Source organism: Eucalyptus grandis, chromosome 2, assembly GCF_016545825.1.
Source record: "Eucalyptus grandis isolate ANBG69807.140 chromosome 2, ASM1654582v1, whole genome shotgun sequence".
Lineage (NCBI taxonomy): Eukaryota > Viridiplantae > Streptophyta > Magnoliopsida > Myrtales > Myrtaceae > Eucalyptus > Eucalyptus grandis.
Genome location: NC_052613.1, coordinates 24,505,297 through 24,648,056, shown reverse-complemented (window position 1 = coordinate 24,648,056; position 142,760 = coordinate 24,505,297). Strand labels below are relative to the sequence as shown.

The window sequence follows — 142,760 nt, the reverse complement described above, 5'->3', positions numbered from 1 at the left end:
TGTCGTAAAAATCTCAAGATTTCAATTACGGGTACCAAGTACAGAATCGAGAAAATTGGGTTAGTGCCGTTCGATGCAAATTTTGCAATCTGTGGAATCACCCACAATTTAATTATGACATTCCATCAAATCAACCTATATCCGATCACTAATCGATTATAATGGTGTCGTATTGACCATTGCCGATTAACACGGTCGAGCAGTCGATTTCTAATTGAATTCTTAAGTATATTGCGTTTATATCCCTTAATGGCTTTACCTGATAGATTATTTATCTCGTGAGTGATCAGCTCACAAAAAAATGACCATAGGCGCGTCGATGAAAAACCCAGTTCATATTATCGAGACAGGGTCGAAAACTCAGGATGTCACAACTCTTCTCCTCTTATAAAAATTTCGTACTTGAAATTTAAACCATTACAATTCTTCTTCAAAAATGTGGGGGTATTGTTGTCTCATCGATTCTTTGCTTTCCCACGTCTCTTTATCTATTCCATGGTGTTGCTAGACCACTTTGACCAAAGAGATCATCTTGTTGCGCAGCACTTACTTCTTTCGATCCACGATCTAAACTAATCTCTTCACGTACGACACTCTGTCATTCACGTCTAATTCTTTAAAATTCAGCACGTGGGTCGAGTCAAGCTTGTACTTCCTCAACATCGACACATGGAAGACATCATGCACCTAAGCAAATCTTGACGGCAACACAAAACGATACACCAAAGTCCCTATTCATTCTAAAATCTCAAAGGGAACGACGTACCTCAGACTCAACTTACCTTTCTTGCCGAAGCGCGAAGTACCTCTCATTCGTGATACTTTAAGGAATACGTGTTCACCAACTTGGAATTCCAACGGTCTTCGCCGTTTATCAGCGTAACTTTTCTAGCGACTCTAAGCAGTCTTGAGTCTTTCTCGAATGACTTTAACAGAGTCTACTAACTGTTGAACCAATTCTGGGCCAGTAATCTTTCACTCTCTAACTTCATCCCAACAAACTAGAGTTCTGTAAGCTCTGCTCTACAATGCTTCAAACGGTGCCATCTGAATGCTCTACTGATACTGTTACGATGAGCTTCTGACAAGATCTCTTCCTTAAGATCTACATCGTCAGGTACACACAATCGTCCACGAAACTTTAATACTCCGTCTTTAGAGACTTGAAAATTAGCCTTCCTCTTTTCTATATCAACTGCAACGTCTTGATTCTTATCTACACTTCCAATTCAATTCTGAGGGTGGTCATAAGACTTGCAAGATGGCCTGCTTCAAATTTGAAAATCGAATCTCAAGCTCCTTTGAGTAAAATCCATTCCTGAATCATCATCCGTGCAATCAAAGACTTCCGACTCAACGCATCTGCAACCTTGTTGCCTTTTCCAGGATGATACAGGATGTCGCAATCATAGTCCTTAAGAAGTTCCATCCAATAACGTTGTCTCATGTTCAACTCCTTCTAAGAGAATAAGTACTTTAAATTATGATGGTCTGTAAAGATCTAGAACTTTTCTCTGCACAAGTAATGTCTTCAAATCTTCAGAGTGAAGATAATTGCTGTGAGTTCTAAGTCATGCGTCGAATAATTCAACTCATGAGATCTCAACTGATGAGAGCGTATGCAACAACTCTGTCATGCTGCATTAACACGCAACCCAGTCCTCTGGACAACACATCACTAAAGATCTCGTATCCTCTAGGATCAGACGGAATTGTCAGCATTGGTGGGGTAGTCAGTTTTTGCTTAAACTCCCATTCAAACTTCTCTTCCTTCTTTAGCACTCGAGTCAAAGGCATGGCTATTGCAAAGAATCTTTCCACGAATCGTCTATAATAGCCTATCAATCCCAAGAAACTTCTGATCTCTATCACTGTTGTCAGCCTTAGCTAGTTGATCACGGCTTCAATCTTGATCGGGTCCACAGAAATCCCTTCACTAGAAATCACGCGACCTAAGAAAGTCACACAAGTTAACAAAAACTCGCACTTACTAAATTTGGTGTACAATCCTTGTTCTCGTAGAGTATGAAGCATTGTCCCTAAATGTCTTTCGTGCTCCTCAATTGTCGTATCCATAACCTTGGCAACCCACATCAAATAAACGGGTTGCCTCAAGTAACGAGATTAAAGGCATCGAGGGTCTTTCTCGACTTCCAATAAACTTGAAACTTTTACCTACCAATGGGTTAAACTGGATTACTATATAACAATAATCCATTACAACAAGATGTCCCTTAAGCCAATCCTTTTTTATTTATGACATCAAAGTTATATACAGGCAAAATAGTCAAGTACCACTCTAGTCAGTGATTCTCCTTTCTACAACTTCATTTCAACAAACCAAAGTTCTACAAGCTTAACTATATTTCGACTGCGCCACTCTGATAAAATTATTCCAGAAACACTGTCCTTCCTATTCGGTGCATAGCTCGGTTCATTCCTGCTCCCTTGGCTATCCTAGTAGTGCCCTATTTGCGGTAGTGGCGCATGTGCTCCCCTAGACCTATGCGAATAGTCCTTCACCTAGTGGCTATGCTGACCACACCTGTAGCAAACTCTTGTCCTAGGAAAACACGAGGCTAATCCATGTTGTCTCCCACAAAAATGGCATCCACCGTTCGGGTTAGGTGTCGACTTTCCTATCCCGCCTTTTTAGTTGGGAGGGATGGAATACCTCCCTCTCATCATCGACCTCTTCCCAAACCAATCGTTGTCACTGCTAGGCCCGAACCGCGACCCAAATCAGTCCAGCGTCCACTGCGATTGGCATCCGTTGTCAAAGGCATTCCACACAGGAGCATCGCCTCCCCAACTCTCGTTGGGTGACAGGTTCCGATAGCGATCACACGCACATCCATGCTCGGCCAAGAATATTTTACTTTGCACTCAAATACTTCCATTTCAAATAATGGACTTGACCAATTTTTTTGTATTAAAAAATACCTAGTAAAGTAATTGTGCGTAGTCACACATTCAAATCGGACCATAAAACGCAGTATTCTCCCATTTCAAAATTCAACGATTTTATATAGTACATAAAACTTTTTTTGTGTCAAAAATCGACACCCAGTATTTTTCTATTTAAATACCAAAATTCAATTTTTGCAATAATAATTCATAACAATAACCAAACACCCAATTTCACAATTAAGCAATCAATTTCCCATATTATCAAGCATAAGCTCTAAGCATACCAGAAGTCAACCAAAGCACCAAATAATCATTGTCTAGCAAGCATAACATCAAAAACAATTACAAAACCACTACTAGTCCTAATCGGCAGAAATTGGGTCACTCGCGCATCTCCAATTTTAAATCCATAAACATAATTAGACAAGCTCAGAAAATTCTCAAATTTGAATATGTTCTAGAGGATACTTAAACTAACATTTTTCACGAAAACACCTTGACACAGATCCTCCTAGATTAAGAGTAGTAAATTGCTCAAATTGCTACAAAAACTGTGTCCATTTCCAAAACTTTTGTTTTCCAAAATCAATTTGGTTTGAGGTCCAAAACATGTCCGTTTAATTTTAAATTTTGAGTATGTTAAACTATAAGATGTGACAAACAAATTTTGTGAATGAACTCTTTTGAAAATCGAACCCTAAGAGTTGATAAAAAATTCTTTGAATACCAAAAGGTCACTGTTTCCAGCATAATCTGAGATTTTGTTTTGCAAATGACGAATCTAAAATCTCATTCTTTTAAATCTCTAAAATCTTGAGTAAAATATATGTCATAACTGAGAATGTCTAAAACATTTTTCAAGAAGGAGGCGACCCCAAAATCAAAGCACATTTGAGCCCACAAAAATGGCAAACAACTAGGGCTCAATAACCAGATCCGAAGGAAATCCACTAAATTTGACTAAATTACTCTCATTAGTGCTAATCTAACCAATTAGATTAACATTAATCCATATGAAGGCTAATCTAACCAAAATAGATTAACACTAATCCATCTTAGGGCTAATCTCACTTAATGATAATTTAACTAAACTAATTAACACTAATTTAACTCCATAAGTGCAATTAACAACCTAATCAAGGATTAGGAAGTTAACTCACCGGATTAGCGAGAAAACGAGTTCACAGTGACGATGGCACGATGACAGCAAAATCCCAAGCCTACGATGACTCCAAAGGAGAGCCGAAAGAGGCTGAAAAAGCCTTGCAAGCCCACTACTAGCTGCTGGAACTTCGGTTCTACTTTTGTGGTTGGCTGGTCAAGTGTTTGTTGTGGGCTGAGCAGGGCTGGAGCGAACGGCTGTTGGTGGTGCTAGACGTGGCTAAGGTGTAGAGGCAGCGAAGCGAAGTGGTGGCTGAGCGCTAGCACGAACGGCATGGACGGCGAGGCGAGCGGTCGGTTAGCCAAGGCAAGGGGCGGCTCAGACGGGGACAAGCGGACGACGGTGCTACGATGGCTGCTGGAGCGGATGGCCAGGAGAACAACATCGCAGGTTAATTGTACGATGAGGGGCTAGAGCTAGTTGGTTCTGTTTTGCAACAAAGAAATGGGAAATGAAGAAGATGAAGTGAAGAAGAAGAAGAAGGAGTTCTTTGCTTTGTGATTTTCTTTGGAGTGGGGGGGGGAGGGACATGCGCACACCAAGGGGGACAAGGGGAGAAGAAGTCTTCAAGATAGCCAATGGATGCCAAGATGAAATATTTAACACTTGAGTGGCCTTACCTTAAAGTCTTCTGCCCAAAATGTCAAAATATCATCCAATAGATGATTTTCTCCTAAATTCGTCACCAAATAATCTAATTTGAAGGCCAAAACAAACCCCTTCAGCAGCCATACGAATTTCCCTCCCATTTCCTCACAAATCTTCACAAAACCACTTCAAATTGATGGCCAAAAATGCCAATGAGGTTGTCCATACGAATTTCTACAATTTCCTTCACAAACTAGTTCATCTTGAAGGCCAAAAATCCACATGAAAGTGGCCATCCGAATTTACTCTAATTTAATTTGTCGATTTTTTCCGCCAAAATTCCAGGCTCGCCAAAAATTCTTCAAAGGATGAGACGATGTCCTAAAAATAAATCGTGACACGCTCGAACTTTCGATTCCGAAATCGAGTTTAATTTCGTGGTTAAAATCGACCGGACGCGATTTTAGCGCGACCCAACCTATCGGGTAGCTTTTAGGAATTTTAGCATGTTTGACCCGTGGTCAATAATTTCAATCTACATTTGTGCATCTCTAACTCATAGGCAACTCTCAGTTGTCGTAAAAATCTCAAGATGTCAATTATGGGTACTGAGTATGAAATCAACAGAAAATTGGGTTAGTGACGTTCGATGCGAATTTTACAATCCTGTGGTATCACCCACAATTTAACTACGTCATTCCATCGAATCAACCTATATCCGATCACTAATTGATTATAACGGTGCCATATTGACCCTTGCCGATTAGCATGGTCGAGCAGTTGATTTCTAATCGAATTCTCAAGTATGTCGCATTTATATCCCTTAACGGCTTCACTTAATAGATTAGTTATCTCGTGAGTAATTAGCTTAGAGAAAAAGAATCATAGATGCGTCAATGAAAAACCAAATTCATATTATCGAGACAGGGTCAAAAACTCAGGATGTCATAATGCTGGTAGCAACGATGGCTGCTCGATGGGTGCTGGACGGTGGAGATAGAGATGCTGATGGTGGAGTTAGCGGGTAGAGATGTTGGTGTGGTGGTGACGGGGTGGGGTTGGTGCGTGAAGTTGCAAGCGTGTTGGGGTGTTGGTGGTCGGTGAAGTGGACGGTGGTGATGGAGTAGTGGCGTGTGAAGTTGTTAAGGTGAGAGGGGAAATGGCAAAAGGAAGGAGATGAAGAAAAGTGAGGGAGAAAGGAGTCAACGTGGGGAAGAAAATGAGAAGAAGGAGCAGAAGGGGAGAGGTTGTTCACGCATGAGAGAGGGAGGGAAAGAGAGAGAAAGAGAAAGAAAGAAACAAAGGCAGCCAATCACAAACTTTAGGAAAATATCTAAATCATCATCACAATGCCTCAAAAGTCTATGCTCATCATTGGCCTTCCCAAATACTTTCTAACTCTAATTTCCCCAAAAATAAGCCTTTTTGGGGTAGCAAAATCCTAATTTGCCTCCCCTTCCAAATTTCATTTCCTTTTTATTTTTGTCCAAAAATCATTTTTTTCCAAAAAAATTGGACTCATCGAAAATTTGCCGAAAGATGAGACAACGTTCAATAAATAAATCATGACACGCTCAAATGTTCGATTCCTGAAACCGAATTAAATTTCATGGTTAAAATCAATCGAACGCGACTTTAATATGACCTAATTTACCGGGTAGCTTTTAGGGGTTTTAGCGCGTTTAACCCGTGGTCAATAATTTTCAATTCACATTTGTGCATCTCTAAATCGTAGACGGCCCTCAGTTGTCATGTAATCGTAAGAGTTCAATTATGTATCATGAATATAATATCGATAGAAAATCGGTTTATTGCCGTTCGACACGAATATCGCAATCATGCAGAACCACCCGCAATTCGACTACGTACTCTATCGAATCGACTTATATCCATTCGCTAATCGATTTATAACAGTGTCATATTGATCATTGCCAATTATTATGGTCGAGCGGTCAGTTTCTGATTTAATTCTCTAGTCTGTCGCATTTTTATCTCTTACGGCATCACCTAAAAGATTAGTTGACAGTGATCAGTTTTGAGCAAATAATCATAAGTGCGTCAACGAAACAACCAATTCATATATTCGAAACATGGGTCAAATTTCGGTATATCACACCTACCTAGAACTTCTGAAGCATTACACTACTATATGCTTTTATGTGCATGTACCTGAACACTAGTGTTACATATATATGAATGGATGGTTAAAAGGTATTTGACACAAAATTGAAGAAAACACATTAAAAGGCATGTGAAAAACATCAATATTAAGAGAAAATAAAATTCTAAAACCTGAGTGCTATTTAATTTCACCATATAAAATCAAAAGAAAAGAAGGAAACACGCTCGATCTTTGGGCTTTTTTTCTCTAGGCAAGCACACTAGTACTCTCTCTTTTTATTCATTATTAAGTGAGGGAAATTTATATCGTCCTTTCTTGCACTGATTGCAAGGGGTAAACTCCCCCAAAAGCATTGGGATGCCCCCAATCTTTGATGTCGGAAGACTTACCTATTAGAGATTCGAATTTCATGGAGGTCCAAAGAGTGAAGAGCCTTAAGCCAACCACATCATTACCCATGGGTTTAGCACACGTGTAGTTTTGGTGTAACATGATGCTAGGGGTGTGTTTTATTTGTGAAAAATGAATGATTTGGAAAACGCTTTCATAAAAATATCGCTTATATAACTTACTAAATTGAATAAACGAAAAATATATTTGTTGTCCATGAAAATATTTACACATAAATTGTTATGAATAATGAAAATATTATTCATTGATTAATTATCTCAAATAATACAAGTGTTGGGGAAAACCTGAGTAATTATTCACCAAGAACTAAATCTAATCCATGATAAATATCTTCCCTAAAACTAAACCTATCAAAATCGACTTAACCTCAGCACCAACTATCCAATACAACCTCACAATAAGTAAATGTAATGCCAAAATGATAAAGAGACAAAGGCAACAATAATATCAACATTTTACGTGAAAACCCAATGCGGGAAAAACCATACACCACTTAAAAACTTCCACTAATCACGAAGAATGGTATGATAAACAAAGTGTTCTTCTCTAGTCACACATTAAAAACTCAACATCAATAATACAATAGTATTTTCATCACCACAAAGGTTAATTACAACAAATGAAGTAAGAAAACCCTAATTTCAATTGGAGAATTTAGAGAAGATTCTCAACAAATGAAATCGATGAACTCATAGCTCTCGGTTGCACAAAGAACATACTCAAATTTGAGTCAATTCCATTAACATTCGACTTTCAAATCAAGGCCACAAAAGCAGCACCTATTTTTTCTTTCTTCTCTCATGTTCTCCCGATGCTCTCAATGAGCTCTCTCTCTCTCTCTCTATCTCTCTTTCTCTCTCTCTCTCTCCTCTTGGGCACACTCATGCACAAAACAACTCTTCCTTTTGGTTTTCTTTTCTTTTTTTTCTTTTTTTTTTGGTTTTTTGACGTTTAACTTTTTTTTTCTTTTTATGTTAGTTGGGCCCTACAAATGAGGTGAACCCAACCAACAAATCTCTCCCTCCACCTCACATGGGAAGTTCTATTATGCTCATCTTTTTTTCTCTACAGGAGTCAAGTTTCACCATGGGCAAGGCTTTGATCATTATATTCGATTAATAATGTTGTCAACATGGACTTTTTTCACGTAGGAAGAGATTATGCATTAATTTCTCTTTGCCAATGATACTTCAGATCAATATACTTCAATCTTAATTCAACACCAGATTTTTGCCTAGATAAATAGCACTCATGTAATCATAATATAGAACAAACTTCTTTTACTTCAAGCTCAACTCTTGTAGGAATTTATGGACACCCGAACCCCTGGAGTGCCAAAAGTTGGCGTAAAGGGATATTTAAGTGCCAAAAGTTATGAAAGCGACACTTAAGTGCTAAAATTGGAGCAAAATGGATCACTTAAGTGTCACCAGCAGAAAATCCGACCAAAACAATGATGTGGCAATTTTCCGACGAGCTGCCCGCAAACGACGTCGTTTTGCATGCTGATGTGGCTAAATAGTGTTAAAACGCGTCGTTTTGATATAATTCGAATTTTAATATAATAATTAATTAAATTAAATTTTAAATAATTAATTAATTAATTAAGGGCTCGGCAGCCCTAGCCAACACTCCCCACCTTCCCGACAACAGAGGGGAGGTGGCAACGTGAGGGCTGAGCCCTCGGCCGATGGCTGCCTCCCTCCTCTTCCTCCCCACTTTTTTTTTAAAATAAGTAATTAATTAATTAATTAATTAATTTTTTTAAAATTTAATTAATTATTATATTAAAATTCGAATTATACCAAAACGACGTCATTTTTGTGTGTGGTTTGCTGAGTTAGCCTTCCGGCAAGCCACGTAAGCGAAAAAATTAATAAAAAAATACCACGTAAGATTTCCGCCAAGGTTTGTCGAATGTAGCACTCAAGTGTCCTATTTTTCATAAAAAGTGACACTTAAGTGTCCATTTTGTAACTTTTGACATTTAAGTATCCCTTTATACCAACTTTTGGCACTTAAGGCGTTTTTTGCCATAATTTATGCATCCATAAGAGTTATTTACCTCTTACGATAATAATAATATACTCAACTTCAATCGTAAACAAAGAAATATACGTAGTCTTGATTGCCACGAAACAGCATCTCTCATCATGTAACCTAAAGTGAACTTTCGAGAATAAATATCTGTGTTTGAGTAGGCACTTTTTCATTTCCACAACACAAACAAAATCTTGAAATAGATATCTCAAAATTCATTTCATGGATGTGCAAAAACTCTACCTAGATTTGAGAGAAACATGCTCACAACACCAACTACGGTAACAATGTTTGGTCATGTATAAATCATGGTATACATAAAACTAGCCACAACCAATGCATAAGAAATTTTCATCATTTCTTCCTTATCTTTCTCACTTGTAGGACACTCTTCACTACTCAATTTGAAATGATCAGTAAGTGAAACTTATGAGTTTACATATGCTCATATTGAATCTTTCAAGCACCTTTTCAATGTACTTCTTCTGAGATAGCCAAAGTTTTTTGTTCTTCCTATCACAAGTAATTCTCATGCCTAGGTTTTGTTTAGTTGGTCCCAGATCCTTCCTTAATTGCAAAACTTTAACTCATTTTTTAAGCTCTTGATTATCTTAACATAAAGTCCAACAACCAACATGTCATCCACATAGAATAAGAGGATAAGAAAATCATTATCTGAAAATCTTTTCATAAAGACAGGAATCAAAGTTGGTCTCACCATATTTACAATCTTCCATGAATGATTCAAATTTCATGCACCACTATCTTGATGCTTGCTCATGACCATATAAGCTTTTCCTCAACATGCATGCAAAATGCTCATTACCTTCAACTTTGAAGTCCTCCGGTTGCTTCATATATTATTGTTTTTCAAACTCTCTATGAAGAGAAGATGTCTTTGCATCAAGTTATTCAATTTCTAAATTCAAGTTGGCGGCCAACCCAAGAACTCAAATAGAAAGCATTATTACAACTGGTGAATATGTCTCTTCCAAGTCAATTCCTTTTTTTTTCTTTTTTACGAAACCCTTCACAACAAGCCTAGCCTTGTGTTATGATTGCAAACTACTTTTTTTCGTCTTCAACTTGTACACCCACTTACATATGAGCATTCCCTTACCCTTAAGTAATTTCAACAATTCAAATGTACGATTCTCATGTAAGGATTTGAGTTCCTCATGCATAGTTTCATGCCATTCAATTTTTTGATCACCTGACATAGCCTCAATATAAGTTTGTGGCTCCTGTGAATTAGTGAATAATACATACTCATGCTGTTAATATCTTTATGAAAGTCTACATTATCTTGCAGATCTTCTAACTTGAGGTGGGATTGACTGTTCCTCATCAACTAGCTATTATTGCTCAACTGATTATTCTAGCTCAATTACTTCACATGTCTCAGCTGAAAAATTAATATTATGTGAGGATTCAACATCTCATGATTTCTATATACTTTTCTCCCGTGATTTCCACCCAATACAATAGGAGGATTTGGGCCGAAACTAACATAGTGTTGAGCTACATTCTTTGACCTCCCTGACTTGTCGATATCTTTAATGGTTTGATGCTCAAAGAACACCACATCTTGGTTTCTAATGACTTTCTTTGCAATTTGATCCCTTAACCTATATTTAAACTCTTCATCTCTTGGAGCAATGATAAATGCCTGGCAATCAAATTCTATAAGATAATTGTATGAAACATCTTTCCCACTCCAAACTATTTGCGAGACATCCCCTTAAGAGGAATTGTTGGAGAAAGATTAATCAAGTCTACTGCTATTCTCATCACTTCACCTCAGATTGACTTAAGCAACCTTGCATAAGAGAGCATACACCAAAACAGATCATTAATTATCCAATTCATTATTTTCGTTGCTCCATTCTACTATCGTGTTTTCATAATGGTCTTCTCAAGCTTGATGTCATAATCTTTATAATAATGTTCAACAAGCCTCTATATTCACCACTATTGTCGACTCGAACACATTTCAACTTTTTCCCAATTTCTCTTTTCACAATGACATGAAATTGTTTGAAATCAACAAGTGTCTGGTATTTTGATTTCAAGCATCAGCTCACTTTTTTTAAAACAATTATCAATAAATGTCACAAAATATAATGCACCACCAAGTGTTCTAGTATCCATGCAACAAATATTGATGTGAACTAGATCGATTACATCTAATTTTGTGTGTGAAAAGGAATTATGAAATGAGAATCTACGCAACTTACCTATCAAGTAGTGAGTACATGCCTTCAAAGTTCTCTCCTTCAATGGTAGAAGATTATTTCTACCATGAGTGTAAGCCCCTTCTTACTGAGATGACCAGGTCTCATATGTCATAGGTCAATTGAGGAGTCCTTCACTACATTTACCTCTTCCCTAATCAATTTAGCTTGCATGGTCTAGAGAGTGTATGTCTTCTTACCCTTAGCTAATATCATGAAACTTTTAGTGAATTTCCATTTGCCCTCTTCAAAGAAATTGCAATAATCATCATCATCCGAGGCATCTATGAAAATCAAGTGAAGTCAAATGTCCAAAACATGCGTCACATTTTTCAAAAGTAAATTACATTAAACATCTCCAAATAAATATCCCACATGTCGATAACCTTGGAAACACCATTATTTCTCATCCTAACACAATCAAAATCACCACTACGGTATGATGTAGGTAGTCACATCATGAGGTGACATGAAAAGAAAGTACAGAATCAACAACCCTGTTAGAATTTTGGCATGTAAGATTTAGACAACCGTTGTCATATATGAACATAATATCGCCATTGATTGCAACTGTAACTTATTTCTCCTTTTTCTTTCGATCTCCATTTTTATCATAGGACTTATCTATCTTTGGCAACCAACACTATATGACATAATATCCCAACTTGTTACTATTATAATGCTTCATATTCCTCATCGACCTTGATTTTGACCTTTTTCTTAACTAGCCTCTTTTATCATTACTTTGAAACTTTCTTGATTGATTTCTTGTCATGTTTTCTATGACAAAAGCCTCCAATTTAGAAGCATAATTCAAGCCTTTTTTTTCTCCTTATTTTTTTTTTATTGAACAAGCTTTCTTTAACTATTCTCATAGAAAGTACACTGAAAGGAGCCTAGTTATCTAATGTCATGACTAAGGTGTCCCAACTATCGGGAAGAGTACCAAGCAATTGGCATGACTGCAATTCATCACTAAGACCAATCTCAAGATTTGTCAATTGATTTACATCATCTTGAAATTATTTTATGTGTTCTAACATGCTACTTCCCTCCTTATATCTCAAATCCACAAGTCTTTTAAGTAGAAAAACTTTATTTCGTGGAGTTCTCCTCTCATAGAGATCTTATCATTTCTTCCAATAAGGTTCCGCTTTCGTTTCTTGAGCAACATGATGAAATACTCTATCATCAATCCGTGTTGAATAAACCCAACAGTTCTTTGATTCATTCGCTCCCATGCTGTAAGCATCATCACCATCAACAAGATCAAACCAATCTTTGCAATATAACATGTCTTTCACCCGAGACTTCCAAATGGAATAATTCAAGGCATTTAACTTGAACATGTTTCCTCCATTTAATGTTAGAATTTCAATAATAGCTCGAATACCACTTTGTTGGAGAGAACCAGGGCAACAATTCATCAAGAACTAAACCCAATCCGAGATCAATATCTTCCTCAAAACTAAATTGACCGAAATCGACTTAACACTACCAACAACCAGCCAATACAACCTCACAATAAGTAAAATAATGCCGAAATGATTAGGAGACAAAGGCAACAACACCACCAAGATTCTACGTGGAAGCACAATGCCGGAAAAATCACAAATCACCAAAAAACTTCCACTAATCACCAAAAAAATAGTAGCATAAATAAAGTGTTCTTCTTCTTTAATCATATACTAGAGAGTCAATAGCAACAATGCCACTATATTTTCATCGTGGATTACTATAAATGAAAACCCTAACAACGATCGGAGAATTCAGCAAAAATTCTCAATTGTTAAAAAAAAACCAAGAGAATTTAAAAAAAAAAAAAACCAATCAACTTATAGCTTTCAATCTCACAAAAAAACGTACTCAAATTTAAGCCCATTCCGTCAATGTTTAACCTTTGAATCAAGATCGCAAAAGTCAAGCCCATTTTTATTTCTTCTCCCCTGTTCTCCCGATGCTCTTGGCGAGCTCCCCCGCCTGGGCACCCTCGTGTACGAAGCAACTCTTTTTTTGTTCTTTTTGCTTTTCGACTTTTGACTTCTATTTTTTTCTTTTAATGTTAGCCGAGGCCCACAAATGAGGTGGACCTGGCCAACAACAAGAAATCATTTTTCGAGGAATTATGTCAATTTTCCTCAAAAATTTTCTTCACAAAATCAATTGAGCCAAGGACTGACCCAAGAAGGAATCTGCTTGCCCCATCTCATCGGGTCCTTATTTACACAATGTATAACATTTAGAAATCGCGACCATTCCAATCTCTAGCCATGAGCAATAGTGTTCTTGCTATAGAGAGAAAAATCACCGGGAGGGCCCACGAGGCATTTCTCACAGACAATATTCATCATTCAAAACTTTTAAAGTGCCAAAAATGTTCCTACCAAATATGTGCACCCACAATGATTCTAAAAGACTATGCAAGTACGGTGATCCAAACCTTAAGGTTCGACAATGTTGTCGTGACTTGGACTTAATTGAAGGTAGTGCTGCGATTTGAATTGTTCGGGATTTTTTTTAGCACCCGACTAATGTTTATTGGATATGTTAATCCCTTCGCGCTCTGGTACTTATGTAAACTCGAGCCGTATAGGTATGTGCTTGTAAAGTAGCCTAGAAAGAACGCTTGAATGTATCGGTTGGAAATTTGATTCGAATATGTAGTTATGGGCTTTATCGAATTCAAAGCCAATTCTCAATCTAGTGATATGAAGGTCACTTAGTTTTCACAAGATCACAAGCTCGCAGTGAACAAACATCGGATTAACTAGTGCTCCAATTGCCTAACTACAACATACATCATGTGAAGAGACATTGTTATCATCTTGGTGGGGCTATAATGACGGGCTCACCTACCTTGGACTAGGGATCGTGAATAATGTAGAACAATTATGACTCAATCTATATATCCCTAAAGCAAAGCCCTTATAATTAAGCCTAAGGCTGCGTTTCGCAGTCGGGATAAAATTCGGAAAAGGATATGATAAACATATCATATCCTACGTTTGGTGCTCGCTTAAGATAGGATAAAGTCGGATATAAGGGGGATATAGGCAAGATAAAATTATCCCATAAATGAGGTGGGATAAATGTGCATAGGATTTCTAACGTCCATAATAGAAAAATTATTTTTATCGAATAACAAACTTATTAAATTAACAAAATTCAAATATATATTTTAATATAAATAATATTTGAATTCTAATTTAAGAAATAAAAAATTAACAAAATTAATTAATCTTATTTTAATTTATATATTCAACTTTAGTTCTATCTTATAATAAACATTCAATCTATAAATTAAATATTTATATTTATTATATATTTAGGTATGTCAATATAGTTTACTATTTGATAAATTTTTATTAAAGAATGATGAAAGGGGAAAAAAGAAATAATAAAGAAAATTAAATTAAATTAAAAATAAATTAAATTAAATTAAGGAATAGTGTTACGAGAGATTTTCAAAATATTTGTTTATAAACATTTATGTTCATTTATAATGATATGCCGTTTATATTTTAAAAAAATGTATATAATATGATGTGAATATATCAGACTTTAATATTGCGATTCACCAAACAATGAATATGATATAAAAAAATCCAAAGATTTCATATTATATCCTATCCAGTCCTATTCCAATTAGAAATCCGAATGACTAAATGTAGCCTAAAGGTTTTCTCTAGCACTTGTTACTCTAAAAAGAAAAATTAAAGCTGAAAAATGAGAGAGTATATACTTATTTGATAAGGTTAATACTATGAAAAATCCCAAATCAATATACTTGTGACAAATTTATTCTAAACTAATTTACTTCAAATTGGTATATTTGTGATAAATTTACCCTCCAATAATTTTTGTTCAATTTTACAGTTAAATTATTTAGTTTAATGAAATGTGGTATTTAACGGATATAGTAGTGTAGAGTTTAGTTTGAGGCTTTTTGTGATACTAATTCAATTTAACGAAACTAACGAATGGTAAATTAGGGTTTTTTGGTGGTCAAATGATTAGTTAGGATTAAATTTATTATAAGTGTATCAATTTGAAATTTAATTTATAGTTTTTCATGATATTAATCAATTTAACGGAACCAATGGAGGGTAAAGTTGGGGTTTTTGTTTGGTTTGAGATAGGATTTAGTTTGTGATTTTCGTGACATTAATTCAATTTAAAAGAACTAAAGAAGTGCAAACTTGGGGTTTTGTATGGTCAAAAGATTAGTTTTTGGTAAATCATTTATTTTGTGTTTTTCGTAATACTAATCCAATTTAACAGAATTAGGGAGGATAATTTTGAGGCTTTTGTGATTAAAAAATTATTATGAGATAAATTTATCATAATTGTATTAATTTGAGATTTTTTCATGTATTAACCCTATTTTAATAATGGAAGGAACATAAATAAAAATCAATAAATAAAACAACGGCCGTTTAACCCTTCGGAGAAATAGGCGATTATCGCTTTCCTTCTTCTTCGCGCGCGCAGCGCAGCCCCAGTCGAGATAAGACGCGAGTCCACAGAGCGACACAGAGAGAGAGAGAGAGATGGCGTTGAAGCAGACGCTGCTATCCACTGCAAACGCCAAGCCCTTCGTCTTCCCGGCACCGAACTCTTCTGGGTCTCCTCCGAACTCGCTCCTCCTCTCGTTCGCGCCGACCGTCGAGCACCTGACCCGCAGCGCCCGGCTGAGGTGCTCCCTCCAGGCGGCCGCGTACCCGAGGCCCCAGGAGATCCAGTGGAGGAAGGAGCTCACCAACTCCGTCCAGCTCATCGGGATCGTCTCGACCCCCGTCGAGGCCAGGGACTTGCCCTCCGGGAAGGTCGTCGCCTGGACCCGCCTCGCCGTCCGGAAGTCCCCCACCGACACGACGTGGTAATCCGTTTTTTGCCCATCCCCTCGTTTTTTCTCTTGTGGCAAAGGATGGGTGTTTTGGGCGCTTGTTTTTCGTTTAAATTGGAATGTGGCTTTCGTTTTTTGCGGATAATGTGGTGGGTTTTAAGTGGAAATTGGCTTCTTGCCTTGTATTTCTCTGGGAGACTTCTGTTGGTGATGCTGTTTGGGTCTCTGTTCATTAATTTTGGTATTAGAATCGGTCCATTCTCAGTGAGTTTTGCCATGGTGGTTCGCTCGCTGGCGGTTCTCTGGATAATTCATTGGCATTGCTACTTCATCAACTTGGAAAAGTGATTTTAGTCATGTACAAAGTTGTCTTTTTTCTTGATTGGTGTGGACAATAAAAGGGAAAGGAACAATTTTTTGATAAACCTGTGTTGTCTGTGGAAATATTTTTCACTTTGGTTGTGGGAACTTGATTTACTGCGTGTTATTACGACTTATGTTGGGCACTTTGATGACTTGTCACTGATGATTACTCCTCCAGGATAAATTTGACATTTTGGGATGAGTTGGCACTTTCTGCTTCTCAGCATCTAGAGAAAGGTCAACAGATATTTGTGTCTGGTCGGCTGGTTTCAGATGTAGTTGAAAGTGATGAAGGAAAGCAACAGACTTTCTATAAGGTGGTGTTTTCTTTGGCTATAGGATGCTTTTTGTCTTCCAGTCATGATTTCACTGGAAAATGATTACTTAAGTGTTCCTGCAGGTCGTTGTTCAGCAGTTAAACTTCATTGAAAGGAACCTCTCTACATTTGCGCTTAACGATCATGGGTCAGGTAATTTAAATTCCAATATACTATAATCATCAATTGCTATGGTAACTACATGAGTTCAGTATTATTGTTGCTTACTGGTTGCAGGTAGGAATTTTGGCAGTGATCCAGTCCACAATAATAGTTCCACTGTAGAACTCTGGCAAGCTTTTTTCGCCAATCCCCTGGAATGGTGGGATAACAGGAAAAACAAGGTACACCTTTTCTTCCCTTAATGATCCAATGTATAGGATGAAACCTGACTGCTCTATTACGATGTGTAGCTCTCACTCGGTTTGTCACATTTGTGTGGACGACCATGATTGTTCATGAGGTTTTATCTTCATAGGTGGTCCAAATAAGCTGTATGGCTGAGCTTTCTATCAGTCAATAACAAGTGAAACCAGCAGGTTTTGCATGCATGTTCTTGTGCACACAGCCCTGGGCTTTCTTTGTGTGCTTTTGGGCAGCGGCTAATATGCTTATTGCTTGTGTGTGGTGTCGTGCAGCATGTATATCTATGCATGGGTGTCAGAATGTCATTTGTCACATCAAGTGTGATATCTGTAGTTTGCTGGCCAAGTGCAGTGCAAAGTCTTACTGCGTGCGAGTATGTGGATTTGTTGGTTTTAATTTTGGTCATCTTGACATAATTATATAGACCTGGATCTTCAGTGATGTGAGTTGATAAGGTAATATTTCCCAGAATAATTCTCTGAAAATTGACCAGTGAAGTAGTTTGCAATGCCTTCTGCTGCTAAACATTTCGATGGGTTTTGGTCAACCTTAATGATCTCAAACAGACATAGACATCTTTTATTTTCCAAAAGAAGCTCTGTTGGGTCATTCACTAGTACATAAAACAAAACTTAAAGAAGATAATGGGGTGCAAGATGTCTTAGTAAATCTTCACTAGAATTCAGATCTAATTAATGAAGGAAGATGTCAAACCTGTTCCTGGGTGTGCCAATTGGTGTTCTCTGGTTGTGTTCTTATCATGACGACCTAAGTGTATACTACAAAACAGGTCAACCCGAACAAGACATGATTATTTAATTGTCTCGATCTACAAAACACGGATTAAATAAAGGGTCAACAAGAATACACGACCTGTGTGATGTGACTAACATACAGGTTAATGGGTCAACATGATTGCTTGACCCGTCATGAGACAGTGGCAATCTGCAAGGGCTTCTCCAAGAGGGGAAGATATGAGAAAAAGAAAAGCTTGTGGGTTTTACTACAAACTAGAAAAGAAAAGCTTGAACAAAAAGCTACAAGAAACGAAAAGTTTGTGGGTTTATTACTACATTTGAATGTCTTTTCCAAATGAGAATTCTGCATTCGTAGCACACACAGGAAGACCACATGCGGTACCATGAAACACAGACGACACAAATGCACACATGTAGCACCAGAGCAAGCACACAGTGCACACACATGTCGCAGCCAACACACACCAGCCCACATGCAGCTAGAAAATGATGCGAATGCACATAAACCAGACCATGAGAATAGTCAAGATCTATCCGGAACCGAGAGAGGCCTGCGAGGGGGTCCTGATGCTACAGAGGCGACAAGGGAGATGGAGAAGCATGATTAAGAGAACTTAGTGAAGAAGATGGCTATGGTTTCAATTTTCACTTTCAGTTTTGTTTGTATTATAGTATCTGCTTTCCCCCCTAGCTCATATTTGAAGTGCTTTTCCATATATGTCCTATAAAAATAACAATTACACAATCATTTTAAACATAGTTCACGGGTCTATTTCATGTTTGGAGGGTTTGACACAAGCATGACACAGCACTACACAATTATTAATCATGTCTTGGGGCCCAAACCTGCTAACTATGTGTTGTATTCAAGTTGTGTTATTTTGTCGTGTGAAAAATCGGCACCCTTACTTGTTCCTTATGCAAGTACATTCCATCTAACATCTACTGTACAGCTCCACCTTTTTTGTTATTCACTGCCATCTACTGCTTTGGATGTTTTTATTCTCAACTGCCAGTACATGGATTATCTGAGGTGTAATCTGAAAATCTTGGATTTCATGCCATTTGGGGATAAACTTACTGTGCCAGTTGTTTTCTTTCTACTTCAGAGTGTCTTTAATCCATTCTAATTAGTTTACTCAAGTGTTCTACTTGTATGTGTGATTGGCAGAAGAACCCAAAATATCCAGATTTCAAGCATAAGGATACTGGCGAAGCTTTGTGGGTTGAAGGCAGGTATAATCCACCATGGGTAAAGTCCCAGCTAGCGAAACTGGATATGAGATTGGGATCTCTTCAAACACAGGATGCCAGAATGCCAGTGAGTGCAATGGCCGGTGATGATGCTCTAGGTTTCTAGCTATTTGTGTGCCGATAAAGTTATTCATCTGTATAGCTCTGTCAAACCCCCTTTGTTCAGCAAACCCCAGTAAAGTCTCTCAATAGGTTTTGTTATTATCACCCAATTTGCTCACGGTTTTCCCCATTAACCGCATTGATCACAAGTCTCTATACTACATCAGTTTAAGATCAGTTTAGGAGGCTCAACTAAAATTCTTTATTGAGCAAATAGTGTTGCCTTCTCTTGTTTGGCATCGCGTGAAATTTTGCTTGTTGAGTTGAATGGAAGTTGGGAGCATTTATTCTGGATGAACATCATTGATTCTTGTGCTAGAATTTCTACTGGATGAGGAACAAGATGGTAAGAAGCACTGGACGCCATTACATGCTATATATATTTTCCCCTTCCATCATCTCTCCTGGAAAGTAATCCTGATTTTCATGACTATACATCGATATTGTCAGTATGTCGCGAAAAGGAAGCAAAATATTGGAGTCATCGATGTGCCATGAGATCATCTTCTTGGTCTTGTCAAATGTGAGCAGTTCACATCATAACCAGCAGATTCACGAGGATGACTCCCTGGAAGCCTCATCCCAAGAGTGGCAGAGTGGCACCAAACAGAATTAAACTGAAGAACCCATCCTTCTCAAAACTCAAAATTCCAATTAGTTGAGTTTAAAGGATGTACATTTGTCGCAAGCCCTGGGATAAGGGGTGTGGCAACTAGGCGTGAGCATCAGTTTAGGGTCAACCCTAGACCGATCCTAGACCGGCCCAACCTTGCTAGTCCTGGTCCGGTTCCAAGGGAGATTGGGTCGATCATTGGTCCTAAAATTCCTGGACTAGTATTATGCAGATTGATCCTCAGTTCTAAGAATTCTGGGTCGGTCTAACCGGACCAATCTTGACTATATATATTACTTAAGATTTTTTTATGTAGAAAAAATCTTAAAATAAACGGCGTTAACAATATTAAACAGCTCTTTAGTGAAGAGTTCAAGTAATTTTATATTATTTTTAATAACTTAGATTTTAATGTTTTTTACGGCATCAATAATCATAATTTACGAAAGAGGAAAATGTTTTTGTGAATAGTTCTCACGGCGTCCAAAAAGGCATAAAAAGCTCCTTATGGCATCATCCTCTAATATTCGTTCTCTTCTGTCTTATTTGTCCTCCTAGTCTTCAATTTGCCAAAATTGAAATAAACAACTTCTCCGCTCACCACTTGACACTTGCCTCACTCACTTTGAATCACTGATGTCGCTCACCACTCAATGCTCGATTAGCTTGTTGTTTCCCACTCGACATTCGATACTCACCCCACTTGATCCTCACCATTTGTCTTTCTTAGCTGCCTCACTCATCATCGAACCTATTAGGTCGGTATGGTTATCGGTCGCCCTTTTAAAGAATACAAAAAATGAAATTAAAAATTATTGGTTAGTCCTAGTTAACCCTGAAACCGAACTGAACTCATTAGGTCAGTTTGGTACTCAATCACTTTTTTAAAGAGTACAAAAAATGAAATAAAAAATTATCAATTGGTCCCGGATTGATCCTGGAACTGGATCGAACCCATTGGGTCAGTTCGGTCCTCGGTCTTAAGCTCAATAGGTTCGGTCATTGGTCCCAAAAATTAAGGACCACCACTATGTGGGTTAATCTTAGAGTTAAGGGGCGGACTGGCCCAACCTAAACTATGCTCACCCCTAGTGGCAACTAATGGACCATCGAATAGTTCCTCCCTCTGGTTCTTACTCTAATTGTGACACACCGATCATGCAAGATCAGGGATTGAAACTTAGGGCGATTGTGAACCTAGGGTCTATATGGCAACATTTTTATTTCTCCCGATTTCTGTTCTTTTGTTCCCCAAAACAAAAAAAGAACGAAAATCTGTTTGGTAACACCAACTTATTATTCTAATCTCCAGAATAAAAAAAATGGATGGGGAATAGATTTGGAACAGAAACAAGAAAAAAAAAATAGCTTCTTGTTTTCGGGAATAATTTCTAAAAATAAGTTTTTTTTTCTTTTCTATTTTCTTTTGCTATTATTTCTTGTTGCAGCCACCACCGGACGCTTTGCCAACTGTCGGCCACCTCCTACCACTTGCGATCGCCATCCGCAGCTGATCGTCAGCAACTGCTGGCGACGGTTGCCGCCACTCGTAGCCCACCAACCGCCGCCCGTAGCCCACCCGTCGCTGCGGCTCACTAGCCAACGACCACCACCGTCCATCGGCGGCTTACTATCGCCATCCGTAGCTGATCGTCAACAACTGCTGGCGACGGTTGCCGCCGCCTGTAGCCCACCAACCGCCGCCTGCGGCTCACTAGCTAATGACCGCCACCATATATCGACAGCCTACTATCGCGAACCGCCGCATGATCGTCGCTTCCCGCCGCATGACTACCGACCGCCACCGCAGGATCGTCGCCCACAGCTCACCGACCACCGCCCCCTCTCGCGGTCGATGAGCTATGGGCAAGCAATCCCTACGGTAGTAGTCGACGGCGATGATCGGCAATCGTGCGGCAGTCGTGCAACGGTCGTGCAGCTAATCGTCAACAACTGCTGGTGACGGTTGCCGCCACCCATAGCCCACCAACCGCCGCTCGTAGCCCACCAACTGTCGCCTACGGCTCACTAGCCAACAACCGCCACCGTCCATCGGCAGCCTACTATCGCCATCCGCAGTTGATCGTCAGCAACTGCTGGCGACGGTTACCGTCGCCCGTAGCCCACCAACCGCCGCCTGTGGCTCACTAGCCGACGACCGCCACCGTCCATCGGCAGCCTACTATCGCCAACCGCCGCATGATCGTCGCTTCCCGCCGCATGACTACCGACCGCCACCGCAGGATCGTCACCCACAGCTCACCGGCCATCGCCCCCTCTCGCGGTCGATGAGCTATGGGCGGCAATCCTACGGCAGTAGTCGACGGCGACGATCAGCGATCGTGCAGCAGTCGTGCAACGGTCGTGCGGCGGCGGGCGACGGTCGACGATTCGTGAATAAGAAGAAAAAATAAATAAATACAAAAATTTATAAATTTTTACCAAACGCATTTTTATTATTTTTCTATTCCAATAATATAAATTTTGTATAATTACCAAACACCTTATTTTACTCAAAAACTGTTCCCGAAGTAGAAATAGAAAAAAAACTATTTCTGAAAAGAAATAGTTCCTAGAATAAAAACATTGCCATGCACACCCCTCATCTCCAATTTCTGGAGTTAATATCTAACACATTGTGTTACTCTGCAGTAATTTGGTTTCCGGCTATTCATCTAACGGAAATAACTTGTAAGTCTCTTTGACGGCTCATAAACTATACCAATTGTTGATAATTGCACGTGAAAATTATCTTACCAACAATCTTTCTGGTTTATCCCATTAGGCTCTGGTGCATGGAGAAGGATCTTCCCTGTAGCGGGAAAGCACGGTGTGAGTTCTACTATGTCTGAATCGTTGTCAAGCATAAATTGTCTGAGCTACTTTCGTCCTCTGTCATGTCTTATGCAATATCACCCAATGACACATGCAGACCATTCCTTATTTATCAATTGCGGAGAAACCAAAATGATTTTTGAGGGGAATGAATATGAAGAGGACACCAGTCCGGACAACCCATTGATTTTCTCCTCTTTTTCTTCTGCTTCTTTGGAAAAGTGGGCTTACAGCAACACCGGGCTTTACATGGGAAATGTCAACTCTGCTTATATAGTGAATAACCCACTTTCCATGAATGTGAGCGCTTCGGGATTTTACGAAACGTCTCGCCTTTCCCCTTGGTCGATCAGATACTATGGCCTTTGCATGATAATTTCACGGGAACAATACCCGAATCCTTTGCAATTTGAAGAACTTAAATACTTTGTAAGTGGCTTCATTATACTTTTTGTTTCTCAAGATACTAACTTTCCTTTGAGGGATTTTGATTTATACACCACTTGCAGTCGTATAAATGGAAGCACATTATCCGGAAAGATACCGATTTTATCGGGAATTGGACCAAAATTACAAGATTGTAAGTATCTCAATCCTTCTCAACTAGGGCAAAAAACATTTATTTACATGATTTCTGAGATACTCAAAAGTTGTTCTTATATACAACATTAATTTATTCAGGGACATGCAAGGCACATCTATGGAGGGACCTATTCCTTCAAGCATATCTTTGTTGAAAAACTTGATGGAGTTGTGAGCATTCAATCCTATGCAATTGTTCTCTATCTCTTATGATCTTGTAAGCTTGTGTTTTATCACGAAAATGTAGAATGGATGTATTTGCTATATGATGGAATGGTTTTTATATGCATCCAAGAGAATATCTTATTTGAAAGGTCCAAGCTCGAATTTTCCTAATTTGCAAGACATGAAAATGATGAGGACTTTGTAAGCTCAATATAATGAATAACTGATTTGTTTCTTTATGTCTCTTTTTAATTATAGTTGATCACCATTAACTATCGTTTTTCACATCTCAGAATTCTAAGAAATTGCTTGCTTATTGGCTCAATTCCATATTACATTGGGGAATGGACAAGTTTGAGGACATTGTAAGTTGTCATAATGAAGTAGATATTTCATTTGATCCCAACATTTTCGTTTGCTATATCTTCTTTCCTTTGCAAAGTCCAGTGGACCCGTTGTTGCATTTTTAAGAATAGATATTTCTCATGAATGAGAAAGGCCTCCAATTGAAGATCAAATTACATGCACTTCTACAAGTTTTCTCGAGAAAACTGTCTAATCCGTCTCATTTTTTTCATCTTTAGGTAGAGATCTCGAGCATCAACGGATTGACTGATCAAGTTCCCGACACGATGGGAGTTGCTCTAGATTACATGTAATTACAAATTTTCTTGACCTCTCCTCATGTCCCATCAAATATGTAGTTGATTTTCCTTCCTTGTTAGTATCATATATGGAATAATTCTTTAGACAAGCATTGCATAACTTTTATTTGTGAATGTAGGTTCCTAGCAAACAACTCCCTTATTGGAGCAATACCGGTTGGGTAACAAGTAGCAAGCATTATCTGTTAGTGTCCTATGAACATATCCTGTCTTTTGTTCTTGGTTTTCCATACCATCGTCATAGATTGCAGGATCCGACTCGTAATTCTTAGTATGAGGCTCATGGGCTGACATCCGATATACGAATCTTCGACTATTGTACTATTGTTATTATTTATGGGGGTGAATATGCGCAATAACTAGATCAAGGTATGAACTACAGTGACTTATCTTACAACAGTTTCTACAAGTTCTTCTCTTATTAGTTGTCGAAATCACAAGTGTGAATCAATGCACATTCTCTCTTTAGGCAGAAATTTTATAGTTACGTCTCGGGCCTACATAGTAACATTTCTATTTCTCCTGATTTCTGTTCTTTTGTTCTCCGGAACAAAAAAAAAAAAAGAACAGAAATCTGTTTGGTAACACCAACTTATTTTTCTATTCTCCCGAATAAAAAAGTGATTGGGGAATAGATTTGGAACAGAAATAAGAAACAAAAAAAAGTAGCTTCTTGTTCGGGAACAATTTCCAGAAATAAGTTTTTTTTTTTCTTTTCTATTTTTCTTTTGTTTTTCTTCCTTGTTGTGGCCACCGCCGGCCCTTGCCAATTGTCGGCCACCTCCTACCACTCGTGGCCCTTTGTCGCAGTGACCATCACGACTGGCGGCGATGATTGCCACCACCCGTAGCCTATTGACCGCCGCCCACGGCTCACGGCCGACCACGCCAACGTCCGTCGGCAACTTGCCGTCGCCAACCGCCACACACACTATCGCCTATCACTGCATGACCGCCGACCGTCGCGTCGAACGCCGCCATAGGACCACCGCCCCTACCGCGGTCGATGGGCTATGGGCGGCAATCCAGCAGCGACGGTCGGGGTCGTGTGGTGATCGTGCGTAGTCGTGCAGCGGTCGTGCGTCGATCGTGCGATGGTCGTGCGGCGATGGCGGCAGTCCGTGAGTAAAAAGAAAAAAGAAATAAATACAATTTTTACCAAACGCATTTCTATTATTTTTCTATTCTAAGAATAGAAATTTTATATAATTACCAAACATCTTATTTTACTCAAAAATTAGGAAAAATTTCAATTAAGGGCCTAAAGTGGAATTGTTTTCTCAAAAAAGGACCCAAAATAGACATTGTCTCAAACAAAAACCTGAAGTGACCAACTTAATTTCAAATAAGGGCCTCAACTTAAAAGCCAACCAAATCTTATTTGCATCTAGGGGTATTTTGTCTAAATACTTTTTTCCTTCTCTTTTTAATTTATTTTCTCCTTCTCTTTCTTTTATTCATCATCATCATGCCTTTGCCTTTTTCACTCTTTAGATCACATTCTCCAAAGTCCATCTTTATCTTCCTTGCCGAATTAGCTATCAACACCCTCAACCTCATTCGTTATTGCCCTCAACAACAATTCCAGTACCTTTGTTGAAAGATGAAGGTCAATCCAAGCCCTAGATTGAGCACGAGTGGACCAAGATGTGACACTCAGCTTGATTCGATCCCCACATCTTGTGGTCATGGTCAAGCACGAAGCATGATGAGGTGTAAGCCATTAGCTTGCTGCCCTCGTTGTCATCGATGCTTGAATTCAAATCGGTGCTCATGCAGGCTATGATCGATCTTAGCGAGGAGAAGCCAGATTGAATTGCCTAAGCCAAATTTATTAGAGGCTTTTGAGGATTCTCTAGGATACTCATGTGCATTGATTTGTTCAATGAAATACATGGTTTTGGGAATTTCTAAGTGATTTTGCACTTTTTTCATCTTGTTATTCTCTCTCAAATTTGTGTAGATAATATTTCGGAGTTAGAAAGGCAAATTTGTTTGAACATGTGTAGACCGAGTCATTCGTTTTTAGATTAAGTGATGTCTAATTCAAATCACCACCAAATGCAAGTATCTTCAATCATGGGTCATAATGATTCAGCAGCCTTTGAAAATAACCAGCATGCACGACACAATTGGACCCTCTCAAGAAGCCACATATTCCACCTCAATGCAATATGCGTCTATGAATGTTATGAATAATCCAACCGGATCCAATAAAACATTCCCAAGAAGCTACAAGTGAAAGTTATCATGGCATAGGCAATTTCATTGGCAAGGAGAGCATGAAATTGTTACTTTAATTGCCATAATAAGTTTTTACAAGCAAATTGAATAAAAACAAAACTTACTGATGGATATTTCTTGATTCTCAAGTTCATTATCATCATCGGAGAAGGTGAGTGGTGGCAAATAACTTAAAAACCAGCTTATGCCAAAATCGATGAGTTCTTGGGTGAGGATGCAAAATTGCATAATGTAGAGCATGCGCTTTGAAATTTGCTGATGGGGAGGCTACAGAACTGAAGTATGCAATTTGCAGTTTTGCAAAACTGCATAACTTCTCGAATATCTTTTCGTTTTCTCCTTTTCCTAAATTGTTCAAATTGTTTTGCACATGTGCAAGCTTGTGCGTGAGGAGTCTAATGCATTTGTCAAGAAGGAGGTGAGCAAGATGAAAAAAGAAAGAAAAGAAAAATAAAAAGGAAAGAAAAAAAAAAGTCTTTAGATGAAAATACCCCTACCTACAAATAAGATTTGATTGGTTTTCAAGTTGAAACTCTTATTCGAAACTTAATCAGTCACTTTGGACCCTTATTTGATACAATGTCCAATTTAGGCCCTTTTTTTAGAAAACGGTTCCACTTCAGACCCTTAATTGAAATTTTCCCCAAAAATTATTTCCGGAGTAGAAATAGAAAAGAAAGTTATTTCTAAAAAGAAATAGTTCCCTGGAATAAAAACATTGCCATATGCACCCTCGCATCTCTGTAGTCCCTGCCAATATTGGAATGGTTCACGCTTCTCTTAAGATGAAAAAATTGCAAGTCTTGATTATGAAGATTCATTTTGCCAGTTGGATCAGTGTTCTTGGAGCGTCTTGACTTCAGTTATTCAAAGATGAGGAAAGGGACCGAGAAAAAATGAGGACAAATGATACTGATCTGCTCTAGGAAACCCACTGGTGACTGGAAAAAAAAAATATAAGATGGATCCACGGGGTTTGTTTTTTCGGAGAAATTTTGAACAAAAGACTTTGGCAGACCAGAAAGAGGAGCGGCATCACACGGGACGTGAATGACTGACCGAGAGATCAAGGGACGGATGAGAATACATGTAATATACAATCTGACTTTATACTTTTAACCAACAAAAGAAAATGAGAGGAGAGAATAATCTTTTGGAGGACCAATCGAATTGTGAGTTTAGACATCGGGGAAGATGTTAAAAAGAATGAAAAGGAAAGGCAGAGGACGATGAGCCACAACTCTTTCTAGTGGAAACTTCTTTGAGAAGTTTCACACATGATTCCTACTCTAGAAAGTGGAAAGGGGACAATCCAATTTCTGTACATGCCCAAACACAAGCATGGAAGAAAGAATATAGTGAGATTTTGCCACTGTTGGCCCTTGCATCTTCTTTCTTATCATAAGAAAAAGAGAAATATCACTCCTCCGAAAGAAATAGCTTGTCTTTTTGTAGCTCAAACGGAAGCATGGAGCCAACAGTTCTTCAACTTTAGCAAAAATTTTGGAGTCATCAATAATCTTTGTCTGCTATTTGCTAATAGCAGCTGTCAATGCACTTCCATGGTGGAGCAGTGTTTAACAGGCAATACACGTTGGCCTCCTACTAGTCAAGATAACCATGAGCATCGTATTCACAACTAGAACAGTGCAAACTCTATCTAATCCACGGCTGAAACCTGGTATATCTACCACAAACTCAGCCTTGCCGAGTTCCTTTTAACCTCTGATGTCAATTACATGAATATTAGCAGCACCAGTTTATCCTCCAATATAAATTCTCAGTAAAGTACTGTCTTTCCATGAAACTCCTGATACAAAGACTGTTTGCACAGAAATTACATAAGGTAGTAACTTTATTTTAGAATGGTGAAGTTATGCTGCTGAAGCCAAGCTCCAGAATGTTTTCTAGTACAGTGATCAGCGGGCCACATGATGCCTAAAAGAATTCTACAAGGCATCAGCAACTGGCAATAATGTTGGGAACCCACAAGAAGTCGGTCTAGAGGGCCTTGACTCGGCAGTAAAATGACAACAAGTGAAGCTATCACCATGTCAGTTGTCAAAACTATCCATATGTATCATCATTCTACAAGCACATTACACGGCCGCCTCCTACTCCTCTGCTTCTTATCCACATCAAATTGCTGCATGGAAAAAAAGAGTACAGATGGTTAACATGTGAGGCGATATTATGATATGATTCCCTATTCTATCTCATCACCAGGAATAGAATGCAAATGCAACGTTTCAAAACCTCTCCTGACATTAATGCTGTTGTCCATCTATTTGCTTTTTATCTAATCAATAATCAGAGACTTGTCATTGTCAATTCATTTTCTATTTGCTCACATGAAAGATAAAAGGAGCTTGTATCTAAGAAACGACAATCACACTAAGCTTAAAAACATGAGTTACTTTTACAACTACTAGAACATATGTAGTTAGAGGGACTTCACCTGTTGGCACAGAAAATGAGGAACCCGAATTCTCTTGGAACCATCAGCCAGACGTTTAAAGGGCAAATGGTTTTCCACAGGAATAGAATCATTGTTGACCTACGAGTAGATGCAATACAAATGTTAATGCTTTTCTCAAACCATTGAATTTTTAGATTAATCAATGCATTTAATATATAAATAAATCTGAAGTTACTCTGAGAAGGGCAAAGAAAAGTTGGGAAAAGAGCAAGGTATAACCTATCATATATGAGATTCTAAGGACAAGGATCTCAAAAAGAAAGTGTGGCGTGCAGACTTTAGCACCAATAGAATATCACATCGAGTTTCAGCAAGAATAACATTGTCTGTGACTCTGTGAAGTAGGTTTGTTCAGCAAATTCAAGTTTTAAAGCGCCTGATGATTTAATCAACATCCCAAGCATGTATAGGCTAGAGAAGCATATTGACAGAAAGCACAAATTAATGTTAACACTATATTCTTGTTAGATTCAGACCATACCTGGTTTTGAATAACCTCTATTAACAATTCTTCACAACCTGATGCATATACATTCTCTAAACTGGGGCACTGAATTAACAATCGATCTGAGAATGCAAAGAAATTTACAGTTAGATTAAGATGCAAATTAGGAAAGCATGCGAGATGCATCAAGGTCCCTATAACCAAAGTAAGCACTCGATTAAGACCAACACATTGTTTAAAACATACCAGGGAGCAAATTTTTACAGGCGTTGAGATTCAGGTCATTCAACTCTGGGCAGTTCAAATACAGGGCCTGCATTTCAATCAACAAAATAAGAACGCAAGGAACCCAAGGTAACAGAATGCAATATGCACATCCAAGGATCTGGGAGTCTCACATCTAAGCCACTACAACCCCACAAGCTGAGTTTTTTCAATTTGCTGTGCTTAATAATAAGCTTCTGGTGTATGAGGTGAAGATTGCTCTTGGGCCTTTTCTCCATCCCCTGGTTGATGGCTTCATCAGAGATGAGGCTTTCGTCATTAGCATCACATATGGTCATTCCACAGTCCATAAGTTCAAGAAGAGGCAGCTGAGCTGTGGCAAACTGAATTCCACCTGAAATAAAAACATTTAGTCAACCAAAATGAAATGCAAGAATTGATTTGAATATATTTATGTTCAGCTTCAGAAACAATGAACAAGAGTGCTAACTGAAAGGAAATGCCATTTATTTAGAGAGTAGTCCAGGAAGTTACTTGAAGTGATGTTAGGACAAAGGGCAAGCAGGAGTCTTGATAATGTTTCAGGAAACTCATTGCATATCATCCCAATGCCACTGTCACTAATGCTTGACCTGCAAGTAACAATAAATTCATGTTTAGAAAAGTAGTCCAATTATTGGGGCTGATGATTAATTATATTCCTTCGCATTTTAAGCTTCTACGGACATTGCCAATGCCATCTTATCTGTTACACTATTCAAAAACAAATGTGTTTACGTTATGTATAAGAACTTTGGCAAAAAACAGAAACATGAATTGACATGATGAAGCTGAATTTTCTATACCACTGAAAACTCATAAATCAAACATAGGAAATCAGACCAGAACATACCCACTGAGATCAAGCAATTCTAAATCCGAAAAGCTTGAAGTAATAGCAGCAACCGAGGCATCAGTGATTTCTGATCCAAGCACAAGTGAGAGCATCCGCAAACCCCTGTACAATGATTAAATTAAGCAATGGTCACCAAAGCTGTATCTAATTAACGATGCATCAATGCTTTCATGGGGAATTTTAGTCTTTAGTATCTAGGAAGTGAACTTAGTAGGATCTATATAATCGCTAGACAGCTAAATGTGTGGAACATGGGCTTATAACTCTCTTGAGCTTAAAGAAGGAAAGAAAGGCCTGTTTGAAGCTGTTATCAGGTGCAACATGCATGACCAAGTTACTGAACAGACCTTAAATCTGAAGCCGTAAGAGCTAGTACGACAGCATGGGAAAGCCGAAGTGATGCAATGTGAATATTTTGTAACCATGGACAACTCCTTCCCAGACCATCAACCATGGCAATCAAATCTGTACAATCATTTCCATTGCGAGAGAATTCCAAGGAGATTTCTCTTAAGTTGGGGCAGTTTAAAACCTATAGGGATGTGAAAATTAGTCAGCATCATTTGTCACATCTATCAAAGAAGGAAGAATAAATATGCATCATACATAGAAGATATCCTAGAACATGAAAAAGCGAAGGGATGCAATCACCATTTTTGAGAGGGAGTAAAGATCAGCAAGCCAGAGCGTAGAAAGACTCGATGAGCTGAGAACCAAACCCCCAAGGTTAGAGCAACCTTCCATTTTTAGACTGGTTAGGCATCGTTTGTCAGCAACAAAACGACCCAATTCATCTCTGCAGAAGTTTGCATAAGTTAATATTATCAATGAAGAATCCAAGCTTTATAGAACTAAACATTTTTCTGCACATGTGAATAAGAAAATGGAGATCAAACTGCTTAGGTATCACTAACAACCATTAAACAGATTAAGGTAATTTCCTTGCTGGAAACAAACAAGACACTAATTAAGCCGCAAAATGGATATTTACTTGCAAAACTAAGATGTTAAAAGCATGAGCAACCGAGAGTAAAATCTGAATGCGTTGATCTCCTAAATAGTTGGTTCAAAAGCAGCACAAAAACTAACAGCTTTCCTCTCCTAGTTCTCATTGCTAGGATAGGACGAAATGATGATGCACACACCACAATTGGAAAAACCATCACAATTTTTAGTGGCATTCGTAGATCATGGAGACGCAAACAACTTCGTAAATCACAGACAGGTCACCAAAACCTTTACAACCAGAGCAGACTCTGCTAAAGTCTATTCATTTCGAACACATGTTGCTTGCAAATTACTTGTGCTAGCACTTCAAATAGTTTTCTCAAGGAACATTATACTGGTTGAAAGTGATATCCATTTGCAATCATTAATTGAACAGTAATGCAGGGATCTTAGGGTTCTCCACCCCAGAAATGCCTCGATACGTATAGAATCAAGATCCAAACAAATCTCATATGAAAGATCTAACACGCAAAGGGGTAACAGAAAATTTACCCTGTGATCCGGTTGACAGCATTAGAGGATGTTGAGATCTCCATAGACTCCAAATTAGGGCATGAGAAGGCAATGCAAGCCAGCATCGTCGCATCTACATCACTGCAAAAGCCAACCAACAAAACAAGAACCGAATCAGAGTCATAAACCCAGAAAAGTTTGACAAAGCTCAAGCACATGATCTCAAACCGGAATTAATTGTGAGATCCAATCAGGATGCACACAAATGATCCACAAGTTCTAGTCTTTACTTGAAGGGTTAATGTACGAATCCTGGAACTCCCAAATTCATGAAAGTCTGTCCATAACTGCTGGTCAGGCAGCATTTCCACACTCGTAGCAAGCATTTCTTTTTGTTAATTTTAACTTCAATTTAGATTGATCAAACAGTTCAGTTGCAGTGGTCAGCTTGTATATCAACTTCGGTCCTAATTGATAACGCCCGGATGAATCCTGTCTCTGTCGTTTTTTAAAGATCAGTGCATCAACATCAACCGATCCGATCCACCTCGTGAAAAAACTCCTAGATCCGAATCGCACACTCCGAATCCATGACTGTGTCCTAACCTTTCCATCCTCAGAGACAGCCTAACGAGCTCAGGGCACTTGTTCAACACCGATCCGACGAAACAGAGCTGAGCTCTCGCGGGAACCCTGAGCTTCAGATCCTCGGCAGCCCTCCACACCCTCCTCGAGGTGTCCCGCCACCCCTTGCACACCTTCGCAGCCGCGAGCAGCTCCGCCGGCGGCAGCCTCCTCATGACCTCCCACAAGCACCTCACAGGCAACCCGCCGGCGTCCGCATCCCCGTCCACCAAATCCTGATCCCGCTCGTCGAGATCCGGCTCGACCTCGTCGAAGTCCTCCCCCTCGTCGGCGCGGACGTCGAGGTCGTCGAAGGAGAGCGCGCGGCGGAGGTGGGAGATCGGGTGCCGCGGGAGGAAGGGCGGCGGCTGGGGAGGCCGGGCGGCGGAGGAGGAGGAGGAGAACGAGGGCCGGACGAGGGCGGACGCGGACGCCGCCGTAGAGGAGGCGGCCGCAGCAGAGGCGCTGACCGGCGTGGACGACGCGGCTGCGGCGGCGGCGGCGGTGGAGGAGGAGTCGCAGGAGTGGCCCTTCTTGGGGAGGCCGCAGCGGCCGCAGTTGTAGCTGCCCCGCTTCTTGCCGCGCTTGGCGTCGTCGGAGGAGGAGGAGGGCGAGGGGGCGGCGGCGGCGGAGGACGGGGAGTCGGAGGGCGGGAGGTGGGGCTGGTGGAGGCGGCGGTGCATGGCGGCGGCGGCGGCGGAGGAGCGGAGGCTAGAGAGAGAAAGGAGGGATAGAGAGCTAGAGAGAGAGAGAGTGAGAGAACGCGGTGGTGGTGGGGAATAAAAAGAGCTGAGGGATGGCGCGAGACGGGACGCGGGTTCGCGCCTTCGAGTTTCGAAGATTACTTGTCGAAATTAAAAAAATAGAAAATGAAATTAAAGATTAAATAAATAAAATAGTCTTTTTCGTCGCGAGGGAGCGTTGCATGCGGGCGGGGGGGACTGGGGAGCGTCGGGGACGTGGGGAAATTACGGAAATGGGCACGCGCGCGGCGGGTTCCTGAAATTTTTGAAAAGGTAGGGGAAAAAACGTGCGTTCTTTCGTTGTCTGAAAAAGGCACGGCCATAAAGAGGATAACGATATTTTCGCCCCTCTAGGACGGAATTCACCTACCCCAATCATTTAATTGCAATTTAGAGTGATGATCCTGAGGATTCTTACTTATCATAATTAAAAAATTTACATTCTTAATTTTTGTTTATGGTAGGTTTCCCGTGTACATTTATTGTTAGATATTACTTTCATAAAAGTTCGTGTTGCCAAAAACTTAGGTTTATAATCATTATCATACATTTATTTCGATTTTTGGTTACATCAAAATCTCAAATTATGCCCATTATAAAATATCTACACTCAATTACAATTCCATCCAAAATCACTGCTTAAAAAGCTATCATGGATCCAATATGACACTTTTGAGGACAAGTGGCTTTCATGTGGTGCCACACTAACATCACATTGGAAAATTATAAAAAATAAAATAAAACTGAAAAAGAAAAAGTTTGCATTATTCATCGTCTTCTCCATGAGAAAGAACAACACTTTTTTGTCCCAAAAAATGAAGCTTCAAAAAGGCTGAGCTTGAGCGACCGCCATGGCCTCTCTAGCTTAGACCTTGACTTGTCTGACCTCAACCTTCAAAGCTCGTAGGTGATCACAAGTTATCATGGCCAAGCTTTGAGTTCGAGCGGCCATGACAGCTGCATGCTTTGAAGCTCGTTGAGGATTTTGGCCAAGCGATTGAAGATGATGAATGCAATGACCAATACTTTGCGCTGCATCGGAAAAGATAATGAACAAGTGCAATTTTTTTTCTTTTTTATTTTTTTCTAGTGTGGCACTCGTGGCATTCATGTGGTGCCACATAAAGGCCACTTGTCCCTAAAAGTGCCACGTTGAATCCATGTCAGCTTTTTAACAATGATTATGGACACAACTATAAGTTTGTAATGAAGAGTAAATGTGCATAATTGACATAGTTAGGGGTTTTTAATGTCGAAAAAATATATATGGGATAAATGTATCGCGGTCAATATAATTTGAGATTTTTGATGATTTTTTCTCATTTTATTTTATATACATGTACATGTACATATAACGGGCCGATCACATGAACAGAAAAAAAAAAAAAAAAAAAAAAAACTTCTTTGAAGATTTTCTAGAATAAAATCATAGGACATTCTTAAGGTGAAATATCATTAGTATGATTGAAAAAAATGAATATCATACATGAACTATTTATGCAAAAATATCAATATGCTTCATTGTACGTAATATTGTTAGTGTATTCCTAAAAATCTGTCTAACATCTCATATACTTCATGTAAAAGTATCTTGCCAATAAAGAAAAAAGATTAAAAAAAATAGATAAGTTGTTATAAAATCAATGATGAACAAGAGAATTATCAATTTTTATTATATGAAATAATGTCTCTTTTCCTTACTATTGGCAATATAACATTACTCAAATGATGTAAAACATTATAGAATGTCTAAGAATGCACTTTTACTTTAATATACTATAAAACCAAGGGAAAATTTCAATTAAGGGCCTGAAATGGAACCGTTTTCTCAAAAAAGGGTCTAAAGTAGACATTGTATTAAATAAGGGCCCGGAGTGATCGATTTGGTCTCGAATAAGGGTTTCAACTTTAAAGCCAGTCAAATTTTATTTGTAGTTAGGGGTATTTTCGTCTAAAGATTTTTTTTTCCTTTTTGTTTATATTTTCTTTCTTTCTTCATCTTGTTCACCTCCTTCTTGACAAATGCATCAGACTCCTCACGCACAAGCTTGCACAAGTGCAAAACAATTTGAACAATTTAGGAAAAGAAAAAAACGAAAAGATATTCAAGAAGATATGCGGTTTACAAAGCGCAAATTGCACCTTCGATTCGCGGCTTCCCCATCAGCAAACTTCAAAGCGCATACTCTACATTATGCAATTTTGCATCCTCACCCAAGAACTCATCGATTTCGGCATAAGCCGATTTTTAAGTTATTCGCCACCACTCACCTTCTTCGATGACGATAATGAACTTGAGAATCAAGAAATATCCATCAGTGGGTTTTGTTATTATTCAATTTGCTTGTAAAAACTTATTATGTCAATTAAAGTAACAGTTTCATGCTCTCCTCACCAATGAAATTGCCTATGCCACGATAACTTTCACTTGTAGCTTCTTGGGAATGTTTTATTGGGTTCAGGTTGGATTATTCATAACATTCATAGACGCAACTTGCATTGAGGTGGAATATGTGGCTTCTTGAGAGGGTCCAATTGTGTCATGCATGTAGGTTATTTTCAAAGGCTGCTGAATCATTCTAACCAGGGATTGAAGATACTCGCATTTGGTGGCGATTCGAATTAGACAACACTCAATCTAAAAAACGAATAACTCTGGTCTACACATGTTCAAACAAATTTACCTCTCTAACTCTGAAATATTATCTACATAGATTTGAGAGAGAATAACAAGATGAAAAAAGTGCAAAATCGCTCAGAAATTCCCAAAACAGCGTATTTCACTGAACAAATTAATACTCATGAGTATCACAGAGATTCCTTAGAAACGTCTAATAAATTTGGCTTAGGCACTTCAATCTGGCTTCTCCTTGCTAAGATCGATCATAGCCTGCGTGAGCACCAATTTGAATTCAAGCATCGACGACAACGAGGGCAGCAAGCTAATGGCTTACACCTCATCATGCTTCGTGCTTGACCACGACCACAAGATGTGGGGATCGAATCAAGCTGAGCATCACATCTTGGTCCACTCGTGCTCGATCTAGGGCTTGGATTGACCTCCATCTTTCAACAAAGGTACTGGGATTGCTGTTGAGGGCAATGACAAATGAGGTTGAGGGCATTGATGGCTAATTCGGCAAGGAAGATAGAGATGGACTTTGGAGAACGTGATCTAAAGAGTGAAAAAGGTGAAGGCACGATGATGATGAAAAAAAGAAAGAGAAGGAGAAAGTAAATTAAAAAAAGAAGGAAAAAAAGTCTTTAGACGAAAATACCCCTATATGCAAATAAAATTTGGTTGGCTTTTAAGTTGAGGCCCTTATTTGAAACTAAGTTGGTCACTTTAGGTTCTTGTTTGAGACAATGTCCATTTTGGGTCATTTTTTTAGAAAACGGTTCCACTTTAAGCCCTTAATTGAAATTTTCCCTGAAACCAAACATGTAAAATGCTTAATTATGGTAACAAAATCTTAAATAGAAAAAGGAAAAATAGAAAAAAGGAGATGCCATTGGTGTGAGAGGTTTCATGGTCGACCCAAGTTCCACTTGGAACTTATAACATACCCATCATAATTGGTTCTCAAATTTTTTTTCAACCTAGAATTTACCCCACATGCTTTGGAACCTTTAACCTATCCTATCACGGGTTAAAGGGTTTACCCAAGTTTCACCTCTATTACTAATTAAATGATTCTAGTGAATCATCATTTCTAGTTACCATTATTTGCTGCAACAGTCCATCAACTACAACTCATATTTAGACGCACAAAAATATGAAATAATAACAAAGTAAAAATCTCGGTCTTGGAAGTGTTGAAAATGAAAGCTTAGACTAGTGATTCTTTATTACATACTCACCGTCGGACACCATGGAATACAACAAAATTGCACGAAAACATATAACAAGAAAATTACAAAGATTTGTTCCAAGTACTTGGAACCTAAAATCGAACTTTTAAAACCTAAACCCTTCTGTGCATATCTCGAAACTTGGAATTGAATCGATTCGGTTTTATGTTTCCCCATTCTATAATGGAATCATGCTTACTCGTAGATGCCATCACTTTAAATTGCAACCGAAAGATTGAATGTAGTTTTGTCTTTCTATTACTATAAATGGGGTAAATTTAGTCATTTAGGAGTTGGACATAACATTGGCCAATATTGAATATTGAAGGGGAAAAAAGGAGCTTTAGTAGCAAACTCAATTCGATCATGGGGACCACTAGAGAGGGAATATTGGTGGAGAGTAACTAGATAGGATAAGCAAAGGAGTCTATCACCACCGTATGAAGGGACGGCCATGTGACACAGCCCAAGGACGAGCATGATCCAAGACCATCCAAAATGATAGGGCCGTGTCCCACACAAGGGTCGGCCCATGAGCTGCCCATGAACAACCCGAGGACCAACCCATGATCAATGCGAGAGATGGCCCATGCGCAATGCGGAACAAGTCCATGACTATTCAACTCCTCGTGTCAAGCGACCCTGCCATTTCTTTTGACACATGCCCCTTGGGCTTTCCCTAGGCCTAGGACTATTGAGTAGCCTAATGTACAAACTGTTAATGATGGTATGGATTCAAATACCACCGTTGGATTGAAGAGGGGATTAATAGCTATGATTAAATCCATCCATGTATAAATAAAGGACCCACCTTCAGTTGTACACTCTTGTTCATGAGTAATACATTCGAGCTTCACTATCATGCTTCGTTCTTGCGAGCTGAGTGCATGTAAGGCTGACTTGGGGTCGTAATCCTAATGTCGCACGGGTGTGTGATCGTTCAGAATCGACCAACCCGTGACAAGTGATATTAGAGCCTTTGTTCCAAGCACAATGGCTGATGCTCGTTCCGATGTTCCGATCACTCAAGGTGACGACCGCGAGGATCATGGACAACCGGTTGAGAAGACCACTGGGTCGAAAAAAAACCATATTGTCTCTAGCTCAAGGGACCAAAAGGGTGACCTAGAGAATCGAATGACAATCCTTGAGGAGACTATCATGGACGTCTAGGTGATAGTGGACAATCTGAACCAGATCGTCGATGGAGCGGAAGTTGGTAGGAAGGAGTTCTTAGCCGAAGTGCAAGCCAATAACTCAAGGCCAATATGAGAGAGCTCCATGTCGAGGTGCTGAGGTCCCTCACTCGCAAGCTACAGCAGCAGGATGAGACTTGGAAGGCTGCGATGGTAGCCATGCACGCAAAGATTGTTGAGTTGAACGGCAAGCTCGCTGAGGTTGAGACGGCATGCATGAATGGGGTGATTATCGTGCATGCAAACCCACGTACCGAAGCACTCAAGCCAATGGAGTTGAAGGGTGCACGGGTGGCCAAGGACATGGATTATTTCCTATGGTACATGAAATGATATTTCCAAGCCATAGGAATCAATGACGACGCATCTTAGGTAAACACCACATCAATGTATTTAGTTGATAACTCATTGTTATGGTGGTGTCGTCAGTCGGATGATGGATGTAACAACCCTATCACGACAGAATTTCGACGGAACTATTATCTCGTAAATGCAAAAGAGGAATCTTGTGATGAACTCAAGCACCTAGAACAAAAGGGCAGAGTCCACGACTATGTGAAAGGATTCTCAAAGCTATAGCTACAAATCACATCCATGAGCGAGACAAAGGCGTACCACCAATTCATGAGCGAATTCGAGTCATAGGTCAAGCAAGAGTTAAAGAGATACCATACGATGGATCTCATGACGGCGACATCCGTGGCCAAGTCCCTCGTGGAGTACAAGTCGCCAACCACGGCGAAATTTGATTCTTGTCCGAAGGATAGAATCGTTGGTGGGGGAGATCATGGAAGATTTAATCGCTCTAATGAAGGCAAACCATCGAGGGCAGCCCCTAGGATCCAATCGAAATCGAGTGGATAGGGACAAAGAAATGTACACACGTATAAATGTTTCTTTTGTAATAGTCCTCACCTGGCCCATGATTGTCCCAAGAGGGGCAAACTAGAGGCCCTATGTAAGGAGGATGAACCAAGAGAGGAGGCACGATTGGGTTCGCTGCATTTTCTTTGCTCAATCAAAACCAAGAAGGTGAAAGAATCCAAAGGAATGATGTTCGTGGATGTAAAGATTATAGGTACTACGATGGGTGTGCTCATAGATATCGGGGCATCTAATCTCTTCATATCTCAAAAGGCTGCAAATAAGTTGAAACTTCTAGTCGAAAAGGGAAGAGCCGGTTGGCTCGAAATGGTGCAAGGAAGTCCCAATTAACAGCGTTGTTAGGGACATGGAGCTCCACCTTGATATGTGGATCAACAAGGAAGACATCGAGGTAATCCCCCTTGATGACTACGATTTCGTGCTTGGTCTTAGATTCCTTGACAGAATCAATGCAGGTGTTATGCCCTTCACAAATTGTATATGTACCCTAGACAAGCAGTGCCAATGCATGGTCCTAATCTACCGCAAGTCGGGATGCAATAAGAAAATGTTATCAGTCATGCAGCTGTCAAAGGGAGCAAAGAAGGGCGAGGTGACCTTCTTGGCAACGTTAAAGGTTGAGGACGTGAGGGGGGCGACACGCCAAAGGAGTTGGCCCAAGTCCTAGATGCATTCCAAGATGTGATACCCCTCAAGCTGCCCAAGAAGCTGCCCCGTTGAAGAGAGGTAGACCATCGGACTGAGTTGCTCCTCGATGCTCAACCGCCGATCATGACACCTTATCGCATGGCTTCACCCAAGTAGGAAGAACTGCGAAAACAACTCAAGGAGTTACTCAACATGGGTTACATTTGGCTGTCCAAGGATATGTTCGGTACCCTCGTCTTGTTCCAAAAAAAGCACGACAGGTCCTTTCGCATGTGCATAGATTACCGAGCACTAAACAAGCTCCCTATCAAGAACAAGTACCTGATCCCCCTCATTGTAGACTTGTTTGATCGGTTCGAGAAAGCCTGATGGTTCACCAAGCTAGATATTTGATCGGGTTACTATCAAGTATAGATTGCTAAAGGGAATAGCTTAAGATTGCATGCGTAACTTGGTACAAATTGTATGAGGTCCTCGTCGTGCCTTTTGGCTTGACCAATGCGACGGTCACTTTCTGCCACTTGACGAACAAGGTACTCTATTCGTTCCTTGATCGGTTCATGGTGTTGAAGAAAACTCTTTTAATGTTTTGAAGCTAACAAAACTTATCTACATTTTGTTCGAAGATTTCCAGACTTCTATATCAAAGTCGAAGATTGCCAAACTTTTGTGTTAAAGTTTATTTTACATCAAAAGTCTACCCACTCTGACAAATTCCAGACTGAATATGAGTGAAGAATGAAGACTTATCTAGACATGGGATTATCGTTCTTTCTTCAAGGGTTCGGTTCGTACAGGTTATATATGGCCTTTTGGATGGAAATATCACCTACGAGATTGATTATCTTTATTGGAATCAATTTAGATACATCAAATCTTTTCGGAAGAGAAGTAAATTTGGAAAAAATCTACTTATGGAAACTAGGATCTTGATTATATGAGCGAACAAGATTAACGGGTTTTTATCACAATCTTCAAACAGCTGGAGATCTCCTTAATTGATTTTGTCCAACGGGTTGATTGGAATAATTCATTTGAAAAGTGCCAACGATCGAGAAGGCATGAAAGAATATTTAAGGAGACATCTCCAGTTATTCGATAGAGTGCGTGAAAGAGAAATTCCAAAGTCTGAAGCTTCTCATTCTCTTGTTATTTCTTACATTGAACTCAAAGTTGTACTCAAAAGAGAGAGAGACTTATAGTGTGACTTCGTGAGAAAGCAGTAGAGACTCTTCACTTTGAAATCGAGATCGCAAGATTGTAAATTCTTTTTTGATTCATAGTGGAAACTAGCCAGAAGGCTATCGGCGTGGGAAAGTAGACGTAGACTTGATTTAAGCCGAACCACTTTAAATTCTGTGTTCTTCTTCTCTTCCCTAAACTCATTTATTTTGTTCGTAGTTCTATTCAACTACTAAAGTCTAAACTTGCTCAAAGTCTATTGTTTTTCAAACTCGGTTTCAAAAGAAAAATATTTCTCTTTGTTCTTTACGAAAAATTGTCTTCACACCTATTCACCCCATCTAGGTGTTCTTACTAGCCCTTTCACATGGTAATTTATCTTGATGATATTGTCGTGTATAGCCAAATGCTTGAAGAAGACATCGTGCACTTGAGACAAGTTCTCCAAGTCTTACGAGAAAATGACATATAAGTGAAATAGGAAAAGTACACATTTGCACAAAATGAAGTTCCTTTCCTGGGGCACAATGTCAGGGTTGGATGAGTGTGGATGGACGTGGCCAAGATTGGTGCTATCGTTGAATGGGAGCCGTCGACCAAGGTAACGAAGCTAAGATCATTCCATGGTCTCATGAATTATTATCGAGGCTTTATCCGAGGATATTCGAGCATCACCATGCCACTCACAGACATGTTGAATAAAGAAAGACCATGGGAGTGGATGAATCAGTGTCAAGAGGCGTTCGAACGGTTGAAGCGGCCATGATCAAAAAGTCGGTACTCATGCTACCTAACCATGCCAAGCCAAGGTAGAAACTGATGCTTTTGATTTTGCTATCGGTGGTGTCCTTATACAAAATGGGCACCCCGTTGCCTTCGAGTCTCGAAAATTGAACGATACTGAATGGTAATACATGGTCCAAGAAAAAGATATTACCGCAGTGGTGCACTGCCTTCATATGTGGAGGCATTGCCTCTTGGGATCCTAGTTCGTCATGATGACAAATAATGTGGCAACGAGCTACTTCCAAACCCAAAAAAAGTTCAACCCAAAATAAGCTCGATGGCAAGATTTATTGGTCGAGTTCAACTTTGTGTTGGAATATGAGCCTGAGAAGTCTAACTTGATGGCTAATGTCTTGACTCGAAAGTTGGCGCAAGCTAGCATGACAAGTTGACCCAACTGCCCGTGGATCAATCGTATCAAGGAGGGGCTCAAGCACGACCGAACTGCCTAAGCTCTCATTCGATACACGCAAAAGGGCAACACGAGGTGATTCTAGTGTGAGGACGACTTCCTCTACACCAAGGGACAACGACTCTATGTATCGCTCCATGGGAAATTGAGGAAAGAAGTGCTACACGAGTGCCACGATTTCAAATGGGTGGGCCATCCGGGAATCCATTGCACCTTAGCACTCATCTAGGACCAATATTATTGGCCTCATATGCGGGATGACATTAAAGTCTACGTGTGGACATGTCTTGTGTGCCAACAGGACAAGATTGAATAACGCTCATCGACAAGGCTCCTTGAGACATTGCCCATCCCAGAACGTCCATGGAAGAGTGTCTCCATAAACTTTATCGTAAACTTGCCAAAGTCCGAAGGATGACAGACTCTCATGGTAGTCATGGATCGTTTTTCCAAGTAAGCAATGTTCGTGCCAGTCACCAAGAATTGTCCGGCCAAGAAAGCAACCAAGCTATTCCTTAAGCACGTCGTCAAGTATTGGGCATACCACGCACAATCATGAATGATCGCGCCCCTCAATTCATCGGACAATTTTGGATGGAGCTCTTCAAGCTGCTAGGGTCAAACATCAACTTCTCCCTGAGTTTGGATCCCCAAACCAACAGTCAAATGGAGAGAAGGTGAATGCACTCTTAGAAATATATCTCTGGCATTATGTAAGCAACACGCTAGTGAACTGAGCATAATTGATCGATGTGGCCCAATTCTCATATAAGTTACAGCGGAGCGAATCACGAGCCAAAGCCCGTTTGAGATTGTGACGAGAGAACAACCGCTCACACCGAGCTCGATTGCCTTGGGCTATCGAGGGGGTAATCTGTACACATACAAGTTTGCGAAAAGAGTGGGACGAACATGTGCACTTGGCACGAGCGTGCCTATAGAAGGTCGCAAAACACATGAAGAAGTGGGTCGATGAGAAACAACGGCATGTGGAATTTTAGGTCGAGGACCTAGTGCTGGCCAAGCTACACTTGGTCCTTCAATAATGTGATGTGCACAAAGGGCTGATCCGTCGCTATGAATGCCACTTTCGAGTGTTGTCGTGGATCGGAAAAGTCGCATACAAGCTGGACTTGCCGACAAACTCAAGATACACCCCGTGTTTCACGTGAGTATGCTCAAACCTTACCATGCAAATGAGGAAAACTTGGACCGAGGTGAATCACAACGAGCGCCCCTTAGGGCAAAAACCTCATGCAATCGGGACGTCGAGTGCATCATGGTGAACCGAGTCATACGGAAGAGGAATTATGCGCCAAAGAAGGAATAATTGGTGTGATGGAAAGGCCTTCCCGAGAGTGAAGCGAGTTGGGAACCATCCGAGACTCTGTGGCAATTCAAGAAACACATCGACATGTTCCATGACATAGACCCAATGACGGCGTTGCCTGAATAAGTGGGGGAGATTGACACAATCCAAGGACGAACATGATCCAAGACTGTCCAAAACAATAGGGTCGTGTCCCATACAAGGGCTGGCCCACAAGTTGCCCATGAACTACCTAAGGAGCGACCCATGATCAATGCAAGAGATGGCCCATGCACAATGCGGAACAAGCCCATGACCGTTCAGCCCCTTTTGTCAGGCGGCCTTGCCATTTCTTCTGACACATGCCCCTTGGGCCTTCCCCAGGCCTAGGACCATCAGGTAGCCTAATGTACAGACTTGTAATGATGGTATAGATTCAAATACCACCGTTGGATTGGAGAGTGGATCGATGGCTAAGATTAGATTCGTCCATGTATAAATAAAGGACCCTCCCCCTTCAATTGTACACTCTTGTTCATGAGTAATACATTCGAGTTTCACTCCCATACTTTGTCCTTGCGAGTTGAGTGCGTGTAAGGCTGATTTGGGATCGCAATCCTAAATTTGCACTAGTGTGTAATTGTTTGGAATCAACCTACCCATGACACATGGGCATCTGGTGGACAAATTCATTCAGTTGAGTAAAGCATCAGCAGTGGCACAGGTGTAGGCGATAGCTTTGGTTTAAACCCTAGATTCCTTCAAGTTGTGTCCTGCAACGGAGTTAGAAGTGCAAACTGATCACACCAATTTAATTAGTGGACTCTCCAATGCAATGTAGATCACATGGGAGTTAAGTGTACTTTTTCACAAAACCCTGTATATCTTGAAGCCCTATTCAAAGCTGAAATTAGCCCATATTGGCAGCCAATCAAAGAAGATGACCGAATGGGTTGTTAAAGCCCAAAGAAGAAAATGCTTATTGGATAATTAGGCCCTTTATCCTTTCAAGACTTTAGGATTTACTTGGGAAAATTACTAAAGTCCTAAACTTATTACAATTGTGTCAGTTCAGTCTTAAACTTATTTTTTTGACCAATTGAATCCTAAACATTTTACAATAATTCCTTATCAGTCCATCCGGCCAAAATTAGCCGACTAGCGCTAACATGGTAGCCGGCCGGTGCCAATGATCTTTTTTTCAAAATATTTTATTTTTGAAATATTTTATTAACTTTTTTATATTTTTTCTCTCTTTTTTTCTTCTCCCTCTTCCTTCTTCCTCCCTCCTCCCTCCTCCCTCCTCCTTCCTTTGGCTCCGGCGACCGACCCCGAACTAAGGCGATCTGGTGGGCTCGCCTCCCCAGTTGGCAAGCTTGCGCCCAACAACGATGGGGCGAGCCCTTGCCGGATCTAGCAAGGGCTCGCCTCACAGTCACCACACAAGGCGAGCCCTCACCAGATCCGACAAGGAGAGCACGCCGAGACATGATGGCGAGCCCCCTCGCTGGATCTAACGAGGGCTCGCCTCGCCCGACGACCATGAGGCGAGCCCTCGCCTCGCTAGCCCGGCGACGGCAAAGGCTCACCGGCGACGGCGAGATGAGCAAGCCCGGCCGCCTTAGTCCGACGACCGGTCGGCCCTCCACTCTAGTTGGTCACAAAAGCCAAAGGAAGAAGGAGGGAGAAGGAGAAGGGAAAAAAAAAAAGATAAAAACTATTAAAAAAAAGCCACCGTGCCGGCCGGCTACCACATCAGCGTCAACCGGCCAATTTTGGCCGAATGGACTGATCGAGAATAATTGTAAAAGGTTTATAACTCAATTCATCAAAAAATAAAAATAAGTTTATGACCGAATTGACATAATTATAATAGATTTAAGACTTTTTTGGTAATTTTTCCATATTCACTTGTTTTGAAACTCGTGAAATGCATTTACAAATTCTATGTTAGTGAAAAAAATGCTTGTTTTGACCCCCAAAAAGGCACAGGAGCAAAAGCAACTTCCTAGTCTCCTTTGCTGTGACGAGAGTAGATCTAATCCATGGACTAGACAGGTTCGATCGTATTCTAAAAATTATTGACTTTCTGAATTCAATCGGGTCGGCACGATTGGATCGGGGATCGAAAACATAATTGTTTTTAGGGTGAATCAGTTTCCGGCGGTTCAAAGGAGCCATCTACTATGTGTTGATTGAGTCTATTCGTGGGTGTACTCTTTCATCTCACACCAACAACTAAGTAGTAAGATTTACATGGCAAGGAAAGTTGGGATGACATTATGCGATTGCACGATTTTCATGAGAGAATGGTACTTGCCTTAATTTGCAACCTGATATCCATCGATCTACTTCTTCTTAAGGAATATTTACTAAATAGTTTGCTGAATTTCTACAAAAGAAAACTAATGCATTTTAACTTATCGGAAAGCTGTTCCTATTAAGTCACAGCACGAGAAAAACTCGTATATTATCCAAAGAAGTACGAGTTCACTATTTTAATAGCATACCAATGATATGTCTTCGAATTCGTATTGAAACTTGTACCTGAAAACCCCAAAAAACGGCTAGTAAATTACTATATTCTCGTCCATTTTTGGTACAAATAATCATATGAAGAGACCATATGCCTTGTAGCGAGCACGAGCTGCAAGAGTAAGTCATAACGAGGGAACGATATTGTTATTACCCGAAATCCCGAAACGCATCCTATACTCTAGTGATGCCTTCCGTTTGATCTTTCATATTTGTCCTAGAATCTAAAAAGCTAGTCGGCTTCATCGGTTAGACACGTTTCTAGAGGTTCTTATGCACGCCCTTAGTAGTGACTTCGATAAAATCACATTCCCAATCTGTCCAAACCCTTATAAAGTTGTAGTAGGATTTCAAGTCAGCAATCCAGATTTGCGATCTCGTTGAAAACATTCTTTAAATCTACCGTTGATTTTCTAATATAGGTAGGGTTATTTAAGTTAAAATATCAACAGTCCATCAACCAAAAACCTCCACCAAACTAATGCAGCTTGGGGAGCTTTGGATGAGTTTCGGGACCGGTGTGCTTAATTGAGAGGGACAAAAGCATGTCCGATAAAATACTTAATTTTGAATATTATGGGTGGTCAATTTCGGAGAGATAGCTTCCAGACCTGAAGTCTGAAATTTACCATATTAGAATTGTTTTCCTGTTTGTAGAACTTGAAACCTAACTTATTTGCCATAAACTAACCTACTACGCTACCCTGTTTTTCGATCTAATTCTGGGGTCTATGAAAAAATTATTTTTTTCATTCTATTTTTATTTCATTTTTTACAATAAAGTAAAATAAGTAACAAAATAGTTCAAAGTAAAAGATGAACAAGGGCAAATAAGCAAAGGCTAGTTAGGAATGAGCAAGGGTTGTGAGGCTTGAACGGTGAGGACAAGCCATGAGCAAGTGAGGATGAGGATGAGTAGTGAGCAAGAGAGAGAAAGAACCGTGAAGTGTCTAAGTGAAATTGGAGAAAACATAGAAAAAGATAGATATAGAGAAAATGATGCCAAAAGAAAAACTTGGGTTTTTAAGTTTTATGAAACCGATTTCAAGTACAATTCAGTTGATTCAATTTGTGGACGGTTCTTCACTCGAATTGAGAAGGAGATCAGTTCTAATGGAAACCTAGAATTAAATTGATTTGCAAAGCGGTCTGTCTGGTTCCCAAATAGAATCAATATGGTTGTATAGTGCTATTAGATATGTGACAAGTTAAGATTTTTATTCAAGACTAGACAAGTTCGCGCACATTGACCAATAGACTCGCCGGTTATAGGGGGAAAATAAATCATACCCTTGAAGCATTTTTTTGTGACAAAAATAATCATTGGTGACCAGTAAAAATTTATTGTCAAAAATTATAAAGTGCATCTTTTTTTTTTTGTGGGTATTATAAAGTACATCTTAGGTACCGTGAATTGTGACATTATTGCCTACAAAAGAAGTCAGATGTTGTCACTTCCAAAAAAAAGGAAAATCACGAGACGGTACGCACATGCGGCGATTCAAACGGGTGGATGGCATTGGAAGTCATCACCTAAAAGCTGTTCGACGAAGCAGTCTTCCTTCACAAAGCAAGTTCTTGGTAATTCAAAATCAATCACGTAGCGAAAATCAACGACGTACCAGTCGCAATAGAAACATGAAAACGTGAAAGGATGTTTCTAGCCAGAATCATGTGTTTTAGACCCTCCCATGTCTATTGATTTGGGATCGAGAATCCTCTTACAAGAACCAATACAACAAACCACAACTCCGAGCATTTTTCTTCTCTAGAGAACTACTCACTTGGTGCAAAATGTAGCGAATATTCTGGCACCTTTGTATGTTTGTGTGTTTTGGTGGGGCTTGGATGAAATGATGGGTTGACTTGATTAGACTCAACGAATCGAGATATCGGAAAAAGAAAAATGTTCTACCATCTTAAATGGCTCTTTGTATGGTTTGGAGGGCAAGAGGTCCATTGATCTTCAAATGCGACGGTCTCGCGCCTCACGTACATAATATTGGTTGTGGTTTGAGTAGCTATTTGTGAGATGTTATGGATAAGAGGTCCAAGTTTGAAAAAGAAAACTGTAAAGGAAATAAATATGAGATAACCATCATCACAATGTTGAATACTATTTATTTATCTTTATTGACATAAAGGACATTTGTCATACATGGATTGAGGCTAGTCAAGATAAGTCTTGGCCAGAAACGTGTTGGGTTAGATACTTACTTGTGGATCTCTATGAACTACTGTATGGTGATTGTGTATCAAGAAATAATGTCATTTACTTGTATTTGAACGAATAGTTTGATGCTACATTGACGAGTTAATTTTTGGGTAAATAACCTAATCCATAAACTTTAATCTAATGTGCAATATGATTCATAAACTTTAAATTTGTTCAATATAGTCCGTGAATATTTTATACATGTTCAATTTAGTCGCTAAACTCCTTTCTTGTCTCTCGGACTTCCATGGGAATCATCACTAGACTCACCCTCGATCACTCCCGATCTCTTTTTACTAGATTGTTTTAGCCTGCACTAGTTGATTCAGCCAATTTTAGCAAGAAATTGCTGACATAACAATTTAGTTTATGACAATCGTCCTATGTAGCATGATTAGCACTAACATAAACATTTTTTGTAAATTTAAAAAAAATATATGATTTTTTTATTCTTCTTTTCTTCTCTTTTTTTTCCTTCCTCACTAGTTGTCGGGCGGATGAAAAAAAAAAGGAAAGGAAAAAAAATTCAAAAAACTACAAAAAAAAATGACAAAAATCGTCTACATCAACATCGGCTATATCACATAAGACGATCGATGTTCATGTCGGTAATTTCAACCAAAATTAGTCGAATGACTATATTGATAAATTGTCAAAATATCTAGAAGTAAATTGGTTAGATTGAAAATCTAGAATTAAATTGACATATATATAATAGATTTGTGGTTAATACCTTGAAAAACCCTAAACTGGTACACCTATGACAAACTTATCAAATACTATTTTTTTTACCATGAAAAATCCAAAATTTGTATACATTTGACAAATTTACCCAAAAATAGTACACTTGTAACAAATTTACTATCTATTAGTTTTCATTAAATTTTACTATCAAATTATTAAGTTAAATAACACGTGACAGTTGACTGATATGTCAATTTGGAATTTTACGCATCGTTTGTTACAGTTTACAATTTTTGTGATTTTTTTGTAGTATTAATCCAATTTAACATAGGTATATTTGTCACAAATTTATCAATTTAGGGTTTTTTGTAGTCGAATAAATTAGTTTGGAGTAAATTTGTCATAAATATACCAGTTTGGTTTTTTATGGTCAGTTGGGGTAAATTTGTTACAAATGTACCAGTTTTGTGTAGTTTTGGATAAATTTGTCACGGGTGTACCAATTTGAGATTTTTTATAGTAAAAAAAATAGTTTGGGATAAATTTGTCGTAGGTGTACAAGTTTGGGGTTTTTTAGGGTATTAACTCATAGATTTATAATTTTTTTGGTGATTTTTCGGATTTGCTTGATGAGGATGTTCGTGGAATAAATTTTGGACATCTTGCCCTCCAGGAGATGTTCTTACAGACTGTGCCTACACGCGAGCTTTGGAGCTCGAACAGGGGCCTGCATGCACCTGAGTGCTACGACAGCTTGCTTTCGAACCTGGCAGCCACGGAAAAATAGCTCGAATACGACGGATAACTGCTCCCTCAAAGGCCCTCAAAGGCCCTCAAAGCACGCCTTGTCTGCATATTTGGAGGAAAGAAATTCGAAGAAACTAGGTCGACGGTTGACACAGTCATGAATTGATTCGGACACCGAGCATGCATGATGCTACTAAGAACTGTCTTCCTAAGCTCCTTCTACGCAAGGAACTGCAGATTTCGAGTGCATTGAAAATACTGATTTAAATGGAAGTTTGCCGGTGAAGAGGGTCAAACATGCTTACCAGCTGATAATTTCTAACCTCCATAAAAATCGTGGAGAGAATTTGAAATAAGAGTTTGAAGTGATGTCATTTTCTCAAAAATAGAGTCCGAAGTAGACACTGTCTCAAATAAAACTACGAAGTAACCAAGTTAGTCTCAAATAAGGTCATGAATTCACCGGCTGACTTTTTCCAACCAGTGAGCATGTGCATTCTAAGTGCTAGCAAGAAGATTTGACCGGACGATGAGATCGGAGTCTTATTTAAGATTAAGTTGGTTATTTTAGGTCTTAATTGAAATAATGCCTATTCTTGATTCTCTTTTTAGAAAATAACCACACCTTAAGCCCTTATTTATAATTTTTCCAAGATCATTCGAACTCATATTACTAGCTTGCTAAAGGTAAACCCCCTAAGCCAATTAGGGAATTCTTCATGATCCTCAAAAGGAGCAAAGTTCTACGATGTACGCAAGCGCCAAGTAAAATCAATTTTAATGGCCAAAGCTTTTTTGTGGTTGATACGATATAAAGGTCAAAGGCCTTTGCTTTATATCTAGCAGCAGTAACTCTTCTTCCCTTCCCGCTTTCTCTCTCTCTCTCTCTATCTCCCTGTCTCTGTTTATCTCCTCATTTTCAAGACTTCATTATTGGTTTTGCGACCGACCCCGGTCAACATTTTCCATGGAAGTGGAGAGTTTTGTCCTATGAACTCAGACAATGGAAGCGTCGCCGCCTTGGAAAAATCTGCTCTTTTCGATTTGCTTTCTCACTTCGGCTCTAGCGCTTGCTCCATACAGTTGAGCGCTCCGCAACTCTGGGTTTGTTGCTAACTTCGGCAATCGACTTATTTGAAAGTGTGCAAGTCTTCTCTTCCGATCTAGAAATAGATTTGATTGCTCTTCTATTCCGATTTACATATAAATCTGGGATTTACGATTTGTATTTATGTACTCTTTAAACCTGTTGGTGGTGGTATTATCTTTATACGATGATGGTGCCGAGATGCCAAATCTTGACGCATGAGACGTCACATATCGTCACGATTTCGTGATATGCCTCATCTCGGAATTTCTTCATGAATCGCTACACGTGAGATCCAAGTTCGCCCTCATTTGTACATTGCCAAGTTAAACTCCACGCAAGGTCCAGTCAGTGTACATGCCATTATAGTTAACAAAGTGAGGAATGCTGACCCAAATTGTCTCGCCAACCAACTGAGTTGAAGACCCCGATTTCATGCACCCTGTCACCACCGTGACACCGTCCCTCTCCTTGAATGGCCATGTGAACGGCCTGTTGGACGCAAATTGCGCAACCCCAAGATCTCCATAACCAGAACAAGAACATGCATAATTGAGTAGAAAGATTAACGTACCTGTTTTGGGATCCATCAAACATAAAGCGGAAGCAGAAAAATGATTACCGCATATATCAAGGGAATCCACGCATTAAGTCATTCTCCTATATTGCCCTCCGTATCACTGGCTCAATGAGGCGGCCCCTCTCACGTTTAGCATTAGGTAAACGCCCCTTAGGTGAGGATACATGTGAGAATTAGGGTTAGAGGAGAGACTTGAGCACTATTTATAGAGTTTCCAGCCAGTCCCCATCATTACGGGCCAGGCTCAACTCAGCCCACACTAGCCAGCCCATATTAGACTAATTAATAAACATTCTATCTCTCTTAGACCAACTCTGTTTTACGGTAACCGTAAAAACAGTAAATTACAATATCAATTAATTTAGTCCACAATTAGAAAAACTCTTACACGGCCTCATCAATGGCCACATTTTCAACCATGCAACCACGTAAAACTGCCCTCCTCCATGCAGCAAATGAAGCCAACGTCCACAGCCCACGCCCATGCAGGAATGAAGGCTTTGACCACACCAATTGTAGCCACGCGACTCCTTCTTTAGTGGCCAGCAAAGAGTGAACGGGGAGCAGCTACAACTCCTTCACGGACGGAGTTACACGATATAGGTTAGTAGATATTGACTTGCCTCAAGTCCGGTGGCGTTGGCGATGAGTGAACCGTGAGCTGTGGGCTGTGGGCACGATTGAGGCGAGCTGGACGGCGCAACGACGGACGGAGACACGGCTGGTGGCTAGCTACCGGATAGCGAGGAGGTCGGTAATGCGGTGGTGCAGGGGTCGGCTGGGCTGTGTGGTGGTCGGTTGTGAGCAACACAACGGCGGTGAGGCTGTGACGATCAAAGGAGAAACTCGTGACGTTGCTGCTGCGTGCCGATGGACGGAATCCAGCGCCGGTCGTGGGACATCTTGCATGTCCATGCAAGAGACGTGTCCATCTCCTTGCCCATGCCTTCGGTACGCTGGCCGAAGAAGGAGAGGGGCGCGCGCGCGTCACCAGCTGGAGGAGAACGTAGCTTGTAGTTGTAGCTGCTCCCCGTTCACTCTTTGCTGGCCACCAAAGAAGGAGTCGCGTGGCTACAATTGGTGCGGTCAAAGTCTTCATTCCTGCATGGGCGTGGGCTGTGGACGTGGGCTTCATTTGCTGCATGGAGGAGGGCAGTTTTACGTGGTTGCATGGTTGAGAATGTGGCCGTTGATGAGGCCGTTCGCATGGCCATTCAAGGAGAGGGACGGCGGTGACGGGGTGCGTGAAATCGGGGCCTTCAACTCAGTTGGTTGGCGAGACAATTCGGGTCAGCATTCCTCATTTTGTTAACTACAATGGCGTGTACACGGACTAGACCTTGCGTGGAGTTTAAGGGTGCGTTTGGCTGGCACCTATTTCTGTTCCCAGGAACAGAAATTTCTGTTTTTTTGTTCTTTTGTTCCCAGAAACAAAAAGGGAACAGAAATAAGAAACAAAAAATTCTTGTTTCTTATTTCTGAAACATATTTGAGGAACAAAAAAGAAACAAAATGGTGTTCTCCTGCAACCCTCTCCTCCTGCAAGCGTCTCCACCGTCGTCTTCTCCGGCGCCTCCCACTCTCCGGCGCCGACAGCCGCCTCTGTCTCGAGACCATCCGGCTTCTCCACCATCGACCTCTCCGGCACCGACAGCCGCTGCAAGCGTCTCCACCTGTGAGCGGGTGACGTAGGCCGGGTCGCGGGTCGCCGGGCGGCGACGGCGGCTGCGGTGCGGGGCTCGGCCGTGGGGTCTCGGCGGCGGACGTCTACGAGCGGGCGGCGAGGACGGCCGGTCGAGTCGTGGGCCGGCGCGAGGTCGACGATCGAGCGGATCTCGAAGTCGTGGGTCACGGCGCGGTGAGATCTGATGCGGCGGTGGCGAACGAAGGCTCGAGACCTGCAGATGCGTCGATCGGGCGTGAGGCGGAGGGGCGTCGCCGATGCGGTGGCGGCGGAGGCGTCGAGCGCGGTCGCCGATGCTGTGGAGGGAGACGACGGTGTGGCTCTGGGTCACCGTCGGCACGGCGCGGCGAGGCCGACCTCGCGCCTGGCTGGGCGAGCTCGATCTCGCCCAGATCCGGCGAGGCCGAGCTCGCCCAGCGGCCGGCGAGCCTCGCCGTGGCGGGCGAGCCGCCGCCACGGCGGCCCTCGTTGGCCGGTCGCCGACCATGGCCGAGCCGGCGGCCGGCGACCGCCAAAAGAAGGAAAAAGGAAAAAGGAAAAAGAAAAAATAAAAAATAAATAATAAGAAAAATAAGAAAGAAAATAAAAAATAAAAATAAAAATATTAAAAAATTAAAAGAAATAAAATATTATACAAACTTACCAAACGTGTTTTTGTTCTTTTTATATTTCTAAAACGGATTTACCAAACGCGTTTTTTTGTTCAAAAATTGTTCCTTGGAAGAGAAACACTTTTTTTTGTTTCTGTTCCCAGAAACAATTTTTAAACAGAAACGTTACCAAATGCACCCTAACTCGGCAATGTACAAATGAGGGCAAACTATGATCTCACGTGTAGCGATTCATGAAGAAATTCCGAGATAAGGCATTATCAAGAAATCGTGACGATATGTGACGTCTCGATTCGGCGATGGTAATGATGAAACGGCGGCCACAAGTGGTGTTGACAACATAGTCCAATGACAAATTTGTCGATCCACTATGAACCATCACGTATTCGAGGTCTGGCGAAATCCGGATATCACACATGCACCATCTTTTAGCAAAGCCGTAATTAATGGAGAATGAAATTTTGACATGTAGTTATCACTGTCGATTGTACTTTAATGCTAATAGAGTTGTCTTTATGGAATGAGGGAGTTTTAGCTGATTTATCTTTCAGATTTACTTGTTTTGTAGGATGTGAATTTATCTCTCTTTCATGTAAAATGAAAAGTTTCCTTTTGACAGAAAAAAAAAAAAAAATCTTGTTGCAAAAAGCCGAACTGTCCTGAAAAATGGGTACTTATATCGGACAAGAAAGTATAGATAATTCACGAGGATTTTGGAAAATGACATGATTTTGTTATACATCAATTTAAATAAAAAGTTTTGTTTTGGCTAAGTACACGTTCTTCTGATGAAACTGACCAAAATATACTTAAATTGATAATTCAAAAATATGGTATAGACAGCTATAATTATGTCTTTATTTGTTCTCTCCTTATTTACCCATGACTTATTGTTCCGTCCTCTCTCAATATACAAAGTTGCTACACTGAAGACTACATTTTGACCTTTTTTTTCTATTGCTCTTTTATATAAATTATTATGCATTGTCATTTTAGTCTAACTTTAAGAAGCAAAATAGTAAGGGCAATTCCATGGTTTTACAATTAAAAAATTAAAAAAAAAACGATAAATTTTAATTGTACAATTATATAGATGTTTCAACTTTACATCAAATTCCTTGACTTAATTTAGTGCTAGTATTTGGCGTTTGCCTTGTGATAAAAAGATAAATTTTGTCAAGTATGGCAACAAAACTTATTTCGCTATTAGACTTGTTGACATCCAAAAATACCTCTACTATCACGTGTTAATCATGAGAGATAAAAGGCTTTGAAATCATTCTTGTTGTCATGTGTAGGCTGTGATTTACATCAACCCAGCCCATGGTAGGTATGGAAAGGATGGCCAAGGATTTCGAGAGCCTTTACGCTAAATTTTGGTGGACCTATAAGCAGAGATACATGATTCGATGATAAAACAGTTGATTGTCATGTGTCCAAGCTAAGAAACGCTATTAAAGACATAGCATTTAGATGGAATTGTTGCTAGATTTAGGCGAGAATGGTTGATGCTTAAAAGGGCGTCAAAATCAAATAAATGATTAATACTTACTAAACAAGTCACAAGAATATCATTGAACATAGAAAGCAACTAGATATGAATAAAGTGATTTAGCAAAGAATGCGGAGCGACTTTTAAGGAGAGAGCAACCAACCACCGACAATTATTAAATTGGCCTATAAATATCGCAGGCAATCCAACAAAGAGCCCCCGAATAACACGCAAAATTCATTTGTCTTACCCTTTAGTTGTCTTAGCTTAGTCTAGTTTAGTTGTAGCTTCATATTCCTATCATAGATTCAATTTTCGGCAAGTGTCTATATACTAAGTAGTGCTATCAATTAGATTCCATTGATATCTTACCACCTAGCATTGTCAATTAAATTCTGATATTGTGTTATCATATCTATCTAGGAGTAGTGCCTAGTAAGTATTGTACCACCGTCTAACGTCCTCGACTATATTTCAACGTTATATCCTCGTATCCATCTATCAGTATTTACTAGGTGTTGTTACTATCGTCCAATGTCGTCAATTAGATTTCAACGTTATGTTGTTGTATTCATCTGAGGGCAGTTTACTAGGTGTTATTTTCACTATTCAACGTCGTTGATTAAGTTCTGACGTTGCATCATCAAACTCAATTGAAAGTAGTGCTTTCTAGTTGCTTTTGTAAATGTTAAGTATTATTGTATAAACTACTTCGATTTTAATAGGCTTTCATTAGTACGTTAAAGTGAGTTTGGATCAAACTATTGATTGGATTTCGACATTGGTTATCATTGATTTTGACCTTGTATTAAGCAATTTTATAAGATCAGAACCATATAATTTATAGCTCTGTTAGCATTTGACCCTCTTTGTCAAATGCTAATACAAAACCTAGGTTTCATCTAATAAAAATCAAAATATAATACTTGGTAAAATGTATTTCATTACAAGATCCAAAACTGATGAAACGGACGCTTAATTTGTTTGACATGTTTTGTTGTGAGAAGATCATAAATTGTAATATTTGTTGATTCATAAATATATGGTAGAGCACAATTCTGGTGAAATTTAAATAAAAAAAGAATTAGAAGGCATAATAAGAAAATTTACTAAAATTGATCTAATTTCAATTTTTTAAAGACTCATTCTTTTAATTGTATTTTTCTCATTACTAGTTTCTTCAATTTCTCTCTCTCTCCTCTCTCTCTGGTGACCCTCTCAGCCGCAGGCCCGCCGTCCTCTCTCGCGCCGCCGTCGCCGAGCCCCCCCTCGCCACCGCCGCCGCCGCCGCCGCCTTCTTCGTGAGCAGCACTCCGCCACTCGCAGCGCCGGGAGCCGTCTTCACCTCTCCCTCTCTCATCTCTCACTCTTGACTCTCTCTCTCTCTCTCTCTCTCTAAGCCGCCGCTCTCTCTCTCTCTCCCTCTCTCTGTGTTATCGCCGCCGCGTCTAACCTCGCCGTCACCGTAGCACTCCGCCGCTCGCCGTTCTCCCCTCCAGGTACCTCGTCTCCCTCACTCTTTGCTCTCTCTGTCTCTCTCTGTCTCTCTCTGTCTGTGTGTTAGTCCGTCGACGGCGGGGGAGCAGCAAGCTTGAGGATTCCATAAATGGTTTGCAACTCGCGCTCTGTTCTTCTTCGGCTGTTCTTTTAGAGTCTTCTTGATCATTTCTTTAACTGTCCCATCACGATCTTTCGTATTCCTTACTAGTTTCTTTTCAGTCTCTATGGGGAAAAAGTTCCCCGGTCCTCCTCGCGTTCGAGTGTAGTCTCTACCCGTTCTTTTTCACTGTTTACTCGCCAGTTTCGTCTCTTGATCGCCCGTTATTCGACCATGCCTCGTGCCACATCAATCGCCATGAGGTTTCCTCTCGTGGGTGCTTGCCGGTTGCGTCAGGCGCACCACCTGTTTGATAAAAGTTCAATCTTTTACAATTCTTTTTGTCCATTCTTAACATAGTTTCGGAACGATTACTGATGCCGAATGACCATGTGGTTCTTGAAATTTCTTGCTATCGTCAAAGAAGAGCTTTAGCGGAACTTGTCGAAAATATTTTGCCACACTTGGATATGGTTCCAATGAGATAATGCCTTGATATATGAGCTATTACTGATAGTTTTTTCCCTCTTTCTTTTAGCTAAAGGTGATCTTTTTTTTTTCTTTTTCCTTTTTTTTCCTGCCAATTGATTCGCAGGTCGGAATATACGATATATAGGAGGTGCCTTATGTTCAATCTTAGCCTAATCGAGCACACGTTGCGGTTACCTCCTCATCTGCTCAGCCTATCCCTGGATAAAGCTGTTAAGCATGATCTTGAGAAACTTTTCTTAGACAAGGTTTGTATTGGTGCGTGCATTTGTTCTGGGTGTACACACTATATGTGCTTTATGTTATGTAATCTCCACTTTAAATAACCTTGAAGGCTGATGCTGCTTGTCCTTACAATGAAGGTTATTGCAAATCTGGGCCTTTGCGTTTCTGTCTATGACATCAGAAAGATTGATGGTGGCTTTATCTTTCCAGGAGATGGGGCACCTACTTACACGGTATTTTATTCTATTTAGATTTGCTGTTTCAGATTTTATGCTTAGTTGGACCTACTTTATATGGCAACAAAATGAGGCGCCCACATAGGTATTCTTGATGTATCTGTCAGTCAAAGTATCGTGTGAAGCACTTCCCTCTTCTTTAGTAGATTATCACTTTTGGTTTAATTGTTGAGAGACTTGTGCAGTTTTCTATCTGCTTCAGTTCATCTCCTCGTAGTTCAAACTTTGAATAAGTTCACTTAGAACTGTTGTCTGCTGACTTACCTTGTAAAGAGCACTACCTGCCTCAGTATTTGGTTAATAAGGATATCAATCATCTCCCATGCCATTTTCCAGAATGTTGGAATATTTTAAAGATTCCATTGCTGCATTTCTTTTGGTATACGGAAAATCAGAGTAACTCGTGGATTTGTTCTTTCTGTAAAATATTTCTTATCTTGTTGTTGTAAGCTTCTTCCATACTTGAGCTTAGGATCTTCAATAGCGTTGGGATGGTATAGTCAGGTTTTTTCATCTTTCATCATTGTGATGGTTGCTCTACTCGAGATTATGAACCTTGTTAGGCATCTTGAGTAGAGCTGGTCGTGTGCCTGACAGCCTGCAGGGACGGAAGTGCAAAATGGGCAGGCTGATAAATTGTTTTGTCATTAGGCCTGGCCCACCTGGTCCCTATCATTTTATAAAGAAAATCTTTTTTTTTTTTTTTTCAATCATGGGCAAGCTTGGCTGGGGGTTTTTAGACCTTATGATTTGACCCAACCCACCTAGGCCCATTCATTGATTTAAGTATAATCTCATGACTAAGAATGGGCTCTTGAATGTAAAAATTATGTGAGTTGCACATAAGAATGGGACCTTCGATCTAATCCAAGGTTACAATTGGTAAGGGGGAGCTATCGCTTTGTACAGTTCCACTTTCCTTTCTGATTGTTTCTCTTGCCCTTATTGGCATGGAGGCTTAAAGTCCTTAGGTCCAAAAGCTTCCCTCTGTGTTCCATCTGATAATGATTGGCACAATGGTTTTTCTTGAAGTACTTCCTTCTACCTTGTAAATAAGGCGATGAGCTCTCCCAAGCTTGATTTTCTTTTTTTTCTTTTTTTTTTGCGAAAACTCACTAAAAGATGTTCTTCTCCCCTCTTATGGATCTCGCATTTAGTAGAGCAAGGAAAACAATCAACTGATAGTGTATTCCTTGATAACTCAAACAATCCTAAAATTTGCTAAAGACAGTGCTATCTTTACTGTCCACATCTTTTAGTTATAGTAAGCTTCGGTTTGTCAACTACTGGAACATCCCTGTCCCCATAGCCCCCTCCCTCACCCAAATGGGAAAAACTGATGTTTAAGTTCAGTTGCTTAGGCAAGACATTTTCATGTTGAGTTACTATCCTTCTGTCAACTTTGTCTATCATCACAGAGCTTGTACAGTTGAGTCATCCCTAAATGAATTGCCTGAAAGACTAGTTATATGCGCAAAAGCTTCTTTGATGAGGTAATATATGTGAAGACTCGTGCCTCAATTTTCAATGAAAACCTTTGTTAAGCAAAGTGAGTAAAATGCTAGGAGTTATTAGCTTTGTTAAGATACCATGTTTTGGAGAATTTTCGGTTTTTGTTTTTGTTATACAATACTCTCCTATTGTTTCCCCCTTTTCTTAAATAATCTAATATTTATTACTGTAGATTTCCTATATTAACGGTCATTTTGATACCATTGTAGGTGGAATGCAGACTGCTAGTGTTTCGTCCATTCGTTGGGGAAATAATTGATGCGAAGCTCAAAGAATTTGATAAAGATGGTTTGCGCTGTATGTCTCAATCTGCACACAATACTAGACTCTGTCTCCTTTTGCTTTCCTCTGAAAATCAGTGTCATGCTTTTCATGCTGTGGTGTATTGTTTCTTGTCAAATGAGCAACAAATATGTGTATGTGCCTCTTTTTTGGTCTTATGGTGAATTTAGAGCTGCTGTTTCATTGTGGCATATATATCCTTAAGGATATGCGTTCGCGCAGTAAATAATAATTACCACCCTAGGGAAATAATGATTGATAATTAGACTATTGTGTCTGCATGACGAAATATGCTATATAATCTACAAAGTAATGTCAACTAAGTTAACCATCCATCCTGATTTGATAGAGTTTTATGCTTTCTCCATCTTTTCATCGATAAGAGTAGCAAAAGACAAGTCATAACTTGTCATCAGTTCAAAGATATTTTGTGAATGCATTCAATGATGTGCCAATGCAGGGCAACATCTTGAGATTAAAATTTTTTTACTATGCATGTGCACTGGGTTAGTCATTGTAGTTTTGACTTAGTATGGGATAACTTTCATGTACCAGATTTTTGAATGGATTAGTAATTGGTGCACATCTAACTAATAGCAACTCCACGGCTTCTTATGGGAACTCGGGTACTTGTTGCGTTTTTGCCTCTTCAAGACTATCAATTATTGAGGATTAACATGGTTGCACCTCACCACTGCACGAAACCAATTTATGTTTACTCAAGAGTGAAAAACTATCTTTCTAAGGGTTATATAGTGTCCATAGATGACCATAATTGCATGTTTTAGCACTCATTGATAATTAGTGCTCATCAAACTCAGTCCAAGGTTATGTTATTAGTAAATTTGGATAGTAAGTAAGAGTCTAGTTTTCCCCTTGCTGAATTGTCTCTGTGGTTTTGAGGAATTCATGTGTGCGTGTTTAGTTGCACACTACAGGTTTAAGTGCAATAAGCATTAAATCACCTATGACTTGCATTTTAATAGTGGGGTTTGGTATATTTGGTGGGCTAATGGGTTAAAGTGACTTCTGACCTTGGAAGAGAAGGCAAGAATCGAACTTAGGTTTTGATCGGTTGCTTTCGAATATGAGTAGGAACTTATGTGACTGGTGGTGGCATGTGCTATGGATGGTTAGGACATTTAATGAATTTATTTGCTTAATGAATGGAGAAAGGTAAGTCTAGGAAGGAGAATTTTTGGGTCAATGTATGTTCACCTGTTCTTGTCAATATGCTATCTTTTTGATATTCTCTCTCTATGAATTACCATCTCGCAGAGCTCATGATGTTCTGAGCCAGCTCTTTCATAATTGCACAATCTTAATCATCACCCTCACAATGTTCTGTTCTTGAACTATTTTAAATTTTCTTGGGAATTATCTATCATATGTTGAGTTCTTGTCTTTTTAAGCTATTAATTCTTGTTGCAAGAGAAATACAAGCATGTCTTTTCTAGCACTTTTTTCTGCGGTATCTCTTTTGTTTTCCTGAAATCTTCACTTTGTGAGGTTACTTTACATCGGTATTGATTTCTAGTTGTATTTGTTGAGGTCCATGCAAGAGTTTACCATTTTAATGTAATTGATGGGTGACCAAATAGTCAAGACAGAAAGTCGATTTCTTTTCCTTCCATTTTATGAGATATATGTTACACTTGCAGTAATGCCTTATCTATGATTGGCAGTATCTATGGGATTTTTTGATGACATTTACATTCCCTTTCATCTCTTGCCATACCCATCCCGATTTGAGCCTGACTCAGAAAATGGGTAAGAGCCTCTCTTTTCTTTATATATGCTTAATAGTTACTGGAAGTTTGAGTGATTACTTAGGATGCTCTTTGTGGGGCGTGCATGTATTGCTTCTATGTGAAATGTCATTTTTGGTCAACCCATACATAATTTGCAGGAACCGGTTTAGATGGATATGGGAGTATCAGGCAAATGGGGAGAACGAAGATGATCAGACATCGGCAACAGTTTATCCTATTGATGAGATTGGCGAGGTTCGGATGTTGCTTTGGTCTCTTTAATTAATTGCTGAACTTGTCATGTTTTCCAGCCAATTACTTGTAACCTACTTAGTTTCTTTCTTCAAGATATTGTTTGAAAAAGTAAATACAGAAAACCTGTCTTATAATATGCAGACCATCAGATTCAGAGTTCAGAGTGTAAATTATCCTTCAATCCCACTGGAGCAACCAAAAGATTCTAAGCCATTTGCTCCTATGGTGATTACTGTGAGTTCTTTCTCAAACTATGTGTGGTGCCCACTTCTACAGCTTTGTTTCTCTATTTTATTCTCTTGAGGCTGCATTACTGGTCTAGTGCTGATGGCTATAAGCTCTAGATTCCTTACACACTTCATTTGGAAATGAAGTACTGTTCTTTAACTGCTTCATGGCCCCCATTGATTGATGTCTCTTCATGTGATTGCCCAAGTGTTTTCTTAGTTTCCGTCTATGTTATCTCCTCTTCTTTAAAACCTGACTGGATTGGTCAAGCAGGTCTAATCCTTACTAAACTTGTCACTTTACAGGGATCTCTTGATAATGATGGTTTGGGTCCACTTTCATGGTGGGAATGATAAGTCTATGTGTTTGGGTAGGTAAGGCTGATCTGTCAATAACACGATTGATTGTGTCAGCCCACAGAAAGGGTACTTAGCTATAGCATCTCCTGAATATGTTCCTTGTTTCTTTATTATTTGTATTAAATGACAAGTTTTGATGTCATATGTGCCAAAATCTTATCAGTCCTCTTTTTGGTGGTCACAGGCACCTTCTGGTATAATGACATGGAGCGGTAATTTGCAGATAATTTTGTCTTGTCAGTATTGACTGTGCGGAGAACCTATAGGATGAATGCCACAGTTTATTGCGGAGGCCAGCATTGCACTTGGTCTTGTATATTTGGTGTCCTGGGTTGAATGCCATTGCCTTCATTGATATTTCTTCTCCCATATCATCGTTTCACCTCATGTTAAGTTCAAAATATAAGCTAAGTTCTGATCAAAGTAGTCCAATTCTGCAGCTATTCGTTGTCATTGTAACCTCTTTCTCGTTAATTTTGTCTGGGTGCCAAAGAGCCCTTTTTTCATGTCTGCATAGTCGAGGTGTGCGTGGAGTTTTTCACTTAGCTTTCCTCTTCCGATGGTGGAATTTCCTGTATCAGCTGAACTGAAGCATGCGCATGATTTTGTCGATTGCTTTGGCTGGGTTCTTTTGGTCATGATCGTATAGTTGTCCCTCGGTTTTTGTCCTACGGATTGTAAATTTTCTATTGCATGAATGAACAGTGCCGGATCAGGTTAAATTTCTCGTTGGCTTGTTTTCTTAAGCTGTGCTGGAAAACTGAGTAGAACCAACCCTTCTACGGCAGACATTGGAATCTATGGAACTCAAATTACCTTGGAATTCAGTTTGCCTATTCCGTAGTGCTATGTTTATTTATAAGATGGGAGAGATTTTCCTCTTCTTGTCGACAATGTGCCCAAGAATCGACCGAGGGATAAAAAGCGTATGGAGCCATGTCTTGTCGCCCAAAGCTTTGAAACGATTTGAAATTGCTGGAGAATCTTTCAATCTACACGAGTGGCTAATCTCTGTTTGTTATCATGTTTGGTCAAAGTCAAAATCTTCAGTTCAAAGTGGAAATGAGCCAGAGTCGAGTTGTAATATAGAGTAAAATGAGATTTGAAAGAGAAGAATATTAACGAAAGGCGGCGAACTGTTAATGATACAAATACACATAAAATTTCACAAGCCAAAGGTAGTTCATGCTATAGGCACATTTGAGTGAACAATCTCTGGATTCTACATTGCCCTGAGTGTTCCTTCCCAGTGAAGCTCAGAGAGACAATCCTGATTCTTCATCCTCTTCAAGGCTCGAGGCGTAGATGATGTAGAAAACCCAGATGAGCCCAAATATGCCAAACAGGATCCATCCGAGCAGGTTGTTGCTCAACCCGAACGGGAGCCCCGTCCCTTCGGTGCTCATCCTCTCGTCCACCAGAGCCATGGCTGGGCTCGACATGGTTGCCGCGCACAGGGCCGTGGCCAGCGCCGCGCTCATGCCCATGCCCGAGGCTTTCTCAGGCTCCAAGGGCTTCCCCTCCGCGGAGCACCTGACTCTTCCCTTCATTGCAATTGCAGGCAATCCTGTGACCGTAATAATTGATGAAAAAAGGATTCAGGGTGTCGGTTTCGCTCATCCTATAAGTTCATTCCTGTACTATTGAAGAACTGATAACAGCTGCAAGCAATCACTTAAATTCAATAGGAAGAGAAGTGTAGCCTAGGTGGTCTAGTTGAATCTACCTACCTGTCTAATTGTATCTATCTCATAAGTTATTTAACCAATCAGATAGTGAGATCAACCAGCTGACCAAGTGATCAAATCAGTGAGAACACCTCTCAAAACTAATCCCAAAAGAAATGGTCAAAAGACAGTAAGAGGGAGATGGGCAGCTTACCAAGAACAGGGGAGGATGAGGCCCCAAGAGGTCTCTTCTGAGAGAGACCTCTGCATGAGACCATGGAGGTTGCAGAGCTTGCAGTGATGGTGGCCATCTCTCCTCTTCTCTCTCTTTCTCTCTCCAAAAAGATGTATTGGGGTGTGACTGGCAAGTGAGAATGGTTTATTTGATGGGAGGCTTGAGAAGAGGATTTTGCATAAAAACAAGAAGCCACCACAGGAGCATGGATAGCAGGAAAGCCCCTCATTTGATATCCTTTATCCGCACCTGCCCAACCCAATTTGTCCACGTGTCACATAATCCATTGAGAGCCACTCCAGAGCTTATAGCTTGCAGGCCTGACTTCTCTGGAAAAAACCCACAAAAAATAGAAATAAAATTGAAGATTCGACCTGACATAATGACCCATTCGAAGCCCAAGAAGTCCAGCAACTAACCAAGGCCATCTAGAAGAAGTGTTTTCTGAAAATATTTTCTAGACTTTTATTCATGTAATTCGTTGAAAATGACTAACCAACCAAAAATACTTTTTAATTAATGAAAATATTAATATATAAAATTAGGAAAGTAAATCCATAAATCTAAAGAAGTGAATATTTTTTAATATTGCTCCTCTCAATTTTTTTTTAGTTCTTTTATTTTTTTTCTTTTCTTTTATTGGGCCTCAACGACGGCCAATGACCGGCCACAGGCTCCACATAAATCCTATTAGGTTGAGCTTAACTGTAGTTGATAAGTTTGAATTTGCTAGATCCCAACGAGCCTCACCCAAGACTAGTGAGCTTGAGCCTCACTTATGGCCTGTGCCCATTGCCATCTATTGGTGGCCGGAGGAAGAAGAAACAGAAAAGAAAAGAAAAAAATATTTAAAAATTCGATTTTTTTATCTCATGAAATTGAGATCATTTCTCAAGAAAACATTTTCCGTCATGTAATACCAAACAAAGAAAATCTACCTACTTTATTGAAAAACAATTTCTCCAAAAATATTTTTCCTTATCATGAAGTTTTTGTCCAAATAAACGCACCCTATGTGTGAAACAAAATGCTGGGCTAATAGAATGCTGAGTTACTCGTGGACGTAAATAAACCGGAGAGAAAGGACTCCTGACCAGGATCATTTGGCTGCATTAACACCAAAAAAGCAGGATGATGCTCGAAGTACAACTCAGACCAGACGTTTGGTCGAGAATCAAGAAGCTTTAATCATCTGAGATAAGGTTTATGTACATCCAAGAACTAAATAACATTACAAACATCCGCTTGAAGGGGTGAGGGAGGGATCTTATTGAACTAGGTTAGCCTCTGCTCTAATGGGGATTATGGCCGGATAGTTCTCTTCGAAAGAATGGAAGATCATTTACACAGAAAATTTGTATGTGATTGAAAGAATCAAAGCTTGCCTTATTCTTGAAGAATAATCAACCGCAATCATGGTTGCGCCGCATGGTTCAAGAATGCTCCTCAAGTGGCCGGATTACTCGTGGACGTTGCACTGTTGCAAGTAAGGGTGGTCATACATGACATGCTTGGTCCAGTAACCCTTGTACTTCCTGATCCCCATTTCCAACCATGGCTTCATGACACCATCAAAGTGTATAACTGCTGCACGTTCAATGTCGCTCGGCGCAACATTTGACTCGTGACCTAGGCCGAGAATGTGCCATCTCCTGTCCAGAGCTACTGTCTGGTTGTAAAAGGTGAGCCAGCCTATCGGCAAACTTCCAGCCTTCAGCAGTGGCTTCCCATGCTCCTGCAACTGGCACCATAGAAATTGAGTTATTAAATTGTCCAATTCAAGATCATTTCAGACATAAGAAGGGCCGTTGTCACATATGCAGTGAGCAGGACATGCCAAATAATGCGATCCCCATTCCCAGTTTTTCTATCAAAATCATATGCCTGGGGAAGGAAGTGTAAGATACTTGGTAATCCCTAGTACAATCTCGAATCAACATCATACAATTGCATCCACTTAAAAGGAAATAATAAATTAAGAGAGAGGAATAGGAGGACGGAATATCAAGACACTGGAGAAAGTACAAACTGGGATTAACAAATTACGATCACTTCTTTTCATATTTGACATCCTTAACGTCGTTCAGCTTCACCATCCTTAACAGAAGTGAAACCAGGCCATGCATATTGGAAAATCACTGAAGGTGAACAATTAAATATATGAAATAAAGAAAATACACTAGTCTTTCTCATCCTTCCCTTTCTATCACTCTCTTTCTCCTTTCTATTTCCTGGGGAATGGCGTAATTAGTTAGCACAAACTCAGAACAATAAATGACGTTTATTGTCCTAGAAGAAGACAACAAATGGTACTCTTGATAAGTTGTGGTGCTTATTTGAATTATTTTATAGGAATCAAAGAACAACAAGCAGGTATAACAATTTTTATGATAGAAAAAAAGAAAAAAATAGCATCGTGTGCATACCAGCTCCAAGTAGCTGCCATATTTTGCAGTTAAATTTTGCTTCCTCCATTCTTGCAAATCAAACAAGTTCATCCCAAACGCCCACGTGCATGTATTGGCATCGAACCTCTCGGAAACAAGTCGATCTGTGAAGTCAATGTACATATCCATCCGCCGATATGATGCATCACCTTCCTGACAAGTTTCCACAGCCCCATTTACTTTTCCTTTCAAATTCACATCCCAAAGCGCAGTGAGATCCCTCTGCACTACCACATCATGGTCCAAAAACACAATCTTATCCAGCAGAGGGAAGACATCTGGCAGATAAAACCGTAGATGATTCAGTGCAGAAGCATATCGAGGGTCAAAGGCATTCTGCTTCGACAGTGATGAAGCATATTTTTTCAAAAGCCACTCAAAATTTTCTAGGCTCTGGATATCTACAATCGCTCTTCCAGGAGGATTACGCAAAAACCACAGAGAAATTGCTGGGAGATTGAGGTAATCAGTCACTATGTGGAACACGATCTTCTCTGGCTCCTGCAAGAAGTGACAAATGAGCAACTGGCATCTTTTTCAATTAAAATTCATGGAATTAAATAACACTGTTCTGCAAGAATAAATGTAAACAGCTAAATTGACAAGCATTTTCACTAGAGGATTAGTGGGACATTAGCACATGACTCATACAGCAGAGAGTAACTTTAAAGAATCTTCATCAGCCAAACAAAATAAACTTTCAAAACATGCCCTGGTTGTGCATCAAGGATTGAAGTCAAGCAAGCAGCAATAAACTGGTGAGTAGAGAGAAAAGGATCAAACTGCCTCAAACTACTGATCGAAAAAAATATTGTCATTGAATTGGTTATTCAATATTATGAGAAACCCATATGATACTCAAGTCATGAATGGAAGATTATAATGTCTAAGAAGACCGAAAGCTACCTCCAATAGCATTAAACTGAGTTGTGTACACACATATACACTACTTCCCCTCATCGAGGGCAGAAACTGAAACTACAATTTTTGCGAGCAGTTACAGATGCGAGAGGGAAAAGATGTACTTATGTCCGCAATGAAAACAAGTACTTGCTATGTAAGTAAAATAACTATATGATATGAACAAAGACATACATTTATTAAAGGTGCAAAACGATGCCATCACTCACTCTGTAAAATCATACCAGTTATTTACTTTAAGCTGTTTTATTTGTCTAAATTCATCTTGTCAATAGCCCACTGTGGTTGCCAGCTTTTGATTAACAAATGGTCTCACAATACTCAAATTTGAATAAGGAAATAAAGAATGCACAAACCAAAGAATCTATAAACCAAACAAAAGCAGGCTTTTAAAAATTAGGAATTTGTGTGCTCTGAACTGTTATATTGAGTAGTTTCCTTTCCCTCAGTCAGTGACTAAAGGGTAAATTGGTTGTCAGATAAAAGAAAAAAAATAAGATACTGCAGGCTGAGACTTCTTTCAATCTTTCTGTGGCCTCTGGGTAGCAAAGAGTGTTAAATATTTCTCTCAAAGCGGAAATTTGCCTGGAGGTGTCGTGCATGATTATAGTTTCCAAGTTGAGTAAAGATCTATCCAGTGTCTAGGGCAGATGTACATAGTCTTACTGCACAGTATTGCTAAAATACCAAATTCCACCCATCTCAACAGAAAAACAGTCGTACTTGGATGAAAGGAATTAAGATGGGAGCAATGAAACTGGTAGATCCAGGGAAGGCTGGTGAGAATCACCCAGACAAAAAGAGAGGTTCTTGAGAAAAATCCCATATGAGGTCCTGACATGTATATTATCTGTGTAAAACTTTTAATCATAATTCTTTTTATCACTGATATTACTCATTAGATTTGGACTAGCCAACGGCCAAAGGGTGATCCAAGATTCTTAATACATAGAAAGCAGGCTCATACATAGCATTGACAAGATCTAAGATACAAGGAAGGAATGTCCAAATTGTCCAGCACTTTCATTACATGTTCTATCAGGTATGAAGCAAATTAAACCTTTAATAAGACTCATCATCTCATGTTCATTAATGTCTGGTCATTGTTAAACAACATATAGATTCAAGGCTGGACACAAGAAACCAAACCAAGATAAGAAAAACAATTACCGCAGCATGTGCCACTGTTGAGTTGACCACTACTGCACAAGCAAGAATGTTGTCCGAGAATACGGCATAGTGATAGAGATCTCCATCATGTGCTTTTTCCTTGTTACCAAGCTTTCTCTCATCAGCTGGTAGGGCGAAGTACTCTGAAGTGAGCTGCATAGCAAGGCAATGAAGACCTTTTGGTGTAGTCCTTGCAGCAAGCTGGATAAGATGTTCAGCTTCATTCTTATGCGCCCAAACCTGCTCTTCAGTGTTGTAAGTCATAGCACGGAGCTTTGTGGCCATTAATGAACAGTGCGGAAAGGCATGACTGGCTTTGGACAAGGAAACCTCCATGGCTTTTGTTCTCTGCCAAGCTCTGCAATTTCACATATATATCATCATGAATAAAAAAGAAGGATTAAACTCCTTCTCCAAGAGGAAAAGATCAGAGCATACATGGTATCTTGTATTCTCCCTTTTTATCGATATTACCGATGTAAGCAAGCAATGACACAAGAGTAGTGATCAGATTTATAGAGATTTCGTTAATACTCGAAGAAACAAACTTTCCAAGAGGAATACAGTTCAATAGCTAGATCTTTAATCAGCATAGGGAATAATAAGAGTGGCTGAACCTCCTAGATAAATCAGAATCCTTCTTGGCATCATTCATTGCTCTTTCCAACTCTTTCATCCGCTGTCTCAGCTCTTTCACAATATGCGAGTTGCTACCTGGTGGTGCAAGGTTCAAGTATACTTGTGCTCTAATCAGCTGATCTTTCATCTCTTTCACCTTTTTATCTGACAAACTTCTTTCCTGAGGCCGTCCATTCTGAACTCGTTGGACCATAGTTTGATTGAATTTCTCCTGCAATTATGTAAATGTTGCAGATGATTTATATGAGGGCACAATAAAACTACCTTAAATTGTACCAAGAACAAAGCGAAAGGGAGTATCATGTATCATTTCTGCGATTTAATGCTCCATCGTGCTTCGATAACAGGATGTGCTCATGTTAACAACTATCGACATCAAGTTTTTTGTTAAATGAGAATTATATTATCTAACAATACATGTGCATACTACGCCTTCAAAACACATCATGATATAATTCGTTTTGGGAAAACTGAGCAAGTAAAGAAAAGCTCATTTCCATTTTAGTGATTAACAGAACATGGCAAAAGGCCAGGTCAATGACTGATGAGCAATCCCAGTGCAAAGCAATCATACAAGTGGAAAACCAGTGATAAGAAACTAGAAGATGACCCTGGAAACAAATGACCATTAACGTCTCATATAGTTGAAGCAGGGCTCCTAGACAATAAAGTATGTTGACATGAGGAGGGAACATATTTACTAAATCATTGCCAAATTCGCAGGCATTGCAAGTCAACCACAAGAGGAAAAAGAAGCAACAACAAAGTCTGAGGACACAAGACTAGAAAAGTCAAAAGAGAAGCTCGCATTACTCTTGATCATAATGGATAGAGTTTCATTCCCAGGTGACTAGGCAAAGCTCTTAAAACCACAGGAAATCCATTTTACTGGAGAAAACAAAACACAGAACCATACGTGGGTTGACAATCTCCAAATGACAACTATACAATTCTACAGTGAGTGGCATTGCAAGACAAATTAATGTCACATCATCTGTCCTTTTCTCTGAGGAAGACTAGTTACTGGTACTTCTCAGTTACTGATGTACTTCTCACCATAAAATTATTGTCTTTTGTTGCCTTTTTAGCAATCAACCAAAGCATTATAACAATGGTGGAACTTCTCATGTTTCTCTAGAGAAATTTATCAAACGCAAAGCCCTAACACACCTTCCCTTGCTTCTGGCTTCTGCCGCAGAGAACATAACACAGTTATCAGTTCAATTTCAGTCTCCCTTTATCCTAGTGAACTTCATATCCAATGTTCTACAGCTTCTGATAACCGATGCAGACGGATCCCAGATGCTCTTATGATCCAACATGCCTGATGTGATGTAAAAATAGCTTAAAGTCTTCTACCTCACTATCATATCAATAGAAAAAGTGAACTCTCATCTGAAATCAGATATCTCATTTTTAACCAAGAGACCATGATGACCACCAGAAATTACCAGATAATAATTACACTCGTAATCCTGTTGCCAGTTAACCATTTGATGGCAACATAAAAGTTGACCATAAGAAAGCACGTTTCTTTTTATCAAACAGATAATAACCAAATGCAGCCCCTTAAGATGCAAGGCTGAAAGAAATGCCACATAGGATGCACCAATTCTTGAGCTCAGTAGAATGCCAATAGGACAAATAATTACAAGAACGATTACTTCACTAACATCAATCTAAGAACCCTAAGAAATACTACAGAGTAAAAACTCCGATTGACCTAAGCCTGTGATTAAAGTAGGCATCAACCAAAGAAGAAGATTCTTTGCTCGCAAATGAATCAACCTAATAAGTAGAAATCAGTGAATCCATAAAGCTAGATCACTCGACACTAGCAGTCCACCCTATGCAGATCAAAGCCCCATTTTGAACTGGATTTTATTCCCAATAGCTACTAGTGCATTACAAGTGTCATTCCTAGCTCCCACCATGTTTCGTGGAAAAAAACCGAAACTGTGATTAGTAGCTTCTTTCATCTGTTAAAGGATACCTGTCCTCTAGATGTGGTTGGAACTTCGTGATGCTGAATTTGCTCATCTTCCTTGGCACTTCTGCGTGCAGTCCCTAATTTCGACGCAGCCATAATCACAGATCCGCTTTGGTTCCAGATAAAAAAGAGAATAGAAGAAAAATACACCAACCATTTCTTTCCAAGATTTGAGTTCCTCCAAACTCCGCAGACTGATGGATCTCGTTATAAGTATAACCGACTGTGGAACCAACTTCACTGTCTTTATAAATCACCTGTTTTGGCTCCCTCAAGCCCTTACCCTCCTCCTAAAAGAGAGAAGCAATCCCAATCCAGTATGCATTAACCACTGACCAAAATCATAGAGGCGCATCAATGCAGCCCGGACAAATAAATTTATCCTCATACCTGATCGACTGAATTAAGTCTCCAAACATCCGCACTAGATTTCTGCACAAGAGAATCAAAACAAATCCCGAAAATCAAATATCGAAAAAAAAAAAAAAACAATCTTCACAGTCCCATTAGAAAAAAAAAAAAAAAGGACCCGCAACTCCAAGTCCACACACCGTAACGAGGCGCATTGCAAATCAACATGAGATTTTTTTCTTTTTTCTTATTACAGTAAGTTTCAGTTTCAAAACCACCTCAAACTTAAACTATTTTACTCTGTTCGTACGACCAACCTACAGAGTAAACTCTTTTTCTTCAGATGATTAACCAAGACCAACCAAACAAACGAAATATAATCAAAACAAGCAAAGACAAACTTTTGATGGAATCCCAAGATTCATACCCTATTGGAATACTCCTCCAGAAACTCCTTGCGCCCTACAAGAACAGATTCGAACCAAAAAAAACAACCCGCGATCAATCCTCGAATCAGACCGGGAAAAACAGAAAAAACAACGAACCGTCCCGAAACGGAGATCGGCGACCGAGGCCAACGCCCGTTACCTGTCGCCGGAATGTGCCTGCGCCGGTAGGGGACGAGGACGACGGGGGCCAGAGCGGAGAGGGCGAAGAGGCAGAGGATCAGGATCCTCAGGCGCCGGTGCAGCCTCTTCATCCAATCGAAACGGGATAAAAAAAAAAAAAACCACACGCCGGTCAGCCGCTCTCAACTCCTCCGCGCGATCTCTTCCCTTCAGCGGTCCCGACGTGGCGGCGCTTCCGCCGCGCGCGGCGACGCGGGGATCGGCGGGGGCGGCGGCGGCGGCGGCGGCGATGCGCAGTCGATGCTTGAGAAGCAAGGCAAAGGCAAAGGCAAAGGCAAAGGCAATGGTCAGGAGACGAGGCTGTAGCGTCTAGGGTTTTCAACGGGAACGTGCTCCTGCTTCTCTGTATCTGGCACGATGTAGAGAGAGAGAGAGAGAGAGAGAGAGCTTCTGGTTTCATGCCATTGTCGTCTGCGTGAATATGGTTCTTCCTTGTCTTTCTCTTTGGTATAATTATTATTTAATTTAATAATAATAATAATAATAATAGTTATTATTATTATAATTTATACTTGTTGATACTATGATGACTAAAAAGATTTGGAAAACCCGGATTTTTTTAATTCCAAGTTTAGCGTAAGTTTTCTTTAGGTGAATCAGCGAGATTTGGAAGGTTAGATTACGGGGTTTATTTTGAAATATTATATTATTATGGTTGTGCGGGAGCTTGCGTGATGGAGATTTCGGCTGGGAATGAGCGAGAGCGATGCTGTCCGTTGATCGTGATTACTTCCCATCCGTGACACGATCGTGCGGTTCTGATTGACCCGAGTACCCGTCGGATCTAGACGTTGGTCGGTTTCTTTCTTCTACTTCTTCTTCGTTCTTTTTATTTTTATTTTTTATTTTCGGCAGCTTTAGTGTATAATCTTGTTATGTCATTCTAGGTGTGGAGTTCGATTTTAATTAATGGTTAATATCGCATAGCATCCCAAATCATGAGTACCGTGACACAAATACTCCAGACTTCTTTTTGTATCATCAAAAACCCGAGTTTGATCATTGTGATGAGAACACCCCAAATTTGTTTGTGTTAGAAAAAATTCCGAACTTATATCAGTATAACAATTATATACTAAATAAAATTGAATGGATGGTACATATATATCATATATGTAAAGTTTGGATTTTCTTATGACGCAAAGAAAAATGTTAACGTATTTGTGTCGCATTGATAAGTTTAGGATTTTTAATGACACAAAAAAAATTATTTATGTCAATGAAGGCATAGTTTGGATTTTTTGAGGTAATTTCCCTTCAATTAATTTTGATGTCAAGAGGCCGATGCCTCAACAACATACAAAACCTGTCCTTTTCATAACATACGTGGAATGAGCAAGACATAATGGCATTTTATGAAATAGATAAGGTGCGAACGAATTGTCAAATGAATGCTCTAAATGAGACTATTCTCATCTAGTGATGTAGAAATGTGCAATCCACTCAAATTTGTCCATTCCCAATCAAATAAGTTGATTTGAAAGGTTCACTTGTTGCAAGAGAATGCAAGAGAGGAAGGGGAAGGAGGAAAGAAGAAAATCACCAATCAAGTATCTTAGACATATGTAATTAAATCGCGTCATGTATGACCGATGTTCTTTACGAAACATTTTTAACTAGTGCTTGAACCCTCCTGGTCAAAAGATGCAAGAAAAATTACTATTTAAATTACTGTTTAAAAGCTCCCATCGTATTGGTGTCCCGCTTTTCGGGGATGAATGATTTAGAAAGTAGAGTAACAAACCTTAAATGGGATCCTCAAACAAATAAAGTATATTAAGAAACCCAATAAAAAAAATGTTATCCTAATAAAAATATGGACCAACTTGCACAAGCTTAGGGGGAAACAAGCTTTATTTGATATGAACCCTTAGCCACTAACCAAACTTTCATCTGAGTGCTTGATTGGAGAATGGGAAATCACGAGCTCTAAAATCAAAATCAGTTGATTTCACATTGACCAAGGTCGATCCCTACTTTATGTCTATTTTACTGCCACTAGATATGCTATTAAATTCACTCGCTCAGCCCCTTTTACTCATGCCTCGGTTTCGATGATAAGTCAATGATTACGTCGACATAGGTTAGACCTTCGTTAGTGCAAAAGTTACACGTCGTCTCGCGACACGTGGCTATATCTCATGGGCCATTTTTTCTTGGGCCGATGCGGGTAAAGGGACATTCAATGTGGTGAGAATGGCTAGACTTGGTTGGGCAATCGTGTTTATTTTTTTTAAGGATAAATATATTGAAAGCCTTGAGAACTATCACGAAAATAGAATTAAGTTTTAAAATTTTCAAGAAAAAAGTTTGTCAAATTGATTCGATCAAATCATTTTGATAATTCTATCTAACTTGATTAATGCAAAATATTGACATAATCTTTTTTTATATATTTTATATGTTCTACGTGATAATGACATGAGTAAAATATGAAACAAAATACATTTTGGTCTAAAATTGAGTTTTTAATGCAAAATTTATTTATATTATATTAAAGGATAAGTAAACTATAAAAAAAAAAAAAAAAAAGGAAAAAGAAAAAAAGAAAATGCAAGCAAGGGCTTGCAGCCCTCTTCGCTACTACCCCAACTTCGTTAGGAAGGGTTGGCAATGGTGAGCGGATGGTCGACCAGGGTTGCAAACCCTCACATGAGTTTTCCTTTTCTTTTCTTCGTATTTTAAAAAAAAATTAAATTTTTAATAAAATTCATTTAAATCATGTATTAAAAATTAAATTTGAACCAAAACAACTTTGTTTTAACTATGCTAGTACCACATCAAAAAGAGAAAGAAAATCATGTTAGCATTTTCCGTCAATCAAGTTGGATGGAGTTAGTGAAATGATTTAATTGTACTAACTTGATGAGTTTTGAAATTTAATTATATTTTTTGAAAGTATTAAGATTCGATTACACTTTTTGACATGTTTTAGGACTTTCAATATACTTATTTTTTTTTATTAGGGAAGATTAGGATATTTGTAAATAAAAAGGGTCATATTACGTTAATGTGTCCCATGGCATTAATGTGCAAAAAGTCAACGGCATGAATTGCGGGAGTGATGCATATCAGCTAGACCATTTTTTTGGGGGGTGCGTGTGTTTCTTAACAAATTTTTTGGTAATCTAACTTTGACAGCATTATGATTTTATATCAACAATTCAATTTGAGTGCATTGTAAGTTTCCAAAGGGACTTCAGCCCTCAGTCAAAACTTGTCAGGGAACTAATTTGTAAATGAAGCAAATTTAAATCATTTTCAATAGCTTATTTTAATTTTTGTCAATAAATTCGGAATTTTACATTGCTAGTATGCAATTCTCTTCCAAAATCCTTTTTAACCGGACAACATAGTTTACGCAGTAAGAATACTATTGTCTTCTAGCTTTATAGATTAGGCTCATGAGGCACACAATTCAGTTGTCTATTTTCCACCAAAATTCAATTGCAAGTAGGTCTATTTTTTCCATAGAGGTGATCATCGGGTGGGCGGTCCTTTCAGAAATGAGTAGATTGGGCTACTTTTTTGGGCCAGTTTGCGGGCTTTGGCCCAAAAGCAAACCCCGTCCAATGGGTGGACCAAGCTGACCTAACGGCATTTGAGGCCCCACCTAATCTCACCCTAGATCCTTATCAAATATTATTTCTTCTGTAGTATTTGCATCGTCAATTCTACTTTCGTATTTGAAAATTTATACAAAACCAATGGGTCAAATGAGGCAAAAATTGTAATGCTCATATCTAAGTGAGACGTGTCTAGATTCCAAGATGGCTTGAGTAATTCAACAAACTGATTTTGCACTAATTTGAAAGTATGATTTTGTGAAAAGTGAATGTTCAAAATGCATAGCTAGAGATGCTTGGTAGAAAGTTTACTATTGGTCGCTAAATTTGCTTCTTCTTCTTTTTTCCCAATTGAATCATTTTGGTTAATTTTGAATGAAAATTGCTAATGTGGACATTAATCGTTCCACATAGCACAGTTGATATCGATGTGGATAATTTATGCAAATTAAAAAAAAATGATTGACGGTTCATTTTTTATTCTTTTTTTATTGTAATGAGCGCACCTGCTACCTCACCATCGTGGGCAAGGCCTTCGTGGCAGGCAATGGTCACTTATGACGATGAAAGAAAAAACAAAGAAAAAATAAAAATTTTAAAAAATTGTTTACCTCGACATTGGCCATGTCAGCATCGGCCATGTTAGCATTAGTCATGTCACGTAGAATGATTAGGGTCCACATAAGCAATATCAATAAAAACTAGCCTAAACAACTTAATTGGTAAATTATAAAAAGATTTAGAATTGAATTAATATAAGTATAATAGACTTATGACTTTTTAAATAATTTTATTGTCATAAACCTATTTATATTATGTTAATTTAGTTCATTTTTTTTTTAAATTTTGTTAATATAGTTCTAACCTTTATATGAAATTTCAATATAGTCATTTTGATTAATTGTCATTGAAATTATTTACACGAGGATCCATAAGTGCGGCATACCACGTAGAATGATCGTCACATTAGTGATTTTTAGTCGTAATGAACTATAATGATTATATTATAAATTTATGTAAAAATTAAGGACTACATTGTCCGTACATAAATTTATGACTAAAATTGATAACTTTCCAAGCAAAAGGTCCACATGCGTACTTATACAGCCTGTCGAGTTCAAGTAAAAACATAATAAATTGTAGCGTGATTAGCTGATTGCGTAGCATGAATAGCTGACATATAATTCAGTAAAGGCGCCCACTTTTAAAATTATACCATTGAGCGAGCTTTACGCTGCTGCCACCTGTCCAAGAAAAATTAGTCCTAGGGCAATAATAGCAGAGCCCCATTGATGAATAGCATGACCATTCAATGTAAAACAATTATTGGGACCTATTAAAAGGTTAGGCGCGAAAGGGGTAGCTTGACAGACCATGGACACATCCTTTTCTCCACGGCATTTCTGTTCCAATAAATCAGGTTAGGTTAATATCGTCACTACAGCAAATCTTTCTCATAGAGAATAATTGCCATTATTAGGGTTTCTGTTGGTCGCTCAAAAGTATCGGGTGCTTCTCAAGCTTCGACAAATCTAGTTCTAATCCTGGAGACGTGATGTACTTTTACCCTTTTTTATTGCCCATTATTTGTTCATATGGGCCATTGCTTGACGTGGATGTAATTATAAGATTGAAGGTCTTTCTTTTATTTTTCCATCTTTTGAGAATCCTGGCCTATAAATGGACCCGTGGCATACTAAATTTGTAAACTAAATGATGAAAAAAAACATTTTTTAACAGTTGGCTATGGTTTACTTCATTCATGATGTGACGTGAGATCATTTGTTTGAGTTTAGTTTGTTAATTTTGATGTTGGGTCATTTGTTTCAGTTTAGTTTATTGATTTCACTATGCACCTGACCCGATCCCAATTCTTTGGAATCAAGAATCGGACCACTGGTTTGATGCCGTCCAATTCCTATATGGTTAAACAGAACTAGTGGTTCCCCCACCATTGCCACAGCATTCCAAACCAAGCCATTCCTTTCGGCATTGCTTGTGGTCATCCTACTCATTGCCCGTCTAGATTTGGCATTTTCTATGGCTTGAAAGGCTATGGACGCAATTCCTATATGGCTAAATGGAACCAGTGGCTCCCCCCACCGTCGCCACCGGCACAACATTCCCAACCAAGCCATTCCTTTCGGCGTTGCTCGTGGTCATCCTACTCATTGCCCGTCTAGATTTGGCATTTGCTATGACTCGAAAGGCTATGGATGCAATTCCTATATGCCTAAATGGAACCAGTGGCTCCCCCCACCGTCGCCACCGGCACAGTATTCCAAACCAAGCCATTCCTTTCGGCGTTGTTTGTCGTCATCCTACTCATTGCGCGTCTAGATTTGGCCTTTTCTATGGCTCGAAAGGCTACTCGTCCGTAGATCTAGCGAGTTTGGACAAAGGAGGAGTGGCTTAGCTTGGATGATTCGCTAGTCTAGCTTTAGGTCTGTTCCTCTGGGTCTGGCCTGTGAACTTCCAGATGACGGGTCATCCACGGCAGCGAGCAACGACAGAGAGGACCCGATTTCGATGCACAAGTCCGGACGACTGCGCCAGCGACTTCGCTGGTACGAATGTGGAGTCTGCGAACCTTCACATCTAGAGCTACTGACGATGGCTTCTCCATGGCCTCAAGCGACGATGAAGAGAATGGAAGGGGCGGCTCAGCTTGGACGAGCGACACTGGATGAAGAGATTTCTTTGGGCAACAAAACGAAGAAGCTAAGAGGAAGCAGAATGGGAGTAGCGACTAGTGAGTGGGGTTTTAGATTTATAAGAAATACAAAAATTAAAAAATAATCGGTTCGTTCCCACCCTGAAAGTGGGAATAGAATTGAAAATCATTTAATTCAATTTTATGGAAATGGGAATTAGACTGACGACCATAAGAATCGCCTAGAGCCAGCTGATTTCATCCGGTTTGAGCAGTTTCTGGTTTTGGTGCTTCTATATGCTCACTCCTAAATGAAACTTCTATTTAACAGGCTACAAATTGTGGATATCATCCAAGTGCAAACTTAATAAAATGTAATTGCGAGCAATGTACGTATTTGTAACAACCAAATAAAGGCATTCCGATTCAAGGAAGGCACAACTTCTCTTACCATAGTATAAGCAAAAATGATATCCATTCGCCCTTGGCCGAACCTGCCTAGGACAGAACTTGCGAGCCTAGGCAAGGGCGCAAGCGTGTGGGGGTCAAGCCTGCCCACACGGATAACCTGTTTTCTATTGAATTTTATAGGTAAAAAAGATTTAAAAAAATGAAAAAGCAATACAAAATATCTATTATATTTAATTTTATTAAATTTTTCCTTGATTTATGCGCTATATTTATTTTTGTATACTGAATATTTGGCCTCAATTTTTTCTTCCTGTATTGTAGATTCAAGGTAGGAAAACTCATAAGTAGATACCATATAGAGTAGTCTTTTTTGGTGGCCAGGCCGGGCCTTGAACGGCTTTTCATGCCTAAAGCTTGGCCCAAGCCCACCCAGTGAACCTATTCAGCCAAGCTGGTCCATTCTTTCAGCTGCCTATATGTGTGGGCTGGGCCAACCACCTATTGATCGCAATCAACAAGAGTTTTTTTCTTAATAATTCACGCGTTAAGACCCGACTATCTGAAAACTTGTGAGATGCCCTACAAAAATTATGATATGGTCATGAGTAGGTTAAGTCTAGGCATTTGCCCGTGGGGTGGCCCTGATTGAAAACTATTTGCATTGGTTGGTGGATATCGAATGTGTGACGTTCAGTTTTCAAGTTGAAAATCTTTCAACGCACCAACTACCTACATCAAAGCCTATGAAACTACATATATAGAAGCCATTTACATGATATGACACCATATAAAGGAATTCGACTTGAGTGGGACAATAAGATCCACAAAGGACTATCGAATTGAATCAAACAAGAAATCATGAAAATCCAGCCAAAGTCAATTTCATAAAGTTCCCACCCAAAGTCAACTCTTTTAAGGCGTGCACATGTGGCAATTCTACCCAACTTGACACGCAACAAGCATGTGGCTCCATTGTAACGGAAAACAGTGAATTTGGACTCATGCGAATTCTGCCCTATAAAAACGAAGGAGCGGAGATTCTTATAGACTTTGTGCACCATAAGGTTAACTTCCCCAGGAAGTGCGACTATAGTCTTGAAAATCTCGTGAAGCCAAAAGAATGCACAACATATTATGTCTATCAATTTTGTTATAAACTTTTCAATTATATCAATTTACTCATAAACCTTTTAATTATGTTAATTCAGTTCTAAATCTTTTAACGATTTACTAATTTGTCATTATAGTCAAGTTTGTCCGAAAACCACTAATATGGACAATATTGGCCATTCTAAGTGACATGGCCAAGTGAACAATTTTGTATTTTTCAAAAAAAGTCTAAATTTTTTTTTCCCTTGCTTTCTTTTCATCTCTGCCTCTTCTTTTCCTTTTCCCTGTGGTTGTGACTTGGCCATGGCTAACGATTGGCTATAGGTGAAGGCTAACCTTGCCCAAGCCGTGAGGATTGAGCCATCATTTGGCGAGGGTTGCCCTCACCAGTGGCCAAGTATCAACTTTAGGCAAAAGGAAAAAAAAAAAGAAAAAGAGAGGTATAAAAATTTTAAAATATGCAAAATCTGTCCACATTAGTGTCAATCACGTCATGTAAGTTTATCGATGTTCACATCAGCGATTTTTTGGCCATGATTGGTAGGAATAACTATATTGGTAAATCATCAAAATATTTATAATTAAATTGATAGATAGTTGAAATGATTAAAATTAAATTGACACAATTGAGATATTTGTGACTAAATTGATTGCCGAGCAATAATTTTAAGAATATTTGGACAATTTTCTCGACTTATGTCAAAACTGTTCCAAAGTTATATATAAACTATTTCAGCTCTATCGAAACATTAATAAATTATCCTCTTTCGATGTCAATCCGTGGATTTACATTCATGACACCCTATCGAAAGCTTTGCTAATAGACTCGTACTTTTACGTAAAATTTACGCATCCATATGATTTATAATGATAACTTTCTTTTCCCGCATATTTTTTGAACTTACACAAACACATAATCATTGTTTGGAGTATAAACTGTCGTGTATAATAAAGAACACATGACGCATTATAAACGGGTAAAAATACTTCAAATTTTTCACATAATTATGTCTTTTCTTTAGGCAATTCATGATGCAACGTAGTAATTATTGTATACAAACCGAAGATATAATCATATTGCGTTACATCTATTCAAACAAACATAAAGTTCTTTTGATTTATCATTAGGATTTTTATTGATCGTCAAATAGTATGAGGTGATAAGGAAATTCCATCGTCAGGCCTACATTCTTATCAAAGGATATGAATCACAATATGTATATTTTTATACGAAAATTTTGCTCACGTGTAATAAAATCAACGCTATTTTTAGATTTTACTTTAATAATCTCGATTTTTTTTTTTACTTTTAAAAAAAAATGCAACATACACTACTTTCTTTATTGTGTATATTTAAGATCCATCCCATAGAGAACTAACAAAGATCTGAAAATGCACTATGATGTTCACTGTAAGATATATGACTTATCCATTCATATATGCATTTTAAAAAATGTAAATTTGAACTGTTTTATAATCGTCTTTAGCAATTTGTTCGTGTTATTCACATCTCACTAGGGACGCAAGCAAAAAGGCTCGGCCGGAGAACACGCCCTCCAAGGGCCGGTCAATTCGAGCTGCACATTTGACTCAAATAAATAGGGAAACTACATAAAACCTTGATAAACTTTGGATGGTACATGCCTACCCTCTTAACTTTTATCCGTCACTGAATAACTCCCTTTAACTTTGATTCTCTTTCGGCCGTTAATTTTCTTTCCAGTACATATGTACTAGACATGACTTTTAAATTATAGCAATATGCAATATATTTTCATCTTATTTTTGGAAGGAAAACTCTCTTTTACCCTTAGGGGTGCATGACAGCCACCTGATTCTGTTTCAGAAACAATTTTTCTATTCCGCATTTGTTTCGTAATAAAAATCTGTTTGATAAACTTATTCTATTTTTCTATTTCTGAAATAGATTTTTGTTCTAGAAATAGGTTTGTAATAGAAATCATGAGTATAAATTTTTTACTTCTTTATTTTTGGAACAGAAATGAAAAATAAAAAATTTTCTCATCGTTCATCAATCGGTCTTTCATCCGTTGCTGTCAACCACTGTCCATTGGTCGCCGGCTGCCGCCGGTTGCCAGTCACCGCCGTCGTTGCCATTGCCACCGTCCGCTGGTCCATCGTCGTCTGGCGATCCATTGTTGTTCGAAATGAAGAAATTTTGTGTCGTTATCAAATGAATTTCTATTTATAGAGTATAAATTTTACATCATTATCATACAGTTATTTTTGCTACTTTCCACTTTTGTGAGCACAAAGATGTCTCTTACCATCAATTTCTTCAAACATGATAGTTGCCCAATATTCATCAAGAAATAGAAATATAAAAATTTATTTCTCTTCTAGAAATCAATTTTTGGTCAGAATGGTTATCATTTGCGCCCTTAATTACTGCAAACAATTGAAAAAAATATATAGAAAATGGGAGAAAAATAAAATAATTAACTAAAAGCGCTAATAATAATAAAGTTGTTGTTAAACAATAAAATTTTGTTAATATTTAATAAATATAACCACTTTAATATAATCAAATAAGATATTTTAAGAAAAAAGAATAAACACAATTAAAAAAGGGAAAAAGCCTGAAAAACAAAAAGGTAAAAGACAAAGATTGGCTACTCTTTATGTACATGTAAAGGATTAGTTTTTGTAAAAGATGATTTGATCAATAATAATATTTCCACAGAATTATAGAGGAAATGATGTTTTCAACTCATAAAAAAAAGATATGATCAAACAAAAAAAAAACTCATAAAAGAAAGAAATATTTTTATGTATTTTTATTAGTGAATGACTTCCTTGCACTAGTTAATCCTTCAAAGCACATGTATCCATTTTTGTAATTTTTTTTACTAACCCTTTTTTTTTCTTTTTACTTAATTGTTTTTTTACTATCGTATTATTTCTATAGATTTGTTCTTAGAATTTCAACAATTTTTATCTCGTAATAATTTTATTATTTTTTCATTTATGATATTAACATTTCCATTAATCACTTATGCATGATTATTTAGGTTTTAATATTAAGGAATAAAATTAACTAAGATTGCAGTAAAAAGTTTTCCTTAAAAGGAAAAATGTATCAATAGTTGGGGCTTAGTAATTTAGCATAATCACCTACTTGGGAGTTATCCTAGTGGCCACTCTTCCTAATTGGAAAGGTGGAGGTGAAAAGTTCGGTTCCTCATCCATTTTCTTAGGAGACTTGAGAGTAGGGATGTTTAGTTTCAGGTGTAGAGTTCGATTCTCACATTATGTAAAGAGATTGAATAAAAGTTTAAGAGTGAGTTGAGAATCAGAATGTAACAGAGAAAAAAAATTAGTGTAACCAAATTCATTTAGTTAGATTTTTCGACCCATAAACGTAAAACAATCTTTTGTACTTTGCTGAGATTCTAAACGACCTATAATAACTTAGTGGCAATTCTGGTGCGGTAGCCAATCAACAAGAAACCAAAAACCAAGATGTGAACACGAGGGCTTGGGAGTGGTTGGAGAGTAAACGCCATATCGCGAGAGAATATCCGTTGTTCGTGTCAACATGACCCGCTTAGACATATTTAAACATGCTGTGCTTTGTATAAATCTAAGTTGGAAACGACATAATTATGACATGATAAGATGACAATACAAATACTGGAATTTCCCGGTCGTCTTGGCTTTCGAAACCTAGGAAAACCCTGCCCCGGGTGGGGGAGAAAGGGAAGAAGGATGGAGGTGGGAGGGAATGTGAGAGGGGAGGAGAGGAAGGAAGATGGTATAAATCTATCTTATAGGTAAATGTTTTAATTATTTATATCGTTTGAAATAATTAGTCAATGAAAAACATTTTTACTATTGATAATAATTTATGTCTAAATATTTTCGTAAACGATAAAAATATTTTTCATTTATTTATTTTTGTAAGTAACATTGCCGATTGTCTTTAGGAAAATATTTTCCAAATAATCTATTTTCCTTATAACAAAGGAGCCAAACGGTGCATTTATTTAAGTGAAACTGATTTTTGAAAATTAGTTTTTCGGATTTTCACCCATTGCTAAAAATGATTAGTCAAACGATAGTACTCTCTAGTCAACAAAAATATCCATGCATAAATTTGGAAAATGAATTCTTAAATCTAGGGAAAATTATAAATAAAGACCTGAAATGCTCTCATTTTTTCAAATAAAGATTCAAAGTGGATATTATTTTAAATAAGTGTCTGAAGTGGTCAAATTGTCTCAATTAAGGATATGAAGTGGAACTTGTTTAAAATAAAAACCTAAAGTGAGCATATCAATCTAAAAAAATGGCATAACCTCTCTAACTGAAGGGCATTTTCGTCATTTCTATTGTAATTTTTTTTTCCCTCTTCCCTCTATTGGTCATGGCAAAGGGAAGATGGACTCAGCCGACCTTAGGTGGGCGATGGCAGCCCTCGTCGATGTCAAGCGAGGGCTGCCCTTGATAGCGTCGATTAAAGGTGTCCCTCGCCTACCCAGGCAAGGGCAACCCTCGTTGACACGGATGAGGGCACCCCTCGCCCTCGCTCGAGCCCTCGTCAACATCTAGTGAGGGTCGCCCTCGCCCTAGTCAAGCGAGGGTGATCTTTGTCAACCGTCAACAACCATGTTCGAGGAAGGGAAGAGGAAAAAAAAAATAAAAAAGAAAAAGAAAAAGATAAAAAGATAAAAAATTAAAAATACTACATTTTTTTGACTAAAATACATTTCCTTCGATGGCCGGAAAAGTCACCACTGGCCAAAGGCCTTTATTGAAGATGATTTGGCTACTTCATGCCCTTATTTAAAATGATTTGGCCACTTCAAGTATTTATTTGAAACAATGTCAACTTTGATCATTATTTGAGTAAACTAAGGCACTTTAGGCCCTCTTTGGAAGTTTTCTCTTAAATCTAAATAGGTAAAATACTTTCCGAAAATTACTCTTCTAGAAATTTTATATTATTTTAATTTTTTCTTTTCTTTCTTTTGTTTTTTTCCTTCTCCTTCTATCAATTGTTGGGCTTGGTGACACTTGATGACTAGCTACGAGTGCGGGCCGGTGAGGCTCAACCTTGATAGCCTCGAGCAAGGCTCCACCTTGCTAGATTTAGCGAGGTTGAGCCTCACTTGTGGCTTGTTGCTAGTTGTCATTGAGGCTCAATGACTAGCGAAGAAAGAAGAAAAAAAAGAAAGAAAATATTGATATTTTTTAGTCTTGGATAAATTCATGATATTATAATCATTTTCGAAATGAGATCCAAATACAAAAAAGTTTCCTATTACATATCACAAAACAAAGGTAAACTATTCATTTTTCCAAAACATGATTTCTGGGAAAGTATTATCCTTTACCATGAAATTTTTTCCCAAACAAGACGCACCCTAAGATTTCGATCTTAATGCTTTCACAATTAAAAACAACATGGACGGAAATAAATTTAATTCGTTTTTCAAATGGAGTCCTCTTAATAACGAAATTAAAATTAAAATTAAAAAAGAAGAAGAGAAAAAAATAAAATGAAGTGGGGGGAGATCAGACAAAGTCTATCTTACAACACACAAAAATAAATGCACAAAAGCAACAGCAGATAGAGAGAGAGAGAGAGAGTTACTACTCTCATTTCAGCGCTTTACTTCGGGTTGTTCATGCTCTTTTCTCTTCTCTCTCTCTCTCTCTTTCTCTCTCTCTATTCTCAGATTCAGATCATCATCATTCGTCTCCTCCACCACCTCCCCCAACAATCTCCGAACCCCCCACCCAAAACCCACGTCGAATCTCCCCGCGGCGACCCTCGGGGACCTTAAAAATCGCATCTTTCCCCACGACCAGGTCCACCCTCCTTCCTTATCCTTCCCGAGCTTGCTCCGCAAATTCTCGTTTTCGCGCGCCTTCTCCATGGCAATGTCAAGGCGAATCCCTCTCGGGACGCCGCGTGACCGCCGCGTGTTTTCGTGAATTCAATGCAGGTCGATGGTGGGCGGCGGCGCGGGAGGAGTGGACGTGAGGAGCGCGCGCGTTGGTGGGATTCGCCGCGGCGCCGGCATGCACGCGTAGGCGGGGGCGGCTCGGCTCGGCTCGGCTCGGCTTTTTGTACGTGGTGGGGCGTTTCGAGAATGGCGAATCAGGTGGTGGTGCGGGTGAGGAGGGAGGAGATTGCGGCGTGCATGACGTGCCCCCTCTGCGACGGCCTCCTCAGGGACGCCACCACCATCTCCGAGTGCCTCCATTCGTGTGAGTTGTTGCGCCCGGTGGGGTGGGGGCCTTCGATTGGTTTCTTGTTTTTTCGCTTTGCTCCGGGGTCTTTCTTGTTGTTTCAGCTCGAGGGTGTTTTGTGTCTTTGGTGCTTCTGATGCGGCTCTTTCTTGTGTTCCTTCGTGATTCACGATCTGGGTTGGTCGGTGTTTTTCGCGGTCGTCGATATCTGGCCTCTTTTGTCTGTTGTCGAAACGTAGGCCATGTCGCTTTTGCTCTGCTTTGTTTTACAAGGTGGAGTCTATAGCTTTTGTTCCCAAGAACGTGCGCGCGCGCGTCTGTTTTGGTTTCACCAGCTAGTGTCTTTTATCTTCGTCATTATCGGTCTCTAAAGAAAGAAGTGCGAGCTTCTGTCGAGGAGTAAATTGCTGGGATTTCGGGTTGCCATTCATCAAAAATCGGCTTGGGTTAAATTTCTGTTCTTTCATAATGCAAGTACTATTAGCATGTTGACGTGATCTTCAAATGTCAAACGGAAGAATTTCTGACAGATAAATGCACTGATGGTGGCTCACGAAGTTTAGGAACTGTAGTTTTTAGTGTTCTTCGATTGACTGATGTACTGTTTTCGTTAAATTTCATGGTTTTGGAGAGAGAATTATCATCGTGGCGGTCATTTTGCTTGTAATCATGTTGGCCCGCTAACGCCTTGGAAATGGTAAAATGTTGATGGACTTTATCATTCCAGTTTGCAGGAAATGCATATATGACAAGATCTCCGAGGAGGAACTTGAATGCTGTCCAATATGCAACATTGATCTAGGCTGTGTGCCACTGGAGAAACTGCGGTAAGTTTGGCTTTCTGGTCATCGATTCCTTTTGATTTTTACCCTCTTTTCTCTTTGTGCACGTGTGTGTGTGTGCATGTGGTAACTTTGATGACATGCATTCCACACCCCTAGTTTTGGGCTAATGCAATTTATTATTTTTCTTTACTGAAACATCCTAAGGAATGAAGCCATATTCAAATCCATTCACTGGTTCTTTCTTCCATCAGAAATTCCATCTCCAAAGTTTTACTTATGCAGCTGCATAACTGCTGTAGTTTATGAAATTGTCATTAGCATCGGATGGATCTAGTTGAATTATGATACTTTAGCAATGTATAAGACATTTTAATTGTATACTAAATTGCGTATTTTAGGTTTTTCTTTAGTTCAGTCTTTTCAGAAGGCGAATTATTCATTACTTGGGCGTATAGAGTAATATCACGTTTACTGAGTGTCAATAAAGTTCAATTTCTTTCCTTCTGTGCAAGATATAAAAACTCTTATCAGTTACAATTGTCATTTTGTCTCATCAGTTATGAGCTATTAGTTTTTGACACCCTTTTAAAAAAAAGGGAGGAGAGAGAAATCAGACAACACAAGGGAGAATCTCTAATAGCCTTCAATTAGCATTATTTCTTTATGCAATTCTGAAGTCCAGTGGTTAAGGAACAAATGGTGCTCTGCTGAAGATAATTCCTGCAGGAACTTTTTGGTCTATGAGTGTGATTTTATAGTTTGCTTCAGAAGTCAATTTGTCTTTTCAAACTTATGATGTTATAACACAGGAATTAGTGTGCCTCATGTGCATGACATGGTTTTACTCTTTACCACCATTAATGGAGTAGAAATATGAAAACAAGGAAGAGCAATTACTCTGAATATTCTGCCTTTAGGAGGGTGTTGGAGAAACATTAGAGTAAATTTCGTTTTTTTTTTTTTTTTTTTTTTTAATAAATTCGGTGGTAGTGCTATGGATCAATTTCTGTTTTTCTTTGACATTGTAATGTGCGTGCGCGCATGCGCGCACATCTAACAGTATATTAACATCGTGTGATGGTAAGACATTGTTATAATTCAACTTGCTCCCTTCTGTTCACTCTTTGAGCTGCTTATCGAATTTTGGTTCTTTAGCAGTATCATCAACATCTTCACTGTATTCCACGGTATTTAATGAAATGGAGTGGAATGTGTTCTAAGAAACTATTCATGCTTAATTCAAACTAAAAATTTTGTTTCAGACAAAACTATTTTCTACATCATGTCAATTTCTGCAGTAATTTAAGAATAATTTTCAGCTTCTTGAACACGCATTCATATACATCATGTAGGTCAATTTCGTTACAAGTTGATTTCTATCTCTCTTCCCATTTAAATCTTATTGTTTAATTATTGATGAAAGAAGATGGTTGTCATAGGCCTGATCACAACTTGCAAGATGTGAGGGCAAGGGTTTTCCCTTTCAAAAGAAGAAAAGTTAAGGCGCCTGAATCTGTCCCTTCAACAACCTTACCTATTAGAAGGAAAGAGAGATCTTTGTCCCAGCTGGTTGTCAACACACCGAAAGTATCATCACAGACTACTATGACTGGTAAAAGAACAAAAGCGACTGCAAGGAAAGCTTCTGTTCTGCAAGGATCTAATTTTTCCATTGAAAAAGTCGTTAAGAAGGAAGAAGATTCTGCAGGTGATCGTCCAGAAAGCTCAAGCTCCCCCGAGACTCTAAGCAAGTTTGCGCAGAACATTAGGCAGGTAATGAAGAGCATAATTTTATTCCTTTTCATCTTGGTGGTCTTGATTGTTGAGGTTTAAAATATGGATATAGTTCCTCTTGGAGATGATAGAGCATATTTTCTAAATTAGTCCTTGTCTGTTTGCTGAGCAGGGTTTTACTTCCAGTGAGCTTAGTCAGACTGTGCCTGAAAGAGGAACTGGTGATGAAGGAAAAGCAGATCTCTGGAAGCCATTGCATTATCTAGTGGAAGTTGCTAATAGGACTAAACCTTCGAGGGCCAGTTTGCAAGGAGCTGAGCGAGTCCTTGCAATTGAAGCTCCATTACCTGGTAATAAAATTAAGAACAATAAATTCAAGGTGAAAGTCCAGGACGAGAAAAACGACACTAGTCCGGCATCTACAGAAGTATCGAGACCAAAAAGATTACGTAAGATTCGTCAAAAAAGGACTGCAGTTTCTGGAGAATCGGGCATTTCACCTCAGGATGTGCTCAATGCAGCTGGCACCAAATGTGAACCAAGAACTCGTCCAATCTGGTTTTCACTTGTAGCTTCTGAAGATCAGTAAGGACAACTTTGTCTTTGCAACTCAAATCAATCATGAGAATTATAATGAATTCGATTGAAGCTTCTCACCTCCATTTGTTTGCTGATTCAATTTTATGACTTCAGGGAAGGAGATGCACCGCTGCCACAAATCCCTGCAAGCTACTTAAGAATAAAGTAAGTTCCTTTTTGCCAGAGACAGCTGTTTCCATTGCTTTTCTGGAATAGTTCATGCTTTCCAAGTTCTTATTTTTGTAATGCTTACTTGTCTGATTTTTTTTTTTCCTGGCTGCTATTGGATTTTCTTGATTGATTTCTTTCTAGGTAGTTGGTAATAATTTATAAAAATTTTGCAATGCTTTAGCAGCTAACCTATTATTATCCTGCTTTCCTTCTCACCATGTAGAACACGACTGGACCTTATGTAAACAGGCTCACTTATCTGCTGCGTTAATCAGAATAAATCCAATTGCAAGTTCTTGATGAAGATCCTCGTAGTTATATTCAGGAATCTGCTTCACATGTTGGAGCAGGAGAAACTGAAAATGGTAGGACTTCACCAATTATGAAAAGTTGGAGTAACACAACTCAGCACAAGGAGTTTTGCAGACTGTGTAATATTGGATCAATGCGTAAGAGATCTGATGAAGTTGAGATGAGGAAAAAACTTGTCATTTTAACACTGTTTTCAAAATATTAGAAAACTTAATTTAGTTGAATTGAGTTCTCGATTCATTGGTAGCTTACATGTGTCTAATCGGGATTTGAATGTGACGAGTGTTGACAAAGGAGGAGGATTAAATAAGGTAGTCTCCAATTTATGCCAGTAGGCCAGGCAGGCAATCTATAACTCAACTGTGAGAGAATTGTTCAAACTGCAGCAATGACTTGAAACAAGGATGGACATCAAGCCATAGCAACTGGCCAGATTTATCAAATAACCAATGTGTTGTAGTGTTGACATGACGAAATTGTTATTACAGGTACAAGTGCTGGACTAGCCACATTCATATTGTTGACGTTTAGAAATGTGACTACAGTTTCTTATTCTTTCCTATCCATCCGTCATGCTCTCTTTGATCCAGCTGGATGAATATGGTTTATCTATATCAATTACACTGGCCACATGCTTTTTATTTAGTGTTTTATGGGGGTTGGGGTGGTAGACATGGCAGGAAACAGGTTATGCGCTGTAAATTCACAATCCTGAATCTTGTTTGTTTGCCAATCAAACAAACTGCATCAGCATGTCTGAACCCGGGTAACAGAGAGACGATGCGGGCTTCATAGGAAGAATAGATTACACAATTAGCCACGTGGAAACCATATGACAAGTTCATGTGATAGAGTGGTTCAACCTTATTTTTGAAGTTTCATTCTGTTAAGTGGGTGATAATGGTTCCACCCAGAGCATTGTATCTGTTGTCTTCACATGTCAAGTTGGTCTTAGGAGAATTCCTTCTCTGTGAATGTGTTATCTAAAATGTTTTTGTTCATTATGAGGCTTCATGCAGTTCTTACGGATAATTTTCTGTCTAAAAGGATAGGATGGTCTGTTGAAGGAGCAGTATCAACTCTGAAATGTCGAATGCTGTGATGGTCTAGATAACATTATTTTTGTGCTTATATGATGTGGCAGTGGCTATATGTAATCTCGTGCGGTATTTTATTGTGTATGTTCATGCATGTCATTTCTCACGGTTTTGGACGCAACTACTGGGGTTCTCTCATGGACAAACATCCCTGTGTTCCTTTCTCTTCTGGGGAACTGAATTGCTGTGGTTGTTGTGCATTCTAGTTGCGACAATCACGCATTGTGCAAAGCTCAACTGTAGTTCTTTCTGCAAAGTACCTGTGATGAATGATTTGGTAGAATGCTTGTTGTTTCGGACATTTGCACTATGGGTCTTTATATGGTCATCCTCGACCCATTTAATAACTACCCTTTTACCAGCTACTTTGGATGATTTCTTTTTGAATTTCTTTTCTCTCACTTCGATTCATGACTTGATTGATCTTTGATAGGATTTTAAAACTATACTCCAGGAAATTTGAAGTATGTACTTGCAAACTGATTTATCTACATTTTTCTTTTCAGGGATGGGAACTTGCCGGTTTCTTTTATTCAAAAGTACCTGGTGAGGAAACTAGATCTCACAAGTGAAACTGAGGTATGAAAAATTTATTCGTTATTGCTCTAAACATAGAAAAAAGGAAATCAAACCGGAATGTTTGGTGCTTACAATTTTGCAGTAGAAGAAAATTTTTACCAACTAATGTGTCCGTCTTTCTTGTCGTGCATGTCAACTGCCGTCTTCTTATCCGTGCATGCTATTCTACAGAATCAAAAATTATAAAAACTGCAGTTGTGCTGGTCCCTACTTTTGAAAGAATAACTCACATGACTGCAAAGTCACTTTATTGTGGGTAGTCTTTTACTTCGAAGAGTTGGATTTAAGATTCAACTTCTTCTAGATTCTCTTGAATCATCTATCAGAAGCAGTTTATACCCCTAACGATGGAAAGAATCAGCATTTAAATGAATTGTTCTTTATTATGGAGAGTGTTCTTATGCTGAGATTGTGCAGAGCAAATGCATTTGTGTTGATGTTACAGATTTGCAAGGCTGCTCTTACAGTGTCCTCCGATAATTTTCCCCAGGTCGAAATCAGATGCATGGGACAAACGGTCCTCCCCACATTGCTGTTGTATAATTTGGTTGACTTGTGGTTACAAACGGCAGCCACGTCGGAGAGAGTCCCGGCGATCGTGGGGTCCTCAGCCAAGGATTTTGTGATGGTCCTGGCTTATGCACGAAGGGTGCCCGACCGCTGATCGCCCTTTCCTTCATACTTATTATGTTGTTCTCTTTTTCCTAATTTTTTACATTCCATACATGTTCCTATGTTTTACCTTATAAATTATATCTGTATCAAGCCATATGGATAGATCTACATTCATCCACGGCGGTCTGTAAAAAATGTACTTTTACATGAGTTGGTAGCAACATAAACATTACTGATTATCTTGAGGATTAGAGTTGATTCCTGCTAGAGGGCAATTTATTCTCTTCACCATCTGTGCGGTTTTACGACAATGGCTGAAGTGAAATGGCGGTCTGTCATCCAAAATGCATTGCTCGGGCATCGAACGTGTCGAAACATCTCAGTGGACCTTTTCATCGCTTTTGGTTTGCTCTTTCTCGAACCCTTAAGCCATGCAAAGGCATGAGCCAGATTTGAAGGCCATGCAACTCTTTCTCCAACGAGTGTTTTGTGAAGAAAGCGCTCGAAAGTGTGCCAACAAACACCAGACGGAAAAGATCATTCTGCTGAAGGCTTATTGCCAAAGCGTTTGCAGGGTGGCCGGTGGCTGGAATCATCGACAGAGTCCATTCAGGACTCTGTCTTTTGGACCCAAACTCAGCATCAGCAAGTTTTGCATGTACTTTTTAATTGAAAACCGATAACCGGCCAAGATGAACTTGAACCGTTCTCAAGAGGCCAAGATGCTTTGTTTGGCTGGAAGAAACTTAAAATGGGGAACCAGTGGAAATAATTATCGAGAAGTAATTCTTTTATTTTGTTTAAATGAAATAAAAAGAGAAATATATGGAGAAGGATTTAAATAAGAGGGCATTTCGATATTGGGCTCACTTCTCTTCTCATTTTCCTACCAAATTAGGGGGAAATAAAAGGTAATTTCACACTTTTTCCATAATTGCTCCTTGCAAATTTTTTGATTCTCAAAATATGAAACAGTCCATTTACTGAATCCATTTCCTCACCGTATTCTGTCCTTTGATGTGTGCATCCACCCGCGTAGAATGAGTTTTTTTTTTCCTAAATCTTTATCCTTCCATATGGTGTGCATGAGAATGAATTGAAAGGGCAATTAAATACTAAAGAGAAATATGTAATAGTTTAAGATTTGGTCACTGAATACCAAGATAATTGACCTAGCGGTAGAGAAGTTATTCATTTTTATGACATCACAATTTCAATTCATGTCACAAGCAAAATTTTGAATGTTTTGTTATAAAGATTTATTGGCTATTAGCTTTTGGTAGGGTTGCCGGGCTAGCTAATCAAAACGTAGTTGTAATTCAAATAAAATATTTTGTAACAGGTATGAGATTCTCCCAATAATGCCTAGAAAGAGTCGCTAGTGGTGGCTGCTTCTCTAATCTTAACCTAAGATAATGGAAAATAGACGAGACACCCTGGGCTTCGAGGTTGGTATACGTTTTCCAATAAACTTTCAACCACTACTACACAAAATGCTCCCCAATGAATTTAACAATTCACGACGCTCAAGGCGCTCCTGGTGAAGCTGCTATCCTAGAGAAGTGATGTCTAGTGCCTATGACTAGAAATGTATTAAAAAAAAAGAAAGAAAGTTAGTCTGTTCGGGTACCTCGACCCGTCTTCGGTGCACCTGCCCCATGACCGACCGGGCTAGGAAGGGAGTCCTCCAACTCTAGCGATTCGGGGGGGTGCGGTCTAAGGTCGATTTCCGAACGTTAATCGAACTGTCAATTGAGATCTCTGCTTCTTTTCTTTTCGCGCTTTCTGCTGGAATCGAAGAATTCAGGAGAAGACGAACCAGGGCAGAGCTTGAAGCTGAGAAGACGAGGCAACGGAGAGATAGAAGGGCATTCGGACGAGAAGAAATGGGGGCCGAAGTTGAAGGACGCTGCTAACCATGGCCAAACACTCTTCTGAATCTCTAAATTGGTGCTGCCTTCAGAGTCATGACAACGGGTGCTTTTAACTCGTGACACTTCAATATCACTATTTTGGAGATCTATGGCCCATACAGTTTCCAACTAGGTAATTTCAAGTATGGATAAGTCTCTTCCGAATCTTCGTAGCAGTTGGCATTTCGACAGTAACATTTCCCAAAATGGGCATCGATCCGCTATCGCTTCGAAGATTTCGCTTCCAATTGAATTGATTCAGAACATATTCCAGTCAACTTGGTTTATTCTGCTGAAGCACTTTTAAGGGATTGTAATCTCACCTCAACAGACAATGTTGCTGCCTCATATGCCGATTCCGCATAAGTGCCAATTGAGACGAGTATCAACACTTGATCTCGAAGAATTTCGATATGCCCATCAAGCATCAGATGACCACTAATGCCAGATCTCTCGTACTATTTATTCTTGTGACATTTTGACTAAAGTAGTCTTATTGCAATTTCGTCTGTCTGCTTGACATACAAAACGCCTTGACAAAATCGAACCGATAGCCATCTGTCTCCGCAAATTCCTCAATAGCACGGCCATAAGCAGTGTAACTTGATCAAACGATATCGAAGCCCCACCCATCTTCTTTTCTTTTTATAGGAAAATCCCAGTAAGTTCAAAAAACCATATTTTCAGAAGTATGGGAGTTTTAACTAATACTGCGTTATCACAAACAAAATATCATTTTGATGCTAAACCCTGCTCTTCACGAACCGATTGACCTTTTCCAAGCACTAACGAAAACAAGAGCTCAAGCACAAACCGCTACAGCATTTCGTGGTGTGCTCAATCCAATTACATTCATCAATATACAGATAAAAACATTACATTATACGCAGACAAGAGAGAAAACAAGCGATAGGCCATCATAGACAAATACCTAACCGTTCTACCGAAAAAAAGAAAAACAAAAACAAAAAAAAGAAGAAGATAAAAACCTAACTATTTCTACCGCCAGCCCTTCATATTTTGTAATCTTGAGCTGACCCACTCCACAAAATATGCAATGCAAGACACGCAAACGCAACACACACATCAGAAAGCATAGAAAGGGAGTGAACATGTCCCTTGATTTTATAGATCTTTCACAATAATGATTATTAAAGCATGGACTTAACCTGCATCAACTATAAGATATACAATTTATCACTGTTAGGTCTGGCTTTCTCTTTGTGAATGAATCCTTAAACGTAATGATTTTCTTGCACAAACCAGAGCATAAAGCTAAAAGGCAGCCATTAACGTCAATACCTTTAACACAAGCCCCCGCCATTCATGTTCAGACTATAATGTATCATATTGTCTAAATTGCCTAAATTTCTAGAAGAATGAACAAGAGAAAAGAAACAACCAATCTAAGGAGCTATCCCTCCCTAACAACAAGTTAAGAGTATAGACTCATCTGGGTCTTTCTGTTCCAACATAAGTACTGGATCCAAACCCTTATAAGGGCAGCAATTTTTAAATCCATGACACTAGTGTGATTCTAGACATTTTCTCATATGGTTCCACAAAGTTATATGTGCAAAAGACTAATAAAACTCAACAAGGAAAGGACACAACTTTCATTAAGTAAACAAGAAAAGAATGAAGAGTCATGACACAGAGAACACTGAAAATCCAGAGGCTCATCACTTGCTTGCTCAAAAAATTTGCCAGGAATATATCAACTACAACCCCAAGTCACCCATCAGAAAAGAAAAACAAAGAGCCAAGTCTACTCCATGCTGGATGGTATAGCAAATGGCAAAGTTATGGAAAATTCATGACATGAAAAAATGTCAATGAAGCATACTTTTCAGTATACATATTATTGCTCATAGAGAACCATGGAGACTCCCAGGCATGGAACTTCCTAGTATGTTCTACTCTTTTATTTTGCCAGATACTATGTTCTACTCGAATTACCACTAAGCTCCTCCTCCCTTATCAAATGTGATACAAACCAACTGGGGAGAAACCATGGAGACCACTTTACCAGAATACTTAAATCAAAGACCAGAAAGAAGTCAGCTGTATCACCTCATAGTAGGAAAGTCACTCCGACAAAATTTGTCACATCCTAACACCTATATCAAGCTCCAAGAACAAGAACCTCCCTTAACCGCAGAACGACGACACAGCTTATTATATGCAGAGCAGGAGAAAGTTCAGCGACTCGGCGAAAGGAAGAACACAATGGAATGGAAGCAAAGGTGAAGCTGATTGTAATCATATCTCCAAAAGTATCAGGTCAATCTACACTGGCCATTATACAAACATTGCCCACTAAAGAGAAAAAGGAATGGAACCAGCAGTACTCACTACCCGGCATCAACTGATGATGCCATCCAATTAAACCTCCGCAGCAAGACCCGAGTCGTCATCAATTCACCACGAGAACTACACGTTAAGCTCCTGAAAACCCAAATCTCGCGTCGCGCGGAGGACCCATTTCGCCGCAATTAAGAGAAATTGCGCACCGAATTACATTTAGAAGTTGGTGTATCCAGCACGCGTGGGGCTTCCCACGAACGACCGCAACCCGCCGTCGCCGGCGTCTTGCTCGTCGACATACAGGTCGTCCGTGCCCCGGAACGTGGCGTGCACGGCCACCACGAAAGCCCCGATCAGGACCGAGACCAGCACGTTCAGCCACACGCTCGTCAGGACCAGGGCCACGACCGTGACCACCGCGAGGAACCCTAGCACGAGGCGGTCGTCGACCGTGCGGCCGAGCAGGACCAGGGGCTCGTCCCTGAAGAAGTAGAGGTAGAACCAGGCGACGAAGACGACGAGGAAGACGATCATGGAGACCGGGTGCCAGAGGAGGCTGAGGAAGAGGATGCCGAGGGCGATCATGGTGTAGTTGACGCGGAAGTAGTCGAGGTTGCGCCGGATCCGGGCGCCGGCCTCGCCGAGGGAGTAGGGGCGGGAGAGGGAGGGGAGGCTGAAGAACTGCGGCCAGGGGCGGCGCGTGGCGAAGAAGGACTGGCCCGCGCGCGGCATCAGGCGCGCCGTGGCGGTGCTGGTGTCGGCGAACGGCGACGACGACATCGGGTCCCGGCGGCGCTGCTTCTCGACGCGGCGGAGATCGAATGTTTCAGGGAGGAGGAGGAGGCGGCGGCGGCGGCGGCGATTCGGAGCGTACGCTTCGTCGATTTGGGAATCGGATTCTCCGATGATTTTTTTTTTTTTTTCGGTTTTGGCTTATGGAAGCTTGAGGGGCGGGGCGGGGCGGGGCGGGCGGCAAACGACGACGAAGACGGCGTCGTATATAACGGGTTAGAAGAGGGCAGGTGGCTGGAATTTGGAATGTGAACGCCGCAGCTGGCCTCCCGCTTGGATGGAACCTGACAAATGACGGTTATAATAATTTATAATTTTATTTTTCATTTATTATAAGTGTATTAATTTATAATTTTTTATGATATGAAAATTAATGATAGTAAGATTTTAATTTGAGATTTTTGTTGGTCAAAATATTAATTTTGGGTAAATTTGTCACAAGTATAGTAGTTTGAAATTTTTTGTGATAAAAATTAATTTGGAGTAAATTTATTATAAATGTCTTAGTTTGAAATTTTTCATAAAAATAAGTTTCGACGAACTTTTCTAATTCACGGTCACTAGGTGACATATTAGATTTGACTTGCTATGGCAAGACTTGATTGGAAAAAATAAACACAAAAGTTTAAGGACTTAATTATATAAGTTACAAGTGGGAAGACCATATTAAGAAAATGATACAACTACTTTTTCAAAAAATAATTACTTGTATCGCTTAAAATAATTAATTAATAAAAATATAGTCATTTATTGATTAGAATAATTTTCATTAGTTAATTTTTACAATTGATACATGTGATCATTCTAAGAATTTTTTTTTCAAATTATTTATTTTTTATGAAACAAAAAGAATTAATAGTTTATTGATAATTACTAAGTTGGCTCCAAGTATTGATGCCTGGCTTCTAGTTATACAAGCTTCTAAATAAAAAAAACGATACTTTTGGTCTCTTTATTCATCGTAATGCTTAATTTAGTCTTTGTACTTTGTTTTTGTAAACCATTTTTGTCCTCGGAGCACTAACCAATGAGATTTCAAGTATGATTTTTCACATTTCCATTAGGAGCAAGACTCCTATCAGGCGGATGCTATAAAATATATGATTTGTATAACATCGCCATCTATTTGATCAGGTCAAATGAAGGTGGGGCCCATAAGCATAAAAAAGAAGAAGAAAATAATGTTGAAAAGTCAACAAAAGCAGAATAGTGACGCTCGGGCTATTTAAGACCAAGAGCTTGCGTGCGCGAGGAGAGGAAAGAAAGAGGAAAAAAGAAAGGGCTTTGCCTCTACTCACCATGGACGCTTAGCCAAGTCAATTCAACTTCGATTTGCAATGTCAAATAAGTGCTTGTACCATTCGTTTATCTAATCGGAGTAGTTTTGGAGTTAGGGTGAATCCTTGGATTTTGTGATAATCAAGCCGCGAAGTCTGATTTTTGACTTGCTAAGCTATAGGATTTTATGGAAATAGTGAAGCATGTTGTTGTAGAGCCGTGAATTTGATGGAGGTTGATTTGAAGCAACGGTTTAGGTAGAGCAAAATTTTAAAATTTTACATACAGCTTTCACATTGTGTTTAGGTTTGAGTAATTGCTTTGAATAAGCAATTTATTGTTGTGTAGGAGTCACTTCGTTAGCGTTTAAGTGTAGTATAGCCATTTCGTAGTTGAGGTAGAGTTTTACTTAGTTTTAACATTGATTCTCTTTTAAATTGATAGGATTACAAGACTATTAGACGTTTAGTGATGCGATGTTTAGTTTGGACATTCCTAGGTGAGTTATGCTATATTTTCTACGAGTTTATAAACTTATGTCTTAAAAGTGATAAATCTTTGAGTATCGTATGAGTTATCAAAGCATGTTTATTGCGTAAATCTAGATTAGGCATTTTACTATGATTTGGTATTTGGGAATGGTTTTATGAAAGATATCATGAAAGGATAGTTATATGTATGCTTCGTGAATTGGTTTATGAAATTATTTCTGAAATGATATGAGAAACACTTTATAAAAATGTTTGTAGCGAATGAATTGATTTGTGAAAGGTCATTTGTTGGTTTATGAAACGTGTTTTGTTTGTTTAATGAGGCGCAAGATTATATGTTTTAGTTTATGAAATCATCCTACAATATTGATTTTGAATTGGCTTGTGAATTGTGAAGGATGCCATTGTAAGTTTGCGTTGGTGCTTGATATCGTTATGAGCCCATTGAATGGCTTGTGGTTATGCATAGTAGTGTAAGATATCCTTGTGGACTAGGCATCGGCAATAAAGGTGGAGACCTTGCCAAGGGTGAGAGCTTGGTCACCTTGCCAATAAAATGGACCATTGGCATGCGATGTAATACTGATCAAGGGAATGAACCATTGAAATATGATTTTAGATTGGTTGTTAGAATGGACTATTGATGTGTGATTTGATGATATTGATCAATGGACTAGACTATTCGTTATTTGTTTTGATATTATTGATGAAAATGAAATTTTGGTTATGAGTATAGTTTTGTTGAAATATTATATAAACTCATTTTGATTTTGTAAGTTTGCTATATACTGGAGTTGGGATATTGAGTTTGGTATAGCTTTATAAATATGGTTAATACCATGAAAAAACTCAAACTAGTACATTTGTAACAAATTTACTTAAAACTGAATTTTTTATCATAAAAAATCCTAAATTAGCACATCCATAACAAATTCACTCCAAAGTAATTTTTTAACCACCCATAACCCGTTAATTTACATCCGATAGATTCACACTCCGTTAATTTTCATCAAATTATTAATGCCACGAAAAATCTCAAACTGGTACACATGTGACAATTGGAGGGTAAAATCTCAAACCGATACACACATCAATTGCCACGTATCATTTACCTCAGCAATTTGATGATAAAATTTAATGGAAATAAACGGAGGGTAAATTTGTCACAGGTGTATTGGTTTGAGATTTTTTGTGGTAAAAAAATTTAATTTGAGGCAAATTTCCAATTTAGAGTTTTTCGTTGTATTAACCTTTATAGATATGTATAGTGGATACTCAATTTGTTTAGAAAAGATATGCACTACTCATGGGTTGTGGTTGCTTATTTCATTCATTGTTCGTATTTTTTTCAGGTTCCTCAATTAATGGTCGACAGAGCGAGAGTGTTATTGATGGGGCTTTTGAGAGTTCGACTTTTGGGTGTAGTTTGAGGCTTCATTCTTTAGGTGAAAAAATAGCCATGTCATTACCAATATCCTTGTTAGATTTGGGGTGTGACATTTTTTGGTATTAGAGTTTAGGTTATGATACTAGTTATGGATTTTATAGAACGTTAGGTGTGTTAGTTTATAATGCGTTAGTCTTTTATTAGGTACTAATGTGTATTTCTTGTGGTGTAAATGATTATTGATTTTGATTTAGAGAAGCACGTTTCGCCTTGTAAGGGAAATCAAAGGCCGATGAATTGTTACCTTTGATACCAATGTATCTCAAGCCTCACAAGGTGTGATTTTGACAGGAGATAAAGAAGATGTAAGTCTTGACTCGTAGGATGGGAGCAAGACAAGGTGCTAAAGGTGATGGAGCTCATAAAAGTTCTATTGTTGACACTGAGGATGAACCATAGAATATTTGGCGGAACATGCTTCGTCTATGTGAAAGACAAGCCTTGATTGATATGTTCATGAGAGTTGAGAGAGAATAACAAAGGAACTTTAGAATTTGTTTTTGATTTCGCTCATTGTAATTGTATTCAATCCTCATTCCAAGGCGATTTTTGCAAAATGAAAGATCAGTTGAAGAAGAAAGGCATCCTTCTATGGCAGCAAGTGAATTGGTTTAGTTGTGACTACGACACACGGTTTTTTGTTTAAGGAAAATGTTCGTTCCAAACTAGAAATTTTGTTTGCGGTCAAGCAAATATGCAGCCTAATTATGCATTTGTTGATGTTGACAGTCTAGAAATATGAGGGCTGTTGCAACTTCACTGGATTGATTGTTAAGAATGAGCAAAAGCATAAATTATAGGGCTAATATTATGCAAAACTCAAAACTAGTACACTTGTAACAAATTTACCAAAAACTAATTTTTTAACCACATAAAACCTCAAATTAATACACATTTGAAAAATTTATCCCAAACTAGTACACCTATGATAAATATATCCTCTGCTAGTTTTTGTTTAATTTTACTATCAAATTGTTTAATTGGATGACAATTGACAGTTAATTGGTATATCAATTTGAGATTTTACTCTTTATTTGTCATAGTTGTATTGTTTTTTTTTTTTTTGTATTAATCCAATTTAAAGATGGTACATTTGTCGTAAATGTATTAGTTTGAAGTTTCTAGTAGTCAAAAAATTAATTTGGGAGAAGATTGTCACAGATATATCAAATTATGATTTTTAAGGGCATTAATCCTAAATTGTAGTATTGCCTTCTATTTGACCAAATAGAAGGTGGGGCCTATAAGCACAAAAAAAGAAGAAGAAAATAATGTTGAAAAGTCAACTAAAAGCAGAACAGCGATGCTTAAGCCAATTAAAACCGAGAGCTTGCTTGTGCAAGGAGAGGAAAGAAAGATGAAAAAGGAAGAAAGAAGAAGAAGAAAGAAGAAAGGGAAATAGAGAGGGCTTTACTTATAAGTATTTGCATCCTTCGTTTGTCTAATCATAGTAGTTTTTTGAGTTAAGTCCTATATTTGAATTTTTACGAAAATTGAGCCACGAAATTGTCCTATAGCTTCATTGTTGAATAGTTGCACCATTGGATACTTTCGTTCTTCAGAGTTGAGGGTGAAAATTGTGAGTAAAGTAGTACAATTACTATCTTAACATAAATAAGTATATTACAAACAAGAGCATCATTAGGAAAACATATGTTGATATTTTCCTAGAAAATTCACAATATCAATAGTGTAGCGCTATTTCCACTCTTTATATAACTAGATACATCCTGTTTTTACCAAAAAGATAAAATTTTCATTGATCATTCGAGTACAATTTAAAGTGGTTTACTTTCTTTATTTTTAAGTTTTTATATATCTATGTAAGATCCGCTTACTATAATTAAGAGTTTCACATATTACTTTTTGTTTATTGTAGATTCCATGTATATTAAAGGCACCGTGTTCTTTTTATTCTTAGATATTAAATCAAAACATTACATAAAATAAGAATCTTTTTGAAAATGCCAGTGAAAATACCATTATTTGGATTGACAAAAATTAACATCATTTATGAACTATTTATGAAAATATATCAAGATACCTCATTGTACATAATATTTTTAGTGTATTCTTAGATAATCTGCTAGCGTCTTACATACTCTATGCAAATGTATCTCACGAATATAGTAAATAAAAAAGATAGATTAACTTATACAGTAAATAAATAGAATTGATATATATTTTAGAATAATGAAATTAAAAAATAAAAAAAGTTCTCTAAGAAAATGAGTTTTTGAGATAAGATAGACAAAGAATAGATAAGTTGTTATATAATCAATGATAAACAAGAGACTTTAAAGCATCTTCAATCGCAGTTCCGCCATTTGATGAGCTAAAAAGCTAATAAAATGTTCGAACTTATGTTCAGCAGAATTCATAGGCATACGCAGCTAATGCGAAAGTAAATAGAAGCTAAGCTGGTCGAGGAAAACCGCAGCTCTCATGCTTCAGATGGTTGCTCGAGTCCTATTTAAACCTCGCCGTCCCAAAGTTCTTCGACTGTCTTGTACGCACCCAGAGTCTCATGCACAAAGCCGGTGCCCTTGATTAGTTTCTCCTGCATGATCAAAATAAAAAATCTGTCGGTCCCAAGATCCGTAAATTGTTAGCTCCTACTCCCTTCTACTCCCTAATAAGGGAAGTGCTGTACAGCTGGCAACCAGCGGCGTAAATCCGGGGCGACCCGTAGGGACCCACTTCCTACATGCCGCAAGTAAGTTGCGCCAATGATGAGGTGGGGAGTTGAACTCTAGCCTTGCGGGTGGCCAGCGTGCAACTCCACTATTTCTGCCACCAACAGGGTGGGTTACTACTCCCTAGGAAGTTCTTTAAGCAGTACTTTAGCTTTGCTATACTTTCGCTTGTGCTTGTTGGATTGCATAGCGCATAGGAAGAGACTGCAGGTGGACAAGGAAGCCGCAAACAGAAATTTACTTGCCTGAGATATTTCGGAAAACTTGCAGAACAAGTCATCGGGTATGGACCAGTCAAAGACGTCGAAGTTTGCCTTGATTCGCCCTTCGTTCGTGCTCTTGGGAAGCACGCTGTGGCCCGTTTGGAGTCCCCAACGGAGCGCCACCTGAGCCGGAGTCTTGCCCAGTTTCTCTGCTGTGGTAGTGACCGCTGGATTCTTAAGGATATTGGTCTTGATAGAATCTTTGCCTGGGGAACCCAAGGGCGAATAACCCTATGAGACAGAAAAAATCATTTCGATTCGAATTATATAACCGAGTGGTAGTAAATAAGAAGAGAAATCAGGTGCAGAGACCCAAAGAAGATGAAAATGGACATGAGTAATATGAGAGAGCAGAATGCTTCATCTTGATGTCAAGCATGTCATGTTCACAACTTTAAAATTGTTAAGAACACCTTTGCCAAGAAACGCATAAAATAGGGAGTTTCCAAGGAAAAAGTTCTATCTAAAATTTGAAGGTCCAAGGAAAACATGCAGATTGACAAATATACTGCATGCTAATAGAGGAAAAACATTTGTCTAGCACTTTCAATTATTGACACACTGAAGTCCATGTGCATCCTTATCAAGATATGTTAACAAGTTCACTTACTGATAAATGTATGCCCTTGCATTTGCAAAACTCGCGCAGCTTCCCTTGCTGCCAATAAGGGTGGCATTCCACTTGGTTGACAGCAGGAGGAACTTCCACGATTTCCAGCAAATCGCCGAGCTTCTTTGAGGAGAAGTTGCTCACTCCAATGGCACGAGCCTTGCCAGAACGGTATAGTGCCTCCATCGCTTTCCATGTACTGGGTATGTCCGGCTGGGTAAGGTTTTCAGGCTTGAAGCCAACCGAGCCCTTCTTCATGCTCACGGGCCAGTGGATCTTCAAACAGTAAACCACATCAAGTCATATTTTTATGTACACCCTAATGACCAGGCAAAGCGTTCTCTGTCTTAATTAAGCCAGAAAAGTTCATCATCGAATCTGTACCAGGTAAAGATCCAGATACTCGAGCTGCAAGTTCTCCAAGGTTCTGTCTATTGCCTTGGGAACATCTTCTGGCGCGTGATCATTACACCTGCAGCAAATTGTCTAAGAAATGAGACAAAAAAGGAGGGCTTGAGTGATTCGGTGATCCCAAGATGAATCACCCCGTTTTCAGGTTGCACGGTCCTAGGATTAACATTATTGACTCAAAACTCGAAAATACTAATCAAAACATGTTTGAAGCGTAAGGAAGAACCAAGACATGCCATAGCTTGGAAGTGATCCACAAATCCTCGCGCTTCACCACACCCTCGCTGAATAATTTCTGGAGAGCAGTACCAACCTGTTGAAAATTGGAATACCAAATTAGCACAAGCAGAGCATTGTTGACCATCCTACTAAATGACCACATCTTGATTGTGCCCTGGTATGTGAAATGTATGTTGGCAATAGAAAGGAAGATGAATAATTGATCTCCTACCATGAAACCATAGGAAACCAAATATTGACATCTTCCTAATGGGAAAATCAAGTTCCAGATCAATTGAAAGTGACGTTTTAAAACAGGGCGATATCAACCTACTGGTCGAGATTGTTGTTCTCCTGACTTCTTTTGACTAAACAGCATATAATTCAATTGAGCACATCCAGTGCGCAACTATAGCGCCCTTTTTTGTTTTTGTGGGTTGGAATGATTAAAAGTAGATATTTTTTTTCGAAGTATAAGCCTCAGGTTCAAGTAAGAGCTAGATCACAGTTTTCACAAAAGCTTTAGTGTTTTTTTTTGGATCGAAACAAAAGCTTTAGTGTTTAAGAATGAGTAAAGTGCATAGTTTACTGGAGACCATTTCAGATTAGAGATACTTGCTATCCCCTAAACACCAAAGTGAAACGGAAAAAAAGAACTTAATGACTCAAAAAATCGTAATAATATGCCTCTCTACCTGTCAACATTTGTGAGTTTAATAGCTTAAGTATTCACTATTCGGCAAAGAACGACCTAAAAATCCACAAGCTTTTCTTTTTCTTTTAAATGATGATACTAAAGGCGCAAAACAGGACAAGGACATATTGATTTCCAGGGCAATTTTCAAATGTCCAAACAATCCATACACGATACAAAGGCAAATGCAATGTTGAGCATGCAATGCAAAAGTGTGCACTCCATGTCCGACCCACATGAACTCGTGCACGACGGACATTTTCAATGGCATCAAATATAACAACTCTTTCACTGATGCATGTTGCAATCATCTTGTTCTTTGGCTTATTAGCAGGAGGATAAGATGAGATTGTCAGGAGAATGACTTTAGGGAAATATTCACAAGCTCAACAATGCGACCGGCTTTTGAAATGCGGGAGGCTGGCGACCGGGAACAGAATATTACCTCCTTCTCATTGTTATAAATTTGAGCACAATCAACATGCCTGTATCCAACCTGCACATGCAGAGAACTACAATTAACATCCTCCTAAATTATGCCGAAACGGACATTTTTTACAGCTCAACACAGAATCAAATAAATCGAACTCATTGCAGAAAAACTAAGAACTACAGAAACTAGCCATCAAATTGCGAAAGCCAGAGTCACCCACGGCTCCTAATCAAAGCGTAAGCAACGATCAACACAGAGTGCTCCGTTTTCTTGTCTCCAAGCAAAGAAGGTCAACAAAATGAAAGAAACTTAATCACTTTTCACTATAGTGTTGCAATTCATTTTTGAATCTATAAATCTCCGGTCTCCGATTCGACGTGAAACCACCTTGCATGGCATATTTTGCACGACAAAACATGAAAATCCAAGGGGTAAAAAAAAACTTCAATCGACTCTTAACTGGTTCATACGCCCACTAAACTCACCCAGCAGCTTCTGGAGAAAGATCAGAAAAATAAAAGAATACAGAAGCAAAAGAACAGAGGAAAAAAAGAGAACCTTGACGGCAGTGATGACGGCGTCGGCGACGACGCCAGGATCGGACTGCCAAGTTCCCAACCCGACGGAAGGGATTTTGGCCCCGGTGTTGAGCTCGAAGAAACAAATCGCCTTCGCCATTTTTCTTGAAACACGAGCTTCGATCTCAGTCTAGTTCCACTCTGGGTTTGCAAAGGGAAAAGGAGTGCGAATGATAATAACGTGAGACAATGAAGGAATCGAGTCGGATCGAACCAGGGGAATAATTTATAGCAATGGGCAGGCCATAAAAGGCAAAACCCAAGAAAGATACGACAGCGCACGGTTGAGAGCCATAATCTTTCTTGATCGAGAGGTGTTGTGGTTGGCGAATGAACATACGTCAGGCTGAAGCTAACACTCCCCACGGGCCACGACTATCTCCGCATCTCTAGAGATCGATCGTTTTGCGTAGACCATTTCCTACTGGTTTAGTTAACGATGATGAGACGATAGAAATGAAGTAAGAGCACAAATAGGATTGACAAGTGGTATGGCAAATTATAAGTGAATATTGAACAAACAAATCATATTCGACATGCATTGATAGTTTGTTGGATCAATTGATGTATTGGGTTTATGATTAAGTCTTAGAATACTTAGCTTTTGTCGTAGAATAACAATAATTATGATATATATTAAGGAATCGGAATGGTGATTAATCTTATGAGTAGTCAGGTGTTTTGGTGACTTCTCGAAATAAAATACAATCTACTTATGATTTAAATATCATCATTGTAAATCATTAATATAGGACAAAATCAATAGAGTGAAAAAAAGGCACCTACCTTTTGAAGTTTATTTCTTATAAAAGTATTCCAAATCGGTCCAATTTAAGATTACCCTTTAAATTGGTTAATTCCCGTTTATTTCCTTTCATTCACACCTCTTCTCATGTTAATAAAAAACTAGTGGGAGAGCACTTCTAATTCCACGTTGGGATGTATTACCTTTTCCCTTCTTTCCAAGTGCTAATCGGCTTCAAAGTTTTTTCTCTAGTAATTATTAGTTGAGTGTGGTATATGTATTTAAATGCGAATGGATCATTGAATATGGTGTGTCCCACTTGCAATACGGCAGGTTTCATTAGGACTAATAGTACATATTCATGTGTGTTTATATAATTGCAATGCTAGTCTATGTGGTCTTTCAATTTGTTTAATAATGTCCATGTGCTTTTTTTTCCCCTAATATGGTCCCTAAACTGTGTTTTTTTTTTCCAAATTGGTCCTTCAGTTAAAAAAAAAAAGAAAACGTTGACGTGGCTGTTAAGTCATTGTTAGATGATGACTTGACATCCTATGTGGTTTTTAATTTTTTTTTTCTAAACAATATTTAACAGAATAAATATATTTGAAAATACAGAAAAAGTAAAATAAAAAAGGTTTCACAATAAAAAGAGAGAGAGACATTCGACCTCTACAAGGATTGGCAAGGCCAGGACCTTGACGATGGCAGTGTCGCACAACCCCGATGACAGCTTACTAGGAGTCGCGAAGGTCACCGAGGTTGACGTGACTAGATCTGGCTTACTTGGAATTGCTTGAACCCAAGGAGGCAACATCGAGGTTGCATGACCCCGACCTCAATTGGACCCCGTCATCACCGTTTTGCATCTCTCTTGGTCCTTGTATCTATGAATGTGAGCTCCGGTTGACAGTGGCCTTGCCATCGTAGGCCAGAGGCAGCAAGGCTCGCCAGATCTTTGGTAGTAGTGCCTGGGTGCCACCATTGCTTCCCTTAATTCTTCTCTCTCAGATTTTTTTTTTGAATTTTTTAATGTCAATCCCGGTCAGCAAAAAAAAAAAAAAAAAAAAGCATCTCAATTTTAGTTTATCTAGTTACGCTGGTGTGTCCATCCACGTTAGAATCTCCATTTGCATTTTAATAGAATGACAGACTTGAACGAGAAAATATAAAATCTGGAGATCACGCTGGCAATAGAAAAAAAAAGTATATGGACAAGATAGAACAAATTGGAACATTATAAAGAAAAGCGGTGTCATTATCCTATGAGTGGCTAGGCTAACGGCATCGTTATTCACCATGGAATAATGGTGCCTTTTTTTACCACAATCTGCTATAGAGGAATTATAGGAAACCGGAACCTACGCAATACAAGGACAAACAGCAAATATGAGAAAGTATCTCAAATTAACAGATATCGGGCACCATTTCTTTCTTCCAAAAAGGACATGAAACCGATAACAAGGAAATTTAATTACTACACGTGAAATTTGTTTACATTTTAATAAATAAATTAAATGTAAAATCAATTATTTTATGATATCTCGGATAATATTTTAAGATATTGTAAATACAATGAAAGCGACATTAGCAAACGCATATTTTTACGGGACCTAAAAGGCAAAGGAATTTTCCATACTTAAAACTCAATTCTTCACTTCTTAAATAATTCATAGATGCATGAACTTTTACATTGAAGATACATTAAGTTTTCCACCTAAGCAAACTAATGAATTCACTCAAAATCATCAATTTCAAACACTAAATTTTGTTCTGGGGCAAAAAGAACTCAGTTCACTAACCCCGATTCTTCCAATTTGTGGCTACTCCTTTCTTTCCTCTTTCTCACTAAAAATACGAGTTTTTGATCAAAAAAGTTAAAAGCATCAACAATGTTTTGCCTTGTCGACATGTCTTATGTATGCATTCGTGTCGTTAATCACATTTTGACATTGGCTTGCAGGTATGAAAATTTTAATGGTGAGTCTACTCGCCCTTTTTAAGTAAAAAATTCTTTGAGAGATCCTTTGAAAAGTTGGGATATCCACCTTCCAATTACTTAATTTGTCTTTTTTTATTCTTCTTGTTATTTTGTAGTTTATTTTTTGGCCGAACTATGTTCGCTTTTCATTTGATCTTTGCCTATTTGAAAGTTCCATCAAATGGAATAGTTTAACAACGGCACTATAGCGTTTAATTTAAGTATATTTTCATAGCAAAACTGGATGCCCCGATTAACCGATTTTGAGGAAGAACTTATGGTGGAGCATGCTCCGTCACAATCGGGAGAGTGACAAGACTGTTTCTTCTCATTCCCCTTTCTTATTTGTCAAAACCAAAGAAAAGAATATCTTCTCGTCATTTCTTCTCTACCACATCACCAATCTCTCTCGCCTCCCAGACGTGCCACGTCAAAGACTTCTCTCCTAATTACCATGATTTACGAGAAAAATGATAATATGTTTCTAGTTGTGATCATTAGTTTTTTTTTTTCGCAAATTTAAATTTGTCAACAGTGAGCGAAATATTATCATTCTTGAAATTTAACAAATGTATTTAATGATATCAATGATTTCTTTTGAGATAGTGATAATATTCTTTTACTTGTCATAATCTATGTTGTGGTATTCAATTTACTGTAGAATTATCTATTTCCTTATGCTGATTTTCTTTCTTCATATTTGTTAAATCTAACCTAGTGGGATTTGAGGAAATCCTACCAAGCAAGAGTTTCCATTTTTTAATTTTCTCAAGAAAATCAGTTGAACAGGTCAAGCGATTTCCTTGAGAAAATTAGTGGTCGACAAGCCACCGCTATCTTTAATGTATCACAGCGACTCATTTCCCTTGTCCCATATACATAGATGTAGCACACGATATCTCTTCATTTTTAACAGTCTCTTTTCGCTCTATCTATATCGTCATATAAAACAAGAGAGCCTCCTATTTCTTGGGGATTTTATTATCTGGTTTCCCCTTTTATCCCTTAATATATGATCTTGAATATACTAAGTACGAGACTTAGTTTGGTAACATCACAACAATTGAAAACTCACTATGTTATTAACATAATAATAGTAGAACATTGGCTCCGTTTATTTCATAAAAAAATGAATGATTTGAAAAATATTTTTTCTCAAAACAATCGCTTATATCACTTAATTAGTTAATAAAAAATATTTTGATTATCGATAACAATTTATATCTAAATATTTTTATGGATTATGAGAATATTTCTCGTTCATTCATTTTTGTAAGTGATACAAGCGATCTTCTTTAGAAAAATATATTTAAACTGTTCATTTCCGACTAAACAAATGGAGAGTCTTGGATGACTAGTCATGCATGTCATTTTTTTTTATATAAATTTTTGTTGCTCAAAGTTAGATTGTTAGAATTTCTTGATAGTGTGTAAATTATATAGAACTATATATAAAAAGTTTCCTTCTCCCACATTTATTCAGACTAGCACATGCATGACTTTATTTTTTGTGCTTAATAAACAATTTATATATTTTTTTCGCTTGTTGTACTGATCATCATCACCGTTATCTCTTAAACAATCTTTATGTGGTGATCGTGAAAAAAATCAAATACATATCGATGCGGATACTACTACCTCACATGTTTTCCACTTTAAAATTTACTATGGTGAAAACTTTAACTTTTTAGATTTATTAGAAATGTAAATCATATGGTAACTTCACCCCTTCATCTTAGATACTACGCCCAACACTGATCGTGCAACCAATAAGGGCACACATGATAATCATTCTATTTATCTGTTTTTCTATTTTTCTATTTTCGAAACAAAATTTCAGCCCAGAAATATGTTTGAAAAAAAAATGAGAAGTTTCTATTTCCTATTTTTAGAATAGAAATAGAAATAAATTTTTTTCTCATTGCTCACTCCCTCTCTGGTGTGCTTGTCCCTCGCATGCACAGACTTGGTTGAACTTCCTTATCTCCTTGTTGACACCTAAAATTTGGCTACACAATTAGTTGTTTATTGCATATAAAAATTAGGGATCGATTACCACCGACCGTGGTGGCTTAGTTGGGTAGGCTCCTGTGATCCTTTCGCCCAGAGGGGAGGAGTTCGAAGCCCTTGCGAAGCAAGGGGGCTGATTGAGTTGCTTGGTGACTTACCCGGTGGCATGGGGTGGTGGTTTTCTCATGTTGCCCCCAGGTTCTACTTGCCGGCTGTCGGCTTTCGGGGTTTTCCTGAGTCACAAAAAAATAAAAAATTAGGGATCGATTTCTTACCTTTTACCAAAAAAAAATTAGGGATCGACCTTGACTGCTAAACAAAAATATTAGTTAAATTGCATATAGTTATTGGGAGCACATTTCAATTAATTGCATTTAATTGGACTGGCAGTGGATTAAATTTTTAATTGGATAGCTCTGAACTTAATAAAATTAGACTAAGCCTTCGGGGTTGGAGGAAGGGGTTAAGAGAGTTCCTCCAGCCCCATGGACAGAAATCATGTCGTGCTTTGCATCAGATATTTGAAACTCATGCGTAATCAAGAGGATATTGTATTATTAAACTTGGAAATAATACGGGTGTATTGTATAAATTTCGTCAATATGAGAGAATGAAAAGGGAAAAAATAATTTATTTAAAGAAAAATAAGCAGGAGTAACATATATTTAGCCATGAAAAATTCAGTCAAGCCATTCAAAGATTGACCGAACATCTCTGCTAAAGGAAACATGCAATTGGATTTCTCGAAGGGAGGATACATGTGAAAATACACGGGCCACGCGTAAAGAAACAAAAAGCAGAGAGCTTGGAAGAGAGAGAGAGAGGGAGGGAGGGAGGGAGTCCGCGGCCAAGCTCCTCCACGGCCGTCGCTCCGGCCTGTCCAGGACGCCCTCTCTTCACCGCCACGCTGCTGCTTCTTCCTCCGACGGCGCCGCTGCTGCGCTGATCCCTCGTTCACGAAGTACCACTCCGGGGGATCCTTCTGGTGTCTATACATTACCCCACGAGCAACATCACTGCAGGGCCAGGCGACCGCGACTGGAGAAGTAGCAAACGGTGATTGTTGGACTTATTGACGGCCTGGTCGAGGCAAAGGGCAAGTTTCAAGCGGAGGTTTCTGGTCTTGATCTCAAGCCCGTGAGCCAGCACCGGTGCTCCGAGCCGAACAACCAGCAGCCCTGTAGCTGTGATATCCACCAGCAAGCATCGGCATCATCTTCAGTCCACCATCGGCATTCATACGGACAAAACTGATTATATGTTGCGGGTTTCCCTAAGTGAATTCTTGCCGTGCCTAACCACAAACAGCAAGTCGCAGCACCAAGAGCTCACCGGTTCGTCCTTGTCGCATCGTGAGCAGCCTCTTGGCATACCCGTCCACACCGCAAGCAGCACTTTCCTTCAGCCAGCTAGTCGCCGCGTCCACCTCAGTGGGAACCATCACCAGTCCCAAACCGTGATCTGCCGTCCGTGATCCCGAGCTGTCATTCCCATCGAGTTCGATTTGGAAATGTTATCCACATGTCGATTTAGGTAAGACTTCTCTCTAATTTGATTCTCATCTATTTTATTTCTTTATTTGAAAATTGTGATCTTAAGTGAACACTTGAATGAAATAATGTATCCATAAGTTCCTGAGTATACTAAAAAATTAAGATTATTTCCTAATTTAACAATGTGTGCATGGACGGCAATCTGATCTCAATCGCGAGATACAATTCTAGTCGCACGGAAAATCTTCCATCCTATTTACAAAAAAATACATTGATATGAATTGCGTGTTAATTAGAAATTATATTAGGGTTGATGATGTGATTTTCTAACTAGCATTATAATGCTCACGATGCTTCGAGGTAAGTAATTCTTTCCTATCTCGTAATTCATTTATCGCTTTGATTATTGGACACAATCACCTCATATGTTATAGAGTAAATTAAAATGAATTTAAGGTGCCTGCTAATTATTTTTTTGATAAAAAGAACAATACCAAAAGAACATTAACGAAATCCAGCATAACCAAGTCTATCGATAATATTTGGTTCACTAAATCATTCGTTACAATTCTAATTGACACACCAAAAAATAGATTACTAGCGACTCCTAATTGAAAATCATTTGTATGTTAACAACTTGAAGCTTAAGTAGCAACTCCTAATTGAAAATCATATGCGATTTCTCTAATAACCTTTTGATACCGTTCTTTTTATCAAAAAATATTTAGTAGGTAACTTGAATTCATTTTAATTTACTCACTAATATATGGGATGATCATACGGGTATGCAAACTACCAAAGTAACACCCAATGATCAAAGCGATAAATAAATTGCAAGATAGAGAAGAATTACTTACCTCGAAGCAATGTAATCATCTTTAATGTTAGTTAAAAAATCACATTATTAACCCTAATATGATTTTTAATTGACATGCGATTCCACTCAATGTATCTTTTTGGGTTTTCTCTTGATTATATGAAAACTAACCTATATGTAATGACGTACAAAGTATGACATGCAATTCCTAAGTAAATGATTGACATGCAATTCCTAAGTAAATGATCTAGCATACAATTTCTAAACGACGAGCAATTTCATGATCCTAAGACTAACATGCCTATGATATATTTTTTTATTTCTTTTATTAGAATTTGTAATGAAAAAATACTCATTACTTAAACATGCAATTTAAACTAAGAAAAGAAACATAATCTATCGTGAGACAATTTTTTTGGGTATTTATTTTAAATAAAAATTCTAAATAAAAAATTACTCTAAATTAACTATCAAGTTTAAAAAGATATCTGATTCAGATTAGGACGTAATTTACGTTAAATTGAAATTGAAATGATAATATAATTCTAATATTTTAACTGACATAGACGCTATATATCCTAAACTATTTAAGGAAATCAATCAAGATATAGACTAGACATGTAACATTATCGACATATATCAATTTGAATTCTATCTAATCTTTTTTTTTTCCAGATTTTCTTTTGTAGAAACAATTAAATAAAAGATAAGCAAGCACCCATCGCCAAAAAAATGTTCGCACAATCCCCAAAGCATATCGCATCCATATATTTTTATTTTTTTAAAAGCAAGACAAATCAACAAGGGATAAATTTACTAGAAGTTCTAAAACTTGTCATAAAAGTACAATTGAGACTTAAAACTTGTAAAAAATGTAATCAAGTCCTAAACCTTGTAAAATAGGTGCAATCAAGTCCTCAAGTTAACATCGTCAATTTATTTAATGGAAAATGCTGACGTAACAATTTTAAATTAATTTCTCTCTCCTAGTTGGTTTTTTAAAAATTATTTTCTTTTTAATATATTATTTAAATTAGATTAAAAAACTAAAAAGAGCTAAAATTTTATAAAAAACCAATCTGAAAAAAAAAAAGAAGAGAAAGAAGAGAAAGGTAAGGTAGGGGCTCACCGGTAGGCGCTGCCGTTGCTACCACCCATCACCCGGGGGGGGGGGGTGGCGATCTCATCTTGCCCTAGGCGAGAGTAGTTGGCCCTCGCCAGTCCCAGGCGAGGCCTCGCTAGACCCAGGGAGGGTTGGCAACCCTCGCTAGGCCCGAGCTCGGGCTTGCACTTGGGTGCCTTGATCTGGGTGACATCGGCAGTGGCTTAACGCCCTCACCTAGGGTTGGCACGGCCTTACCGGGTGTCACACCCCCTTTATTCGGAGGTCGAGCTACGAGTTATTTTGCGACATCCCAGGCTTTGTCACCGTCCCGAATTCATTTATCTCTTATTATTACGCATGTAGAAAAACGTGAACATACAATCCCCGACACAAATAACATGGGAACGTGAGATACAAACATCACTAACATACTTTGTATATTACATATGTGATTAGGATTACAAGTCTATTCCCCGACCCTTCATGCTTTTCAAACTTCAAAACTCTATATTACATACATCAATAGAGAGCTTGGGTATTCTTATCTCCATTATGGAAGCTACTTAGCCAAAATTGGGAACCCTTATCTCACTAATTTATAATTATTTGCTATTTAATTTTTGTGATTCAAAATAGACCGTTATTCTCACAGTCGATTAAAGACCGTCATCTAATCAAATTTGAATTAATTGAGAAATTAATAATTTAATGTGTTGAAAAATCTCTCTTTTTCTATGATTATCCTAAGCAGCCAATGTGGGAAACTGATCCAGAAATCATTCCATGTTGTGGAGACAATCGGCGATTGGGCTGCAATTGGGAGTGAGTTCAGCCCAATGTGGCTGCTTCCTGATGGGCCTTAAGAGTCTGTTCGTGCCCTAAAAAGTTCACTCATTGAAACACATGGCCCCAGAATGAACAATTACAATGTTTGTTTGTCCAAAAATATTTGTTTGAATTTATCTAATTTGGGCTTCAGTGATGCTTGGAATGCTTCAAGATAGTAGTTTTGATGAAGCCCTTCTTCGATATTGAACAACTATAAGAGGCATGACAGCCCACAAAGAAAAGCAAAACATCAATGACAATTCGAGGGAGCACGCCATCAGATAAAAATGTCCTGGTGTAACTTTCAGAAAAAATTAAAAATCCGTATAAGATGTCACATCATCATCAAATATTGACTCAATAGCACACCCATAGTCTTCTTTTTCTTTTTTTAATCGAAGGACCAATATGAGCGCAACAACACACAATTTAGGGACCTTGCTAGCAAAAATGAACAAGAAGCACAAGTACATGAACGAGATTAAATAAATTAAAAGACGATAGAGACTAGCATTGCAACTATATATACACACACACTATCATTCCTAGTGAAAGTTATTATTTGATAGAAAAAAAATATATCGTCTGAGGAAACAAAATATAAAATGATAATGGTAAAGAAAATTGAAAAATAAATTTACTGAGATGAAGTATTCCTCTTTTCTAAACGAAGGACAACCCGTTATAAAATCGCACGGGCAAAAACTTTAATGAAAAGTGGCCGTCGTTGTCGCACACCTAACATGTTATCAAAATTTTCAACTCGGACTACTATTCTAATTTTTGCTTACCAAACAACACCTTTTCGAGGAAACAGTTTTCATTTTTCTTTTCAGCAAAAAACGACAAATAAAAACAGTTTTTGGTACCAAACGGAGATTGTATTATTTGCACGTTTTATTTTCCAAAGCTTGTGTGGAGGATTCAAAGAAATGGCGAAGGCGATTCGTTTCTTTGAGCTTGGCGGTCGTTTCCAACGTCGTAGCCAACCCGTTATCAAAGGCTCTGCTTTCATTTGTTTTCCCTTCTTACCCATATTTTGATTTGTGATTTGTATTTTGTAGATTTAGTGATTGCACAATTGGTGATGGACGCAGGATCTAAGATGAGGGGTCAAAATTGCCATATAATACACATTACTAATAATTCTAAACGGCTACATTTTCACTATAGTAGAATCTAAAGTGGAAAGCATGATGTATTAGCATTCACTTGGATATACATTTGATTTTTATCAAGATGACCAAATAACTGTTAGGATTCGATGCATAATCACAAGAAAAGAGAGAGTAAAAGTGAGAAAGAGAATTTGAGCACATGATTTTATCTTAATTTACTCTTAAACTAAGACTGTACCAGCTAAGGATTCCACTATAATTAGCACATCACACATCTTTGTTACATCTTTCAATTACAAAAGAAAGATAATATATATACACACACCCCCTAGTAGCTATTCATTGACCCAAGCTCGAACTATAAAAGCTCTCTAATGACTCAGAGGCATTGCCCTTGCGACCCTTGCTAAAGCAAACCCTAGACCCCTCCCGTTCATCTGAGAATTATGAACCATTACCCAACATAACGATTGTCTAAGATATAATGTGATGATGATCGTTAAGGCCACTTGGGCAATTAGTAATAATCGACTAACTATTTGCTTATACTTAATATCAACTGGGCATTGAGATGCACGTAGACATTGAGAAGGTTAGTCATTGTTTAATCATCTAGATTTTGGTTTCCCCGAAATCTAATATATCCCTCAAAATTTTCAAACATTTTATAGAAAACATAGATAATGCAACTGTTGATTTTTTTTTTATTAGAAAAGGTGCTACGTGCCAACAAAAAGCTATATTCCAAGTACCATAAGCGAGAATAAGATATAATTTGTTTATTAAGCACAAAAAATAAAGTCATGCATGTCGTAGTCTAAATAAACGTGGGAGGAGAAAACTCTTTACGTATAGTTTTACATAATTTATGCACTATCATAGAATTCGGAAAACTGGGAGAAAACTTTGAGCAGCAAAACAATAAAAAATTAATACCATGCGTGACTAGCCCGATAAAAAAAAGTCATGAACAATATCAAAACCCTAACCTAACGTCAGATAAGTACCTACCCAATTTATAATCATTTATCCAGATAACATTAAAACATGACGCTAAAATACTTATTTTTCGTGTTTAGGTTGGGTAGGGTCGTAACGTTTTGATAGCCCTAGCCAACATGTGAGTTTTCAATTGTTGTGATGTTACCAAAATAACCCTTGTACTCATTATATATTCAAGATTAGCATATTCAGGGATAAAAGGGGAAAACCGGATAACAATGACCCTAAGAAATAGGAGACTCTTGTTTTATATAACAGCATAAATAGAGAAGAAAGAGACTTTAAATAAGAGAAGATGTCAGGTGCCACATCTATTGAATAGGATAATGGCACTGGTCATTTTTACAATTTTTCGATTTGTTTTATCTCTTCGATATTTTCTTTTTTTTGCCAATATAGTCTCCAAACTCTATGGTTTCTCGTTCGAGTCAGTCATTCTATTAAAAATGCAAATAGAGATGCTAACGTGGATGGCCGCATCAACATAATTGGATAAAAGTAAAGTTAAGATGCATATTTGTTGCTAATGCGGATATGACGTTAAAAATTTCAACAAAAAACCTCAGAGAAAGAAGAAGGGAGGAACGGTGGCACCTAGGCACTAGCAAGCTCCGGCAAGCCTTCCTGCCTCTAGCCTGCGACAGCAAGGTCACCGTCAATCGAAGCTCATATGCACAAATACAGGGACTAATCGATACGCAAAACGGTGATGACCACCTCCAACTGAAGTTGGGGTCATGCAGCCTTGATGTTGCCCCCTTGGGGTCATGCAATTCCGAGTGAGTTAGATCTCAACTAGGGTCACACCGACCTCGGTAAGCCCTTGCAACCCCTAGCAAGTTATCGTTGGGGTTGTGTGACCTGGCTACCATCAACAAGGTCCCACCCTTGCCAAACAACGGCAATCGGCCCTTCGCCAATCCTAGGTTAAATGTCTCTCTCTTTTTAATGTGAAACTTTTTTATTTTCTATATTTTTAAACATGCTTCTTCTGTTTATTATTATTTAGAAAAAAAATAAAAGCCATATAGGATGTCAAGTCATAATCATTAGGTGACTCACAACCACATCAATATTTTCATGTTTTTAATTGAAGGACCGATTTGGAAAAAAGCACATAGTCTACGGATTATATTAGCAAAAAAAAAAAAAAAAAAAAACGCAAGTACATGGATGGGATTAAACAAACTGGAAGCTTAAATAGACTAGCGTTGCAATTATATACACATACATGTATATGTACCGTCAGTCCTAGTGAAACTTGCCATATGGCAAGTAAGACATGTGATATTCAATGATCCATATGTGTTTTAATACATATACCATACCTAATAATTTCTCGAAAAAAACACTTAAAAGCCTATAGACACTTGGAAAGTAGGGAAAAGGTAACCCAACCCAACATAAAATTAGAAGTGCTCTCCTACTAAATTTTTATTAGCATAGGAAGAGGTGTGAATGTGAGGAACTAAAGGGGAATTAATCTATGTAAAGGGTAATCTTAAAGTGGACCTTTATTAATATCTGGATTTGGAAAATTTTTATAAGAAGGAAACTTCATAAGGTAGGTGCCTTTTTTTTCGACTCTAAAGATTTTGTGTATATTAATGATTTACGGTAATGATATTAGATCATAAATAGATTACAAGTTATTCCAAGAAGTTACCAAAACACACTGCTACTCGAAAATTAATTACCATTTCGATTACTTATTATTTATGCTAATTCTGGTTAATCTATGACAAACGCTAAGACCTTAATCACAGAAACAATATATCAATTGATTCGACAAATCACTCTCGAATGTCAAATATCCAACTACAGTTCGTCGCATCACTTATCAAATCAATTTCTACTCTTACTGCGTCACTATCGTCTCCTTATCATGAACCAAATCAGGCCTGAAAATGTCGGTTGGGGCGTTTCCTCCCGACGCGACACCTTGGACACGAAAAGATTTTCAGTGATTCGGACGTACGCGAGTGCGATAAAATGTGAGCCCCCGAATAACACGTGGAGGGGCCTAGAGAGAAAGGTGACTCCCTGAAAAAGCAAATGGTCCTCGCAAAACTAGGGGTGATCGGTTCCCGGTTCGGTCCGGTTCCACCTTGGAATCGGGAACCAGACCGGGAGCACCGGTTCCCAAAATTGCAAACCGTGGACCGGACCGTTTGGTCCTAGGACCGGGAACCGGACCGACCATCAGTTCTGGTCCGGTCCAACAAAATCGGCTCTACTTTTTTGCACTAAAGAGTGATCGCGCTCTGGACCGATCAATCCAATTCGGTTCTCGAGCAATTCAACAAAACTAATTACACATGTTTCTATGTGCAAAATATTCAAATGTGATTCACACTTCGTATGTTTCACACTTAACTTTAACCATGAAAGCCGTGAATAATTTGGCTAAAAGTTATGCATGGCTTAGATTTTATAGACAATTTCTGCTCTTTAAATGTTTAGTCAATGTGGGACTCTTGGAGGCTTGAAGTGCCTTATGGGTCTCTTGGAACCCTAGTCCCACATCAAGTAGAAGATGAAACTGATAGAAAATGAGAAAGAAAATTGACAAAAACTGAGAAGGAATTGGAGGAATTTTCTGTATTGTGTATTGCTGTGTTTGTACATGTATTACACACCTATTAATAATACAAGAAAAGAGTACGATAGGAAAGAATATACAAAATATGTTGTTTCCTATACTACTGTCCTAATATCCAATCTCATGGATTCATAGAATCAATTAACCGTATTTAGATAATTAGAATAAAAAAACAAATCATATTTCCAACAAAAACTAACAAGGAGATTTTTTTCTATAAATAAAAGAGTAATAAAAATAGTTTTAATGGTCTCTTGGCCACGTAAGATGATGCTACCTCAAATTGCAATTTTAGTTGCAATAAGTTATCATGTTTATATATTTTATTAATTATATATATATAAATTATATATAAAAAAATTTGTTTTGGTCAGGTCGGTCAGGTTGGCCCAGCCTCCCACCTTAACCGGAACCAGGACCGACCGCCATCGATTCCAAGATTAGGAACCGGGAATCGGACCGCCGACCGTGGGAACCGCCCAAAACCGGCCGGTTCGGTCCAGTCCGGCCGATTCTTGATTGGGTGGTTCCCGTTGCACACCCCTACGCAAAACGATCTCTCTCTAGAGATATGCCGACATGGTCGTGGCCCGTGGGTAGCCTTAGCTTCAGCGTGACGTGTGCCCGTGCGCCATGAAGTTGTCGCCTTTCGATTTCCATGACACCCGCTTGATCAAAGAATACGGCGATGACCCGTTGGATTTTGCAACTCTAGTCAAAAAAGATTCGGGACTGCCGTCCGTGCAGTGTCGTATCTTCCATGGATTTTGCCTTTTACGGTCGGCCCTAGAGAATCATTCGACGCGACTTCGTGTCTCCCGTGATCATTCGCACTCCTTTTGCCTTAGTCCCCACGAGCCTGGAGCGGGATTAGGGTGAGATCGAAGCTCGCGTTTTCGAGAGAGAAATGGCGAAGGCGATTCGTTTCTTCGAGCTCAACACCGGGGCCAAGATCCCCTCCGTCGGGCTGGGCACTTGGCAGGCCGATCCCGGCGTCGTGGCCGACGCTGTCACCACCGCCATCAAGGTCCTTTTTTTTTTTTTTTTTTTTTATATTTATCTCTTTTTCATGTTCTTTTGCTCCTGTCTTTTTTTTATTTTCCTGATCTTTCTCCAGGAATTGCTGGGTGAGTTTAGTGGGTGCATGAACCGGTTAAGAGTCGATTGAAGTTTGTATCTTTTCCTCGCTTTTTTATGTTTTGTGGTGCAATGATCTGCTTGTGGAATCGGAGACCCGAGATCTCGAGATTCAAATATGAATTGCAACACTATAGTGAAAAGCGATTGAGTTGCTTTCATTTTGTTGACCTTCTTTGCTTGGAGACAAGGAAATGGAGCTCGCTTTGTGTCGATCATTGCTTACGCTTTGTTCACGAGTCATGGGTGACTGTGGTTTTCGCAATTTGATGGCTAATTTTTGCAGTTCTTAGTTTTTTTTTTTTTTTTCTGAAATGGGTTCGATTTATTTGATGCTGTGTTGAGCTGCAAAAATGTCTGTTTTGGCATGATTTAGGAGGATGTTAATTGGAGTGCTCTGCGTGTGCAGGTTGGGTACAGGCATATTGATTGTGCTCAAGCTTATCAAAATGAGAAGGAGGTAATATTTTGCTCCTAGTTGTCAGTTTCTCTTGTCTCAAAAGCTGGTTGTGTTGTTGATCAGCTTATGAATTTTTCCGTAAAGTCATTCTTCAGACAATCTCATCTTGTCCTCCTGCTACTGCGCCGAAGAACAAGATCATTGGTGAAAGTGTTGTTATATCTGATGCCATTGAAATGTCTGTCGCATATGAGTTCGTGTGGATGAGACATGGAGTGGACACTTCTGCATTGCATTTGCCTTTGTGCCGTGTATGAATTGTATAACATTGGAAAATTGCCCTGGAAATCACTATGTCCTTGTCCTGTTTTGCGCCTTTAGTATATTCAATATTTAAAAGAAAAATAAAAGATTGTTGATTAGTAGGTCGTTCATTGCTGAAGTGAATAATTAAGCTATTAACTTATGAAAATTGACAAGTAGAGAGGCAAATTATTATGATTTTTTTAAGTTCTTAACTTCTTTCTTTCCCTTTCACTTTGGTGTTTAGGGGATAGGGCAAGTATCTCTAATCTGAAATGGTCTCCAGTAAACTATGTACTTTACTCATTCTTAACGCTAAAGCTTTGTGAAAACTGCGATCTAGCTCTCACTTGAACCTGAGGCTTATACTTCAAAAAGGATATCTACTTTTAATCATTCCAACCCACAAAAAAAAAAAAAAAAAAAAAGGTACTATAGTTGCTCACAGGATGTGCTCAGAGGTATTTCATGCTGTTTAGTTTTAGTTGGAGGATAGTCAAAAGAAGTCAGGAGAACAACGATCTCTAACCAGTGGGTTGATATTGCCCTGTTTCAGAAAGTCACTGTCAGTTGATCTGGAAATTGATTTTCCCATCAGGAAGATGTCAACATTTAGTTTCTTGTAGTTTTATGGTCGGATATCAATTATTCCTTTTCCTTTCTATTGCTAACGTACATTTCACTTAGGGCACGATCAAGATGTGGCCATTTAGCAGGATGGTCAACCATGGTCTGCTTTTGCTAATTCGGTCTTCCAATTTTCAACAGATTGGTACTGCTCTCCAGAAATTATTCAGCGAGGGTGTGGTGAAGCGCGAGGATTTGTGGATCACTTCCAAGCTAGCGTATGTTTTGGTTCTTCCCTATGCTACAAACATGTTTTTTTCAAGTTTTGAGCCAGTAGTGTTAATCCTAGGACCATGCGACTAGAAAACAGGATGATTCATCTGGGGATCACCTAATCACTATGTCCTCCTTTTTTGTCTCATTTCTTAAACAATTTGCTGCAGGTGTACTGATCACGCTCCGGAAGATGTTCCCAAGGCATTAGACAGAACCCTGGAGAACTTGCAGCTCGAGTATCTGGATCTTTACCTGGTGCAGATCCATCGATGAACTTTTCTGGCTTAATTAAAGACACAGAACGCTTTTATTGTTTTATGTTCATTTTCTGTGTGCCATTGGGATGTACATTAAATATTGACTTAAATTTGGTTTACTGTTTGAAGATCCACTGGCCGGTGAGCATGAGGAAGGGCTCAGTCGGCTTCAAGCCTGAAAACCTTACCCAGCCGGACATACCCAGTACGTGGAAAGCGATGGAGGCACTATACCGTTCTGGCAAGGCTCGAGCCATTGGAGTGAGCAACTTCTCCTCCAAGAAGCTCGGCGATTTGCTGGACATCGCAGAAGTTCCTCCTGCTGTCAACCAAGTGGAATGCCACCCTTATTGGCAGCAAGGGAAGCTGCGTGAGTTTTGCAAATCCAGGGGCGTACATTTATCGGTAAGTGACTTGTTAAGATATCTAGATAACGATGCATGTGGACTTCAGTGCGTTGGTCATTTAAAGTGCCAGACAGAGAAATGTTTTTCCTCTTTTATCATGCAGTATATTTGTCAATCTGCATGTTTTTCTTGGACCTTCTAATTTTAAATAGAACCTTTTCCTTTGACACTCGCTATTTTATGAGTTTCTGGGCAAAAGTAGTTCTTAACAATTTTATAGGTGTCACATGACATGCTTGACATTGAGATGAAGCAATCTGCTCCCATATTACAAATGTCCATTTTCATCTTCTTCATTTATATGTCACGTCTGTCTCCTTACCAGCTAGTTAAAACAAATAATTAAACCCTTTGGGTCTCTGCACATGCTTTTTCTTCTTATTTACTACTAGTCAGTTATGTAATTTGAATCAAAATGGTATTCCTTTCCTATAGGGGTATTCGCCCTTGGGATCCCCGGGCACGGGATTTATCAAGAGTGATATCCTTAAGAATCCAGTTATCACTACCATAGCAGAGAAACTGGGCAAGACTCCAGCTCAGGTGTCACTTCGTTGGGGACTCCAAATGGGCCACAGCGTGCTTCCTAAAAGCACAAACGAAGCAAGAATCAAGGAAAACTTTGACGTCTTCAACTGGTCCATACCCGATGACTTGTTCTGCAAGTTTTCCGAAATACCTCAGGCAAGTAAATTTCTGTTTGCTGTTTCCTCGCCTGCCTGCATTCTCTTCATGTGCGCTATGCAATCCAACAACAAGCACGAGCGGGAAGCATAGCGAAACTAAAGTACTACTTAAAGAACTTTCTAGGGAGTGAGAACTAAGAAATTACAAATCCTTGCAATGATGGATTTTTTTTTTTTTTTTTTTTGGGTCATGCAGGACAAACTAATCAAGGGCACTGGCTTTGTGCATGAGACTCTGAGCGCATACAAGACGGTCCAAGAACTTTGGGATGGCGAGGTTTGAATAGACTTGAAGCAAGCATGTGAAGCGTGAGAGCCGTGGTTTTTGTCAAGCAGCTTAGCTTCTATTTGCTTTCGTATTCTGCTATGCCTATAAATTCTGCCGAACATAAGTTCAAACATCTTATTACTTTTTAGCTCATTGATCGGCAGAACTGTGATTGGAGATGCTGGAAAGGCATGATTGTTTGTGTATTCGTGACTTATATATATGACCTACGGTTATGGATGGTCCATGTTTATCGTTCCGTTTACTTTTTGCCTTTATCTATCTTCCCTTCTCACTTTTGCTCCTCTTCCTCTCTCTCTCTCGACAAAAGCTTCAACAACACCCACCAAACTCAGGTGACCACCCTCTCTCTATTCGGGTTGCCGCCTGTCGCACTGTCAAGATGCATGACCTACGACTACCACTAACGACGGTGTTGGTTACTTCTTCTGGATTCATTAAATAATCGGATCGTTAATCTTTTTTCTTTGTGAGCTCTACGTGTTGCAGTCAACTTTCTCTATCTGTCGTCGCCACGATGGGGGCTGCCCGCCGATTGAAGGTCCCCGAGGCCACGCATCCTCCAATTCACGAGGAATTCAACCACCGTGTGAATCCAGCCCCTATGGCCATAAGGGGAGAGAGGGAGTGGTGGTTAGTCCTCGAAGGAGAGGAGAGAAGTTGGGCGTAGGTTGAGCAAGCGATGGGGCGGCGGAGGGCTGTGCCGTGCGTTTGTACACAAGACCCTAGGTGTATACGAGACGGTCGAAGAGCTTTGGGATGACGAGGTTTGAGTAGACATAAGCAATCATGTGAGGCACGCGAGCTGCGTTTTCCATTAATAACTTAGCTTTTGTTTACTTTCATTTTAGCTGTTTATGCCTATGAATTCCTACCAAACATAAATTCGATCATCTCATTAGCCTTTTAGCTTGTAAATCAGGGCAACAGGGGCAGAGAGACAGAGTTATTAGACGTGAAAACACATTCCAATATCTCCATAGTCAGAATAAAAAACATATACGTAATCAAGTAAAAAGATTTGGTTTTCACTCCAATATCTCCATAGTTAGAATAAAAAACATATATGTAATCAAGTAAAGAGATTTGCGCACCTAATTTGGATCATCATTCTTGATGCAGAATAGCGACGATCCAAACTCAAGAACTTCTCCTCTATTGCTCTCTATATCATTGGCTCAATGAGATTACCATTCGTCTTTAATGTTTAGTAATCACTTCTTATGTGAGGATAATTATATGGCAAGATTAAAGAAAAGATTTGAACACTATTTATAAAATTTTTAGTGATGCCTTCTTAACTTAGGCTACTTTAGTCGGCCCCATATTAGATTAATTAATAATCTTTTTATCTCACCTTATTAGACCAATCCCGTAAAAAGATAAATTACAATATTAATTAATATAGCTCACATTAGTAAAAACTCTTACATTTTCCCACTTAGGCTATATTAATTGAAATGGTATTGTATGTACGTACCCTAGTTTAGAGATAATTCTTAATAATCAATCATATCCCATAAAGTCTCAAATACCGAATTATAATGGTAATTGCATGTATACATATAAAGCCTACTATAGTCACAAATGCTTTTAACACTACTGATATAGATTCAATATGGTAGTTTGATAAATGGATAACACATATCATAAAAAGTAATACCTTATGTATTACTCCTTTGTCAGTTATCATTCTCTTACTTTAAGTATGTAGTCCAAATGAATCAATATATGTCTTATCCTTATGGTTAACTAATCTTTATGTATAACAAGACATGTCCTTAAGGCTAGTAGCCAGATGCCCTTAACCTTTACTCAAATTTTACAAAATACCTTGAGATTTTCAATATATATATAACAATGCATTTAAAATCACTTTATTGAATACAAAAGAGTTGATATATATCACAATATTACCAAATATAATAAACATTGGTGTTCGCATGAAGACGTTAATGGGGGATTGGCGGGGCCAGAGTTCGCATGAACTGCATAGCCGTGAGCTTCGGCCCCGGCATGCCTGAAGCAGAGCACGCACAAAGAGACTTACCTAGTTCGGTGCGATGGTGTCAATCGGAAGAGGTTGTCCATAGGGCTCAGGTGCAGCTAAAGCGTTGGCTAAAGCTCTCTCCCTCGCCCGGACTCTTTCCCTCTTGGTTTCAAGCCCTCTTGGTCTCTTCGCCCTATTTTGTCTAGCCCCGAGGAAGAAGAAGACCAGTCCCTTTTTCCGAGCTCACCCTCGCCCTTAAGGTCGCTCACTTCCTCTGGAACCCTCTCTCTCCAGCTCATTCTCTCTCTGGCTCACTTTCTCCAGCTAGCTTTCTCTCAAGCTCTCTCTCCCAGATTTTGCTCTCTAGAACCCAAGCCTCCCTCTATGTCTCTCCAAGCTCTCCAAGCGAGCCCTCCCCTCACCTTTTAAGCCATTCGGTGGGCATGGCCTCTTGCGACGCCAGCTGTTGTTGTCGGTCTGCCCCGACCACTAACTTCGATTTGATGCTTGCCCTAGTTCCTCTGCCACTATTCGGGAGCATGTCCTCTGTCCTTGCTTCCCTGTATGATGTCGAGGCTACAGTGAAAGTAGAGAGAAGGATAGGAGAAGAGGAGAGGGTTGGGCCAAGAATAAAGATAAAGAAGAAGTGGGCTGGGTCGGCTTAAATAGAGAAAAATAAAAGGGAAATGAAGGAGGGGCTTGGCTAAGGCTGGCCCTAGCCCAGCCCGGCTCCATTTTATTGATTAAAAAATAATTTTTAAAGTCAAAAGTGAATTTGGCCGATCTTTTGACTAAATCTGTGGGAAGAAAATTAATTTATGACACATCGAGGAGAATGGAACTTAAGCCAATTGAGGAAAAACAACAGTGATGGTAACCTAACCTATGTGATTGACGATCCCATGAATTAGGTTCATATGGGTAATAACAAGTCACTTGTTGTTCTAGTGATGCACTACTAAAAATTATTGTCTATCCTAAGATGAGAATGGTGCAAAATTGCAAAAAAGAAGAAGAGGTTGAGCTAAACTCTTAATGAAATTCCACAGCCATTATTCGTGGTGTATTAAGCTGCAGAATACACTTGATGGAATCACTTATATAAGTGTGGAGTAGGGCTGCTCCTATGAGAATTTTTGGCGAAAATCTCTAAAACACTTATGAATAAACCAAGCACGCACATGGCCTATTAGTGCAAAATCGCGTTGAACAATAAAGTTTGTGGGAGTGCAATGTGATTGATGAAAATTATAATTTACAAAAGAAATTTTTGGTTCATAGAAGTTTCAAACTTCACCAATAATTTTGTGAATTATATTTCATTTTTTCTAGGGCTAGTTCATAGCCTAACAAGCACTAGTTCCGATGCATTATACTCCAATAACCCAGTATCATATTAATTTTTTATTTTCAAAATCTTTTTGAAATATGTGGGGGATTGTTGGATATTTCAATAATATTTTGAAATATTTAACAATAATAGTTTCGATAAAAGTTATGACCGTATTGAAGACCATAATTATTTTTAACGGTCACATAACGATTTCTTAACGGTCATATAACGGTTTTTCAATCGTTTTGTAACGTTTAATTTATTTCTCAAATAAATCATTCATTATTTTACAATGGCTTTTTTAACGGCTCTATTTTGTCTGAATATAAAATCTCATAAGACAATCTTAAAAATATATACACCAAATGAAATAGAGAATATTATTTCTTTAAAAAATCTTTCATTTTTTTTCCTTGCTGGGTTATATACAACGTTGTTTCTATTTATTCTAATATTCAGTATAGAATATAGAAGAAAGTCTGTTGTATCTTGAGAGGATAGCTATCAGAAGCTTCTCGCATCGAGTTTTGCACTCCGAGGGGCGGAATTATCCTTAAGAATATTACTTATGCTTGCATGCCTCAGGCAAATTTATTTATTCTTATCAGGCTTTTTCCTACACTTGAAACCCCTAGCAAGTTATTGTTGGGGTTGTGTGACCTAGTTGCCATCAACAAGGTCCCCCCTTGCCAAACAATGGCAATCCGCTCTTTGCCGATCCTTGCAAGGGTTAAATGTCTCTCTCTTTTTTTAATGTGAAACTTTTTTATTTTCTATATTTTAAAAATGCTTCTTCTGTTTATTATTATTTAGAAAAAAAAATTAAAAGCCATATAGGATGGCAAGTCATAATCATTAGGTGACTCACAACCACATCAACATTTTCATTTTTTTAATTGAAGGACCAATTTGGAAAAAAAGCACATAGTTCACAGACTATATTAGCAAAAAAAAAAAAAAAGCAAGTACATGGATGGGATTAAACAAACCGGATGCTTAAATAGACTAGAGTTGCAATTATATACACATACATGTATATGTACCGTCAGTCCTAGTGAAACTTGCCATATCGCAAGTGAGACATGTGATATTCCATGATCTATATGCATTTTAATACATATACCATACTCGCTCAATAGTTTCTCGAAAAAAAAAACACTTAAAAGCCTATAGGCACTTGGAAAGTAGGGAAAAGGTAACCCAACCCAACATAAAATTAGAAGTGCTCTCCTACTAAATTTTTATTAGCATAGGAAGAGGTGTGAAAGTGAGGAAGTAAAAGGGAACTAATCAATTTAAAGGGTAATCTTAAATTGGACCTTTATTAATATCTGGATTTGGAAAACTTTTATAAGAAGGAAACTTCATAAGGTAGGTGCTTTTTTTTTTTTTTTTTTTTCGACTCTAAAGATTTTGTCTATATTAATGATTTAAGGTAATGATATTAAATCATAAATAGATTACAATTTATTCAAGAAGTTACCAAAACACATTGCTACTCGAAGATTAATTACCTTTTCAATAACTTATTATTTATGCTAATTCTTGTTATTCTATGACAAAAGCTAAGCATTTTAAAACTTAATCACCGAAGCGATACATCAGATGATTTGGGAAATCACTCTTGAATGTCAAATATAATTCGTTTGTTTCACATCACTTATCAAATCAATTTCTACTCTTACTGCGTCACTATCGTCTCCTTATAATGAACCAAATCAGGCCTGAAAATGTCGGTTGGGGCGTTTCCTCCCGATGCGACACCTTGGACACGAAAAAGATTTTCAGTGATTCGGACGTACGCGAGTGCGATAAAATGTGAGCCCCCGAATAACACGTGGAGGGGCCTAGAGATAAAGGTGACTCCCTGAAAAAGCAAATGGTCCTCGCAAAACGATCTCTCTCTAGAGATCATGCCGACATGGTCGTGGCCCGTGGGTAGCCTTAGCTTCAGCGTGACGGTAGCCTTTCGATTTCCATGACACCCGCTTGATCCAAGAATACGGCGACGACCCGTTGGATTTTGCAACTCTAGTCAAAAAAAGATTCGGGACTGCCGTCCGTGCAGTGGCGTATTCTCCATGGATTTTGCCTTTTATGGTCGGCCCGTTGCTCCCGTGATCATTCGCACTCCTTTTGCCTTACTTCCCCACCAGCCCGGAGCGGGACTAGGGTGAGATCGAAGCTCGCGTTTTCGAGAGAGAAATGGCGAAGGCGATTCGTTTCTTCGAGCTCAACACCGGGGCCAAGATCCCCTCCGTCGGGCTGGGCACTTGGCAGACCGGTGACGGCGTCGACGCCGTCACCACCGCCATCAAGGTCCTTTTTTTTTCTTTTTTCTCTTTTCATGTTCTTTTGCTCCTGTCTATTTTTTATTTTATTTTATTTTATTTTCCTGACCTTTCTCCAGGAATTGCTGGGTCAGTTTAGTGGGTGCATGAACCGGTTAAGAGTCGATTGAAGTTTGTATCTTTTCCTCGCTTTTTCATGTTTTGTGGTGCAAGGATCTGCTTGTGGAATCGGAGACCCGAGATCTCGAGATTCAAATATGAATTGCAACACTATAGTGAAAAGCGATTGAGTTGCTTTCATTTTGTTGACCTTCTTTGCTTGGAGACAAGGAAATGGAGCCCGCTTTGTGTCGATCGTTGCTTACGCTTTGATCACGAGTCATGGGTGACTGTGGTTTTCGCAATTTGATGGCTAGTTTTTGCAGTTCTTAGTTTTTTTTTTTTTTTTCTGAAATGGGTTCGATTTATTTGATGCTGTGTTGAGCTGCAAAAATGTCTGTTTTGGCATGATTTAGGAGGATTTTAATTCGAGTGCTCTGCGTGTGCAGGTTGGGTACAGGCATATTGATTGTGCTCAAGCTTATCAAAATGAGAAGGAGGTAATATTTTGTTCCTAGTTGTCAGTTTCTCGTCTTGAAAGCTGGTTGTGTTGTTGATCAGCTTGTGAATTTTTCCGTAAAGTCATTCTTCAGACAATCTCGTCTTTTCCTCCTGCTACTGCGCTGAAGAACAAGATCATTGGTGAAAGAGTTGTTTTATCTGATGCCATTGAAATGTCTGTCGCATACGAGTTCGTGTGGATGAGACATGGAGTGCACACTTTTGCATTGCATTTGCCTTTGTGCCGTGTATGAATTGTATAACATTGGAAAATTGCCCTGGAAATCACTATGTCCTTGTCCTGTTTTGCGTCTTTAGTATATTCAATATTTAAAAGAAAAATAAAAGATTGTTGATTAGTAGGTCGTTCATTGCTGAAGTGAATAATTAAGCTATTAACTTATGAAAATTGACAAGTAGAGAGGCAAATTATTATGATTTTTTTAAGTTCTTAACTTCTTTCTTTCCCTTTCACTTTGGTGTTTAAGGGATAGGGCAAGTGTCTCTAATCTGAAATGGTCTCCAGTAAACTATGTACTTTACTCATTCTTAAACGCTAAAGCTTTGTGAAAACTGCGATCTAGCTCTCACTTGAACCTGAGGCTTATACTTCGAAAAGGATATCTACTTTTAATCATTCCAACCCACCAAAAAAAAAAAAAAAAAAAAAAACGGTACTATAGTTGCTCACAGGATGTGCTCAGAGGTATTTCATGCTGTTTAGTTTTAGTTGGAGGATAGTCAAAAGAAGTCAGGAGAACAACGATCTCTAACCAGTGGGTTGATATTGCCCTGTTTCAGAAAGTCACTGTCAATTGATCTGGAAATTGATTTTCCCATCAGGAAGATGTCAACATTTAGTTTCATGTAGTTTTATGGTTGGATATCAATTATTCCTTTTCGTTTCTATTGCTAACGTACATTTCACTTAGGGCACAATCAAGATGTGGTCATTTAGCAGGATGGTCAACCATGCTCTGCTTTTGCTAATTTGGTCTTTCAATTTTCAACAGATTGGTACTGCTCTCCAGAAATTATTCAGCGAGGGTGTGGTGAAGCGCGAGGATTTGTGGATCACATCCAAGCTATGGTATGTTTTGGTCCTTCCCTATGCTTCAAACATGTTTTTTTCAAGTTTTCAGCCAGCAGTGTTAATCCTAGGACCATGCAACTAGGAAACAGGATGATTCATCTTGGGATCACCTAATCACTCATGTCCTCCTTTTTTGTCTCATTTCTTAAGCAATTTGCTGCAGGTGTGCTGATCACGCACCAGAAGATGTTCCCAAGGCATTAGAAAGAACCCTGGAGAACTTGCAGCTCGAGTATCTGGATCTTTACCTGGTGCAGATCCGTCCATGAACTTTTCTGGCTTATTTAAAGAGACAGAACGCTTTTCCTGTTTTATGTTCATTTCTGTGTGCCATTGGGATGTGCATTAAACATTGACTTAAATTTGGTTTACTGTTTGAAGATCCACTGGCCGGTGAGCATGAGGAAGGGCTCAGTTGGCTTCAAGCCTGAAAACCTTACCCAGCCGGACATACCCAGTACGTGGAAAGCGATGGAGGCACTATACCGTTCTGGCAAGGCTCGAGCCATTGGAGTGAGCAACTTCTCCTCCAAGAAGCTCGGTGATTTGCTGGACATCGCAGAAGTTCCTCCTGCTGTCAACCAAGTGGAATGCCACCCTTATTGGCAGCAAGGGAAGCTGCGCGAGTTTTGCAAATCCAGGGGTGTGCATTTATCGGTAAGTGACTTGTTAAAGTGACTTGTTAAGATATCTAGATAACGATGCATGTGGACTTCAGTGCGTTGGTTATTTAAAGTGCCAGACAGAGAAATGTTTTTCCTCTATTATCATGCAGTGTATTTGTCAATCTGCATGTTTTTCTTGGACCTTCTAATTTTAGATCGAACCTTTTCCTTTGACACTTGCTATTTTATGAGTTTCTGGGCAAAAGTAGTTCTTAACAATTTTATAGGTGTCACATGACATGCTTGACATTGAGATGAAGCAATCTGCTCCCATATTTACTCATGTCTGTTTTCATCTTCTTCATTTATATGTCACGATTGTATCTGCCTCCTTACCAGCTAGTTAAAACAAATAATTAAACCCTTTGGGTCTCTGCACATGCTTTTTCTTCTTATTTACTACTAGTCAGTTATGTAATTTGAATCAAAATGGTATTCCTTTCGTATAGGGCTATTCACCCTTGGGATCCCCGGGCACGGGATCTATCAAGAGTGATATCCTTAAGAATCCAGTTATCACTACCATAGCAGAGAAACTGGGCAAGACTCCGGCTCAGGTGACACTTCGTTGGGGACTCCAAATGGGCCACAGTGTGCTTCCCAAAAGCACAAACGAAGCACGAATCAAGGAAAACTTTGACATCTTCGACTGGTCCATACCCGATGACTTGTTCTGCAAGTTTTCCGAAATACCTCAGGCAAGTAAATTTCTGTTTGCTGTTTCCTCGCCTGCCAGCGTTCTCTTCATGTGCGCTACGCAATCCAACAAGCACAAGCGGAAGTATAGCGAAACTAAAATACTACTTAAAGAACTTTCTAGGGAGTTAGAGCTAAGAAATTACAAATCCTTGGACTGATGGATTTTTTTTTTTTGGGTCATGCAGGACAAACTAATCAAGGGCACTGGCTTTGTGCATGAGACTCTGGGCGCATACAAGACGGTCCAAGAACTTTGGGATGGTGAGGTTTGAATAGACTTGAAGCAAGCATGTGAAGCATGAGAGCCGTGGTTTTTGTCAACCAGCTTAGCTTCTATTTACTTTCGTATTAGCTACTATGCCTACAAATTCTGCTGAAATTAAGTCCAAACATCTTATTAGGTTTTTAGCTCATTGATCGGCAGAACTGTGATTGTTGATGCTGGAAAGGCATGATTGTTTGCGTATTCATGACCTACTCTTATGAATGGTCCATGTTCATTGTTCCGTTTCCTTTTTGCCTTTATCTATCTTCCCTTCTCACCTTTGCTCCTCTTCCTCTCTCTCTCTCGACAAAAGCTCGAACAACACCCACGAAACTTAGGTGACCACCCTCTCTCTATTCGGGTTGCCGCCTGTCAAGATGCATGACGTACGACTACCACTAACAATGGTGTTGGTTACTTTTTCTGGTTTCATTTAATAGTTGTATCGTTAATCCATTTTGTGCCACACAATTTTGTGCCATAATCAGGTGAGGTTAAATCGCTCATTCATGTGTTTTAATTGATTACGGCCTCATGGGCACGGTCTACTTGATATTTGACGGTCTTGCCCCATCAAACATGGCAACGTTTATCTCGAGACAGCATTCCCTAAAGAGTATGGCTTAGCCTATATTACGACCGAGGTCTGTTGACAAGGGCATTCTATATAAGAGCATCTTTCACCCGACCTTCATAGGGTGACAGGTTCTTATAATCATTACACGACCATCTAATCTCGGCTAAGGATATTATGCATTGCACTCAAATGTCTCAATTAAAATAATGTACTTGGTCTATTTTCTTCGTATTAAAAACACCCAGTAAAATAATTGTTGACAAGGGCATTCTATATAAGAGCATCTTTCACCCGACCTTCATAGGGTGACAGGTTCTTATAATCATTACATGGCCATCTAATCTCGGCTAAGGATATTATGCATTGCACTCAAATGTCTCAATTAAAATAATGTACTTGGTCTATTTTCTTCGTATTAAAAACACCCAATAAAATAATTGTGTGTAGGTACACAGTCAGATTGAACCATAAAAAGTGATATCATTCCTTTTAAAAATCTCACTATTTGATATAATACTTAAAAACATTTTTGGTGTCAAAAGCCGACACCTGCTATTTTCTAATTAAATATCAAAAATCCATAATTTTGAAATAATAAATAAAAATCAACAATCATCGCTCAATTGCACAATCTAACAATCAATTGCATAAACTAATCACACCACAACAATTAGCACGAAATTTGATGACCTGTTATCCCGATATAATTTTCGAAAAATATTAAATAATTAAATAAATTACAAAAATGATTAAATAGATGCAAGATAATTAAATAAATGACTAATTAAGCTAAATACACTAATCTAACCACATAATTGGACCTAATTAAATAACAAACTAAGCTAGATAAATCACACAATTTAATTAACCCTTAACTAAACTAATATAACCACCTAATTAGCCTAATTAGCTAACTAAACCACTAATTACACTAATCTAACCACTTAACCCAAATATTAAGCTAAGCTAATCCTACTCTAAGTATAATTAACCTCTTAAGCAAGGTTTAGCAAGTAAACTCACCGGATTTGCGAGATAATGAGTTCACGACGATGGTGACGTGGAGGCAAGCGAGACTTGAATCTACGACGACACCCAACGAGGATCGGAAGGGCCCGAAAACAGCCATTGCAGCTCACTGCTCGAGCTATTGAAAGATTGGCTCAAGAGGAGCTAGGACAACTGGTGGGTGGCGAACGACAACGGAGACGGCTAAGGGTGAGCAGGGGTGGCGGAGGCGAGCTAGCGACGCTGGACGATGGCTTGGCTTTGACAGACGAGGGTTCGGGACGGAGGGCTTGGCAGACGGTGAGCAAGCGTGGAACCGGCGGCCTAGACGCATGGGCTCAGGTGTTCGTGGGCATGCAGACTGGCGACGGCGGTGGCTTCGGCGGGTGGTGCAAGTGGTGGTGAGGGGCTTCGATTTGCAGGGGGAGTGCTGGCTGGTTTCTCTAGTTCTTGGGCTATAAGATAGCAACAATGGAGACCAAGGAAGTAAGAAGGAAGAAGAAGGGCTGCTACAATTGGCCAAGGGAACAAAGCCTTCAATGCTTCTCCAAAATATCCCAAAAACACTTGAGTTCATACCTGCAAAGTCCACAACCATTTCCCTTCCAAGACTTCTCCAACAAGCCTCAAATGGTGCTAAAATGTTACAGCCCCCCATGGCTACGAATTTCAAGCTTCCCACTTCAATTTCAATTCAATTTCACTCCAATTCAATCCAATTCAATGGCCAAAATGATAAGGAAGAAGTCTACACTTAATTCTACAATTCCCCTCGCCAATTGATCCAACTTGACGGCAAAAAATGCACTCAGAAATGGCCATCAGAGTTTCCCGATTCGAAATCACCCAAATTTGAATTTTCGCCAAAAATTCGGACTCGTCGAAATTTTTTCGAAGGATGAGTCAACATTCCTAAAATAAATTGTGACATGACAGAATTTTCAATTTCTGAAATCAGGTTTAATTTCGTGGTTAACTTCAACCGGACACGATTTTAGCGTGACCTAACATACTTCGTAGCTTTTAAAAAATTTTAGTGCATTTAACCTGTGGTTGATTATTTTCGATCTACACTGTACATCTTCAACTCATAGGCAACTCTCGGTTGTCGTAAAAATTTTAAGATTTCAAATACGGGCACAAGGTACAAAAATAATAGAAAAATCGGTTTAGTGCCATTTGACACGAATTTTGCAATTAAGTGGAATCATCCACACTTAATCACATGCCTCCGTTGAATCGACTTATCTCCGGTCTCTAATCGATTTTAATGGTGCCGTATTGACCATTGCAGATTAGCATGGTCGAGTAGTCGATTTTTGGTCGAATTTTCAAGTTTGTCGCGCTTAGATCCCTTAACGGCTTCACCTAATAGATTAATTATCCTATGAGTAATTAGCTTAAAGAAAAAGACTATTGGCACATCGATGAAAAGTCCATTTTCTTTAGTTGAAAGCAGGGTTAAAAATCAGGATGTCATAGTACGCCCGTGGATTTCTCATGGTACTGTGATGAGGTGGAAGACCCTCACGTGCCCGGAGTCACTTTCCTCCGAGTCGCCTATTTGATGGTTGGGGACGTAGGGGCGCGATAGGCCCCATCACTCTCTAGTTTGTGGCCATGTATGGTCATGTCGGCGGATGCTTAGTGGGGCATGTTTCATTGCATAGTGGAGGCCACGATGGAGGTGGTCCTACACGATAGGTGAGTTAGGGAAGGGGTGGCTAGAAGCTGGAATGGAGGTGGATGGATGGCATGATAGGCAGATAACCTAAGAGAGAGAGTTCTACAGGATGGGACCCAGGGAGGCCAATAATGTAGATGCTGGGTGCTACTCTCTTTTTGATTTTTTGAAAAGTCCCATGTCTTTTGTTTTTTTATTAACCTAATCAAACTCTCTGTATATAAATAAGCCTATAATAGGGAAGAAATGAAGCATGATAATTGCTCTCACTTCTATGTTTATTTTCTTTCCTTTACCAACTCTTTTGCTTCTGCTGATTTATTTGAAGTTTTGAAAGATGTTTTGGGTCAAAAGGAGCTATCGTGTGCTCTATAGGTAGTGGGCGTGATAGAGGACAAGAAACAACATCTATATAAGTCATTAGATCGACCATGCATTAGATATTGTAGTCATACTCTCACAGATAGACTATATAGATATAATTGATCATCTCTCCTTAACAAATTTCTTGAGTGGAGCTATAACCATTTCATCCTGTGCCTGAAAGGCTTGAGAAACTTCATTAGGAACTGTCTCAATAACAATATCTTGAACCTCAACAAACTTAGTCTGTGATGTAGGAGACTTTACAGGCAAAGACGAATACACCGTAGTTTCCATTGTACTATTATATTTAATAGTCTAAGAACAATTGTCTCTTGTAGTTATGCTGAACTCCAGAAATTTTGCGGTCTGTAATTCTATATTTCTTGTTTCTCCCCTGAGATTATAAAAATGATATCCCTTCGAATGATTTGAGTAAGATCGAAGAAACGCCAAGTAATTCCAAATTCCAACTTACGTAATATTGGATTATATAACTCACTTATGCAAGATACCCCAAAATCTTAAGATGATTTAAGTTAGATTTACATCTAGTTCATAACTCAAAAAGTTAATGGAACAGCTTTGGTAGAAGCACAGTTTTATATGTGAAAGGTTGTATTCAAAACGTGACCTTATAGAAAATTGATTAAATTAATCTTACTAATCATACTCATCATCATATTCATTAGGGGCCATTTGCACAATTCGGCCACATAATTATGTTCAAGAATTTCAAATATAGTAAACTAAGCTACTATTCAAGAATTCTTCAAATATTTGCTAAATGGCCCTTTAAACTATCCAGCATTGCTATGTCTGCCAAAATACTCACTACCATGGCCAATCTAACAACATTATGACTTTTCCCAATTGTTTCTTGATTTCAATTCAAAAAAACTTAAACTACTTAAGAGATTCAGATTTTTCCTTAATCAAGTACAGAATAAATACTCGTGAATGAATGTGTTGAAATAAAAATTTCTACACAACATTACCTTAGATCATTATGAAGGACCTCCAACAAGTCAAAACTTCAGATTGCATTTTTTTTTTTTTAATCTTAGTCATTATATCTCTATAATAGTCTACACAATGCATATGGTTATTCCTTAGATAGAGGTCTTTCGAAAACAACATTTTTAGCCATATAAACGATGTATATATCATTGAGAGTTATACACTATTTGTACAATTTATTGGACATATTGTGGCACCCAACTTTATTTGAATTAAATAATAAAGTAATAACATCGTTCTTTACCTCAAAAGAGTAGCCACACATATTCCATTATAATACGGAAACTAAGTTTCGTCTCAAGGAATATACATAAAATGTGTTTCTTAATATCATACTAAAACCAGAATCTAAAATAAAATAATAAATATCTCGAAAAAACCCAAACTAGTACACCTGTGACAAATTTACCCCTAACTTCTTCTTTTTTTTAAGTTAAGGGTAAGAATATATTGAGCTTTAACTAATGAATACACAAGATCCGGTGCCATAAAACTTGCATTCAAGGGAGCCATATGCAAAAGAAGTCTGCAAAGAGTGGAGCAACAAGCAGAGAACAACCTTAAACAACTGGAAAAAGGAGAACTAACAAGAGGCAGGAGAAGGTCACGTAGGGCTAGAAAGACCCCCAAAACCTCATACTGTATCCACCAGCGACAAAAGTGAAGAATCTCCAAGGAGCAAGGCGCGTGCAGGGATAGCAACAAAGCAGCACCCAAACAAGGTAGGCCCTACAGGATCAGAAGAGTCCCCAGTAAAGAAGATAATTGGATTAATACCTAGCTACGTTGCAGCCTCCTGTTTCTAAACGTATCGTCCATACTCCTGAAAGTGATTGCCTTGTCTCTGACGACTTTGAAGAGTTGATTCTTCACCGTTGGAATGGCCAAGGTCTCTCCTCTAAAGAGGATGTTGTTCCTATGCTTCCAAATAAAATAGCAAAGAGCACCAAAAGAGAACTGAGCAATGCACTTATAGAAGTCTTTGCCGGCAAGGAAGGAGACGGCTCAATTGAGATTCTCAGCCCACGATCTATTCCACCACGGGAGATTGCATCTCGTGGCCCAAAAGAAGGTGATGCCAGCAGTGATGCGACATCAAAAATAAGTGATCTATGGAATTGGGTACCTCATTGCAAAAGGAGCACAAGGCACTATCTATTTTACCATAAGATAATAATAGAGCTTGGGTAGGAAGCTGGCGTTTAGCGATAAACCAAAGATTTAGTTGGTACATTGGAACGATCGAGTTGCTCCGGATGAATGTATGCCAGAAGATCCGACTCTTCTTCCTTCTAGTAATCTCCCAAGCTGAAGCCACCGTGAAGGGGTGAGAGGAGTTCCCCTTCCAGCTAAAGCAATCCAAGTTTTGGGTAAGGATTGGTAGGGGCTCCTCCTAAGAATCCAAGATCATCTTGACCATGTCGCGATGAATGGTGAACAAGTCCGCCACCGTCACCTGCCTAGTAAGGCCAGATGCATAAATGTCTACATCTGAAAATAGAAGTTCCAGGGACCCCTGAGGTGCCAATTATCGAACCATAGAGACATTGATCGGCCATCCCCAATCCTCCAATAGAAGGAGCTTCAAAATTCAGTCCTGAGTTGGAGGATTTTCTTCCAAGCCCACGAACAGAAGATCGGCTTTTTAGCCACCTAGAAATTCAACCCTTTTAAGAATGTTGAGTGAACCTATTTGCACCATGATGATTCCTTGTCTGAAAAATGTTTTAGCATGGCGGCCTTGTTGTAATCACGAAGTCTATGAATTCCAAGGCCCCCCTCTTCTTTTGGGCAACAGACATCCTCCCATGACACCTTTGTACCTCTTCTTCCCAACTCTAGGCCTTTCCAGATAAATTGCTTGAGGATTTGTTCAATTTGATCCAAAATAGCCATAGATAACATGAAGACATTAGCCTAGTATGCTTGGATGGCATGAAGGACTGATCTAATTAATTGCAGTCGACCGGCAAAGGATAGGATTCGATGAGTCCAAGATTGTACTCTCGTTGTGATGCGGTTGACTAGCATGCAACAATCTGCCTTGGTGATCTTGGAAGCGATGATGGGGACCCCGAGGTAGCGAACCGGTAAGCTCCCTTCATGAAAACCAAGGGCAAGGAGAATTTGGTTTCTCAAGGAAGGAAATCCTCTTACAAGGTAAATGTCACTTGTGTTTGTATTTGGGCATAGGCCAGTCCACTTCGAGAAAGTTTGGAGGCCTTCCTTAAAGAGCTTCACCGAAGGCAAATCGACTTTACAGAAAAGGAAGACATCATCCGCAAAGAATAAGTGTGAGAGGCTTGTTGCTCTGCATCTCCAAAAATATCTGAACTCTGGCTTGGAAGAGCGAGTAGTGAGAATACCAGATAAAATCTCCATGACGAGAGTAAACAAATAGGGGGATAAGGGGCCCCCCTGACGAAGTCCACGCCCACTAGCAAAGAAGCCATGTAATTCCCCATTCAAGGCAATGGAAAATTTAGGAGTTTTCACACAAATCATGATGAGCCAAGTCAAATGATTAGGAAATCCAAAGGCGAGAAGGGCAGTCTAAAGGAAATCCCAGTCAATTGTGTTATAAGTTTTCCCGAAGTCCACTTTGACTACGCATTTAGGAGAGTAGGGGTGGAGGTGAAAGCCTTAGAAGAGTTCATGTGCTAGAAGGATATTATCCCTAATCCGTCAGCCTTTAACAAAAGTACTTTGGAAAGGCCCAATGACATCCTAAAGAACTGATGCAATTCGATTGGCCATAACTTTGGTGATGCACTTGTAGATGGTATTGCAACATAGCCTGTGGTCATCCACAGAAGTCACATTTGGGCTTTTTGGTACTAGGACTAAAATGGTGTTGTTAATCTCCCTTAAGAGCTTATCCAAGACGAAGAAATCTTTCACCGTCGTCGTAACCAACTGACCAACTGTCTTCCAGTTATGCTTAAAGAATTCCACTGTGAAGCCATTAGGTCCAGGAGCTTTGCCTTTAGCCAAGGAAAAGAGGGTGTCTCAAATCTCTAAGTCAGAGATAGGATGATCAAGAAAGCTAACTTGGTTAGCACTGAGTGAAAACCGGATAACCTCCTGGATCACTCGAACCGAGGGTCATTGGTGCACTACCTGCGGGGATAAGAGATGTTGGAAGTGCCTTACAAAATGCTGGTGAACAATCTCAGGCTCAGTGATTTGGATGCTCGAAGTATCCATGGTAAAGAGGATTCTATTCGTCAGTTATCTCTTATTGACATAATGGTGGAAGAATCTAGAGTTACGGTCGCCCTCCTTAAGCCACTTAATTCTGAACTTTTGCTTGAAAAAAGGATTCTTCTTTAGAGTGCAGGTCAAAGAAGGTTTGCCGCTGACAACTCTCCAAATCTGTAAGGGTAAAAGAATTCGGGTCTTGCTGAAGGCCAAGCTGAGTAGTCTGCAGCACAGCCCTTGCTTCAGAAGTCCCGATGGATATATTGGAGTAGGATTCTTTGTTAAGAGCCTTGAGACGAATTTTGAGTGATTTGAGCTTGCACACCATTCTGTACATGGCTACTCCATCACCCGGCTCCTCCCAAGCTCGGCTAACAATTGAATCGAAGTCCGGATGATCCATCCAAAAGTCAAAAGACTTGAAGGGTTTTCCTCGAGGCATCGAGTTTAATACTTTGACCACCATTGGAGAGTGATCAGAGATACCTGGTGCCAAGAAGGAAGCCTCTGAGTAAGAGAAGTCCTGGCTCCACTTGGAATTGACAAGGACCTTGTCAATCTTCCTCGCCTTTCTCAGAGTTCCAGAAGAGATAGACCAAGTAAACTGACATCCCACGTACCTCAAGTCGTCTAACTTAGCCTGAGTTAAGCACTGATTGAACTCATTTAAGTAAGTGATCCAGTTGTCCGTGCCCCTCAGCCTATCAAAAGGGTCCTTGATAGCATTGAAATCACCCGCAACAAGCCACGACGAATCCTATAATGCTGCACTTTTAAGGATAAGGTCCTCCTACAACGGTCTTCTCAAAGGGAAGGTGTACTGTCCATAGACAATTGAGATACAACACTCCACACTCGAAGAGAGCATCTTAAGATTCCCATGAATCACCTGGGCATCAATCGAGGACACTTCAAAGTTGACAACCAAAGGGTTCCAGCCAATCCAAATCCTTCATTTGGGAGCACAACTATAATTTGAAATCCAACACCAATCCCTCACCAACCTCGAAGAGATAAATGAGTATAGAGTTTTGGGAACTTTGGTCTCCAAAAGACCAACAAGGCAAAGACCATAAGAGGAAACCAGACTTTGGACCTCAACTTGTCTAGTAAGGTTAACAAGACCCATGATATTCCAAATACCTATTTACATAAATAATATATACAAATGGAAGGACAAGAACAACTTACCTCCGCTTGGGAGGTTTCCGGTTGGAGGTAGCCAGAGCCATTGGAGTTGTGGCAGGAGGTGGATCGGGGATTAGAGTTAGCAATTTGTCTTGCATCATCTCCAACCTTATGGAAGAAGCTCTCGGGGACGGGTCAGGGGAAAGCAAATCCTCATCCTCATAGCTAGAATGGCTAACCGAGACACCCAATTCCGCTCCTCTATCTTGCAGTACCAAAGGCCAGAGTTATCCGGTCCAGGGCTAGACAGAGTTACGACTACCTTCGAAGGAATGCTCAGTCCTTTCACCGGCTTTCGTGAAGAGATGGAAGGGATGGGTTTCCCTAAAGTTGAAGGCTTTGCTATTTGGAGGAAGCCCTCATCACTTGAGCTGTTAGGGTGGGAGGCGGGACCTTCCTTAGGAGGAACGACCTTCTTCTTTTTCCCTTTAACCAGTTTCCAAGCATGTTGAGGCAATTC

At 39.1% G+C, this 142,760-nt stretch overlaps 10 protein-coding genes across 14 annotated transcripts; 5 read left to right on the top strand and 5 right to left on the bottom strand.

Moving 5' to 3' along the window:
• Positions 1-15,950: 15,950 nt before the first annotated feature.
• On the top strand, positions 15,951-19,700 carry LOC104427426 (protein OSB2, chloroplastic). The gene is made up of 5 exons (XM_010040525.3): positions 15,951-16,346; positions 16,855-16,993; positions 17,077-17,146; positions 17,231-17,337; positions 19,289-19,700. The coding sequence occupies exons 1-5, from the start codon at positions 16,018-16,020 to the stop codon at positions 19,475-19,477; spliced, it is 834 nt and encodes a 277-aa protein (XP_010038827.2). The 5' UTR covers positions 15,951-16,017; the 3' UTR covers positions 19,478-19,700.
• Positions 19,701-28,263: 8,563 nt separating this feature from the next.
• Positions 28,264-33,417, bottom strand: LOC104434817 (F-box/LRR-repeat protein 17). Its single transcript, XM_010047679.3, has 11 exons — positions 32,689-33,417; positions 32,122-32,223; positions 31,273-31,417; positions 30,969-31,153; positions 30,619-30,723; positions 30,261-30,358; positions 29,900-30,120; positions 29,748-29,814; positions 29,538-29,623; positions 29,036-29,134; positions 28,264-28,723 (listed from the first exon to the last, which is right to left on the bottom strand). Exons 1-11 carry the CDS (start codon positions 33,387-33,389, stop codon positions 28,661-28,663), a joined length of 1,872 nt encoding a protein of 623 aa, XP_010045981.2. The 5' UTR covers positions 33,390-33,417; the 3' UTR covers positions 28,264-28,660.
• A 23,125-nt stretch (positions 33,418-56,542) lies between these two features.
• Positions 56,543-63,015, top strand: LOC104427437 (DNA-directed RNA polymerase III subunit RPC8). 3 transcript variants are annotated; one of them, XR_721917.3, is made up of 9 exons: positions 56,543-56,853; positions 57,547-57,688; positions 57,803-57,898; positions 59,623-59,710; positions 61,381-61,465; positions 61,605-61,701; positions 61,843-61,935; positions 62,235-62,354; positions 62,473-63,015. XR_721917.3 is itself a non-coding variant. In XM_010040546.3 (9 exons), exons 2-8 carry the CDS (start codon positions 57,578-57,580, stop codon positions 62,280-62,282), a joined length of 618 nt encoding a protein of 205 aa, XP_010038848.1. In that variant the 5' UTR covers positions 56,543-56,853; positions 57,547-57,577; the 3' UTR covers positions 62,283-62,299; positions 62,473-63,015. The 3 variants fall into 3 exon arrangements, 2 of the variants coding, with proteins under 2 accessions (XP_010038848.1, XP_010038840.1); XM_010040546.3 differs by having other exon boundaries at positions 62,235-62,299; XM_010040538.3 differs by having other exon boundaries at positions 62,235-62,303.
• Positions 63,016-63,366: 351 nt separating this feature from the next.
• Positions 63,367-64,389, bottom strand: LOC104427457 (photosystem II reaction center W protein, chloroplastic). Its single transcript, XM_010040557.3, has 2 exons — positions 64,170-64,389; positions 63,367-63,855 (listed from the first exon to the last, which is right to left on the bottom strand). Exons 1-2 carry the CDS (start codon positions 64,264-64,266, stop codon positions 63,545-63,547), a joined length of 408 nt encoding a protein of 135 aa, XP_010038859.3. The 5' UTR covers positions 64,267-64,389; the 3' UTR covers positions 63,367-63,544.
• Positions 64,390-65,334: 945 nt separating this feature from the next.
• LOC104427467 (probable galacturonosyltransferase 6) lies at positions 65,335-72,757 on the bottom strand. Its single transcript, XM_039307620.1, has 9 exons — positions 72,297-72,757; positions 72,136-72,170; positions 71,748-71,789; positions 71,512-71,647; positions 71,361-71,434; positions 69,346-69,578; positions 68,729-69,086; positions 66,617-67,138; positions 65,335-65,931 (listed from the first exon to the last, which is right to left on the bottom strand). The coding sequence occupies exons 1-9, from the start codon at positions 72,406-72,408 to the stop codon at positions 65,650-65,652; spliced, it is 1,794 nt and encodes a 597-aa protein (XP_039163554.1). The 5' UTR covers positions 72,409-72,757; the 3' UTR covers positions 65,335-65,649.
• Positions 72,758-85,686: 12,929 nt separating this feature from the next.
• Positions 85,687-92,413, top strand: LOC104427477 (E3 ubiquitin protein ligase DRIP2). 3 transcript variants are annotated; one of them, XM_010040571.3, is made up of 8 exons: positions 85,689-85,912; positions 86,050-86,314; positions 87,024-87,123; positions 88,521-88,854; positions 88,988-89,400; positions 89,509-89,559; positions 91,481-91,553; positions 92,044-92,413. In XM_010040571.3, the coding sequence occupies exons 2-8, from the start codon at positions 86,197-86,199 to the stop codon at positions 92,215-92,217; spliced, it is 1,263 nt and encodes a 420-aa protein (XP_010038873.2). In that variant the 5' UTR covers positions 85,689-85,912; positions 86,050-86,196; the 3' UTR covers positions 92,218-92,413. The 3 variants fall into 3 exon arrangements, with proteins under 3 accessions (XP_039163553.1, XP_010038873.2, XP_018723717.2); XM_018868172.2 differs by having other exon boundaries at positions 85,689-86,314; XM_039307619.1 differs by lacking the exons at positions 91,481-91,553; positions 92,044-92,413 and adding an exon at positions 90,264-91,456 and having other exon boundaries at positions 85,687-86,314.
• Positions 92,414-96,316: 3,903 nt separating this feature from the next.
• LOC104427493 (PRA1 family protein E) lies at positions 96,317-97,345 on the bottom strand. The gene has a single exon (XM_010040586.3). It carries the CDS (start codon positions 97,166-97,168, stop codon positions 96,605-96,607), a length of 564 nt encoding a protein of 187 aa, XP_010038888.1. The 5' UTR covers positions 97,169-97,345; the 3' UTR covers positions 96,317-96,604.
• Positions 97,346-102,778: 5,433 nt separating this feature from the next.
• LOC104434818 (NADPH-dependent aldo-keto reductase, chloroplastic) lies at positions 102,779-106,400 on the bottom strand. Its single transcript, XM_018868173.2, has 7 exons — positions 106,281-106,400; positions 105,735-105,785; positions 104,613-104,689; positions 104,350-104,437; positions 103,966-104,241; positions 103,338-103,586; positions 102,779-102,956 (listed from the first exon to the last, which is right to left on the bottom strand). The coding sequence occupies exons 1-7, from the start codon at positions 106,398-106,400 to the stop codon at positions 102,870-102,872; spliced, it is 948 nt and encodes a 315-aa protein (XP_018723718.1). The 3' UTR covers positions 102,779-102,869.
• A 14,324-nt stretch (positions 106,401-120,724) lies between these two features.
• On the top strand, positions 120,725-124,567 carry LOC104427513 (NADPH-dependent aldo-keto reductase, chloroplastic). The gene is made up of 7 exons (XM_010040597.3): positions 120,725-121,028; positions 121,548-121,598; positions 122,610-122,686; positions 122,852-122,939; positions 123,071-123,346; positions 123,784-124,032; positions 124,231-124,567. Exons 1-7 carry the CDS (start codon positions 120,909-120,911, stop codon positions 124,315-124,317), a joined length of 948 nt encoding a protein of 315 aa, XP_010038899.2. The 5' UTR covers positions 120,725-120,908; the 3' UTR covers positions 124,318-124,567.
• Positions 124,568-129,539: 4,972 nt separating this feature from the next.
• Positions 129,540-133,506, top strand: LOC104427501 (NADPH-dependent aldo-keto reductase, chloroplastic). Its single transcript, XM_010040591.3, has 7 exons — positions 129,540-129,965; positions 130,486-130,536; positions 131,551-131,627; positions 131,794-131,881; positions 132,012-132,287; positions 132,745-132,993; positions 133,180-133,506. Exons 1-7 carry the CDS (start codon positions 129,852-129,854, stop codon positions 133,264-133,266), a joined length of 942 nt encoding a protein of 313 aa, XP_010038893.2. The 5' UTR covers positions 129,540-129,851; the 3' UTR covers positions 133,267-133,506.
• The last annotated feature ends 9,254 nt before the right edge of the window (positions 133,507-142,760 follow it).

What these genes read in the sequence shown, in the direction of transcription:
- LOC104427426 (XM_010040525.3), top strand. Translation starts at nt 16,018, where the DNA reads ATGGCGTTGAAGCAGACGCTGCTATCCACTGCAAACGCCAAGCCCTTC. An exon ending in GCTTAACGATCATGGGTCAG is followed by an intron (nt 17,147 to 17,230) that starts GTAATTTAAATT and finishes TACTGGTTGCAG; the next exon opens with GTAGGAATTTTGGCAGTGAT. An exon ending in GGGATAACAGGAAAAACAAG is followed by an intron (nt 17,338 to 19,288) that starts GTACACCTTTTC and finishes TGTGATTGGCAG; the next exon opens with AAGAACCCAAAATATCCAGA.
- LOC104434817 (XM_010047679.3), bottom strand. Translation starts at nt 33,389, where the DNA reads ATGCACCGCCGCCTCCACCAGCCCCACCTCCCGCCCTCCGACTCCCCG. An exon ending in CTTACGGCTTCAGATTTAAG is followed by an intron (nt 30,724 to 30,968) that starts GTCTGTTCAGTA and finishes ATCATTGTACAG; the next exon opens with GGGTTTGCGGATGCTCTCAC. An exon ending in GAATTGCTTGATCTCAGTGG is followed by an intron (nt 30,359 to 30,618) that starts GTATGTTCTGGT and finishes TGTTACTTGCAG; the next exon opens with GTCAAGCATTAGTGACAGTG.
- LOC104427437 (XM_010040546.3), top strand. Translation starts at nt 57,578, where the DNA reads ATGTTCAATCTTAGCCTAATCGAGCACACGTTGCGGTTACCTCCTCAT. An exon ending in TGATAAAGATGGTTTGCGCT is followed by an intron (nt 59,711 to 61,380) that starts GTATGTCTCAAT and finishes TATGATTGGCAG; the next exon opens with TATCTATGGGATTTTTTGAT. An exon ending in CTATTGATGAGATTGGCGAG is followed by an intron (nt 61,702 to 61,842) that starts GTTCGGATGTTG and finishes TATAATATGCAG; the next exon opens with ACCATCAGATTCAGAGTTCA.
- LOC104427457 (XM_010040557.3), bottom strand. Translation starts at nt 64,266, where the DNA reads ATGGCCACCATCACTGCAAGCTCTGCAACCTCCATGGTCTCATGCAGA. An exon ending in CTCATCCTCCCCTGTTCTTG is followed by an intron (nt 63,856 to 64,169) that starts GTAAGCTGCCCA and finishes TTACGGTCACAG; the next exon opens with GATTGCCTGCAATTGCAATG.
- LOC104427467 (XM_039307620.1), bottom strand. Translation starts at nt 72,408, where the DNA reads ATGAAGAGGCTGCACCGGCGCCTGAGGATCCTGATCCTCTGCCTCTTC. An exon ending in TGGAGGAGTATTCCAATAGG is followed by an intron (nt 71,790 to 72,135) that starts GTATGAATCTTG and finishes TCTCTTGTGCAG; the next exon opens with AAATCTAGTGCGGATGTTTG. An exon ending in ATGGCAGCTACTTGGAGCTG is followed by an intron (nt 65,932 to 66,616) that starts GTATGCACACGA and finishes CTATGGTGCCAG; the next exon opens with TTGCAGGAGCATGGGAAGCC.
- LOC104427477 (XM_018868172.2), top strand. Translation starts at nt 86,044, where the DNA reads ATGCAGGTCGATGGTGGGCGGCGGCGCGGGAGGAGTGGACGTGAGGAG. An exon ending in TTGCGCAGAACATTAGGCAG is followed by an intron (nt 88,855 to 88,987) that starts GTAATGAAGAGC and finishes TTTGCTGAGCAG; the next exon opens with GGTTTTACTTCCAGTGAGCT. An exon ending in GCAAGCTACTTAAGAATAAA is followed by an intron (nt 89,560 to 91,480) that starts GTAAGTTCCTTT and finishes TTTTCTTTTCAG; the next exon opens with GGATGGGAACTTGCCGGTTT.
- LOC104427493 (XM_010040586.3), bottom strand. Translation starts at nt 97,168, where the DNA reads ATGTCGTCGTCGCCGTTCGCCGACACCAGCACCGCCACGGCGCGCCTG.
- LOC104434818 (XM_018868173.2), bottom strand. Translation starts at nt 106,400, where the DNA reads ATGGCGAAGGCGATTTGTTTCTTCGAGCTCAACACCGGGGCCAAAATC. An exon ending in TTTATAACAATGAGAAGGAG is followed by an intron (nt 104,690 to 105,734) that starts GTAATATTCTGT and finishes AATTTTCAACAG; the next exon opens with GTTGGTACTGCTCTCCAGAA. An exon ending in AGTTTTCCGAAATATCTCAG is followed by an intron (nt 102,957 to 103,337) that starts GCAAGTAAATTT and finishes TTGATCATGCAG; the next exon opens with GAGAAACTAATCAAGGGCAC.
- LOC104427513 (XM_010040597.3), top strand. Translation starts at nt 120,909, where the DNA reads ATGGCGAAGGCGATTCGTTTCTTCGAGCTCAACACCGGGGCCAAGATC. An exon ending in CCAGGGGCGTACATTTATCG is followed by an intron (nt 123,347 to 123,783) that starts GTAAGTGACTTG and finishes CCTTTCCTATAG; the next exon opens with GGGTATTCGCCCTTGGGATC. An exon ending in AGTTTTCCGAAATACCTCAG is followed by an intron (nt 124,033 to 124,230) that starts GCAAGTAAATTT and finishes TGGGTCATGCAG; the next exon opens with GACAAACTAATCAAGGGCAC.
- LOC104427501 (XM_010040591.3), top strand. Translation starts at nt 129,852, where the DNA reads ATGGCGAAGGCGATTCGTTTCTTCGAGCTCAACACCGGGGCCAAGATC. An exon ending in CCGTCACCACCGCCATCAAG is followed by an intron (nt 129,966 to 130,485) that starts GTCCTTTTTTTT and finishes CTGCGTGTGCAG; the next exon opens with GTTGGGTACAGGCATATTGA. An exon ending in AGTATCTGGATCTTTACCTG is followed by an intron (nt 131,882 to 132,011) that starts GTGCAGATCCGT and finishes TACTGTTTGAAG; the next exon opens with ATCCACTGGCCGGTGAGCAT.